Here is a 129,149-nt window from a genome sequence, read left to right on the forward strand (position 1 = left end):
CACCCAAGCATTGTGTCACGTGTCAAGTTCAAACTGTTACGCCTTTGTCTGAGCTCCGCTCCATAACCTCTTTTTTTTTTTTATATTATCAACTGTTACTAATGATCCTCAGCAACAACAACATACTTGCCATGACAGCGTTTACAGAGGAAGCAAATTAAGGTAAACAAAACAATGTAATTAAATGGAATGATAATGTAGGCTATTCCATTGTTGTCCATTCGTTTACTCCAATTAGGGAAGGGGTGGTAGGGTTAGGGGAAAATAATAAAATATAAAAATGTAGCCTATATACCAACTGAAGGGAACTTACAGTAAATTGGCAGTTGAATATGTTATTTGGCCTACTGACAGTAAATACTGATTGGGGTATTTAACATGATAGAAATAGGAAACAGAGAAAGTAGGAGTTACCTATAATTAAGACATTCGAGAGTGCCCATCCCTGCAAGCTAAAAGGCAGTACAATTTTTATTCTGCATAATGGCACAGCATATAAACTTTAATGTGGGACATATGGGAAAGTTGGTGTGCTTTAATTGGTTGTCATATGACTGGTTTCATGTCTCCTGTGATTATAAGGTAAAATATATCTAAAACAAGTGTCATTTATATTTACAATTCCTTTATCCAAATGGATTACTCATTTATCTAGCTCTTATCAATAGATCCTATCAATTTGTAAATCAAATCAAATCAAATTTCAAATCAAATGTATTTATATAGCCCTTCTTACATCAGCTGATATCTCAAAGTGCTGTACAGAAACCCAGCCTAAAACCCCAAACGGCAAGCAATGCAGGTGTAGAAGCACGGTGGCTAGGAAAAACTCCCTAGAAAGGCCAACACCTAGGAAGAAACCTAGAGAGGAATCAGGCTATGAGGGGTGGCCAGTCCTCTTCTGGCTGTGCCGGGTGGAGATTATAACAGAACATGGCCAAGATGTTCAAATGTTCATAAATGACCAGCATGGTCAAATAATAATAATCACAGTTGTCGAGGGTGCAACAAGTCAGCACCTCAAGAGTAAATGTCAGTTGGCTTTTCATAGCCGATCATTGAGAGCATCTCTACCGCTCCTGCTGTCTCTAGAGAGTTGAAAACAGCAGGTCTGGGACAGGTAGCATGTCTGGTGAACAGGTCAGGGTTCCATAGCCGCAGGCAGAACAGTTGAAACTGGAGCAGCAGCACGGCCAGGTGGACTGGGGACAGCAAGGAGTCATCATGTCAGGTAGTCCTGAGGCATGGTCCTAGGACTCAGGTCCTCCGAGAGAGAGAAAGAAAGAAAGAGAGAAAGAGAGAATTAGAGAGAGCATACTTAAATTCACACAGGACACCGGATAAGACAGGAGAAATACTCCAGATACAACAGACTGACCCTAGCCCCCGACACATAACCTAGTGCAGCATAAATACTGGAGGCTGAGACAGGAGGGGTCAGGAGACACTGTGGTCCCATCCGACGATACCCCCGGACAGGGCCAAACAGGAAGGATATAACCCCACCCACTTTGCCAAAGCACAGCCCCCACACCACTAGAGGGATATCTTCAACCATCAACTTACCATCCTGAGACAAGGCCGAGTATAGCCCACAAAGATCTCCGCCACGGCACAACCCAAGGGGGCGCGCCAACCCAGACAGGAAGACCACGTCAGTGACTCAACCCACTCAAGTGACGCACCCCTCATAGGGACGGCATGGAAGAACACCAATAAGCCAGTGACTCTGTAATAGGGTTAGAGGCAGAGAATCCCAGTGGAGAGAGGGGAACCGGCCAGGCAGAGACAGCAAGGGCGGTTCGTTGCTCCAGAGCCTTTCCGTTCACCTTCACACTCCTGGGCCAGACTACACTCAATCATAGGAGAGATGAAGAGATGAGTCTTCAGTAAAGACTTAAAGGTTGAGACCGAGTCTGCATCTCTCACATGGGTAGGCAGACCATTCCATAAAAATGTAGCTCTATAGGAGAAAGCCCTGCCTCCAGCTGTTTGCTTAGAAATTCTAGGGACAATTAGGAGGCCTGCGTCTTGTGACCGTAGCGCACATGTAGGTATGTACGGCAGGACCAAATCGGAAAGATAGGTAGGAGCAAGCCCATGTAATGCTTTGTAGGTTAGCAGTAAAACCTTGAAATCAGCCCTTGCCTTAACAGGAAGCCAGTGTAGGGAGGCTAGCACTGGAGTAATATGATCAAATATTTTGGTTCTAGTCAGGATTCTAGCTGCCGTATTTAGCACTAACTGAAGTTTATTTAGTGCTTTATCCGGGTAGCCGGAAAGTAGAGCATTGCAGTAGTCCAACCTAGAAGTAACAAAAGCATGGATAAATTTTTCTGCATCATTTGTGGACAGAAAGTTTCTGATTTTTGCAATGTTACGTAGATGGAAAAATGCTGCTCTTGAAACAGTTTTTAAATGTTCTTCAAAAGAGAGATCAGGGTCCAGAGTAATGCCGAGGTCCTTCACAGTTTTATTTGAGACGACTGTACAACCATCAAGATTAATTGTCAGATTTAACAGAAGATCTCTTTGTTTCTTGGGACCTAGAACAAGCATCTCTGTTTTGTCCGAGTTTAAAAGTAAAAAGTTTGCAGCCATCCACTTCCTTATGTCCGAAACACAGGCTTCTTGCGAGGGCAATTTTGGGGCTTCACCATGTTTAATTGAAATGTACAGCTGTGTGTCATCTGCATAGCAGTGAAATGTAACATTATGTTTTCGAATGACATCCCCAAGAGGTCAAATATATTGTGAAAACAATAGTGGTCCTGAAACGGAACCTTGAGGAACACCAAAATTGACAGTTGATTTGTCAGAGGAAAAACATTCACAGAGACAAACTGATATCTTTCCGACAGATCATCTCTAAACCAGGCCAGAACTTGTCCGTGTAGACCAATTTGGGTTTCCAATCTCTCCAAAAGAATGTGATTGATGGTATCAAAAGCAGCACTAAGATCTAGGAGCACGAGGACAGATGCAGAGCCTCGGTCTGACATCATTAAAAGGTAATTTACCACCTTCACAAGTGCAGTCTCAGTGCTATGATGGGGTCTAAAACCAGACTCAAACATTTCGTATACATTGTTTGTCTTCAGTAAGGCAGTGAGCTGCTGCGCAACAGCTTTTTCTAACATTTTTGAGAGGAATGGAAGATTCGATATGGGTCAAGGTTTGGCTTTTTCAAGAGAGGCTTTATTACTGCCACTTTTAGGGAGTTTGGTACACATCCGGTGGATAGAGAGTCGTTTATTATGTTCAACATAGGAGGGCCAAGCACAGGAAGCAGCTCTTTCAGTAGTTTAGTTGGAATAGGGTCCAGTATGAAGGTTTAGAGGCCATGATTATTTTCATCATTGTGTCAAGAGATATAGTACTAAAACACTTTAGTGTCTCCCTTGATCCTAGGTCCTGGAAGAGTTGTGCAGACTCAGGACAACGTAGCTTTGGAGGAATACGCAGATTTAAAGAGGAGTCCGTAATTTGCTTTCTAATGATCATGATCTTTTCCTCAAAGAAGTTAAGTGCATGGAGAATGCTGTTATTTATATCGAAAAAAAAATTAAGTAGATGCTTTTTCCACTAGACCTTATTCATGGTTTACTCACGGAATTGGTGGAATTAAGTCAAAGGCAGACAGAATACGGCGTAGCTGTAACACACCTCCATTTATTCAATCTCCACCCACAACAATAAGCAGGTGAATAGCATGATTTTCTCATGCTTGAGTTCAAGGTCAGAATACACAGAAAGAAAAGTGCATAAAAGGGATTAACATTCCATTTATGCACACTTAACTCGGGTTGGAATCGGGCCAAAGTGCATTGGATGAGAAAATCCAGCCTGTCCCTCAGACCTCCTCCAAAGAGGAATTGAGGAAACCAGGACTAAGAAAACAAGGATTTGATGGCTAATAACATTTTCAGACACAGCTTTGATACTTCTTGTCCCTTGTTATTGACAGAGTAAGCTATCCCAAACATACAGTGTGTTGTCTCATGGCCCTCCTTCGAGGCTACATATGTAACCAGACATTTACTTGTGTTGTGATATTTTATGCATTTGAAGGAACAATATTCAATATCAATGGACGTAGTGTAATTCCTGGAAAGAAACTACTTACAACAACCCAATTTCCAAGGAAGCAGAAATGTCCTACCCCACCATAAAATCTACAATAGCACTGAAAGCTGATCGAGTTTGAGCAACGAGAGGGAGAGAACGAGACATGCATGTTTGTATGTTTATTAAGAAAAAGGGCTCTATTCAAGCCGCATCGCTTCAGCTTTATAGATTGAATAGAGCCATAAAACTTCAAGCAGGATCATACAGCAGGGTTCTGAAAATGATGAGCCCAACATACACAATGGGTCCCTGAACACAGACCCATGGTTAACTGTGATGACAAAAATACACAGTTACGCTTTCTCATATTTTTTTAATTCAAAACTATATCTCAGGACATGTTACTTCGTCAACAATTACAGTATTGCATGGTCTGATTTTGTTACATACAAAAGAACTGTCAAATCTGTATGTCATCACAGTTGAAATAACAAAGAATAGCTTGTACTGGAGGTCTGGAAAATCCAAGAGTTACTTGGAAAGAATTTGAATGATTTACAAGGAGGCCTATCCAGCTAAAACACATTTTGGGAACAATTAACATTCTGCCATTACACACTTTATAAAGGAACAAACAAAAGCAGAATACAAATGGAAGAACAAAAGTGGAGAAGAATCAGGTGACACTGGTTCATGACATTGTCTGATTCTAAGCACAGTCTCAACTGAGCTAGATGTTTTCCTTGTTTAGTGATGAGATCATATGTTGGCTGAGGGTGGTGGTTCAGTGCCAAACTGGAGAGCAACAACCCTACAACACTATTACTACCAGATGCCTTCGAGGAGTACAGTTACCTAATCCAACACTAATGCATAGCCTACTTGATCATAAATTTGAGCCATGTTTTTGGATAGTTCAATGAGAGCTTCTAGCTACACTGATTTATAGAACATCTCTGAACAGTATGTATATAAAGGGCACAAGGATCAAAACACAAGCTACAAAACAAGCTGCTTCTTGGTCTGGGGAGGTTTGTATTATTTATACAATTACCACAGAGTACACTGACCTCATTAACCAGACCTTGGCCTTCAGAGTAATGCCATTAGACTGAAAACTGAAGCTGGGAAAAACAGAGAAACATTAAAATGTCCCTTCTTGAGTTGTGTTTGCTTACTGTATGTTTTACTACATTAGTATGGTGATAGCTAGCGTTACAAGATAAAAGTATACTGGTTTAATGGAATAACTGCTTATAATATCTTTATATGGTTGGATGCTAAGATAATACATGTAGTAGAAGCCACGTTTTACCAAACCTCTTCCCTGGTGCTTGTACACAACAAACTGATGATAGGGGAAGTCAGATTAGTCACAGACAATGAAGTGCCCTGGGTTTCAATTAGCACAGATTCTGCTGCGCTTGTTTGTGAGAAAATGTATGTATATGTTGGGCTATGACAATATGTGTGTGAATGCGTCCCTCTATGGTATTAAGGCACAGTACTGCCAACCCGTCAGGTGTATAGGTCTGGGGAACAAAATAATTAGTCCCCTCTTCTATAACTGGTGCTCCGAGTCACTATTCTAACCAGAAACCTTCCCTATGGACTTTTAGGTGCTAGAGACTAGATGCTTATCTCAGTCATTTGCATAGCGTTCAATATGACATTGTATCAATTTACATATGCATCTATCAACTGCTTACTACATACAGTACATTTTCTGCATGGTATGGATGAAGGGGAATTTAAGGTCAGATGCAATAAAAAGACAAGGATATCTTTTTGAGAGGAATATAGTCTCTTATTTACAGATTCTGTCTACGAAAACAGTAATATATTATGAATAGCCATATTTTCCCCTCTGCCAATATTAGACTCTTAAATACAGTACATCTCAAATCACATTAACTCACAATTCATTTTAAACAACTAGGCTATTTCAGCTGCTATAAAGCACTACATATGTATGCTCTCGATACTGTCCTCTGAGAAAATGACAAAGAAAAAAAATATAAATGCCCACCACATCTATCTGTAGAGAATCAGAGGCCTGGACTTACTCCTCTTGTACCATATCATTGCTTATATCAGTGGAATTAGGGTCCAAACATGGTTAAGTCAGTAAAAACTACATTGTTGAAACTGTCAGACACTTAAGTGGGCCCATTTGGTTATTTTCTCCCTCACAAAACTTAAATAAAATGTCCCTCATTTCTGGGGAGGTAAAATGCTGGATTTGACCAATGAGGGACTATACAAATGAAGGACATCGGAAAGCTGAAGCTGCATTGACATTTTCTCCAACCATGTAGCTCAAAATCTGAGGGGGTAGGGACAGGGAATAGATACTCTCATCCACAGATTTGGTATACAAAAACAGTAAAATATTATTTTAAAAAACGAGCCATACTGTACATCAAACAAAATAAAGCACATAAATTCAGCAAAGTATATAATGCAATTATTTATCCTAGATTACATGCAAGATACGTTGAGGACTTCTCTGCTTCAAGGCAGACATTTTTAATACATCTGAATACGAAAAGGATGAATAAACCTTGACGGCAAAGCTGAGACTAAACTCCAATTCTAAACCAATACAAAATGAGCATTCATTTCTATTAGCAGTGGTTTGATGGTACAGGGCTTGTGACGAGAGACAACTTGTTCCCCCTCAACACACAAAGATCACATTCACTTCCTGGAGTTGCACATTATCTTGCATTAACTGGGTCGTGTTCATTAGGCACCAAACTTGTCCAACAAAGAAACTCATTCTCCATTAGAAAACGTTTAACGTTTTTTTGGTTGTGTGCCCTAATGAACACAACCATGGTCTAAATGTAGCTTCAGGTCAGATACGAAGATTTGATCCTCAAAACAAAATCTCTACAGAGGACTGAATAAGTGGCATATTGGCCATTGGTGTGGTAGTGATTACAGAGAGAAAGGCAGAGCAGAGGATAACGTACAGGAGAGCCCATTAGTTGTCGAACAACAGACAGGGTTGTGATGTGCTCAGAGGTCAGTGGCCATTCATGATCTTGTTGGATGTTGTCGTGGACGTGCTGGCGGTGGCTCTAAAGAAGTTGTCCTCTTTGAGTTTGAGGTGTTCTGGGAGATCCAGGTTTCTCTTGGCCTCCTCGATGTCATGGTTGATTGCTGCTATGAGGGCGTCTGCAAAAACAGAGACAGGTGTGAGAATGTGTTGCCTTAGGTCTCTGAGGATTACAGTGTGTGTACAAGGATGGGGGGGGGGGGGAGAGTATGTGTGTATGATATAGATATATACAGTACCAGTCAAAAGTTTGGACACCTACTCATTCCAAGGGTTTTTCTTTATTTTGACTATTTTCTACATTGTAGAATAATAGTGAAGATATCAAAACTATGAAATAACACATATGAAGTCATGTAAACCAAAAAAAAAAAGTGTTTAACAAATCAAAATATGTTTTATATTTGAGATTCTTCAAAGTAGCCACCCTTTGCCTTGATGACAGCTTTGCACACTCTTGGCATTCTCTCAACCAGCTTCATGAGGTAGTCACCTGGAACACATTTCAATTAAAACAGGTGTGCCTTGTAAAAGTTCATTTGTGGAATTTCTTTCCTTCTTCATGCGTTTGAGCCAATCAGTTGTGTTGTGGTAGGGTTGGTATACAGAAGCCCTATTTGGTAAAAGACCAAGTCCATATTATGGCAAGAACAGCTCAAATAAGCAAAGAGAAACGACAGTATCATTACTTTAAGACGAAGGTCAGTCAATGCAGAAAATTAAGAACTTTGCAAAAACCATCAAGCACTGACTTGCCTAGTTAAACAAAGGTTAAATAAAAATAAAAGCATTATGATGAGTGGCTCTCATGAGGACCGCCACAGGAAAGGAAGACCCAGAGTTAACTAATGAACTTATCCTCTGCGGCAGAGGTACCAACCTCAAATTGCAGCCCAAATAAATGCTTCACAGAGTTCAAGTAACAGACATCTCAACATCAGCTGTTCAGAGGAGACTGCGTGAATCAGGCCTTCATGATCAAATTGCTGCAAAGAAACCACTACTAAAGGACACCAATAAGAAGAAGAGACTGGGCCAAGAAACATGAGCAATGGACATTAGACTGGTGGAAATCTGTCCTTTCATTTGATGAGACCAAATTTTAGATTTTTGGTTCCAACCGCAGTGTCTTTGTGAGACACAGAGTAGGTGAATGGATGATCTCTGCATGTGTGGTTCCCATCGTGAAGCATGGAGGTGTGATGTGTGGGAGTGCTTTGCTGGTGACACCGTCAGTGATTTATTTAGAATTCAAGGCACACAACCAGCATGGCTACCACAGCATTCTGCAGCGATACGCCCTCCCATCTGGTTTGCGCTTAGTGGGACTATCATTTGTTTTTCCACAGGAAAATAACACAACACACCTCCAGGCAGTGTAAGGGCTTTTTTGACCAAGAAGGAGTGTTGGGGTGCTGCATCAGATGACCTGGCCTCCACAATCACCCAATTGAGATGGTTTGGGATGAGTTCGACCACAAAGTGAAGGAAATGGAGCCAACAAGAGCTCAGCATATGTGGGAACTCCTTCAAGACTGTTAGAAAAGCATTCCAGGTGACTACCTCATGAAGCTGGTTGAGAGAATGCCAAGAGTGTGCAAAGCTATCATCAAGGCAAAGGGTGGCTACTTTGAAGAATCTTAAATAACACTTTTTTGGTTACTACATGATTTAATGTGTTATTTCATAGATTTGATGTCTCCACTATTATTCTACAATGTAGAATAACAGTAAAAATAAAGAAAAACCCTTGAATGAGGTGGTGTGTCCAAACTTTTGACTGGTACTGTATCTCACACACGTACACCAGTACTCACTCTTACCAAGCGAGTCATAGCTCCTCTCTGGACGGATGTAGCCCACCATGACTACACTGAGGATCTGTCCATAGAAATCTTCTTTAAACGTGTGTATCACATGAGTCTCCTGCAATACACATCAATCAATAAACATCTGAATCAATAACCATCAGCATGTGACCACTACAAGTCCCAATAAACATATATACTAAGGAAAACAAAGCAGTCACCACTACCACCAAGTCTGATTCTCTTCAGAAATCACAGTCTTCATATACACCACAAAAAAACACTAACAATACAAGTCAAATAAGCATGTTTACACTAGGGTTGGGCAGGTATACAATCATTTTGAAATACCGGAGGTATGATAATAAATGTCAATGTTTGCACTTTTTAAACAAATACCTGCAATCAATGTGTGCACTGGTTGAAAGATAAAGCTACTTACATTTTACTTATGACATTTTAGTCATTTAGCAGACGCTCTTATCCAGAGCGACTTACAGTAGTGAATGCATACATTTCTTTTTTTTTTGTGCTGGCCCCCCGTGGGAATCGAACCCACAACCCTGGCGTTGCACACACCATGCTCTACCAACTGAGCTACAGGGAAGGCTCCCCAACGCAGTGTGTGTCATCTTATGTCAATGTCCGCGAACCTATGTATTGTAAACCTATGTATTGTAAACCTATGTATTGTAAACCTATGTATTGTAAACCTATGTATTGTAAACCTATGTATTGACATAGGTCTTTGACAAGCCATAGTCACAGCACTACTTCCGCTAAAATGTCTATGGCAGGGTCATCACTAGTTAACAAAGCCACAGTCATAATTATGGCTAAACCCTGCTCATTTCTACAGTAGCTCTTAAAAATGTATTTTAAACCTAACCAACACCACACTGTTAACCCTATGTCTAAACCCTAACCTTAAATTACGTCTAAAAAGCTAGCCAATTTTGACTTTGTGGCTGTGTTAACTAGTGACGACCCCTATGGCAATGTGTGTGGAGATGGCTATAACGTATACCAGGATAATACCATATAAGGTAGTATGACATCATACCGGGATAATACCATATAAGGTAGTACGGTATAAGGTAGTATGACAATCTGAATAGCGTCCAACACCTTGTAGAGTCCATGACAAAACTAATTGAGGCTGTTCTGAGGGCAAAAGGGGGTGTAACTCAATATTAGGAAGGTGTTCCTAATGTTTGGTATACCCAGTGTATATAGGCTTAAATACTTTTATATAGACTACATGGGTGGGCGAGCTGGACTTGCCATGGATTTCTTGGTGTTTTTGTAGTAGGGGTTCCAGCCGATGCTCATCACCATCTTGTGGACGTCTCCGCTGCCCACGCATGCCCAGCCATAGTAGATCCCTGTGCTGATGTCGCCAGGGAGGTGCTCCACCACTGAGTCTGGGAAGTTGGCTGTTCAGAAGAGACATTAAAAGGACATTTAAGTCAATCAATCCAATGTGTCTGCAGTGAGTGTCCATTTGATCACTAACTCACTCAAAAAAGGACAAAGGTATTTCCATGTTTGTCTGAAAAGGGTAAAGGTTGACTTCACTGGCAATAGTCTTAACTTGACAGTATTCTTATTGACCAAGTAGTCGCATTCCATCAAATGCATTTCTGCCTGACCTTGTAAGGACGCTTTTATCTTTCATGTTGGAAGCAGAATCCCTTTAGGATTCCATGAATGACATTGAAAACGAAGCAATGTGTTCAGCCAAAACCAAACAGCTGTACTGGCTAAGGTCACACAAGAGAAACGGGTTAGCCTACCATCAGTAGCCAAAAAGAGAACAGAAAACAGACTGAGGGAAGAGGTTGCTTATATTCTAATACCTGAAAAATGGTGGCTCAATGGAGGCCAATATGCAAAAGGATTATTTGTGATTTCCATTTGAATGCTTTCCCCATCTGTGTGGGCCTACTGATGTAAGAGTTCTGACCATAGGCGCAACTTTCACTGGGGACATGAGATCCATGCTGGACAACCCGGCCTTCTATCTACGACCAATCTAGTAAATATTTAATGCATTTTCCTTTTTCAAATGGGCGGTTATTTAGAATGCATAAGATACTGTATTTACGGTAGCATAGCTGCCTACGGCCCGATAGAGACACTAAATCTTTTTGTTCCTCAATCTTCCCGCTCTTTCATTCAAAACCCAACCCCCTTTCTTTGTGTAACCAGCCGTCATATCTGTTCCGTCCGCTAGGGACTTTTTCCTTTATGACATCATTTGTAATCAATGTATGATCAATTCTGTGTAGATGTAATTCTTTAGGTATTTAGTAAATAAATAATTAAACCAAATTTTGTATTGCTGATTCAACTTGTTAGCCGGGGTTCATGAAGATAACTAAGAATTTACAACTTTCAGATGAGACTGAATAAAGTGACAATTAAATATTGACTGCTACTGATGTAAAAAATTACTAGGTCTTTAAGAGTTTATTTGGAAGATAACAGCTCTATAAACATTCATTCCTGGTGCCCCGACTTTCTAGTTAATTACATTTACCTGATTAGCTTAAATCAGGTAATATTAATTACAGAGAAATTATTTTATAGAATAGCATGTCATTTCACTTAATCCGGCATAGCCAAAGACACGACAGCTCATAAGTAAGCATTTCACTGTACGGTCTACACCTGTTGTATTTGGCGCATGTGACTAATAAAATTAGATTTTTGCCTCAATCACACTACACCTGAATCAAATGATGAAACCAGCAGCCAAATGATTGAAGACCGATATTCTGACATTTGACAATGAAATGTGAGTTTTTATTTGAGTCAGTATAGCAATGTAACGTTTCCCTAGCCAATTCCCAACTTCTCACACTGACACGGTATAAACAGCTCTACAGGCTACACTGTTATGGTGTATAGAAATACACAAAACTACGCTCATCCTGTCTTAACAGGACCAGATGGTGACAGGAGTCCCAGCAGGGTCAGACAGCCAGGGAAGACCAGTCTATGGAGCTCAGGTGAATTTTGCAGTATATTATAACAATCAGTGAATGGATACAAAGTTCCATCTTGAGTTGATGGGTAGATTACAGTCTGGGATCTGGGAATAATGGTAATTCCAATTATTGAACCATCAATTCTATTCTTGGATAATATAATGTATAAACATACACCAAGGTAATTCTTTGTCATGCCTCATCTGAGCAGGATCAGATGGTGACAGGGGTCTCAGCAGGGTCAGGCAACCAGGGAAGACAAGTCTGACAGCGTTAAGGTGAAATTTTGCATATACAATACTTTATTCTCTCTGTGCAGCAAACACTGGACAAGTCAGAAGCTTCACAGATTGAAACTATTTTAAGGCAGTCTGACAAACCTCTAACGTTGATTGCCAAACTGTATCAAGGGTTGAGAGGCTTTTCCAGATTACACAAAACATGTCAAACAAAAATGTGATAAAGACCTGGAAGACACTGATGATGAATGGATACATATGTTTGAATGCCCAGTCATGTTCATATAATCTCAGACATACAGTTGAAGTCGGAAGATTACATACACTTAGGTTGGAGTCATTAAAAATCGTTTTTCAACCACTCCACAAATTTCTTGTTAACTTTTTAGTGACAGGGGGCAGTATTCGGAAATTCGGATGAATGACGTGCCCAAATTAAACTGCCTACTACTCGGGCTCAGAACATAGGATATGTATATTATTAGTAGATTTGGATAGAAAACACTGAAGTTTCTAAAACTGTTTGAATGATGTCTGTGAGTATAACAGAACTCATATGGCAGGAAAAAACCTGAGAAAAAAAAAATCCAACCAGGAAGTGGTTTGTAGTTTTTCAAGACTGGGCCTATTCAGTATAGAGTGACTTAGGGTTCATTTTGCACTTCCTAAGGCTTCCACTAGATGTCAACAGTCTTTAGAAAGTTGTTTGAGGCTTCTATGGTGAACAGAGAGCAAACAAAGGAAGTTGGAAGTTGTTGACTCAGGAATGGACATGAGTTCACTGGCGCGCATTCACGTGAGAGGTAGCTGTGTTCCATTACATTTTTCAAGACATTGGAATCGTCCGGTTGGAATATTATTGAAGTTATGTTAAAAAGGCCCTAAAGATTGATGCTATACATCGTTTGACATGTTTCTACGAACGTAAATATAACTTTTAGACTTTGTCGTGAAATTTTCTGCGCGCTTCCTACATTTGGAGTAGCTTACTGAACGCGAGAACAAAAAGGACATAAAATTGACTTTATCGAACAAAACATTTATTGTGGACCTGGGATTCCTAGGAGTGCATTATGATGGAGATCAAAGGTAAGTGAATATTTATAATGCTATTTATGATTTTAGATGACTCCAAAGTGGCGGGTATCTGTATTGCCTGATGTTTTTTGAACGCTGTACTCAGATTATTGCAAAGTGTGCTTTAACCCGTGAAGCTTTTTTGAAATCTGTCACAGCAGTTGCATTAAGGAGATGTTTATCTATAATTCTTTGAATAACAGTATAATATTTTATCAACGTTTATGATGAGTATTTCTGTAAATTGATGTGCTCATTCACCGGAAGTTTTCGGAGGAAAAGCATTTCTGAACATTACGGGCCAATGTAAAAATGGGGGTTTTGGATATAAATATTTACTTTATCGAGCAAAACATACATGTATTGTATAACATGAAGTCCTATGAGTGCCATCTGATGAAGATCAAAGGTTAGTGCTTAATGTTAGATGTATTTTTGTTTTTTGTGACGCCTGTCCTTGCGTGGAAAATGGCTGTGTGGCTTTTATTTTTTAGGCACTGTCCTAACATAATCTAATGTTTTGCTTTCGCCGTAAAGCCTTTTTGAAATCGGACAACGTGGTTGGGTTAAGGAGACGTGCATCTTTAAAATGGTGTAAAATAGTTGTATGTTTGAGAAATTTGAATTATGAGGTTTTGCTGTTTTGAATTTGCCGCCCAGCTATTTCACTGGCTAGCGTCCCACATAGCCCATACTAGTTAGCAAACTATAGTTTTGGCAAGTCAGTTAGGACATCTACTTTGTAATACAAGTAATATTTCCAACAATTGTTTACAGACAGATTATTTCACTTATAATTCACTGTATCACAATTCCAGTGGGTCAGAAGTTCACATACACTAAGCTGACTGTGCCTTTAAACAGCTTGGAAAATTCCAGAAAATGATGTCATGGCTTTAGAAGCCTCTGATAGGCTAATTAACAATTTGAGTAAATTGGAGGTGTACCTGTGGATGCATTTCAAGGCCTACCTTCAAACTCAGTGCCTCTTTGCTTGACATCATGGGAAAATCAAAACAAATCAGCCAAGACCTAAAAAAAAAAAAAATGTGTAGGCCTCCACAAGTCTGGTTCATCCTTGGGAGCAATTTCCAAACGCCTGAAGGTACCATGTTCATCTGTACAAACAACAGTACGCAAGTATAAACTCCATGGGACCACGCAGCCGTTATACCGCTCAGGTAGGACACACATTCTGTCTCCTAGAGATGAACGTACTTTGGTGCGAAAAGTGCAAATCAATCCCAGAACAGCAAAGGACCTTGTGAAGATGCTGGAGGAAACAGGTACAAAAGTATCAGTATCCACAGTGAAACGAGTCCTATATCGACATTACCTGAAAGGCCGCTCAGCAAGGAAGAAGCAACTGCTCCAAAACCGCCATAAAAAAGCCAGACTACGGGTTGCAACTGCACATGGGGACAAAGATCTTACTTTTTGGACAAATGTCCTCTGGTCTGATGAAACAAAAATAGAACTGTTTGGCCATAATGACCATCGTTATGTTTGGAGGAAAAAGGGGGATGCTTGTAAGCCGAAGAACACCATCCCAACCGTGAAGCACGGGGGTGGCAGCATCATGTTGTGGGGGTGCTTTGCTGCAGGAGGGACTGGTGCTCTTTACAAAATAGATGACATCATGGGGTAGGAAAATTATGTGGATATATTGAAACAACATCTCAAGACATCAGTAAGTTAAAGCTAGGTCGCAAATGGGTCTTCCAAATGGACAATGACACCAAGCATACTTCCAAAGTTGTGGCAAAATGGCTTAAGGACAACAAAGTCAAGGTATTGGAGTGGCCATCACAAAGCCCTGACCCCAATCCCATAGAAAATGTGTGGGCAGAGCTGAAAAAGTGTGTGCGAGCAAGGAGGCCTACAAACCTGACTCAGTTACACCAGCTCTGTCAGGAGGAATGGGACAAAATTCACCCAACTTATTGTGGGAAGCCTGTGGAAGGCTACCTGAAAAGTTTGACCCAAAGTAAACATTTTAAAGGCAATGCTACCAAATACTAATTGAGTGTATGTAAACTTCTGACCCACTGGGAATGTGAAGCTTAAATAAATAATTCTCTCTACTATTATTCTGACATTTCACATTCTTAAAATGAAGTGGTGATCCTAACTGACCTAAGACAGGTAATTCTTACTAGGATTAAATGTCAGGAATTGTGAAAAACTGAGTTTAAATGTATTTGGCTAAGGTGTATGTAAACTTCCGACTTCAACTGTAAATTACTGCAGTTTAAGACCATCCATAGAACACACAGTACTATATGCCAGTGAAACTGAATATCATGCACTAAGAAATATAATTCCTCTGCCGGAGGTGGTAAACATAGGGGACATATTTGCATATTATGATCTTGTGAAGGCTAACTGAATTCTGGCAAAGAGCATGTTATTTTATCTCGCATGTCTAGATTCTCCATGTTTATGTTTGCTTGGAAATGTTGATACTGGAGACTAATCAGAAGCTACTGTGTAACCTAGCATTTATAACAGCTAAAAAATGCATTGCCATTAATTGGAAGGTTGGTTATCCTCCCACAAATGCTATAATGGATGGCAGAAATGTCAAATTATGCATCACTAGATTTGATTTATTACAAGATTAAGGGTATACTGTGCAACTTTCATAAGGTCTGGGTGCCTTATATGGAATACTGTATGCCAAAAGGGGTCTGTATTGAAAACAGTACATTTTTATAATTGATTATTATTTTCATGGCACACGAGACACCAGTCTGACTGTTCCGAGGCCGTCATTGAAAATAAGAATTTGTTCTTAACTGACTTGCCTAGTTAAATTAAAATACAATTATTACGGTCATTTACCGTTCTCATTGTCAGAGCGGACATGTGATTTGCAGAACTCAATCTATGCTACACTTGTGAGAAAGTTTGTTTATTTGTCAATTTATATTCTGTCTCTTTTGTTTTTAACAGATTGTAGTTTGGGAACAGAAAACTGTAATGAGATGTTTCATCTTTGAGTAAATTATCTCGTTCCATCTTCTCCCACTACTAGGCTTCTGCTAACTACCATATTTGGTACTGAGTGGAAAAGCCAACTGAATGCTTCACATTTATACATCTGGTGAAATATCTCTCATTGTTCGATCTGTGGTATAACAGAGTGGAATAAGGTTTGTAGACTTTCCCCTTTGCTAAAGTAAAAAAAAAATTGCACTCCTAAACAATGCAAAGGCGAATTGAGTTATAGCACACGCACTTCACACAGTTGGCGTTCCATAACATGTGGTCCACACGGCTCGCGTGGAAAAATAAATATACACATACGTGTTATTCAATCATTGCACCCACACTGCTCACGAGCATCTGCGTTCGTTCTACTTGTGAAGCTCAACGCGCTGCAAGACCTGCCTCTCAAATCTCCTCATTGGTTTTTAGGAGCATATACCCACATGGATGATTGAAAGATGAACTGAGGTCCACACTCCAGTTGGTTGTAGTAATGTTAGAAAGTTGGTTGCCAACCACCATATAAAAGTCCAAAGAAGAAAAAGAAGCCTGAAGGAAGGAGGAGATGACGAGACAAACTTGGTTTACCGTTTTATCTGTGGATGAATTGTCAGAGTAGTGAACCTTGTGCATTTCAGGTAAAATAACAACCAATGTTTATATCCCAGGACAAATTAGCTAGCAACAGCAAGCTAGCTAAATTGCCATAAATGTTTAATGCTTTTTGACCTGTCCCCAAATTAATATAATTGGTTCAGAGTTTGTTTTGATATTTCGTCATTCGTGTCCTGGTCGCATCTGGTGTGGGTGAACAAAATCAATTTGTGCGCGCTGTCTTGTCAGCATGTAACGTAAATATCAAAACATGTGCCACAACGCGCCAATAGGATATCGCTAGCTCGTGTTTGGTCTTCCCACCTCCTTGCTTGTTCTGCCAACTATGACTCATTTGTTCCCATCTGAAACGTCGGGCTGCGGTCCATCTTGGTTTAGTTAATTAAAAAAATCTTTGGTGTAACTATGGGTCAATCAACACAGCTTCAGTAGTTAGCGTTTGTGGCTACAGTAAATAACATTAGCTAGCAAATGTGAGTTGTACATATAACATGTCAAATATCTTTCGGGCAAGTCCAGTAAAACAACGTTATAACTTAGCTAGGTAGGTAACTCGAGCATTGACTTGGGTTTCATTGTTTCAGCGAGACATCCCACTCAATATGTTTTTCTGGTTTATATACAGTCAGTGAACTAACATGCTGACCAAACCGGGCCATCGCGATCACATTGATTTTGTTTACCCACACTAGCAATCAGGACACACAGGTTGAAATATCAAAACTAAATTTGAACCAACTACACTAATTTGGGGACAGGTCGAAAAGCATTAAACATATGGCAATTTAGCTAGCTTGCTGTTGCTAGCTAATTTGTCCTGTGATATAAACATTGGGTTGTTACCTGAAATGCACAAGGTCCTCTACTCCGACAATTAATCCACAGATAAAACGGTAGTCATCTCTCCTCAGGTATCTTTAAAAAAAACTTATTTGGACTTTATACAGCGCATTACTACAACCGACTGGAGTGTGGATGTCAGTTCATCTTTCTGTCACCCAAGTATATGCGCCTAAACACCATTGAGGAGATGGCACGTGGGTATATGCTCCTAAAAACCAATGAGATGGGAGAGGCCGGACTTGCACCGCGTTAAACTTCACAAAACTTTTTTAAATTTTAGCGCCTGGCCACGCACACGAGCAGTGTGGTTGCAATGATTGAATAACATGTATGTGTACATTTATCGCTTTGCGAGCGGTGTGGTAAGAATGTCAGGCTAACTAACGTTAGCTAGCTAGTTATGTAACTGGTAGCTTGCGACACAGACATTGCAGCCAGCTAACGTTAGCCTGGCTGTCTAGCAAACGTTAACTACTGTTGGGAATCCTACTTCAGTCAAATCAAAGGAAGGTGAAATACTAAATTAGCTAGATACCTAGCTAAAAGTACTAACGTTAACTAGCACGTGATACAACGCAAACCAATGTTGGCTAACGCGTATGTTGCTAGCAGCAGTAGATAAGCAGTTAGCTATCAAAACAGTTAACGTTATGCCGGTGAAGAGTAACGTTAAACACACAATCATACCCAAAACATTGTTAACTAACGACATGCCACCGAAGCATACTGTTAAGACAAACATCTTGGGTGATAGCTATCCTTGTTAATGTGGACGTTAGCTACGTCGTTACCTGTGGGAATCCCTAGTTCTTTGCTTCCTCGTCCGAAACCTCGAACGACTTCCCCCCGGGAGAAATACGGAAGACTCTTCATGTCTCCTTCTTTCCAACTGGGGACGGCTTTCAGTTTACGTTAGTTAGCTAAAAGGTTAGCGGGCTGTGTAACTAGTTGGCGAGCTACCTAGTCAAGCCTATACAGTGTCTCTAAAAAAATATCTGTACCGTTAGCTAACAATACACACTGGCGAGAATGACCTCGAAAGACAGCTAGCGAGCTAACCACTGATAACTAGCAACAGAGATGATTCCTGCTCAGCGCAAGGACCACCGTTCGCCCTTTAATGCTGAACGCCGAAAATGACAACAGTTCTTAGCTATGCTAAGTTAGCTTGATATACTTATCTTTACCCCCGTTGCGCTTTGGCCAAACACCTAGCTAGCCTATTTGATGTTGTGACTGTGGTCGATTTTTCTTCTGGGGATTTTATATGGAGGTTGGCAAGCAACTTTAAGGTGCATCACCGCCACCAACTGGACTGGAGTGTGGACAGGGAAACCAAGACTGTTCTCAGAGCAGGTCTGCGGGTTTTTACTAGCAAATGTTAATTTTTAGTAGCAGGTGAAGAGAATGAACGTGGCGGGTTAAGACAATTTGGTTAAGAAAAGGGTGAGCTAACCTGCTACAATTGTTCTCGACGTGACTCAAACATACAGTATCTAGCTACAACCAGGTCTGCCCATAGAATCAATCAAATTGAGTTATAAAGCCCTTTTTACATCAGCTGATGTCACAAAGTGCTATACAGAAACCCAGCCTAAAACCCCAAACAGCAAGCAATGCAGATGTAGAAGCAAGGTTGTCACTAATGCTCCTCGTTTGGTGTGACGCATACAGGGTAGCGTGAGTGGTGAAACAGAAGAGTCGTCGTCTGTTCTTTTGAGTTTTTTAATGAATATTTAAAACATACATTCTACCTACAGTGAAGCCGCTCAACATTTACATTACATTCAGTCATCTAACAGACTCTAAGAGTGACCCACAGAAGCATCCAGGGTCAACGTCCTGCCCAAGGGCAAGTCGACAGATCTCCCAACAAGTCGAAACAGGGACCTGAACCAGCGACCTATCGGCCGCTGGCCCAAGCTCCCAACCGCCAGGCCACCAAACCTCCAAGATCCCCTCACAGGACAACAAATATCAAAACAGCAAGGCCAACTGTGTACGTTTGAGCAGGGGCGCAATTTTGGTTTTAGAAGTAGGGAGGTCATTATTTGTATATTTTTTAAATCCAGTCGGTTAAACACTCCAAACAGCCTACCCAACCTCTCGCAGGCATCCACATGGTCCTAAAGCACACCGTTGCATCGTTTTGTATCACGTTCCAATGATACAACTGGGGGAGACGTGTGTGTGTGTCTGTGTGTGTGCACGTGTGCTTTTGAATGCGAGGGTGTGTATATGCATGTGTATGTAACCGATGCGAAATGGCTTGCTAGTTAGTGGGGTGCGCGCTAATAGCGTTTCAATCAGTGACGTCACTCGCTCTGAGACCTTCAAGTAGTTGTTTCCCTTGGTTCGAGGGAAGGGTCCCTGGTTCGACCCCAGGTTGGGGTGAAGAGATGCAGAAGAAACACTGTTACATTGATGCTGTTGACCAGGATCACTGGTTGATGCGGAAAAGGAGGCGGGCAAAGGGGGTGAGTGTAACAGGTGTAAAATGGTTAGCGGGGTGTGCGCTAATAGCGTTTCAATCAGTGACGTCACTCGCTCTGAGACCTTGAAGTAGTTGTTTCTCTTGCTCTGTGAGTGCCACGGTGTTTGTGGAGTGATAGGTAATTATGCTTCGTGGGATGCAGTTGTTGTGTTAAGAGGGTCCCTGGTTCGAGCCCAGGTTGCGGTGAGGAGAGGGACGGAAGCAACACTGTTACATGTACATGCGTACAAGCACCTGCGCGGCATTTGTTTATTTTGACTTTATTTTTGACTTTTATCTTTGACCGTCATTCTATGCCCCGCCCAGCAACTCCACTCCCACTTGTCTCGAGTTCCACATCCCAAACCTCAGCCCACCCACCTATCTGTTGGCCACCCTCTTTGGATTTCTACACGCCATATATCTTTCAACTATGCTGTGATGTTAAACATACAGAACCAGTCAAAAGTTTGGACACACCTACTCATTCAAAGGTTTTTCTTTATTTTACTATTTTCTACATTGTAGAATAATAGTGAAGACATCAAAACTATGAAATAACACATATGGAATCATGTTGTAACAAAAAAAGTGTTAAACAAATCAACATATATTTTAGATTCTTCAAAGTAGTCACCCTTTGCCTTGATGACAGCTTTGCACATTCTCTGGCATTCTCTCAACCAGCTTTACCTGGAATGCTTTTCCAACAGTCTTGAAGGAGTTCCCACATATGCTGAGCACTTTTTGGCTGCTTTTCCTTCACTCTGCAGTTCCAACTCATCTCAATTGGGTTGAGGTCGGATGATTGTGGAGGACAGGTAATCTGATGCAGCACTCCAACACTCTCCTTGTGGTCAAATAGTCCTTACACAGCCTTGAGGTGTGTTAGGTCATTGTCCTGTTGAAAAACAAATGCTTGTCCAACTAAGCGCAAACCAGGTGGGATGGCGTATAGCTGCAGAATGCTGTGGTAGCCATGCTAGTTAAGTGTGCCTTGAATTCTAAATCATTCGCTGACAGTGTCACCAGCAAAGCACCATCACACCACCTCCTCCATGCTTCACGGTGGGAACTACACATGCGGAGAGCATTCGTTCACCTACTACACCTACTCAGATACATGTCGGTTGGAACCAAAAATATAAAATTTGGACTCATCAGACCAAAGGACAGATTTCCACTAATCTAATGTCCATTGCTTGTGTTTCTTGGCCCAAGCATTGTCTCTTCTTCTTATTGGTGTCCGTTAGTGTGTTTTTTGTTGTTCCAGCAATTCGACCATGAAGGCCTGATTCACGCAGTCATCTCTGAACAGTTGATGTTGAGATGTGTCTGTTACTTGAACTCTGTGAAGCAGTTATTTGGGACGCCGATCACATCCCGCAGGACGATAGTGACAGCAGCGCCAACCTGCAAGGAGACGAGATGGTCATCGAGCATGCAAAGGTCCTGTCCATTTCACGCAGCTTCCTCAACAGCACGTGGGTCCCAGACAAGCACTACCTGGAGCTGACCCAGGACTGTCAGAGGTTCAGGTCTACGCGCAAGTACCTGGAGTTCCCACTGAGTTGTGAGGAAGAAGACTTCCCCCTGGCCTTCTCGCTGGTTGTCCACCACAAGGTTGAGAACTTCGAGAGGCTGCTTAGAGCCATCTATGCCCCCAAAAACTTTTACTGCGTCCACATGGATATAAAGGCCAAAGCGTCCTTCCTTGCTTCCATCATAGCCATCACATCCTGCTTTGAAAATGTGTTCTTGGCCATCCATCCAGTCAGTGTGGTGTACGCGAGCTGGAGCCATGTCCAGGCTGTCAACTGTATAAGTGATCTGTACAGGGCTAGTCCACACTGGAAGTATTTCATTAACCTCTGTGGCCAGGACTACCCCATCAAGACCAACCTGGAGATGGTGCGCAGCCTGTGGGCGTTGGCGGGGGACAACAGCATGGAGTCGGAGGCCAGGCCCAGAGGTAAGAAGTCGCGCTGGAAGAAAGTGCACCAGGTCGTTGATTGAAAACTTCAAAGAACAGAGCAGAACAAAGCTCCTCCGCCCTTTGGTATACCCATCTTGTCAGGTGGGGCATACACTGTGGTGAATAGGGGCTTTGTGTGTACTGTGCTGGAGGACAGCAAGGTGTTGGCTCTTATTCAGTGGGATAATGACACTTGGAGTCCTGATGAGTTCCTGTGGGCCACCATCCAGAGGCTTCCTGGCGTGCCCGGCTCCATGCGCCCCAGCCCCAAGTTTGACATGACGGACATGCACGCCATTGCCAGGCTGGTGAAGTGGCCGTGGTATAAAGGGGTATCAATGTTAAAGCGGTGTGTGTATATGGTGCCGGAGACCTGCAGTGGATGCTGCAGCAGCACCACCTCTTTGCCAACAAGTTTGACACGGACCCCATTGCTATCAGATGTCTGGAGGAGCATCTTAAGCATAAGGCCCTGGCAAAAATATACTAACGCAAATTACTTTGTGTGCTCTGAAAGTTTCTAACCTGTATTTGTTATCTCTGGGAGCCAACTCAAATGGAACTTTTATGGCGCCATCTCTGTCTTATCCATCTAAAGGTCATCCTAGATAGAGGTGGTTTTATTGGGATAAATAACCAAACTTATCAAACTTTTAAAATGTCCTGGTGATTTATGTCCTAATGATTATTTACATTAATGGTCTTACCTACATATTCCGATTGCTGATTTAATATTGAAAGTGAAAGTACAGTGTGATTTGTAAGTACGGAGGTGGTATTGATAGTTTTTTGACTGATAATATATTCAAGTTTATATCATCTCTCTCATACAGAAACTGTTGTGAAAAATCCAGTCCATGTTTTATTACCAATTGATGTTATAATTCCAGTATTCCATGTTTTACTAAATAAATAGTTGCGCTACAGAGCTAGTGAACAACAATGTACAGTCGCTAGTGAAATTCCTCACACCCCTTGCATGTCTTCACAAGCTGCTGCCTTAAAATTCAATCTAAAAAAGGGACTAAATTGTATTGTGTCCCTATCTATCTACACAACCTACTTCACATTTTGAGTGAAAGAAAAATTATACAAAATGTTACAAGTTGCTCCAAAATACAAAAGGAGGACGTATTGATTGCATGCCTTCACACTCGAGTTAATACTTGGTGGAAGCACCTTTGGCAGCCATTACAGCTGTGAATAATTTTGAATAAGATTCGACCAACCTCGCAAGACTGGACAATTCAGGAACACAACACCTCGAGTCATTCTGGTGCGTCTTTGGCATAAAAATGTGTTTAATTGTTCTGACGAAAAATGTACTTTTATCCCAGGGTTAGGTTTTCAGAAGACTGAGGCAGGTTTCCATCTAACTTTTTACCTGGGCTTTGCTCCTTTACTTTTTATTTTGATCTCAAGTCCCTGCCGGTGACAAGTATACTCATAACATGATGCTGCCGCCACAATACTGCAATGTTTTAAGTAAAGTTTAACAAACGATATCAGACCATAAGACAAGGATCATCAACTAGATTCAGCCGCGGGACGATTTTTGTTGTTGTTGAGAGGATGGTCGGGGGGCCAGAACATAATTACAAATCATTAGTAGACTGCAATTTGTCCGCAAGAATCCCAAAAATATATCATATTTCACTAAAACATAATAATTTCAGACCTTGCTTACATTTGTATTGATCACTTGTATCATGCTTGGGAACAGATTTCTAAAATTAAAATCACTTGGAGCTGATTTCCTGGTTTTTACAGTGTTATTTCCAACAATAATAAAAAAATATATATATTTATTTTTTCTCTCGAAAAGCACCCACAGGCCAATCCCTGCCATAAGATAATATAACATAAAGAGGTACATTACAATACACTTAACCAACACTCGCAGAGAAAGGACACAATGTAGACATCAGGGGTGAAGGTAACAGATATTTACTTTTACATATGTAAATATACAGTATCTGAATGCACAGTGGTCAACTTGACTCACACAAACACACACACGCATGCACGCACTGCAAGTGTATGTACTTGTACAGTTGGGGGCTTTCTAAAATTAACATGTACTGCAGAGCAAGTAAAACAATGATAGAACTGCATTGTCAGAGGCATATTTGAGAAACGTATTTCATTACATGGGTTATTGGTAGATGATTGCTAATAGAATTGGAGCTTACAGTCACCCTGCGAGTGTGTCACATTAATGATGTATCATTGCTACAGCAAAATCATTTAGAAGAAGTACCTTTTTAATGCCCCTAACTGTACTGTATGTGGGGACAGCCTTATGATCCTGGAAAATAACATTGTAATTGACTGTGACAGGTTTTAAACAATGCATTACATTTCGAAAACATGTTTGCTTACAAAAACTCTTAATCCCCATTATTTCCCAAAGTATGTCCGTTCCCCTTTAAATACTCATGCGTTATCAGTTGTGTTTAACACTGCCTGGATTCTTGCTGTGCCTCTGTCTTGCGTAGCAGAGTAATAAGGTATCATACATGGTAGAATAGCCTTTCCTCTTCACCACAGGTGTGTGCAGGCAGGAAGAGTGTGGTCTACTCTTAACCACATCGACATATGGCCAAACGGGTAGCAGGCACCAAGGAATGATCAAACACCAGAGTTCATTCTTTTATCAACTCTGTGGGAAAGAGAAAGGCAGGGTGGAAAGACAGTATCTTCATTAAACTATAGTATGGGCATACTGTTTTGTAAAAGTATGAGAATGTAGACCTACGATGAGATATTTAGAAATGTCTAGAGGGATATGTCATCATTGGGTATAAAGAGGGACCGTCAAAGGGATCAGAGATTGTGCCTTAAAGGAATGCCTCACATGCAAATTATTTAGTTATTTCCTTGATCCCAATCAGCTCTAAATCTGCCTATAGTGTTTCATAACATTGACATTAGTGCTCGTCTCGTGAGCCAGACTCAAAGTACGGCTGGCTGAGGGGATATTAGTGCTCCAACCCGAGATGGAAAAGGTCTTTGACCAGAATATGGCTCAGAGCAAAACATATTATATTTGACTAAAATCAGTACCACTCCACTTAGTATGATATGTTACTTTATGCGAGATTACATTTCATTGTCCTACCAATGTAATAGCGGTCGTACAATATAATACGAGTTGTTTGACGTATAGTATCCTATGTCTTGATCGCACCAGTTTGCTTTGACCTGTTTAGTATGATATAATATATCATACTAAAATGGGTCAAAGCAAACAAGTTAGTAGGGGATATTACGTTTGACTGCTTTCGTATGATATGCTACGTTACAGTGACGATTTTAGCATGTAAATCTTGGTGGGGCAAAGTCCCCCAATTTTTTTTTTAATGCATGCCAGCAAAGCCACTACACAACACTAAATAATACATCAATAGCACTAGAACGGTAACAAACGGTGCCCACAAACTGTTAGGGCCTACATAAAGCTGTCCCAACCGCAGTCCAAATACCTTACCACTGCTACACCTGGCTATCAGCGGAGCCTTGTCTGGCAACGAAAGTTCATTCAGCCTCATTAACTGTGTTTAAAAAAAACATAGCTGATATGGCTGTATCCCAACCGGCCGTGATCGGGATTCCAATAGGGGGCGCACAATTGGCCCAGCGTCATCCGGGTTAGGGGAGGGTTTGGCCGGGGTAGGTCGTCATTGTAAATAACAATTTGTTCTTAAGTGATTTGCCTAGTTAAATAAAAGTTCAATTAAAAAATAAATAAAATATGTCTGACTTGCTTAAACAAATGTGGTTTCTACTGACAATTGAGATGTATAAACTATGGCATAAGGGGACGACAAGCTGATAAAAGGCAATCTGTAATTTTGAGTAAGACAATGAGCGAGCTAGGATGGACGTAGTCAATATAACTATTTGTTCAGCACTTTTGAAATGTACAGTGACAGAATTCAGAACATGGGCCGTTCTTACAGCATTCTCCCTGTACACCAAGTCAGAACCGTAGAATAAATAAAGGGGGCATATAAGCAGACAATGAAAGCTCTTACAATATTTGATGATTACCTTTCTCTAAAACAGGTTATAGGCTACATGTGCACCACCAAGTCAGAACAGTAGGCAAAATGAGGGGAAAAGTGACCAAATTATTAGGGTGAAGCACATGGGCTACTAACAGCTTACTACACAACATACACTTAATATTACTTTCTTTAGCTACAGACAGTATACATATCAAATCAAATCAAATTTTATTTGTCACCTGCGCTGAATACAACAGGTGTAGACCTTACCGTGAAATGCTTACTTACAAGCCCTTAACAATGCAGTTAAGAAAAATAATAGTTAAGAAAAATATTTACAAAATAAAGTTAAAAAATAAAAGAGCGACAATAAAATAACAATAGTCAATGTGCGGGGGAACAGTTTAGTCGAGGTAATATGTACATGTAGGTAGGGGTAAAGTGAATATGCATACATAGATAATAAACAGCGAGTAGCAGCAGCTTAAGGGGGGGGGTCAATGCAAATAGTCCGGGTAGCAATTTGATTAGCTGTTCAGCAGTCTTATGGTTTGAGGGTAGAAGCTGTTAAGAAGCCTTTTGGACCTGGACTTGGTGCTCCGGTACCGCTTGCCGTGCGGTAGCAGAGAGAAGCCTGGCATATTACATCATTTATGCAGCAGCATACAAGACATTTTTGGCTTGTTGTGCTGTGCTCACTTGAACAGGAAGGTGGCGCAGCAGTCGTTCGTGGGCAAATTTTGTCATCAAAGTCTTGCATTCTCTGGATTTATGGTGCATTCAAGACAACTGGGAACTCTGAAAAGTTCGAATCATGATGACGTTAGTGATATTCAGGTTGGAGCTCTAGAAAGAGGCCCGAGTTCCCAACTTGCAATTTTACGAGTTGGAAGACCGTTCAAAACTAATTTTCTCAGTCGGAGCTAGTTTTTTCCCCAGAGTTCCCAGATGTCTTGAACTCACAGTTGTTTTGAGCGTGGCAGAAGTCATGCTGGATTGACAACATGGCCAATGTTGAATGTTTTTCCTTTTAAGCTTGGAAAAGAGACCCTTAAACCCAGACTTGGGACCACACACCCACTCCACTGAATATCAGGCTAGTGATTGCCTTGCAATGCTTGCAGTTCGCCACTGATTCCTTCCAAACCACTCATTGTTGAATTTGAGATTTCCAACTTGTTGTGTAATGTTTATGTCCAATGGTTGTTGAGCACCAATACGTTTTATCTATAATTTCTCATTATTTCTCTTCATATGACAAGGATTGAAAAGGATTTGCCAGTAGATTGTCGACTTGATTCATGATGATGACTGCTAGCTTGCTAGTTAAGATTTTGAAGGTATGATGTTGACATCTCCAATCAAATCTACTGTAGATATAACATGATTTGATGTCATTTTATCTGTGGCCAATGACCTTGAGCCTTCTTGGATGGGCACTTCTAATGTAACTATGGCAGCAGCCAAGGCGCTCGAATTCTCGAGCTCTACCCTTAGATTTTGCGGTGACATAGTGTCCCCATGAGTGACAGAACACTGAGCCAATCAAAAAACATACAGCTTGAATATGGACACTCAATCACTATGGTACTTTTTAATGGTAAGTTTAAAAACATACAGTACCAGTCAAAAGTTTGGACACACCTACTCATTAAAGGTTTAAAGGGTTATTCTTTATTTTGACTATTTTCCACATTATAGAATAACAGAAGACATCCAAACTATGAGATAACACATATGGAATCATGTAGTAACCAAAAAAACTGTTTTAGATTTTAGATTCTTAAAAGTAGCCCACCATTGCGTTGATGACAGCTTTGCACAGTCTTGGCATTCTCTCAGCCAGCTTCACCTGGAATGCTTTTCCAACAGTCTTGAAGGAGTTCCCACATATGCTGAGCACTTGTTGGCTACTTTTCCTTCACTCTGCGTTCCAACTCATCCCAAACCATCTCAGTTGGGTGATTGTGGAGGCCAGGTCATCTGATGCAGCACTCCAACACTCTCCTTCTTGGTCAAATAGCCTGGAGGCATGTTGGGTCATTGTCCTGTTGAAAATCAAATGACAGTCCCACTAAGCGCAAACCAGATGGGATGGCGTATCGCTGCAGAATGATGTGGTAGCTATGCTGGTTCAGTGTGCCTTGAATTCCAAATAAATCACAGACAGTGCCAGCAAAGCACCCCCACACCTCCATCTCCATGCTTCACGGTGGGAACCACCTACTCTGCGTCTCACAAAGACACAATGGTTGGAACCAAAAATATCAAATTTGGACTCATCAGACCAAAAGGACAGATTTCCACTGGTCTAATGTCCATTGCTCGTGTTTCTTGGCCCAAACAAGTTGGTGTCCTTTAGTAGTTGTTTCTTTACAGCAATTCTACCATGAAGGCCTGATTCACACAGTCTCCTCTGAACAGTTGATGTTGAGATGTGTCTGTTACTTGAACTCTGTGAAGCATTTATTTGGGCTGCAATCTGAGGTGCAGCTAATTGCTGATTTCTGAGGCTGGTAACTCTAATGAACTTATCCTCTGCAGCAGAGGTAACTCTGGGTCTTCCTTTTCTGTGGCGGTCCTCATGAGAGCCAGTTTCATCATAGCGCTTGATGGTTTTTGCTACTGCACAAAGTTCTTGAAATTTTCCGGATTGACTGACCTTAATGATGGGCGGTCATTTCTCTTTGCTTATCTGAGCTGTACTTGCCATAATATGGACTTGGTCTTTTACCAAATAGGACTATCTTCTGTATACCACCCCTACCTTGTCACAACACAACTGACTGTCTCAAACACATTAAGAAGGAAAGAAATTCCACATTTTTTAAAAACATTTAACAAGGCACACATGTTAATTGAAATGCATTCCAGGTGACTACCTCATGAAGCTGGTTTAGAGAATGCCAAGAGTGTGCAAAGCTGTCATCAATGCAAAGGGTGGCTACTTTGAGGAATCTCCATATGTGTTATTTCATAGTTTTGATGTCTTCACTATTATTCTACCATGTCAAAAAAAAAAAGAAAAAAAAAAAAGAAAACCTGGAATGAGTAGGTGTGTCCAAACTTTTGACTGGTAATGTATATAAACTCAGCAAAAAAAGAAACGTCCCTTTTTCAGGACCCTGTCTTTCAAAGATAATTCGTAAAAATCCAAATAACTTCACAGATCTTCATTGTAAAGGGTTTAAACACTGTTTCCCATGCTTATTCAATGAACCATAAACAATTAATGAACATGCACCTGTGGAACGGTCGTTAAGACACTAACAGCTTACAGACAGTAGGCAATTAAGGTCACAGTTATGAAAACTTAGGACACTAAAGAGGCCTTTCTACTGCTCATCTGCGTGAACGTGCCTTAGGCATGCTGCAAGGAGGCATGAGGACTGCAGATGTGGCCAGGGCAATAAATTGCAATGTCCGTACTGTGAGACGCCTAAGACAATGCTACAGGAAGACAGGACGGACAGCTGATCGTTCTCGCAGTGGCAGACCACGTGTAACAACATCTGCACAAGATCGGTACAGCCGAACATCACACCTGCGGGACAGGTACAGGGTGGCAACAACAACTGCCCGAGTTACACCAGGAACGCACAATCCCTCCATCAGTGCTCAGACTGTCCGCAATAGGCTGAGAGAGGCTGGACTGAGGGCTTGTAGGCCTGTTGTAAGGCAGGTCCTCACCAGACATCACCGGCAACAACGTCGCCTATGGGCACAAACACACTGTCGCTGGACCAGACAGGACTGGCAAAAAGTGCTGATGGTTGGATTCGCGTTCATCGTCGAAGGAATGAGCGTTACACCGAGGCCTGTGCTCTGGAGCGGGATCGAGGTGGAGGGTCCGTCATGGTCTGGGGCGGTGTGTCACTGCATCATCGGACTGAGCTTGTTGTCATTGCAGGCAATCTCAACGCTGTGCGTTACAGGGAAGACATCCTCCTTCCTCATGTGGTACCCTTCCTGCAGGCTCATCCTGACATGACCCTCCAGCATGACAATGCCACCAGCCATACTGCTCGTTCTGTGCATGATTTCCTGCAAGACAAGAATGTCAGTGTTCTGCCATGGCCAGCGAAGAGCCCAGATCTCAATCCCATTGAGCACGACCTGTTGGATCAGAGGGTGAGGGTTAGGGCCATTCCCCCCAGAAATGTCTGGGAACTTGCAGGTGCCTTGGTGAAAGAGTGGGGTAACATCTCACAGCAAGAACTGGCAAATCTGGTGCAGTCCCTGAGGAGGAGATGCACTGCAGTACTTAATGCAGCTGGTGGCCACACCAGATACTGACTGTTACTTTTGATTTTGACCTCCCCTTTGTTCAGGGACACATTATTCCATTTCTGTTAGTCACGTCTGTGGAACTTGTTCAGTTTATGTCTCAATTGTTGAATATTGTTATGTTCATACAAATATTTATGATATTAAAGCTGTTAATTCGCTGAAAAAAATGCAGTTGACAGTGAGAGGACGTTTCTTTTTTTGCTGAGTTTATATATACACACACACAAAAATATATGGGGGATTGGAAATGATGCAGACAATAACATTGATAGAAACTACAATCTGCAATATTAAAGCTGATCTATCCACTAAAACCAAAAACATGATAAGTAGTTGCAAATTAGCTAAAAAGTAGTAAGCAGTTGCGAAGTTGCTAATTAGATAAAATGCTAAAGTTGTCCATGACGAGATTCGAACATGTAACCTTTGGGTTGCTAGAAGTTCGTGTTATACGCCCACCCATCTACCCTGACCAACCCCACTTCTTTAGTTTTTTACCTTAAGTAACCTTCTGTCTTATGTAACCATACCAAACGTAACATATCATACTACTGAGTGTCCCAGATTTACATTTACTATGTTATTCCTAGTCTTGTAATGTGACCTATCGTAAAGTAACATATACTAAATGGAGTGGCACAGATTTTAGTAAAATACAATACGTTTTGCTCTGAGACCATGCTGTAAAGACATTACTGTAAATGTATGATACATACAGTAGAAAACCAACCAATGCCCCAATGACACACAAACTATACAGAAAAAAGTATTTTAGTACTGAAAGGGAAAAAAGGGAATTCAGATCTTCCATATCACACGTTTTGTTCTTCTATCCTTGTGGGGTCCTAACATGTATTAGCATTGAAAATCCTATTTTCCCTAACCCCTAACCCTTACCCTAACCCAAACCCTAAACCTAACCACCAACACCTTACCCTAATTCGAACCCTTACCCAAACCCGACCACTAACACCTTACCCAAACCCTAACACTTTACCCTAACCCAACCACTAACACCTTAACCTACCCAAATTCAAACCCTTATTGTAACCCTAACCCTAAAGCTTAAAATAGCCTTTGTCCTCATGAGGATGTGGGAAATGTCCCCAGGAGGGATACTTTTCCTTGTTTTACTATCCCTGTGGGGACTTCGGGGATTTTAGGTCCACACAAGGATAGAAGAACCAACACACATTTTAGTCATTTACACACACACACACACACACACACACACACACACACACACACACACACACACACACACACACACACACACACACACACACACACACACACACACACACACAGAGTCTGGGTACACAATGCACTCTTGCTTAGTCGCTGCCTCCTGTAATTCTTCATCCAGTCTGGATCAGGGCAAAAGGCTAGGGGTTTAGAGTTAGTAAAGGATGAGAAACACGACAAGAGGCAAAGCGCACTGTCAGTATGCATGCAGCTAGGTCAGTACACCCTGGGCCGTTGGGGGTTAAGAGGGTTAAGGAAGGGAACGGAGAATGCTAGAAAGATAGTTACTTGTGCACTCTTCGACTGAGGGACCTTACAGATAGTTGTACGTGTGAGGTACAGAGATGAAGTATTCTTTCAAAAATCTTGTTAAACATTATTAATGAACACAGAGTGAGTCCATGCAACTTACATGCTGACCAGACCGCTCGCACAGGTGCATCCGCCATCGCGCACATGTTGATTTTGGCCACCCACACCAGACGTGATCAGGACACGCAGGTTGAAATATCAAAATGAACTCTGAACCAACTATATTCATTTGGGGACAGGTCGAAAAGCATTAAACATTTATGGCAATTTAGTTCGCTAGCAAGCTTGCTGTTGCTAACTAATTTGTCCTGGGATATAAACATTGGGTTGTTATTTTACCTGAAATGCACAAGGTCCTCTACTCCGACAATTAATCCACAGAAAAAAGGGTAAACCAAGTTCGTTTCCAGTAATCTCTCCTCCTTCAGGCTTCTTCTTTGGACTTTATATATGGTGGTTGGCAACCAACTTTGAGGTGCATTACCACCACCAACTGGACTGGAATGTGGACCTCAGTTCATCTTTCAATCACCCGTGTGGGTATATGCTCCTAAAAACCAATGAGAAGATGGGAGAGGAGGGACTTGCAGTGCGTCAAGGGTCACAAATAGAACCAAGTTCGAGCGGTGTGGTCAGCATGTTATTATGTGACTTGTTAAGCACATTTTTACACCTGCACTTATTTAGGGTTGCCATAACAATATTGGGGCGGCAGGTAGCCTAGTGGCTAGAGCGTTGGACTAGTAACCCGAAAGGTTGCAAGATCGAATCCCCGAGCTGACAAGGTAAAAATCGGTCGTTCTACCCCTGAACGAGGCAGTTAACCCACTGTTCCTAGGCCGTCATTGAAAATAAGAATTTGTTCTTAAATGACTTGCCTAGTTAAATAAAAAAAAATGTTTTAAGGGTTTGAATACTTAATGACTCAAGACATTTCAGCTTTTCATTTTTTTATTCAATTGTAAAAATAAAGAAATGATTCCACTTTGACATTATGGAGTATTGTTTTTAGGCCAGTGACAAAAAAAGTCTCAATTTAATAAAATGTTAAATTCAGGCTGTTACACAACAACATATGGAAAAAGTCAATGGGTGTGTATAATGTCTGAAGGGACTGTAGCTAACATTAGCATATTCACTAGCTAGCACAACATAGCTAGCTAGCTAAGGATACTGCACTAACTCCATGGCTAAACAAAGACAGCTGTTTCGTGGAATATAGTTAATCCATTGCAATTTAATTATAATGTTAATACTAGCTACAGTGGTTAGTTAGCTTGGAAGAAGTATTTAGTGTTGTGTGAATTGCATCTGTGCACTTAGCTAGCTACCATCCCATAGCCTACATTACATATGAAGTGTGACAGGCTCATCCGTGGATGTACGGAGAAAATGCCCTCTTATGTCCTTTATTTTGTTGGCTCCCCCATGTGGGGATTTGTGCTCTCTGATTGGCTCAAACTCAAGTTGTTGGCCACTGACGAGCATTGCGATTCTATATAGCTACCTTTAAAGCTGCAATATGCAACTTTTTGGGGCGAACTGGCCAAATTCACATAGAAATGTAAGTTATAGATCTGTGATTCTTATTGAAAGCAAGTCTAAGAAGCGGTAGATATATTATATGTGTCCTATTTCTATGCTTCCTGTTCTTAAGTTTCATTTTTGTGTCTTTTACTTTGGGTTTTGTACACCAGTTTCAAAGAGCTGAAAATACAATATTTTTGGATATTGAAAATATATTTCACAGCAGTTTAGATGGTACAATGATTATCTATACTATATACAGTGCCTTCGGAAAGTGTTCAGACCCCTTGACTTTCTCCACCTTTTGTTAAGTTACAGCCTTATTCTAAAAATGATTAAATAAAAAAATGTCCTCAGCAATATACACACAATACCCCATGACAAAGCGAAAACAGGTTTTTATAAATTTTTGCAAATTTATCTAAACAGACATACCTTATTTCCATAAGTATTCAGACCCTTTGCTATGAGACTCGAAATTTAGCTCAGGTGTATATTTTTTCCATCGAGGATCCTTGATTGGAGTCCACCTGTGCTAAATTCAATTGATTGGACATGATTTGGAAAGGCACACACCTGTCTATATAAGGTCCCACAGTTGACAGTGCATGTCAGAACAAAAACCAAGGCATGAGGTCGAAGGAATTGTCCGTAGAGCTCCGAGAAAGGATTGTGTCGAGGCACAGATCTGGGGAAGGGTAATAAAACATTTATGCAGCATTGAAGTCTAGATCCAAAAGGCTTCTTAACAGCTTCTATCCCCAAGCCATAAGACTCCTGAACAGCTAATCAAATGGCTACCCAGACTAATTGCATTGTTGCTCCCCCCTCCCACCCCCCACCTTAATTACCTCGACTAACCTGTGCCCCAGCACATTGACTCTGTATCGGTACCTCCTGTATATAGCCTTGCTACTGTTATTTTATTGCTGCTCTTTAATTTTGTTCTTTATCTATTTTTTACTTAACACTTATTTTTCTTAAAAGTGCATTGTTGGTTAAGGGTTTGTAAGTGAGCATTTCACAGTAAGGTCTACACCTGTTGAATTTGGTGCAAGTGACAAATACAATTTGATTTGATTTTATATAACATCTATAGAAGAGACATAAATGCTTATGGGGAGGTGTTGCTGAATATATATTCAGAGCCATATCCCTGTAATGCTTAGAGAAAATCTTATGTCAGTGCTATTGAAGTGTTGTGGTTGCAGGTTCACTTGGCATATCTAAAGCCTTTTCTTTTGGGGGGTTGCTATAGGCAACCAAGTGCTAACAGTCAGTATCTAAATAATGTGTGTGAGTGCCTGTAATCTGGTTCAGGTTGTTAATCAACCTACCAGGGTGTTCACAAACACTACAGGAACAAGATCATCCACATGTATCAACCACATTTTTACTAACACTGTTGAACTTTGTTCTAAAGCTGTATCTGTACCCATTGGATGCAGTAATCACAATATTGTGTCTATATCCAAGAAAGCCAAAATTCCAAAGAGATTTATAAGAGATCATAAAAAAGATTTTGCTGTGACTCATATGGATGGTGTTAAAAATATTTGTTGGTCTGATGTGATTAATAAGGAGCATCCAGACGCTGCACATTGATGAATTTATAAAATTGCTTCTTCCAATTATTGATAAACATGCACCGGTTAAGAAACTGACTGTTAGAACTGTTAAGGATCCATGGATTGATGAGGAATTGAAAAACTGTATGGTTGAAAGAGATGGGGGAAAAGGAGTGGCTAATAAGTCTGGCTGCACATCTGACTGGCTGACTTACTGCAAATTGAACAATTATGTGACTAAACTCAAAAAGATAAGAAACTGTATTATGCAGTCAAGATCAATGATATAAAAAATGAATGAAAAAAACTTGAGTACTTTAAATTCAATTATGGGCAGAAAGACAAATGTAACTTTTATCGAATCAGATGCCTTATTCATTACAAAACCATTTGATGTTGCCAATTATTTTAATGATTAACTCTTTGGCAAAGTGGGCAAACTTAGGTAGGAAATGCCAACAACGAACAGTGAGCCATTGTATTCATGCATAAAAAACTAATTATGAAAGAAAACCATTGCAAGTTTGAATTTTGTAAAGTTAGTGTGGGAGAGATGGAAAAAGTATTGTTTTACAATCAATAATGACAAACCCCCTGGCATTGACAACTTGGATGGAAAGCTACTGTGGATGGTAGCTGACTCTATAGTCACTCCTATCTGTCATATCTTTAATCTTAGCCTAGAGCCTAGAGGAGAAGAAAGCCTTTGTCCTTAGGCCTGGAGGGAAGCCAAAGTAATTCCGCTACGCAAGAGTAGTAAAGCAGCCTTTACTGGTTCTAACAGCAGACCTATAAGCTTGCTGCCAGCTCTTAGCAAACTGTTGGAAAGAACTGTTTGACCAAATACAATGCTATTTCTCTGTAAACAAATTAACAACAGACTTTCAGCATGCTTATAGAGAAGGGCACTCAACATGTACTGCACTGACACAAACGACTGATGATTGGTTGAAAGAAATTGATAAGGTTATGGGAACTGTACTGTTAGATTTCAGTGCAGTCTTTGATAATGTTGACCATAACCTGTTGCGAAAACGTATGTGTTATGGCTTTTCAACCTCTGCCATATCGTGGATTCAGAGCTATCTAATAGAACTCAAAGGGTTTTCTTTAATGGAAGCTCCTCCAATGTCAAACATGTAACTCCAATTTGAGCAGCAACAGCTGAAAAATGAGCTCCTACAAATATTGAAATTTACATGGTTTTTAGAGTGAAGTACATCGGAAAAAAGCAAAAGAAAACTGCAAGACTGAATAGGAGAAAAAACAAGCAACAAACAAAGAAGATAGGCTTTTGAAAAATAACTATTTTTCATAAAATTGTAGTTAGCTAGCTGAATTGTTTACCAGTTGCTAAGCAGTTGCTAGGGACTCTTTTGGAAGAAGCTAGCTAGCTAACGAAGAACAACAAAGAATATCTAGTTAACAGAAGAAAAGAAAGAGAAAATCAGGACAGAAGAAAAAGGATATCAAAGTGAAACAGTTCTCTAAAGACACAGGAGACAATAATACAAGAAACAACACTTCTGTAGCTTGTCAACTATGTGTCTGTCTATCCCTGTTCTCTCCTCTCTGCACAGGCCATACAAACGCTTCACACCGCGTGGCCGCTGCCACTCTAACCTGGTGGTCCCAGCGCGCACGACCCACGTGGAGTTCCAGGTCTCCGGCAGCCTCTGGAACTGCCGGTCTGCAGCCAACAAGGCTGAGTTCATCTCAGCCTATGCTACCCTCCAGTCCCTAGACTTCCTGGCGCTGACGGAAACATGGATTACCACAGATAACACTGCTACTCCTACTGCTCTCTCTTCGTCTGCCCACGTGTTCTCGCATACCCCTAGAGCATCGAGCCAGCGGGGTGGTGGCACTGGAATCCTCATCTCTCCCAAGTGGACATTCTCTCTTTCTCCCCTGACCCATCTGTCTATCTCCTCATTTGAATTCCATGCTGTCACAGTTACCAGCCCTTTCAAGCTTAACATCCTTATCATTTATCGCCCTCCAGGTTCCCTTAGAGTTCATCAATGAGCTTGACGCCTTGATAAGTTCCTTTCCTGAGGATGGCTCACCTCTCACAGTTCTGGGTGACTTTAACCTCCCCACGTCTACCTTTGACTCATTCCTCTCTGCCTCCTTCTTTCCACTCCTCTCCTCTTTTGACCTCACCCTCTCACCTTCCCCCCCTACTCACAAGGCAGGCAATACGCTTGACCTCATCTTTACTAGATGCTGTTCTTCCACTAATCTCATTGCAACTCCCCTCCAAATCTCCGACCACTACCTTGTATCCTTTTCCCTCTTGCTCTCATCCAACACTTCTCACTCTGCCCCTACTCGGATGGTATTGCGCCGTCCCAACCTTCGCTCTCTCTCTCCCGCTACTCTCTCCTCTTCCATCCTATCATCTCTTCCCTCTGCTCAAACCTTCTCCAACCTATCTCCTGATTCTGCCTCCTCAACCCTCCTCTCCTCCCTTTCTGCATCCTTTGATTTTCTCTGTCCCCTATCCTCCAGGCCGGCTCGGTCCTCCCCTCCTGCTCCGTGGCTCGACGACTCACTACGAGCTCACAGAACAGGGCTCCGGGCAGCCGAGCGGAAATGGAGGAAAACTCGCCTCCCTGCGGACCTGGCATCCTTTCACTCACTCCTCTCTACATTCTCCTCTTCTGTCTCTGCTGCTAAAGCCACTTTCTACCACTCTAAATTCCAAGCATCTGCCTCTAACCCTAGGAAGCTCTTTGCTACCTTCTCCTCCCTCCTGAATCCTCCTCCCCCTCCCCCCCCCCTCCTCCCTCTCTGCGGATGACTTCGTCAACCATTTTGAAAAGAAGGTTGACGATATCCGATCCTCGTTTGCTAAGTCAAACGACACCGCTGGTCCTGCTCACACTGCCCTACCCTGTGCTTTGACCTCTTTCTCCCCTCTCTCTCCAGATGAAATCTCGCGTCTTGTGACGGCCGGCTGCCCAACAACCTGCCCACTTGACCCTATCCCCTCCTCTCTTCTCCAGACCATTTCCGGAGACCTTCTCCCCTTCCTCACCTCGCTCATCAACTCATCCTTGGCCGCTGGCTACGTCCCTTCCGTCTTCAAGAGAGCGAGAGTTGCACCCCTTCTGAAAAAACCTACACTCGATCCCTCCGATGTCAACAACTACAGACCAGTATCCCTTCTTTCTTTTCTCTCCAAAACTCTTGAACGTGCCGTCCTTGGCCAGCTCTCCTGCTATCTCTCTCAGAATGACCTTCTTGATCCTAATCAGTCAGGTTTCAAGACTGGGCATTCAACTGAGACTGCTCTTCTCTGTGTCACGGAGGCTCTCCGCACTGCTAAAGCTAACTCTCTCTCCTCTGCTCTCATCCTTCTAGACCTATCTGCTGCCTTTGATACTGTGAACCATCAGATCCTCCTCTCCACCCTCTCCGAGTTGGGCATCTCCGGCGCGGCCCACGCTTGGATTGCGTCCTACCTGACAGGTCGCTCTTACCAGGTGGCGTGGCGAGAATCTGTCTCCGCACCATGCGCTCTCACCACTGGTGTCCCCCAGGGCTCTGTTCTAGGCCCTCTCCTATTCTCGCTATACACCAAGTCACTTGGCTCTGTCATATCCTCACATGGTCTCTCCTATCATTGCTATGCAGACGACACACAATTAATCTTCTCCTTTCCCCCTTCTGATAACCAGGCGGCGAATCGCATCTCTGCATGTCTGTCAGACATATCAGTGTGGATGACGGATCACCAGCTCAAGCTGAACCTCGGCAAGACGGAGCTGCTCTTCCTCCCGGGGAAGGACTGCCCGTTCCATGATCTCGCCATCACGGTTGACAACTCCCTTGTGTCCTCCTCCCAGAGTGCTAAGAACCTTGGCGTGATCCTGGACAACACCCTGTCGTTCTCCACTAACATCAAGGCGGTGACCCGATCCTGTAGGTTCATGCTCTACAACATTCGCAGAGTACGACCCTGCCTCACACAGGAAGCGGCGCAGGTCCTAATCCAGGCACTTGTCATCTCCCGTCTGGATTACTGCAACTCGCTGTTGGCTGGGCTCCCTGCCTGTGCCATTAAACCCCTACAACTCATCCAGAACGCCGCAGCCCGTCTGGTGTTCAACCTTCCCAAGTTCTCTCACGTCACCCCGCTCCTCCGCTCTCTCCACTGGCTTCCAGTTGAAGCTCGCATCCGCTACAAGACCATGGTGATTGCCTACGGAGCTGTGAAGGGAACGGCACCTCCATACCTTCAGGCTCTGATCAGGCCCTACACCCAAACAAGGGCACTGCGTTCATCCACCACTGGCCTGCTGGCCCCCCTACCTCTGAGGAAGCACAGTTCCCGCTCAGCCCAGTCAAAACTGTTCGCTGCTCTGGCACCCCAATGGTGGAACAAGCTCCCTCACGACGCCAGGACAGCGGAGTCAATCACCACCTTCCGGAGACACCTGAAACCCCACCTCTTTAAGGAATACCTAGGATAGGATAAAGTAATCCTTCTAACCCCCCCCCCCCCCTTAAAAGATTTAGATGCACTATTGTAAAGTGGTTGTTCCACTGGATATCATAAGGTGAATGCACCATTTTGTAAGTCGCTCTGGATAAGAGCGTCTGCTAAATGACTTAAATGTAAATGTAATGTAAAGTGTGGTGTACCGCAGGGCAGCTCTCTAGGCCCTTTACATTTTTTCAATTTTTACCAATGACCTGCCACTGGCATTAAACAAACCATGTGTGTCCATGTATGCTGACGATTCAACCATATACTGTATGCATCAGCAACCACAGCTAATGAAGTAACAAACTATTAACAAGGAGTAGCAGTCTGTTTTGGAATGGGTGGCCAGTAATAAAATGGTCCTAAACATCTCTAAAACTAAGAGCATTGTATTTGGTACAAATCATTCCCTAAGTTCTAGACCTCAGCTGAATCTGGTAATGAATGGTGTGAATGTTGAACAAGTTGAGAAGACTAAATTACTTGGCATTACCTTAGATTGTAAACTGTCATGGTAAAAATATATAGATTCAATGGTTGTAAAGGTGGGGAGAGGTCTGTCCGTAATAAAGAGATGCTCTGCTTTTTTGACAACACATTCCAAAAAGCAAGTCCTGCAGGCTCTAGTTTTGTCCTACCTTGATTATTATCCAGTCGTGTGGTCGAGTGCTGCAAGGCAAGACCTAGTTAAGCTGCAACTGGCCCAGAACAGAGCGGAACATCTTGCTCTTCTTTGTAATCAGAGGGCTGATATAAATACTACGCCTGTCAGTCTCTCTCGGCTAAGAGTTGAGGAGAGACTGACTGCATTACTTCTTATTATAAGAAACATCGTGTTGAAAATCCCAAATTGTTTGCATAGTCAACTTACACACAACTCGGACACACACACTTACACCACCAGACATGCCACCAGGGGTCTTTTCCTAATCTCCAAATCCAGAATAAATTCAAGAAAGCGTATAGTATTATATAGAGCCATTATTGCATGGAACTCCGTTCCATCTCATATTGCTCAAATGAACATCAAACCTGGTTTCAAAAAACAGATAAAGCAACACCTCACAACACCTTTCCCCTATTTGACCAAGACAGTTTGTGTATATATTGGTATTGATATGTAGGCTTCGTGTGCCTTTTAAATTGTTTTTAAGTAGTTCTGTCCTTGAGCTGTTCATTTCTATTAATGTTCTGTATTATGTCATGTTTCAAGTTTTATGTGGACCCCAGGAAGAGTAGCTGCTGCTTTTGCAGCAGCTAATGGGGATCCTAATAAAATACAAAATAATTGAAGAAGTTTGGAATCACCAAGACTCTTCCTGGAGCTGGCCGCCTGGCCAAACTGAGCAATCGGGGGAGAAGGGCCTTGGTAAGGGAAGTGACCAAGAACCCAATGGTCACTCTGACAAAGCTCTAAAGTTCATCTGTGGAGATTGGAGAACCTTCCAGAAGGACAACCATCTCTGCAGCACTCCACCAATCAGGCCTTTATGGTAGAGCGGCCAGACGGAAGCCACTCCTCAGTAAAAGGCACATGACAGCCCGCTTGGAGTTTGCCAAAAGGAACCTAAAGACTCTCAGACCATGAGAAACAAGATTCTCTGGTCTGATGAAACCAAGATTGAACTCTTTGATCTGAATGCCAAGTGTCACGCCTGGAGGAATCCTGGCACCATCCCTACGGTGAAGCATGGTGCTGGCAGCATCATGCTGTGGGGATGTTTTTCAGCAGCAGGGACTTGGAGACTAGTCAGGACCGAGTGAAAGATGAACAGAGCAAAGTACAGAGAGATCCTTGATGAAAACCTGCTCCAGAGCGCTCAGGACCTCAGACTGGGGCGAAGGTTCACCTTCCAACAGGACTACGACCCTAAGCACAAAGCCAATACAACGCAGGAGTGGCTTCGGGACAAGTCTGAATGTCCTTGAGTGGCCTTGCCAGAGCCCGGACTTGAACCCGATCGAACAACTCTGAAGAGACCTGAAAATAGCTGTGCAGCAACGCTCCCCATCCAAGCTGACAGAGTTTGAGAGGATCGGCAGAGAAGAATGGGAGAAACTCCCAAAATACAGGTGTGCCAAGCTTGTAGTGTCATACCCAAGAAGACTCAAGGCTGTAATTGCTGCCAAAGGGGCTTCAACAAAGTGCTGAGTAAACAGTCTGAATACTTATGTAAATGTCATATTTCCATAAAACTGTTTTTGCTTTGTCATTATGGGGTATTGTGTGTAGATTGATTTCATCCATTTTAGAATAAGGCTGTAACATAACAAAATGTGGAAAAGTTAAGGGGTCTGAATACTTTCCGAATGCAGTCATGTCTTAAAGTAATGGACTGTCATTTCTCTTTGCTTATTTGAGCTGTTCTTGCCATAATATGGACTTGGTCTTTTACCAAATAGGGCTATCTTCTGTATACCCCCCTACCTTGTCACAACACAACTTATTGGCTCTAACGCATTAAGAAGTAAAGAAATTACACAAATTAATTTGAGAAGGCACACCTGTTAATTGAAATGCATTCCAGGTGACTACCTCATGAAGCTGGTTGAGAGAATGCCAAGAGTGTGCAAAGCTGTCATCAAGGCAAAGGGTGGCTATTTGAAGAATCTCAAATATAAAACCTCTTGATTTGTTTAACACTGTTTTGAATACTACATGTGTTATTTCATAGTTTTGATGTCTTCACTATTATTCTACAATGTAGAAAATAGAAAAAGAAAAAATAAAAACACCTGGAACTTTTGACAGGTAGTGTATATTAGTCGCTAAAGTTCCGGAGCATGTCTTTAACTCGAGTTAACTGATTAACTCTGACAGCCCTAGTTTTGTACATGATGATACAGTACATGCATGATATGGACTTGATCACAATAAATATGAGGCAGTAGCACTAACCGGAACAGGTTCTCCAAGACGTAATGGTAATCATCAGAGTTACTGTCAGGTAGGAAGCATGCTGCAAACACGATAATGGCATTCCAGTCACCATAGTAACCTGAGGAGAGAGAGGAGATGGGGGGTCATCAAGAGCAGGCGTCTACTGAATAATCACAGGATATTCAGCGCAAAAATATGTCTGTGTGTGTCAGGGTTTAGGTCAGTTTGAATTGAAGTAACTCAATCCAGGAAGTGATTTGAATTTAAAATTAAGAAATTGAAAAACTTTTGAAATAAATAGCTTCTCGTTTTCAGTTTATCATTATTGAATTAGAATTTCTGTTAATTTCATGAATTGACTGACATTAAAGCTAGTTGACCCCAACCGTGGTGTGTGTCTGTGTGATGTTATTAGCTCCCCGAGCTGACAAGGTAGAAATCTGTCGTTCTGCCCCTGAACAAGGCAGTTAACCCACTGTCCCTAGGCCATCATTCTAAATAAGAATTTGATCTTAACTGACTTGCCTAGTTAAATAAAGGTTAAATAAATGTTTTTTTAAATAAACATTTGGACAGTGTGTGAATGTTTGTATGTGTGTGTACCTCCATGAGAGATGACTCTTTGGTAAGGCTCAATACACTTCATGTCAATGCGGTGCTCCTTCTCCCCGATGACGACTGTCCTCCATAGTTTGGTGTCCTGTCACTCCTGCTCTGCACTGTACTCTGGGATAGCCTCACTAGGCTCCCTGTCTGCTTCCTGACTGGACACCCGGGGGTCACCTGTTGATGACATCATTCTATAGCTTTAAAGGTGCTAGACAGATTTCTCAAAATGTCTCCCCTATGTGGAAGGTTGGTGAATTGCAACAGCACTAGGCTGCATTCAAAACACATCTCCCCCCTCCCACGTCCCATTTCCCTGTAACATCACACTTTTTTTATTTTTTATTTCACCTTTATTTAACCAGGTAGGCCAGTTGAGAACAAGTTCTCATTTACAACTGCGACATGGCCAAGATAAAGCAAAACAGTGCGACACAAACAACAACAGAGTTACACATGGAATAAACAACACATAAAGTCAATAACACAATAGAAAAAAAGTCTATATACAGTGTGTGCAAATGAGGTAAGAAAAAAGGGAGGTAAGGCAATAAATAGGCCATTGACAACTGTGATGGCACAGGTGAAGTACTTTCTTGCGTGAGTAGAAAAGTGTATGTGTGTCACCTGGTCTGTTTTCCAACCCATCGATGTCGTGTTCATTTGAGGCCATCATCCCAGCATCATCTGAAGCAGGCCTACCAAAACACACAGTAATCCAGTCATGACTAAAACCACCATAGACTCCATAGAGGAATTACAAACAAAAGTATTTTACACAATTAAATAAACGAACAGTCACTTTTGGTAATTTGTTGTAAATAACTGACCACAAAGCGACAGAGAAAGAAGCACTATCTTTCACCAAATTGGAGTCAGGTGACGTCCCTCTGAATCTTAATGAGAGATGCTCAACTGTCGCAGAGTGAAGGGTGTGTCACAATAAACATAAATCAACAAGTATAACATCTATTTAGTTGTTGTTAAATTTGTCCCCTACTTGGACTCCATGTTGGTCTCCAGAAAGTATAGTTCAAAAACAAGATTGTCACAACAAACTTATTTGTCAAAAATACATATAATCTATTTAGAAATTAGTATCCCAAATGCACACACACCCCCTCAGGCCTGGAGAGAAGCAACAGCCGACCAATCAGCCTGTTACCTACCCTTAGTACATTTTGGAGGAAAAAATTGTGTTTGATCAGATACAACGCTATTTCACAGTAAACAAATTAACAACAGATTTTCAGCACGCTTAGAGGGAAGGGCATTCACCACGTACGGCACTTACACAAATTACTGATGATTGGCTGAGAGAAATGTATCATAAAAAGATTGTGGGAGCCGTTTTGTTACATTTCAGGGCAGCTTTTGACATTATTGATCATAATCTGCTGCTGGAAAAACGTATGTATTTACATTCCCTGCTATATTGTGGATCGAGAGTTACCTGTCTAACAGAACACAGTGTTCTTTAACGGAAGCCTCTCCAACATAATACAAGTAGAGTCAGGCATTCCCCAGGACAGCTGTATAGGCCCCTTACTTTTTAAAATCTTTACTAATGACCTTCCACTAGCTCTGAGTAAAGCCTGTGTGTGTCTATGTATGCTGATGACTCAACACGATACACGTCAGCTACCACAGCAAGTGAAATCAGTGCAACACTTAAAGAGCTGCAGTCAGTTTCAGAATGGATGGCAAGACATAAGTTACTCCTAAATATTAAAAAAACTAAAAGCATTGTTTTTGGGGCATTCATTAAACCCTAAACCTCAACTAAATATTGTAATGAATAATGTGGAAATTGAGCAAGTTGAGGAGACTAAACTGCTTGGAGTAACCCTGGATTGTAAACTGTCATGGTCAAAACATATTGATGCAACAGTAGCTAAGATGGTGAGAGGTCTGTCCATAATAAAGCGCTGCGCTGTCTTCTTAACAACGCTATCAATAAGGTTCCTAGGTTCTAGGAGCCATTACAATTACAAAAAGGGGAAGAGTAATTTAAATTACAGAGGGGCGACAGGGCAAGACAAACATCCACCATGCAACTGGGGCAGAGGGAAAATGACTACACACAGGTACACACAAACATAGTGAAAACCTGAGTAAACACGTTATGAGATCGACCAAAAGTTAATATCACTGAAACTACTCTCCATTTGAAACACTGACTATTCAATTGAGTCTACATCTGAACACAGAGTGTAAGCTACATGTTGTATATATCATGTTGATATTAGCATGTGGAGAGTATGATGACATGTAGCACATTCTGAAGCATAGATTGGAATAGAGACAACTCCATTGCTTAGACGCACACCTGTATTAAATGGGACCATTGTTGCTTGGCAAAGGTCAAAACTCCAAAAGCAGTGGCCCATCCCACAGAGGAATTTTTGCAGTTGGTCTTGGATCCGCAGCCTGGCCTTAAATAAAAAGCTCTTGGGTACACTAGTCCCTCCCTGACAGGCAGACCAGAATTTCCAGTTGAGATAAGGTCTGTGGTTACTACTTTCTAGAGGTTGACCGATTATGATTTTTCAATGCTACATATACCGATTATTGGAGGGTCAAAAAAAAACCGCTGCCGATTAATCGGCCGATTTATTTATTTATTTGTAATAATGACAATTACAACAATACTGAATGAACACTTATTTTAACTTAATATAATACATCAATAAAATCAATTTAGCCTCAAATAAATAATGAAACACGTTCAATTTGGTTTAAATAATGCAAAAACAAAGCGTTGGAGAAGAAAGTCAAAGTGCAATAAGTGCCATGTAAAAAAGCTAACGTTTAAGTTCCTTTCTCAGAACATGAGAGCATATGAAAGCTGGTGGTTCCTTTTAACATGAGTCTTCAATATTCCCAGGTAAGAAGTTTTAGGTTGTAGTTATTGGAATTATAGGACTATTTCTCTCTATACCATTTGTATTTCATATACCTTTGGCTATTGGGTGTTCTTATAGCCACTATAGTATTGCCAGTGTAACAGTATAGCTTCCGTTCCTCTCCTCGCCCCTTCCTGGGCTCGAACCAGGGACACATTGACAACAGCCATCCTCGAAGCATCGTTACCCATCACTCCAGAAAAGCCGCTAATTAAGGTCTTTGTTAGGAAGAAATGGTCTTCACATAGTTTGGAACGAGCCAGGCGGCCCAAACTGCTGCATATACCCTGACTCTGCTTGCACGGAACGCAAGAGAAGTGACACAATTTCTCTAGTTTAAAAAAAATAATGTTAGCAGGCAATATTAACTAAATATGCAGGTTTAAAAATATATACTTGTGTATTGATTTTAAAGAAAGGCAATGATGTTTATGGCTAGGTACACATTGGTACAACGAGTGTGCTTTTTTCGCGAATGCGCTTCTTAAATCATCACCCGTTTGGAAAACTAGGCTGTGATTCAATGAGAAATTAACAGGCACCACATCGATTATATGCAACGCAGGACAAGCTAGATAAACTAGTAATATCATCAACCATGTGTAGTTAACTAATGATTATGTTAAGATTGATTGTTTTTTATAAGAGAAGTTTAATGCTAGCTAGCAACTTACCTTGGCTTCTTGCTGCACTCCCATAACAGGTGGTCAGCCTGCCACGCAGTCTCCTCGTGGAGTGCAATGTAATCGGCCACAATCAGTGTCCAAAAATGCCGATTACCGATTGTTATGAAAACTTGAAATCGGCCCTAATTAATTGGCCATTCCGATTAATTGGTCGACCTCTACTACTTTCCCATCACATCTGATTTCAGGATTGAAGTTTAACACCCACACAGCAGTCAATACAAAGTGAAATCCATAAATAAACAAATACATATTTATAAATTGATAAAACATTCTAAATTGACATTGGGATACATGCCATGTAGGAACCTCGGAAGAACTTTGTCATATATGCAGGCATCAGTGAGCTGCTACTAACACACACACACACACACACACACACACCCACACACACACACACACACACACACACACACACACACACACACACACACACACACACGGAGAGACATCATGCAATGGGATTCAAATAAATGTTACTGATCTATTACTGGTCCTGCAACATAGAGAAACAATAGAACACCAACATGTCAAACACATACTTGTTAACATAGTTCCAAACACACACCTTGACTCTGGACCAACTTGCCACCACACATTTATCCTGTAGGTTCAGTATGGATCTGTACTGCACTCCTGTGGTCATACACCATACTGCAGCTCAATGTCACAGCCACTCTCCTCCCTCGGTAGTCACCAGTGTATTCTAGTCTAATCAATAAAGGTTAAAAAAAAATGTATTAGATATTGATCCACTAATGGAATTTTAAGAACCTGGTCCTAGATCTGTTTGTGTAGTCTTGCCAACTCCTATGGTCATTGTCATGTCAAACTTGCCAAACAAGACAGCACAAACAGATCTGGGTCCGGGCTGGAGAGTAGAAAGTGGGCATAACCATCAGGAACATACTGGGTCTGCTCTTCAGTCTCATTATGGGCATGGTCTTCAAGAAGATACTGAGCGTTGCCTGTGGGGTCGTATGGCTCTTCTGGAGTTCTGGAGTGGTCTTTACGTTCAGCCTCCCAGTGGGCCTGGCCTTCACTCTCATAATGGCTATACTCATCAGACTGGTCTTTGTCATTGCCTTCAGCATGGTAGTAGTAGGAAGTAGTAGTATGTCCTTCATTTTCATAATGTTGGCTGAGGCCAGCATCTCTCATATCTGCAGCAAGGTTGTGGGTTTGGTAGTAGGCATGGTCTTCAGTCTCATGGAGGTTGTGTGTGGGGTGGTCAGCGTAGTCATATCCATACTGGGTGTCACTGTTGTTGGCTTGGTCCTGACTCGCTGTCCACTGGTGAGGAACACTCTCACTGGTTTGCTGGCTCCAATAATGGGATGTAACATCTTCAAGTCTGGAGGTGGGGAAAATGACTAAATGGGTGACAAATACATAGCAAACACGTAATAATCACTGACTATCTGTCATTCTCAGTAATGTCCACTAAAGACTGCAAAATCTCAGTTTAGAAATCAGAGTCATATTCACACACACACACACACACACCTTGTGTGAGACAGAGGGGAGCTGGCTCTATTAGCTGTGGTGGGGATACAGCTGTAATGAGACAGGTAATGCATATTTAATGAGGCATAAACAGATTTATAAACACACACAGTGCTGAGATCAAAGCCTTGCACAACACACACACACACACACACACACACACAAAGTGATCCCTTGTATCCTCTCGAAAAAGCTTGGTTCATGCTGGAGAGGGGTATGAGGCCACACGGGTCAACATCCTCTCTCTACCCTGTTCACCCACCTCATTCTTCCCTCACATAGAACACACCATCTTACTCTCTTGATAGCTTTTAAATCTGATTCCACAGTCCGTGCTACTTTACAAATACCCAGCAGCTGTTTAAAGGCCCATACACACTCCATAGAAAAGACATGATGGCCTCAGGGCAAACACAAAGAAGAAGAATACGTTGGGCAATTAGGCCTGGCTCGCAGTCGGCAGCCCAATTCATCCCAAAGGTAATCGATGGGGTTGAGTTCAGGGCTCTGTGCAGGCCAGTCAAGTTCTTCCACACCAATCTCGACAAACCATTTCTGTATGGACCTCGCTTTGTGCACGGAGGCATTGTCATGCTGAAACAGGAAAGGCCTTCCCCAAACTGTTCTACAATGTCATTGTATGCTATAGCGTTAAGATTTCCCTCCACTGGAACTAAGGGGCCTAGCCTGAACCATGAAAACAGCCCCAGACCATTATTTCTCCATCAAACTTTACAGTTGGCACTATGCATTCGGGCAGGTAGCGTTCTCCTGGCATCCGCCAAACCCAGATGGTGAAGAGTGATACATCACTCCAGAAAACGTGTTTCCACTGCTCCAGAGACCAATTGGGGTGAGCTTTACACTACTCTAGCCGACGCTTGACATTGCGCATGGTGATCTTAGGCTTGTGTGCAGCTGCTCGGCCATCGAAACCCATTTAATAAAACTCCCGACATACAGTTATTGTGCTGACGTTGCTTCCAGAGGCAGTTTGGAGTGAGTGTTGCAACCGAGGACAGACGATTCGTACTCGCTATGCACTTCAGTACCTGGCGGTCCGGTTCTGTGAGCTTGTGTGGCCTACCACTTCATGGCTGAGCCATTTTTGCTCCTAGACGTTTCCACTTCAAAATAACAGCACTTACAGTTGACTGGGGCAGCTCTCGCAAGGCAGAAATTTGACGAACTGACTTGTTGGAAAGGCGGCATCCTATGATGGTGTCACGTTGAAAGTCACTGAGCTCTTCAGTAAGACCATTCCACTGTCAATGTTTGTCTATGGAGATTACATGGCTGTGTTCCTCGATTTTATACACCTGTCAGCAATGGGTGTGGCTGAAATAGACAAATCCACAAATTTGAAAGGGTGTCCACATACTTTTGTATATACATTGTATTTCCTAGGTGATCTGTGTATACCGCTCTACTAGGTGATGTGTATATAACTCTGGACTAGGTGATGTGTGTGTATCTACGTAGGCCTGCAAAATAACACATACCTGGTTGAGAATGTAAGAGTTGTCTGAGTACACTGCCACCTGCTGGCGTGGATGGCGAGGGTCACTCGGGTGAGATGAGACTACAACTAGACTCTCATAACCATGGTGGTGACAGAATGACTGGAACTCCCCAACCAGGCCATGACGAGCATTCCATTACTAGGTGGTCATATGAAAGTAGGAATTATGTGTGTTAGATTTAAAAAAGACTCACTCCAGCCTCCCTAGCGCAACACTTTGTTAATATTAGTATCTCAAATGGTGTAGCTCAACAAAGTCACATAGATGATTTGCACATAATGCACCAAAAATGCTAATATAAAGTACCAGTCAAAAGTTTGGACACACCTACTTATTCAAGGGTTTTTCTTTATTTTTACTATTTTCTACATTGTAGAATAATAGTGAAGACATCAAAACTATGAAATAATACATGGAATCATGTAGTGACCAAAGAAGTGTTAAACAAATCAAAATATCTTTTATCTTTTAGATTCTTCGAAGTAGACACCCTTTGCCTTGATGACAGCTTTGTTCACTCTTGGCATTCTCTCAACCAGTTTCACGAGGAATGCTTTTCCAACAGTCTTGAAGGAGTTCCCACATATGCTGAGCACTTGTTGGCTGCTTTTCCTTCACTCTGCGGTCCAACTCATCCCAAACCATCTCAATTGGTTTGAGGTCGGGTGATTGTGGAGGCTAAGTCATCTGATGCAGCACTCCACCACTCTCCTTCTTGGTCAAACAGCCCTTACACAGCCTGGAGGTGTGTTTTAGGTCATTGTCCTGTTGAAAAACAAATGATAGTGGGACTAAGTGCAAACCAGATGGGATGGCGTATCACTGCAGAATGCTGTGGTAGCCATGCTGGTTAAGTGTGCCTTGAATTCTAAATAAATCACTGACAGTGTCACCAGCAAAGCACCCCCACACCATCACACCTCCTCCTCCATGCTTCACGTGTGGGAACCATGTGTGGGAACCACACATGCTGAGATCATCCGTTCACCTACTCTGCGTCTCACAAAGACACAGCGGTTGGAACAAAAATCTCAAATTTGGACCATCAGACCAAAGGACAGATTTCCACCGGTCTAATGTTCATTGCTCGGGTTTCTTGGCCCAAGCAAGTCTCTTCTTCTTATGGGTGTCCTTTAGTAGTGGTTTCTTGGCAGCAATTTAACCACGAAGGCCTGATTCACGCAGTCTCCTCTGAACAGTTGATTTTGAGATGTGTTTGTTACTTGAACTCAGTGAAGCATTTATTTGGGTTGCAATCTGAGATGCAGTTAACTCTAAGGAACTTATCCTCTGCAGCAGAGGTAACTCTGGGTCTTCCTTTCATGTGGCGGTCCTCATGAGAGCCAGTTTCATCATAGCGCTTGATGGTTTTTGCGATTGTACTTGAAAAAGTGTCAAAGTTCTCGACATTTTCCGGATTGACTAACCTTCATGTCATAAAGTAATGATGGACTGTCGTTTCTCTCTGTTTATTTGTGCTGTTCTTGCCATAATATGGACTTGGTCTTTTACCAAATAGGGCTATCTTCTGTATACCTCCCCTAGCTTGTCACAACACAACTGATTGGCTCAAACGCATTGAGGAAAGAAATTCCACAAATTAACTTTTAACACACGACACACCTGTTAATTGAAATGCGTTCCAGGTGACTACCTCATGAAGCTGGTTGAGAGAATGCCAAGAGTGTGCAAAGCTGTCATCAAGGCAAAGAGTGGCTACTTTGAAGAATCTAAAATATAAATATATATTTTATATTTGTTTAACACTTTTTTGGTTACTACCTGATTCCATGTGTTATTTCATACGTTTGATGTCTTCACTATTACTCTAAAACGTAGAAAATCGTATATATAAAGAAAAACTCTGAAATTAATAGGTGTCCAAACTTTTGACTGGTACTGTAGGTACCATGACTTCCATGGGATTTGTGCAACAAATGCTAAAACATTAGTATTTGGAAACAGTACCATTGAAACTAAACCAAAGCATGTATTGAGGTTATACCTTGTTCATAGACTGCTTACAGGGTAAGAAAACACATTTGTAATTTGGGTGAGCTATCCCTTTAATATTCATAAATTCTTTATCTAAACCTTTTTGTGCCACTTAAAAAACTCCACTTAAACTGATATAAAAACTTGTTGGTCCCCGGTCAAATTGTTTGTATCGAGTCAAAAGTGTTTTTAAAGAATGTCTTTGTCTATTTTGATGAGAGACGAAGCTGTCAGGGCACAGACAGGGGTAAAGAGACATTTGATGATTTATCGTTTGGAAATTAACTGTTTGCTCTTAACACATCCAACATTCCAAGATTATGGTAATTCTCTGACAGCTCCATTGATTGATGGAGAGAAAGTTGCATTAATTAATGGATTAGTTTGTCAAGGGAGCTTGTTTTTTTCCCATCTAGGTTATTTCTCTCTTCAATGATTAACAATGATGCTGTGGCATCCCTAATTTGCAAGACAATGTTCATGAAAAAAGTGTGTAAGTGTTACATTTTAAAACAAATAGCGAAATGAATCACTACATTTGTTGTATGATGGTTGTTTGTTTTTTCAATGGCGCACAAGTTAACATATTGTATGCTTTTAAATAACACCCTTCATTTTTTTAAGAAACCTATATGTCATTATAACTTAGAATAATACAGGGAAATTGTCAACACATTAAACACAACTTTAAATCAAATATAAACAAAAAGATAACATGAATTGAATAGACTTAGAAAATTAACACATCTTGATTAAATAAGTACTGTGTGTACAAGTACATTGGAATTGCATGAAAGATATGGGTAAAGAAACTTCTCTCAGTCTACTCCCCAGGCTATATGCCCTGTGCTGTGTCTGTGTAGGTGCGTACGACACACCTGAGTATGTGTGTGTGTGTATGCGAGAGTGCATTGTGAGTTGTGTGATCCGTGTCTGTGTGGTGTGTGAAGGCCCAGTAGAAGGGATGGATGGATGTTGTAGAGCATGTTGTTGCCTAGGCTGAGTTCATATTAACCTACGTGGATGAGGGCCACACGGCATCTCTCTCAACTGTCCTCCTGCACAATATGGCTGCTGTCAGGGAGAGCCCCATCAATCTGCTCACACACAACTGTCACCCCGGCGACACAGTCATTTTTCACCAGCGATATCCTGATGAGTGCTATGAGGGCTCCGAAGCCTTGTTAAAAACACACATATTCACACAATGCATATAATATGTCGACTCATGAATACAATTATACAAACAGTGATGTGCACAAACCTTGACCCCCCCCACGCACGCACACACACACACAAGCTGGAAAACACAGAGAGAAAGTAGAGCGCAAATCAGATGACACGCAGAGCCACAATCTGTCTGCCATTTGTTTGTAACGCGAGTAAATTACAAGCCACACCCCCCCCCATGCTCACCCCCCAACATCCCCAAATCATCAGCTACAATTTCACTTACTAACCTCATGATACCAACCATGGCCTCTCTTTCCCATTGCCTAAAAGCACAGAACCCATCTTCTAAACTTTAAAACACTCTATCTACGTCGGAGTTATTTCGAAATAGTTTTTCCTCCACGAAGATTCACTCCTTCCTCCCCCGTCATTCTACCCATTCAAACTGAGCCTCTCACGTCCCTCTCCTTAAGCCACCCCATGGTTTTGTATCTCTCATGTAGAGAATCTAACAATGTAAGTCTATACAAACGCACTGGAATAAGATATAAATCTATGTACGTCTTTACAAATGTACTGGAATACTGTAAAGGTTGCTGGATCAAATCCCTGAGCTGACAAGGTCAAATTTGTCGTTCTGCCCCTGAGCAAGGCAGTTAACCCACTGTTCCCTGGGCGCCGAAGACGTGGATGTCGATTATGGCAGCCCCCCACACCTCTCTGATTCAGAGGTTAAATGCGGAAGACACATTTCAGTTGAATGCATTCAGTTGTACAACTGACTAGGTATCCCAAATCAAGTCAAATTTTATTGGTCACATACACATGGTTAGTAGATGTTAATGCCAGCGTAGCAAAATGCTTGTGCTTCTAGTTCCGACAACGCAGTAATATCTAACAAGTAATCTAACAAATTATGTATATAACTACCTTATATACACAAATGTAAAGGGATGAATGAGAATATGTACATATAAATATATGGATGAGCGATGGTCATGCGGCATAGGCAAGATGCAGTAGATGGTATAGAATACAGTATGAGTAATGTAGGATATGTAAACATTATTAAAGTGGTGTTATTTAAAGTGACTAGTAATACCATACCTTTATTAAGTCCATATATTAAAGTTGCCAGAGATTTGAGTCTGTATGTTGGCAGCAGCCAATGTTAGTGATGGCTGATTAATAGTCTGATGGTCTTGAGATAGAAGCTGTTTATCGGTCTCTCGGTCCCAGCTTTGATGCACCTGTACTGACCTCGCCTTCTGGATGTTAGCGGGGTGAACAAGCAGTGGCTCGGGTGATTGTTGTCCTTGATGATCTTTTTGGCCTTCCTGTGACATTGGGTGCTGTAGGTGTCCTGGAGGGCAGGTAGTTTGCCCCTCGTTGTGCAGACTGCACTACTCTCTGGAGAGCCTTGCGGTTGAGGGCAGTGCAGTTGCCGTACCAGGCAGTGATTCAGAGTCTGCCACTAGCACAGTCAGTGTAGTCAGCTCAGCAATCCCCATTGAGACCGTGTCTGTGCCTCAACCTAGGTTGGGCAAAACTAAACATGGCGGTGTTCGCCTTAGCAATCTCACTAGAATAAAGACCTCCTCCATTCCTGCCATTATTGAAAGAGATCATGATACCTTACATCTCAAAATAGGGCTACCTAATGTTAGATCCCTCACTTCCAAGGCAGTTATAGTCAATGAACTAATCACTGATCACAATCTTGATGTGATTGGCCTGACTGAAACATGGCTTAAGCCTGATGAATTTACTGTGTTAAATGAGGCCTCACCTCCTGCTTACACTAGTGACCATATCCCCCGCGCATCCCGCAAAGGCGGTGGTGTTGCTAACATTTACGATAGCAAATTTCAATTTACAAAAAAAAAATAAGGACGTTTTCGTCTTTTGACATGAAATCTATGCAGCCTACTCAATCACTTTTTATAGCTACTGTTTACAGGCCTCCTGGGCCATATACAGCGTTCCTCACTGAGTTCCCTGAATTCCTATCGGACCTTGTAGTCATAGCAGATATTATTCAAATTTTTGGTGACTTTAATATTCACATGGAAAAGTCCACAGAACCACTCCAAAAGGCTTTCGGAGCCATCATCGACTCAGTGGGTTTTGTCCAACATGTCTCCGGACCTACTCAATGCCACAGTCATACTCTGGACCTAGTTTTGTCCCATGGAATAAATGTTGTGGATCTTAATATTTTTTCTCATAATCCTGGACTATCGGACCACCATTTTATTACGTTTGCAATCGCAACAAATAATCTGCTCAGACCCCAACCAAGGAGCATCAAAAGTCGTGCTATAAATTCTCAGACAACCCAAAGATTCCTTGATGCCCTTCCAGACTCCCTCTGTCTACCCAAGGACGTCAGAGGACAAAAATCAGTTAACCACCTAACTGAGGAACTCAATTTAACCTTGTGCAATACCCTAGATGCAGTTGCACCCCTAAAAACATTTGTCATAAGAAACTAGCTCCCTGGTATACAGAAAATACCCGAGCTCTGAAGCAAGCTTCCAGAAAATTGGAATGGAAATGGCGCCACACCAAACTGGAAGTCTTCCAACTAGCTTGGAAAGACAGTACCGTGCAGTATCGAAGAGCCCTCACTGCTGCTCGATCATCCTATTTTTCCAACCTAATTGAGGAAAATAAGAACAATCCAAAATTTCTTTTTGATACTGTCGCAAAGGTAACTAAAAAGCAGCATTCCCCAAGAGAGGATGGTTTTCACTTCAGCAGTATAAATTCATGAACTTCTTTGAGGAAAAGATCATGATCATTAAAAAGCAAATTACGGACTCCTCTTTAAATCTGCGTATTCCTCCAAAGCTCAGTTGTCCAGAGTCTGCACAACTCTGCCAGGACCTAGGATCAAGGGAGACACTCAAGTGTTTTAGTACTATATCTCTTGACACAATGATGAAAATAATCATGGTCTCTAAACCTTCAAGCTGCATACTGGACCCTATTCCAACTAAACTACTGAAAGAGCTGCTTCCTGTGCTTGGCCCTCCTATGTTGAACATAATAAATGGCTCTCTATCCACCGGATGTGTACCAAACTCACTAAAAGTGGCAGTAATAAAGCCACTCTTGAAAACGCCAAACCTTGACCCAGAAAATATAAAAAACAATCGGCCTATATCAAATCTCCCATTCCTCTCAAAAACATTTTTAAAAGCTGTTGCGCAGCAACTCACTGCCTTCCTGAAGACAAACAATGTATACGAAATGCTTCAGTCTAGTTTTAGACCCCATCATAGCACTGAGACTGCACTTGTGAAGGTGGCAAATTACCTTTTAATGGTGTCAGACCGAGGAGTGCTGCTTTTGATACCATCAATCACCACATACTTTTGGAGAGATTGGAAACCCAAATTGGTCTACACGGACAAGTTCTGGCCTGGTTTAGATCTTATCTGTCGGAAAGATATCAGTTTGTCTCTGTAAATGTTGGTGATCCTCAAGGTTCCGTTTTAGGACCACTATTGTTTTCACGATATACACTGCTCAAAAAAATAAAGGGAACACTAAAATAACACATCCTAGATCTGAATGAATGAAATAATCTTATTAAATACTTTTTTCTTTACATAGTTGAATGTGCTGACAACAAAAATCACGCAAAAATAATCAATGGAAATCCAATTTATCAACCCATGGAGGTCTGGATTTGGAGTCACACTTAAAATTAAAGTGGAAAACCACACTACAGGCTGATCCAACATTGATGTAATGTCCTTAAAACAAGTCAAAATGAGGCTCAGTAGTGTGTGTGGCCTCCACGTACCTGTATGACCTCCCTACAACGCCTGGGCATGCTCCTGATGAGGTGGCGGATGGTCTCCTGAGGGATCTCCTCCTAGACCTGGACTAAAGCATCCGCCAACTCCTGGACAGTCTGTGGTGCAACGTGGCGTTGGTGGATGGAGCGAGACATGATGTCCCAGATGTGCTCAATTGGATTCAGGTCTGGGGAACGGGCTGGCCAGTCCATAGCATCAATGCCTTCCTCTTGCAGGAACTGCTGACACACTCCAGCCACATGAGGTCTAGCATTGTCTTGCATTAGGAACCCAGGGCCAACCGCACCAGCATATGGTCTCACAAGGGGTCTGAGGATCTCATCTCGGTACCTAATGGCAGTCAGGCTACCTCTGGCGAGTACATGGAGGGCTGTGTGGCCCCCCAAATTAATGCCACCCCACACCATGACTGACCCACCGCCAAACCGGTCATGCTGGAGGATGTTGCAGGCAGCAGAACGTTCTCCACGGCGTCTCCAGACTCTGTCACGTCTGTCACATGTGCTCAGTGTGAACCTGCTTTCATCCGTGAAGAGCTCAGGGCGCCAGTGGCGAATTTGCCAATCTTGGTGTTCTCTGGCAAATGCCAAACGTCCTGCACGGTGTTGGGCTGTAAGCACAACCCCCACCTGTGGACGTCGGGCCCTCATACCACCCTTATGGAGTCTGTTTCTGACCGTTTGAGCAGACAAATGCACATTTGTGGCCTGCTGGAGGTCATTTTGCAGGGCTCTGGCAGTGCTCCTCCTGCTCCTCCTTGCACAAAGGTGGAGGTAGCGGTCCTGCTGCTGGGTTGTTGCCCTCCTACGGCCTCCTCCACGTCTCCTGATGTACTGGCCTGTCTCCTGGTAGCGCCTCCATGCTCTGGACACTACGCTGACAGACACAGCAAAACTTCTTGCCTCAGCTCGCATTGATGTGCCATCCTGGATGAGCTGCACTACCTGAGCCACTTGTGTGGGTTGTAGACTCCGTCTCATGCTACCACTAGAATGAAAGCACCGCCAGCATTCAAAAGTGACCAAAACATCAGCCAGGAAGCATAGGAACTGAGTAGTGGTCTTTGGTCACCACCTGCAGAACCACTCCTTTACTGGGGGTGTCTTGCTAATTGCCTATAATTTCCACCTGTTGTCTATTCCATTTGCACAACAGCATGTGAAATGTATTGTCAATCAGTGTTGCTTCCTAAGTGGACAGTTTGATTTCACAGAAGTGTGATTGACTTGGAGTTACATTGTGTTGTTTAAGTGTTCCCTTTATTTTTTGAGCAGTGTATTTTACCTCTTGGGGATGTCATTCGAAAACATGATGTAACTTTCACTGGTATGCGAATGACACACAGCTGTACATTTCAATGAAGCATGGTGAAGCCCCAAAATTGCCCTCGCTGGAAGCCTGTGTTTCAGACATAAGGAAGTGGATGGCTGCAAACTTTCTAGTTTTAAAGTCGGACAAAACAGAGATGATTGTTCTAGGTCCCAAGAAACAACGGGATCTTCTGTTGAATCTGACAATTAATCTTGATGGTTGTACAGTCGTCTCAAATAAAACTGAAGGACCTCGGCGTTACTCTGGACCCTGATCTCTCTTTTGACGAACATATCAAGATTGTTTCAAGGACAGCTTTTTTCCATCTATGTAACATTTCAAAAATCAGAAACTTTCCGACCAACATTGTTGCAGAAAAATGTATCCATGCTTTTGTTACTTCTAGGTTAGACGACTGCAATGCTCTACTTTCCGGCTACCCAGATAAAGCACTAAATAAACTTCAGTTAGTGCTAAATACAGCTGCTAGAATCCTGACTAGAACCAAACATTTTGATCATATTACTCCAGTGCTAGCCTCCCTACACTGGCTTCCTGTTAAGGCATGGGATGATTTCAAGGTTTTACTGCTAACCTAGAAAGCATTACATGCGTTTGCTCCTACCCATCTTTCCGATTTGGTCCTGCCGTACATACCTACACGTGCGCTACGGTCACAAGACGCAGGCCTCCTAATTGTCCCTAGAATTTCTAAGCAAACAGCTGGAGGCAGGGCTTTCTCCTATAGAGCTCCATTTTTATGGAATGGTCTGCCTACCCATGTGAGAGACGCAGACTCGGTCTCAACCTTTAAGTCTTTATTGAAGACTCGTCTCTTCAGTAGGTCCTATGATTGAGTGTAGTCTGGCCCAGGAGTGTGAAGGTGAACGGAAAGGCACTGGAGCAACGAACCGGCCTTGCTGTCTCTGCCTAGCCAGTTCCCCTCTCCACTGGGATTCTCTGCCTCTAACCCTATTACAGGGGCTGAGTCACTGGCTTACTGGTGCTCTTCCATGCCGTCCCTAGGAGGGGTGCGTCACTTGAGTGGGTTGAGTCACTGACGTGGTCTTCCTGTCTGGGTTGGCGCCCCCCCCTTGGGTTGTGCTGTGGCGGAGATCTTTGTGGGCTATACTCGGCCTTGTCTCAGGATGGTAAATTGGTGGTTGAAGATATCCCTCTAGTGGTGTGGGGGCTGTGCTTTGGCAAAATGGGTGGGGTTATATCCTGCCTGTTTGGCCCTGTCTGGGGGTATCATCGGACAGGGCCACAGTGTCTCCTGACCCCTCCTGTCTCAGCCTCCAGTATTTATGCTGCAGTAGTTTGTGTCAGGGGGCTAGAGGGCCCCCTCCTCTCTCTCTCTCTCGACCTTTGCCCTAGGACCATGACTACCTGGCATGATGACTCCTTGTTGTCCCCAGTCCACCTGGCCGTGCTGCTGCTCCAGTTTCAACTGTTCTGCCTGCGGCTATGGAACCCTGACCTGTTCACTGTGATTACTATTATTTGACCATGATGAACATCTTGGCCATGTTCTGTTATAATCTCCACCCGGCACAGCCAGAAGAGGACTGGCCACCCCTCATAGCCTGGTTCCTCTAGGTTTCTTCCTAGGTGTTGGCCTTTCTACGGAGTTTTTCCTAGCCACCGTGCTTCTACACCTGCATTGCTTGCTGTTTGGGGTTGTAGGCTGGGTTTCTGTACAGCACTTTGATATATCAGCTGATGTAAGACGGGCTATATAAATACATTTGATTTAATACAGCCTGACAGGATGCTCTCGATTGTTCTTCTGTAAAAGTTTGTGAGTATTTTAGGTGACAAACCAAATTTCTTCAGCCTCCTGAGGTTGAAGAGGCGCTGTTGCGCCTTCTTCACCACTCTGTCTGTGTGGGTGGACCATTTCAGTTTGTCTGTGATGTGTAGGCCGATATTTGGTCAATATAACTAGATTAATGAGATGAACATGGGAGGTAAAGCCATACACAGCTGAAGCCTTTCTTTCTCTCTCGATACTTTGTTGCTTCATGTTTTACTCGCTCCCTTCCTCTATTCATCTCAGTCTGCCTGTCTCTATGCTTCCCTCTATCTATGCCATCTATCCCCCTTCTCCCTCTCTCTCTCACTCCCTCCCTTCTCCTTCCCCTCTCCCTCCCTCCCTCCCTCCCTTCTCCCTCTCTCTCTCCTTTCTCCTTCCTCTCTCCCCTCCCCTTCTTTCCCCTCTCCCCCTAGTTGTGTTTGCTCCACAGGTAGTGAGTCTTTAGTGTCTCCTCCAACCTGCCGTCATTATGCAGAATAATAGCCTTAGGTATAAACTGGTGCTCCATAACTCACACCCCACGCGCAAATTCCCATGCAAACAAAGTCAAAGCAAAAACACGTTTCCTTCTGTCGACAACATCTCAGGCAAAGAATTAATCAACCATTCATCCATTTAGGCTCTTTGCATACCCTTTCTGTCAAAAACACGATGCTCAGAGAGCTCTGGCGCTCTTCTGAGGCGATCGTTTCATCGCCCTGATGAATCCATCAAGCTAGGTTTGATTTATACGTCTGTCTGTGATCACAGCAGTACAGCTACTGCAAATGGAGTGGCAAGGAGCGAGCTGACACCATCCGCTCCGTGCACAACTCTGTGGAACTTTGGGAGACAGACTGGATGGGGGTAAGGGGCGGTAAGGGGAGGAGATGGAGGAGGTAAAAGTTTGTCACACAACATACGCACAAATGTAATTTGGATATTCTGCCCATGTGCTTGATTCACCCAACAACATGGTAAGAGATTTGGGGCTAGAATCTATCAATGCATTTTTTTTTTGCTTACTTACCTACCATTGATCTTTTTGCCCAAACCAACTCAAAGGGAGGGATATGTCCCAAACAACGGCAGGATGAGTCCAGTGAGCAACATGGAAACATATACAAAAACTAAAAGTATAGCCATTGGCCATATCAAATCTCTAAAGCAGCCATGGGATGCTTATGAAATTCACTACACTTCTTTTGTATTTTCAAAGATGGATGTGACTGGTGTCCTAGTCAGGCTTCATGTAATCTCTCGAGACAGACTGTCAAACAGCTACCACGAGATTTGGTTATGGGTTCCGACATTAGGGGAGAGGCCCACTCTTTAATCTTAGTCCCTGGGAGGGCCGCCCTGCACCTGCTATCCCAGAGCCCATCTCAACAGAAAAGCATTTGGAGCGCTGTGACTGCAGGCCCATAATTAGCACAGATAATTATTTGCAAGGGGTGCTGGGTAAAACTGTCCTGGCATAAATAAATAAAAAGGAAGGCTCGGAGACTAATAAAAAAAATTAACATACCCTCTAACACAGACAAACACAATGATGAGACACAAACACACTTGCATGCTCAGTTACACAAACATTGTAAACACTCTTTGCATCTAGCTAAAATGGCAGGTAAAACAATGACAAAAGAAAAACAGGCATAAAAAACATTTCGAACTCTCGCACACACACACACACATAGAACACCGTCGTCCCCCCCCCCCACCTCACACAAACTCACTCTCATGAATATGGTAACATCTCTATGCACGTGGCTCCAGGCTCCTACGTCTCCTACAGTTCATCAACTCCTCAGCACGCCGACACCAACCAACACTTCAACTGCCGCGGCTAATTACCAGGCTTGCCGTTAGCTTAGCAGAAAACACCAAGACACTGCATCTCCTAACATTTGTCAGCATTCCATTTATTCTGTTTGGGAATATTATTTTACAATTTTAACCCAATGAAATATAAATACGTTATTGACAATGAAAAACTATGTGGCTCCTCTTGGAGATAAGATAACCATTAAGATTGGGTTAGAATGTCCTCAAAAAATCCCTTTAAGTATTACTTGTAGGATGCTGGAAACTAGTTCTTTGGGGTATCTGTGTAAAGAAGGAAAGTGTAGGCACTTTCTACTGTACGAAACTTGGAACGGAGATGTGAATGGGGTTTGAGGTAGGTTTCTAAACCGAAATGTAACTTGTACAAGTAACTTCATTACTGCAGAGATAAAGAGAATAGAGAGAGAGAGAGATACAAAGAGAGGGAGAGAGACAGAGAGCGAGAGAGACAGAGAAAGAGTGCTCCAGATGGCTCAATCACTCTGAAGAGTTGAAGAAATCGCTTTGTTTTACCAACAAGTACATTTGCAAAATAATACATAAATGCTCCCATTTTGGAAAATGTGTTTTTGTGAAAGTTAGATGCACTTACGGCTGATTACCTTACTTTGCTTAAACCGAGTCAGAGGAGCACAGATACTACATGCACGAGACAAACATCTAGTCACAGCAACACAGACACACACACTAACACTTTATTTGGATAGTCCCAAATAGATGGTTTGTAGAAGTTCTGAAGATGTTCAACAAAATGTCAACAACATTTCCACTAACCCCATACATACAGTGCCTTCATAAAGTATTCATACTTGTTTTTAGGCAGTTACGAAACAAGTGTTCTTCTCTTCTCAGGAAGGCCAAATCTGAATATTTTATGTCTGTTACCACTGATAACCTGAATGACCCTAGAAAGTTTTGGAAGGCTATTAAGTCTATGTCTGGTAACAGTAATGTTAATGAATTACCGTCATGTGTATTGAAGGACTCTGTTGCTATATATGACAAAACTGAAATGCTGAATTGTTTCAATGAGCACTTTGTATCATCTGGTAGGCTGTTTGATTCAGTGTCCTCTGTCTCTGTACAACCTTGTGTGGATGAACCAGTGAGAGCTGGTCAAACTTTTAGCTTTTTGCCATTCTCAGTGCAGGTGGTACATAAAGCCCTGAAATCCTTAGATCAGAGAAAGCCTGCAGGTCCTGATCTTTTGGATCCCTGCTTTTTAAATCTGGCAGCTGATTTCATAGCTGAACCACTTGCATATCTGTTTAATCTAACCCTGGAATGTAATGAAATTCCAAAGATCTGGAAATCAGCATTTGTCCTGCCACTTTTAAAAGGGGGAGATCCAACTCTTTTAAATAATTATAGGCCAATCTCAAAGCTGTCACCCCTGGTGAAAATACTTGAAACCCTTGTGAGTGACCAGCTAAAAGAGTTTTTATATACTAACTCTATTTTATCAATGTACCAATCGGGTTTCAGGAAGAAGCATAGCACAATTACAGCAGCCATGAAGGTTTTAAATGATATCACTGAAGCTCTTGACAAAAAACAGCATTGTGTCTCACTTTTTATTGATCTCTCTAAGGCTTTTGATACAGTTGATCATGCTATACTAAGGCAGAGATTGTCGAGTGTAGGTCTTTCAGAGCATGCAGTTGCATGGTTTGTTAATACCCCTTATTATTCCAAATGTTGACGTGTTACAGCCTGAATTCAAAATGGATAAAAAAATTATATATATATATATATATATATATACATATATACCCCCATCTACACACAATACCACATAATAACAAAGCAAAAACATGTTTTAAGAATTTTTTGCCAATTGACTGAAAATGAATACAGAAATATCTAATTTACACACCCTTGTGTCAATACTTTGTAGAAGCATCTTTGGCAGTGGTTACAGCTGTGAGTCTTTCTGGGTAAGAGCTTTCCACACCTGGATTGTGCAACATTTGTCCATTACTCTTTTCAAAAGTCTTCCAAGTTCTGTCAAATCTGTGTTAAATCATTACTAGACAAATATTTTCAAGTCTTGCCAAAGATTTTCAAGTAGATTTTAGTCTAAACTGTAACTCGGCCACTTAGGAACATTCACTGTCTTCTTGGTAAGCAACTCTAGGGTAGATTTGGAATTGTGTTTTAGGTTATTGTCCTGCTGAAAGGTTAATTAATCCCCCAGTGTTTGTTGGAAAGCAGACTGAACCAGGTTTTCCTGGTTGCATATCAATAGAGTTGCCGTTGATCGTTTTTTTATAGTTTAGCATCAGATTATAGGGAAATATCCTGATAAATTGTGACCTACTAATCCACTGGTACAGTTCTACAGACAGAAACAGATGTCTGAATGATGGAAATAATTGATTAGTAATGTTGATCCACCAGACAGTGACATTGGATTGTAACGGTCTTCCTTATGGATTGATATCAGTCTTTCTAGTCCCTCCTCCTCACTCTCTTCTATCCATACTGCATCAGTACAGGCAGACTGATGTATATTTGTCCAGACTGATGTATCTATCCACATACGTACTTACACCCAACACACTCAGGGGCTTATTCTTGTGCTAACAAGACAATCAGCGCTACAAATCGCTTCTACGGCACTACTAAAAATCTCCTATTGCTCTCTCTTTACCCACACCCACAAAGATAACACACACACACACACACATACACTAGAGAACACGCACACACGCACACACACACACACTCCATTACGGACTAATTGAATCTAATTTATTTTGTTTTTGAAAAGCATTTAAGGCAAACCTAAATGATGTGCTTAGCGTTTTGTTCTTCTCAAACACAATTAAAAAATAATATATAAATATATACATACTGCATATAACGGATTCATTTGAAGCCCTCGCAGATCATTAGTAACTCACCATGATGCTGCTGAGTCGCGCGTCCACCGACGCCCCTGGCCATTTATTCTATATTAAGTCCCTAATGGGCCCTCTCCTTGGGCTGGTAAAATATGCACAGAAGTCCAGTGCACAAAGCCATTCAAATGAATAGTTATTTATTGGCTAAAGGAGGATCTGATGTTTAATGTTCCTTGGACGTAGGTAGTTCCGGGGGAACCAGAGCTACCCCTACAGCTATAGACATCATTTATTTTACACATACCCTAATATCTCACGCCAGGCGGCAGGGGAGAAAAATGACTTGGGAAAAGCAAAAGATATAATAAATGAAATGGAGAAACACATTAGAAGTTGCCGCGGAGAGAGCAGGGAGGGATACAAAAGCACAAGCACGCAGGTGTCTGGAAGCACCCTCGTGTGTGTGTGTGTGTGTGTGTGTGTAGGTCTCGAGCCTTGCTCCCTTGTGGCTCTCAGTTTCCACAGTGAGAAGTGGAGTGGCTAGGCCAAGTAAAGGTTTATAATGCAGACCCCAGGGTGGACAGGTAGGGGTTTATAATGCAGAGCCCAGGGTGGACAGGTAGAGGTTTATAATACAGAGCCCAGGGTGGACAGGTAGAGGTTTATAATGCAGAGCCCAGGATGGACAGGTAGAGGTTTATAATGCAGAGCCCAGGGTGGACAGGTAGAGGTTTATAATGCAGAGCCCAGGATGGACAGGTAGGGGTTTATAATGCAGAGCCCAGGGTGAACAGGTAGAGGTTTATAATGCAGAGCCAAGGGTGGACAGGTAGAGGTTTATAATACAGAGCCCAGGGTGGACAGGTAGGGGTTTATAATGCAGAGCCCAGGGTGGACAGGTAGGGGTTTATAATGCAGAGCCCAGGGTGGACAGGTAGAGGTTTATAATGCAGAGCCCAGGGTGGACAGGTAGGGGTTTATAATGCAGAGCCCAGGGTGGACAGGTAGGGGTTTATAATGCAGAGCCCAGGGTGGACAGGTAGAGGTTTATAATGCAGAGCCCAGGGTGGACAGGTAGGGGTTTATAATGCAGAGCCCAGGGTGGACAGGTAGAGGTTTATAATGCAGAGCCCAGGGTGGACAGGTAGAGGTTTATAATGCAGAGCCCAGGATGGACAGGTAGAGGTTTATAATGCAGAGCCCAGGATGGACAGGTAGAGGTTTATAATGCAGAGCCAAGGGTGGTGCACCTGGCTGTGACATACATTACATGACCAAAAGTATGTGGCCACCTGCTCGTTGAACATCTCATTCTAAAATCATGGGGGTGGTCCTCCCTTTGCTGCTATAACAGCCTTCACTTGGAAGGCTTTCTGCTGGAACATACACCGATCTCGACAAACCATTGTTGTATGGATCTCGCTTTGTGCACAGGGGCATTGTCATGCTAAAACAGGAAAGGGTCTTTCCCAAATGATTGCCACAAAATTGGAAGCACAGAATCATCTAGAATGTCATTGTATGCTGTAGCATTAAGATTTCCCTACACTGGAACTATGGGGCCTAGCCCGAACCATGAAAAACAGCCCCAGACCCTTATTCCTCCTCCACCAAACTTTGCAGTTGGCACTCTGCATTGGGGCAGGTAGCGTTCTCCTGGGATCCGCCAAACCCAGATTAGTCTATCGGACTGCAAGATGGTGAAGAGTGATTTCCACTGCTCCAGAGTCCAATGGGGGTGAGCTTTACACCACTCCAGCTGACGCTTCGCATTGCGCATGGCGATGTTAGGCTTGTGTGCGGTTGCTCGGCCATGGAAACCTATATCATGAAGCTCCCAACGAACAGTAATTGTGCTGATGTTGCTTCCAGAGGCAGTTTGGAACTCGGTTGTGAGTGTTGCAACCGAGGACAGACGATGTTTACGCGCTACGTGTTTCAGCACTCGGCGGTCCAGTTCTGTGAGCTTATGTGGCCTACCACTTCACAGCTGAGCCGTTATTGCTGCTCCTAGTCATTTACACTTCACAATAACAGCATTTACAGTTGACCGGGGCAGCTCTAGCAGGGCAGAAATTTTAATGAACTGACTTGTTGGAAAGGTGGCATCCTATGAGGGTACCACTTTGAAAGTCACTGAGCTCTTCAGTAAGGCCATTCTACCGCCAAACTTTGTCTACGGAGATTGCATGTCTGTGTGCTCGATTTCATACACCTGTCAGCAATGGGTGTGGCTGAAATAGCCGAATCCACTAATTTGAAGGGGTGTCCACATACTTTTGTATATATAGTGTATGTATTTAGGTTCCTATTTCCATAACATCTCAATGCAAAAGAACACAGAGGGCCTCATAAAAACACAGGCAAAAGTCTGTAATTAAAAGTTTAAAACTAAGTCAGTGGGGAAGAAATGCTTAAATTTGCTACCTGACACCGAATGAAGGTTTTGACTTCTCTGGTGTGTCATCAGTTCTGTTTTAAAGCACTATACCATTTTTTTCTTAGGATTCCTTTAATTTGCCAGTCAAGTTGGATAAATGTATCCGAATATCCATACTTGTGCCCTAAATAAGAGGCCGTTTGAAAGTTTTATAGTATATGAAATTTTGAACATGTAAACTTTAAATGCCCGGATGTCATACTCATTTCGGCATTTCATCTAGTAGAATTCGCTGCACACTATTGAGGAAGAGAATAGTTTTTTTACATCCATGTGTGTTCGACAACAGTTGATAATCAGAAAAGGGGACACACTACAAAAATCTACGAAAGGTGGGGAACAAGCCCGATTGCCCATTTGATGATGCCTTCTCAGTATGGATGTTGTATGTATGTTGATATTTGTTGCATATTCCATACATCTGTACTGAACAGTACGTTATAAATAGTATGTAGTACGATTCGTTCACAGTATGCAGAAAGTAGTAGGCAAGTCAGATTTCGGACACGGCCCATGACTGACCAATAATATATATATATATATATAATTGGTCAATCGTGGGCAGTGTCCGAAATCTGTGTTTATAGCATATATTTACATTTTAGTCATTTAGCAGACGCTCTTATCCAGAGCAACTTACAGTAGTGAATGCATACATTTCATTTCATAATTTTTTTTTTCTCTCCGTACTGGCCCCTGGTGGGAATCGAACCCACAACCCTGGCGTTGCAAACACCATGCTCTACCAACTGAGCCACAGGGAAGCCATATATAAATAATATACACTACTGTTCAAAGGTTTGGGGTCACTTAGAAATGTCCTTGTTTTTGAAAGAAAAGCCCATTTTTTTGTCCATTTAAAATAACATCAAATTGATTAGAAATACAGTGTAGAAATTGTTAATGTTGTAAATGACTATTGTAGCTGGAAACGGCAGATTTTTTATGGAATATCTACATAGGCGTACAGAGGTCCATAATCACCAACCATCCAACGGCACATTCCAACGGCACATTTTGTTAGCTAATCCAAGTTTATCATTTTAAAAGGCTAATTGATCATTAGAAAACCCTTTCACAATTATGTTAGCACAGCTGAAAACTGTTGTTCTGATTAAAGTAGCAATAAAATTGGCCTTCTTTAGACTGGTTGAGTATCTGGAGCATCAGCATTTGTGAGTGCGATTACAGGCTCAAAATGACCAGAAACATATCACTTTTTTCTGAAACTCGTCAGTCTATTTTTGTTCTGAGAAATGAAGGCTATTCCATGCGAGAAATTGTCAAGAAACTGAAGTTCTCGTACAACGCTGTGTACTACTCCCTTCACAGAACAGCGCAAACTGGCACTAACCAGAATAGAAAGAGGAGTGGGAGGCCCCAGTGCACAACTGAGCAAGATGACAAGTACATTAGAGTGTCTAGTTTGAGAAACAGACGCCTCGCAAGTCCTCAACTGGCAGCTTCATTAACTACAGTTGAATTCGGAAGTTTACATACACTTAAATTGGAGTCATTAAAAATCGTTTCTTCAACCACTCCACAAATTTCTTGTTAACAAACTATAGTTTGGGCAAGTCAGTTAGGACATCTACTTTGTGCATGACAGTAACTACCTTGTGCAGAAGTAATTTTCCAACAATTGTTTACAGACAGATTATTTCACTGTATCACAATTCCAGTGGGTCAGAAGTTTACATAAACTAAGTTGACTGTGCCTTTAAACAGCTTGTGAAATTCCAGAAAATTATGTAATGGCTTTAGAAGCTCTGATAGGCTAATTGACATCATTTGAGTCAATTGGAGGAGTACCTGTGGATGTATTTCAATGCCTACCTTCAAACTCAGTGCCTCTTTGCTTGACATCATGGGGAAATCAAAAGAAATCAGCCAAAACCTCAGAAAAACAATTGTAGACCTTCACACGTCTGGTTCATCATTGGGAGCAATTTCCAAACGCCTGAAGGTACCACGTTCATCTGAACAAACAATAGTACGCAAGTATAAACACCATGGGACCACGCAGCCGTCATATCACTCAGGAAGGAGACGTGTTCTGTCTCCCAGAGATTAACGTACTTTGGTGCAAAAAGTGCAAATCAATCCCAGAACAACAGCAAAGGACCTTGTGAAGATGCTGGAGGAAACAGGTATAAAAGTATCTATATCCACAGCAAAACAAGTCCTATATGGACATAACCTGAAAGGCCGCTCAGCAAGGAAGAAGCCACTGCTCCAAAACCGCCATAGAAAAAGACAGACTACGGTTTGCAACTGCTCATGGGGACAAAGATTGTACATTTTGGAGAAATCTCCTCTGGTCTGATGAAACAAAAATAGAACTGTTTGGCCACAATGACCATCGTTATGTCTGGAGGAAAAAGGGGGATGCTTGCAAGCCGAAGAACACCATCCCAACCGTGAAGCATGGGGGTGGCAGCATCATGTTGTGGGGGTGCTTTGCTGCAGGAGGGACTGGTGCACTTCACAAAATAGATGGCTTCATGTTGGAAGGAAAATTATGTGGATATATTGAAGCAACATCTCAAGACATCAGTCAGGAAGTTAAAGCTTGGTTGCAAATGGGTCTTCCAAATGGACAATGACACCAAGCATACTTCCAAAGTTGTTGCAAAATGGCTTAAGGACAACAAAGTCAAGGTATTGGAGTGGCCATCACAAAGCTCTGACCCCAATCCCATAGAAAATTTGTGGGCAGAACTGAAAAAGCTTGTGCGAACAAGGAGGCCTACAAACCTGACTCAGTTACACCAGCTCTGTCAGGAGGAATGGGCCAAAATTCACCCAACTTATTGTGGGAAGCTTGTGGAAGGCTACCCGAAACGTTTGACCCAAGTTAAACAATTTAAAGGCAATGCTACCAAATACTAACTGAGTGTATGTAAACTTCTGACCCACTGGGAATGTGATGAAAGAAATAAAAGCTGAAATAAATCACTCTCTACTATTATTCTGACATTTCACATTCTTAAAATAAAGTAGTGATCCTAACTGACCTAAGACAGGGAATTTTTATTCTGATTAAATATCAGGAATTTTGAAAAACTGAGTTTAAATGTATTTGGCTAAGGTGTATGTAAACTTCCGACTTCAACTGTAGTACCCGCAAAACCCCAGTCTCAACGTCAACAGTGAAGATTCAGCGGATGCTGTCCTTCTAGGCAGAGTTCCTTCTGTCCAGGGTCTGTGTTCTTTCGCCCATCTTAATCTTTTCTTTTTATTGGCCAGTCTGAGATATCGCTTTTTCTTTGCAACTCTGCCTACAAGGCCAGCATCCCGGAGTCGCCTCTTCATTGTTGACGTTGAGACTGGTGTTTTGCGGGTACTATTTAATGAAGCTGCCAGTTGAGGACTTGTGAGGCATCTGCTTCTCAAACTAGACACTCTAATGTACTCTTGTCCTCTTGCTCAGTTTTGCACCGGGGCCTCCCACTCCTCTTTCTATTGGTTAGAGCCAGTTTGCGCCGTTCTGTGAAGGGAGTAGTACACAGCATTGTATGAGATCTTTAGTTTCTTGGCAATTTCTCGCACGGAATAGCCTTCATTTCTCAGAAGAATAGACTGACGAGTTTCAGAAGAAAGTTATTTGTTTCTGGCCATTTTGAGCCTGTAATCGAAACCCACAAATGCTGATGCTCCAGATACTCAACTCGTTTAAAGAAGGCCATTTTAATTGCTTCTTTAAATCAGAACAACAGTTTTCAGTTGTTCAAACATAATTGCAAAAGGGTTTTCTAATGATTAATTAGCCTTTTAAAATGATAAACTTGGACTAGCTAACACAACGTGCCATTGGAACACAGGAGTGAAGGTTGCTGATAATGGGCCTCTGTATGTCTATGTAGATATTAAATTAAAAATCAGCCGTTTCCAGCTACAATAATCATTTACAACATTAACAATGTCTACACTGTAGTTCTATTCAATTTGATGTTATTTTAAATGGACCAAAAAAACAAGGGCATTTCTAAGTGACCTCAAACCTTTGAACGGTAGTGTATATTCTTTACGCAATTTAGTGTAAACACAAAATAACACTATCAGGGTAACCAAAAGGGTAAATTATGGGAGTTTATTTCCATTTCTAGTTTTGTTTTGCTAATGACCTTTGACCTTACCTTCAGATCTACTGACACAATGGTGAACGATATGGTCAGCTCCCCATCAGAGAACTCCTTCAGCTCCTTCAGAAACATGTGCTCTATATCCATACCTGTCAAACACACACCCCATTCACCCGGAGTACATGTTTGGAGGAAGCCAGCTAATATCAATTAAAACTATACTGTATGTTTAATCTCATTGTTTAGGCACAGGAAATCTGGCTATAATGTAGACAAAAATATATAAATTCAAATATGAAATTATTAAAATGTATATACAAACTACATATCATTCAATAAAAGTTGTAAATATCTCAATTCTAATTCCATTCCAAACAAATGTTTTAAACTGTCTACTCTAATTCCAATTCCATGTAAATTCTCCAAATCATGAGTTACACTGCCTTTAGACAGACAGACAGACAGACAGACATTACACTACACAAATAACCACATCTTTAACCTTGCCAGCTATAAACACACACCTTGAAGCTGGGCCTCGCCAGCGTTAGGACTGGTTGTGTCATCATAGGGTGAGAAGCCGCTCCTCTCCTGCAACACCCTCAGCAGCTCCTCCAGGTCCACTGAGCGACGGCCATCTTTGATCCACAGCTCCTCTGACTGCAGCCTCAGGGCCTCTGAGAAAAAACACACCGGCTACATCAAAAACAAACCGATATTCAGTCACTGGTGTAATATTAGCTATACATGCTATTATGTTTGTATGTGGCACTGAAACGAAGGAAAAATATACTGACTGCAAAAATCTCAGGGACTTTGCATCAAGACTATCATATCATACAGAGGCTAACAAATTGATGTCAGTGACATCAGTTAAATTCATTACACTTAGGAGCTGTTGGGTGGTATTGTGCTCCGTAAGCACAGCACACATACACACATAAGCATGCGCACACTTACACACTCTGACCCTCTTGTATTCTCTCACTGCCTAGATGTAATGACTTGTTACTCTGCAGTCCCGTCCCTCCTAACTGCGCACCCACCCTCTCACCTGGTGGGTGTTATAACCGAGTAATATCGGGGGCTTAGTGCGAGTCCTGCATCAGCCCATTACCCCCAGCGGGGGCACCATTGGTCCTCACCTCCTAGCAGCTCCCCCAGCGGCACACAGATCTGCTCCACTGCCTCTTGAAGAATCTCCCTGGTGACCACCACCGCCATGCACGACACCCCCTCCCCTCCTGCCCGTTGCTCGTGGTGATGGACCACTCGGAGGATGCTGGACTCCAGAGCTTCATAGTCGGAGCTGGAACAGACACGCGGGAAGGGCACATTATACTAAATCTTCACAAAGCCCTCAGGATCTGTCTGAAATCCTAAACATACACTTCCATACTATACCACCTAATACACACATCTGAGCAATACCAACACGCAAATGTACACACACACACACAAAATATCAACTACATGATTTGTGTATGTGTGTCTGTGTGTGTGTTAGAGGTCGACGGATTATGATTTTTCAACGCCGATACCGATACCGATTATTGGAGGACCAAAAAGCCGCTACCGATTAATTGGCCGATTTTTTCCCCCCCTTTTTTTTCTAATAATGACAATTACAATTACTGAATGAACACTTATTTTAACTTAATATAATACATCAATAAAATCAATTTAGGCTCAAATAAATAATGAAACATGTTCAATTTGGTTTAAATAATGCAAAAACAAAGTGTTGGAAAAGAAAGTAAAAGTGCAATATGTGCCATGTAAGAAAGCTAACGTTTAAGTTCCTTGCTCAGAACATGAGAACATATGAAAGCTGGTTGTTCCTTTTAACATGAGTCTTCAATATTCCCAGGTAAGAAGTTTTAGGTTGTAGTTATTATAGGAATGATAGGACTATTTCTCTCTATACGATTTGTATTTCATATACCTTTGACTATTGGATGTTCTTATAGGCACTTTAGTATTGCCAGTGTAACAGTATAGCTTCCGTCCCTCTCCTCGCTCCTACCTGGGCTCGAACCAGTAACATATCGACAACAGCCACCCTCGAAGCAGCGTTACACATGCAGAGCAAGGGGAACAACTACTCCAAGTCCCAGAGCGAGTGATGTTTGAAACGCTATTAGCGCGCACCCCGCTAACTAGCTAGCCATTTCACATCGGTTACACCAGCCTAATCTCGGGAGTTGATAGGCTTGAAGTCAAAAACCGCGCAATGCTTGAAGCATTGCGAAGAGCTGCTGGCATAACGCACGAAAGTGCTGTTTGAATGAATGCTTACGAGCCTGCTGGTGCCTACCACTGCTCAGTCAGACTGCTCTATCAAATATCAAATCATAGACTTAATTATAATATAATAAACACACAGAAATACGAGCCTTAGGTGATTAATATGGTCGAATCCGGAAACTATCATCTCGAAAACAAAACGTTGATTCTTTCAGTGAAATACGGAACCGTTCCGTATTTTATCTAACGGGTGGCATCCCTAAGTCTAAATATTCCTGTTACATTGCACAACCTTCAATGTTATGTCATAATTACGTAAAATTCTGGCAAATTAGTTCACAACGAGCCAGGCAGCCCAAACTGTTGCATATACCCTGACTCTGCGTGCAATGAACGCAAGAGAAGTGACACAATTTCACCTGGTTAATATTGCCTGCTAACCTGGATTTCTTTTAGCTAAATATGCAGGTTTAAAAATATATACTTCTGTGCATTGATTTTAAGAAAGGCATTGATGTTTATGGTTAGGTACAGTCGTGCAACGATTGTGCTTTTTTCGCAAATGCGCTTTTGTTAAATCATCCCCCGTTTGGCGAAGTTGGCTGTCTTTGTTAGGAAGAAATAGTCTTCACACAGTTCGCAACGAGCCAGGCGGCCCAAACTGCTGCATATACCCTGACTCTGCTGCAAGAGGTGACATATTTTCCCTAGTTAAAAGAAATTCATTTTAGCAGCCATTATTAACTAAATATGCAGGTTTAAAAATATATACGTGTATATTGATTTTAAGAAAGACATTGATGTTTATGGTTAGGTACACTTTGGAGCAACGACAGTCCTTTTTCGCGAATGCGCACCGCATCGATTATATGCAATGCAGGACAGGCTAGATAAACTAGTAATATCATCAACCATGTGTAGTTAACTAGTGATTATGATTGATTGATTGATTGATTGTTTTTTATAAGATAAGTTTAATGTTAGCTAGCAACTTACCTTGGCTTCTTACTGCATTCGCGTAACAGGCAGGCTCCTCGTGGAGTGCAATGTAAAGCAGGTGGCTAGAGCGTTGGACAAGTTAACTGTAAGGTTGCAAGATTGAATCCCCGAGCTGACAAGGTAAAAATCTGTCGTTCTGCCCCTGAACAAGGCAGTTAACCCACCGTTCCTAGGCCGTCATTGAAAATAAGAATGTGTTCTTAACGGACTTGCCTATTTAAATAAAGGTGTAAAAAAATAAATACAAAACATTTGCCAAATCGGTGTCCAAAAATACCGATTTCCGATTGTTATGAAAACTTGAAATCGGCCCTAATTAATCGGCCATTCCGATTAATCGGTCGACCTCTAGTGTGTGTACCTGTTGAGCACATCGTCCCTCATCAGAGTGAGGGAGAGTTTTCCTCTGTGGTGGAGCTGTAGTAGGTTGATGTCGTCTTTCCACAACAGAGCAGACTCACACACCCTCACAAGGTACCACACCGTCTCCCTGGCAAGCCCACATCACATCGCTGACCACACAGGACCGGGACACTCACACAGCCTGAGCTCTCCTTCTGAGACACACACAAACACACAGACACACAGAAAGTACAAATACAAGACATGCAGATACATATACAGTACCAGTCAAACTTTTGGACACTCATTCCAGGGTTTTTCTTTATTTTTACATTGTAGAATAATAGTGAAGACATCAAATATATTTTGGTTTGTTTAACACTTTTTTGGTTACTACATGATTCCATATGTGTTATTTCATAGTTTTGATGTCTTCACTATATAGTAAAAGAATTGTAAAAATAAACACCAAACCTTGAATGAGTAGGTGTGTCCAAACTTTTGACTGGTACTGTAAGCTCAACCTCAAACAAGTACTCAAAGGCTGTAATACATACACACATACATACAGTACACACATAAATACCTTGAACACGTGAACATGTCCCCACACATTACCTGGCTGAGGAAGTAGGCGTAACTCAGTGTTGAAGCCACAGAATCTACATCTGGCTCCACCACTCCTAGAACAGCATGGACTTCAGGACCTGTTACGGTAATTTTGAATCCCAATGATAATTCAATAAGCTTTGACTAATCCCCAAGGTTTGTAAGACACTGGGTTAAGAATAATTAGGCAAGGACTCAGCTTTCTGCAAAAGGTCTGTACAGTTTATTCAGAGAACGTTCTAAAGTCAAAAACTAGGACTCATGCCTTTTATAATACAAACATACATTCCTATCTTTAGACCACTCCCTTCTCAAACAACCAGTACTTTTCCACTAACCACAAAGAAACATAAAAGTTGCCACATTCTTCAAGGCTTTCACCTCCCCTCCCCTTTGGGACCCTCTTGGTTTGAAACCCTCCAATGATTTGCTATTACCTACTCTACAACTTCACTCTGTTTACATCCCTACTAAAGGATATAACCTCAAAGTTTTACAATCCTAACCGATCTCCGCATACCCTGATTTTATCTTCCCATGATTCTCAAACATATCACCCTATTCTATAATTTCAGAGTGGAACAGTTAAGTCATTTTCCTAACACATACAAATTATTCTAACAGGACCCTCAGGTCCTGACGCCTGGAACAAACAAACATACTAACAAAAAGGTTCAAAAGACCACACAAGATCCAATGTATTACATCAATAAAAGTGACATTTCGGTTTGTTTTCCACAATTGCTGAACCTACATCTGTGGATTAGCAAGTATTTCAATGGGATGGGTTGACTTTGAAAAAGTAATTTCAAACTTCTTATGCCACTGCAGCCTGTGACATGAAAGAAAGCTAAGTTGTGAGAAGGGGTGAAATCAGAGTATAGGTAGAGATAGCTGAGATCATCTCATCTCCAGAGGGGTACGGGACGAGTATGACTGCGCTGGAATGCAGCACTCAGAAATCCATGCATAATGCATAACATGATTTAATATGCATGAAAGAGATGACTGTAAGATTCATGTACCCTGTGGTGGCCATGATGGTAGATCAGTGGTGTGTGTATACGTATTTATTAAGGATCCCCAATAGCTGCTGCAAAGGCAGAAGCTACTCTTCCTGGGGCCCAGCAACATTAAGGCAGTTAGAAACAATTTAAAATATTACATGACATTACATTTCATAACACTTTTCACAACACATTAAGTGTGTTTCCTAAGGCCACTACTCTACTATCACATATCTACAATACTACATCCATGTGTAGGTGTGTATAGAGTGTGTGTTTTATCTTGTGTGTCTGTGCCTGTGTGTGTGTGTGTGTCTCTTCACAGTCTCCGCTGTTCCATAAGTTGTATTTTTATCTGTTTTTTAAAATCTGATTCTACTTCTTGCACCAGTTACCTGATGTGGAATACAGTTCCATGTAGTCATGTGCGCCTCCCATAGTCTGTTCTTGACTTGGGGATTGTGAAGAAACCTCTGGTAGCATGTCTTGTGGGATGTGCATGGGTGTCCGAGCTGTTTTTTTAATTATTTTTTTATTTCACCTTTATTTAACCAGGTAGGCTAGTTGAGAACAAGTTCTCATTTACAACTGCGACCTGGCCAAGATAAAGCAAAGCAGTGTGACACAGACAACGCAGAGTTACACATGGAATAAACAAGCCAATAACACAATAAACAAGTCAATGACACAGTAGAAAAAAGAAAGTCTATATACAGTGTGTGCAAAAGGCATAAGGAGGTAGGCAATAAATAGGCCATAGTAGCGAAGAATTACAATTTTGCAGATTAACACTGGAGTGATAAATGAGCAGATGATGATGTGCAAGTAGAGATACTGGTGTGCAGAAAAGTAAATAAAAACAGTATGGGGATGAGGTAGGTAGATTGGGTGGTCTATTTACAGATGGACTATGTACAGCTGCAGCGATCGGTTAGCAGCTCAGGTAGCTGATGTTTAAAGTTGGTGAGGGAAATAAAAGTCTCCAGCTTCAGCGATTTTTGCAATTCATTCCAGTCACAGGCAGCAGAGACCTGGAAGGAAAGGCGGCCAAATGAGGTGTTGGCTTTGGGGATGATCAGTGAGATATACCTGCTGAAACGTGTGCTACGGGTGGGTGTTGTTATCGTGACCAGTGAGCTGAGATAAGGCTGAGCTTTACTTAGCATAGACTTATAGATGACCTGGAGCCAGTGGGTCTGGCGACGAATATGTAGCGAGGGCCAGCCGACTAGAGCATACAGGTCGCAGTGGTGGGTGGTATAAGGTGATTTGGTAACAAAACGGATGGCACTGTGATAGACTGCATCCAGTTTGCTGAGTAGAGTATTGGAAGCTATTTTGTAGATGACATCGCCAAAGTCGAGGATCGGTAGGATAGTCAGTTTTACGAGGGAAAGTTTGGCGGCGTGAGTGAAGGAGGCTTTGTTGCGAAATAGAAGGCCGATTCTAGATTTGATTTTGGATTGGAGATGTTTAATATGAGTCTGGAAGGAGAGTTTACAGTCTAGCCAGACACCTAGGTATTTATAGTTGTCCACATATTCTAGGTCAGAACAGTCCTGGGTGGTGATGCTAGTCGGACGGGCGAGTGCGGGCAGCGATCGGTTGAAAAGCATGCATTTGGTTTTACTAGCGTTTAAGAGCAGTTGGAGGCCACGGAAGGAGTGTTGTATGGCATTGAAGTTCGTTTGGAGGTTAGTTAGCACAGTGTCCAAAGAAGGGCCAGAAGTATACAGAATGGTGTCGTCTGCGTAGAGGTGGATCAGGGAATCACCCGCAGCAAGAGCGACATCATTGATATATACAGAGAAAAGAGTTGGCCCGAGAATTGAACCCTGTGGTACCCCCATAGAGACTGCCAGAGGTCCGGACAACAGGCCCTCCGATTTGACACACTGAACTCTGTCTGCAAAGTAGTTGGTGAACCAGGCGAGGCAGTCATTAGAGAAACCAAGGCTATTGAGTCTGCCGATAAGATTACGGTGATTGACAGAGTCGAAAGCCTTGGCCAGGTCGATGAAGACGGCTGCACAGTACTGTCTTTTATCGATGGCGGTTATGATATCGTTTAGTACCTTGAGCGTGGCTGAGGTGCACCTGTGACCGGCTCGGAAACCGGATTGCACAGCGGAGAAGGTACGGTGGGATTCGAAATGGTCAGTGATCTGTTTATTAACTTGGCTTTCGAGGACTTTAGAGAGGCAGGGCAGGATAGATATAGGTCTGTAACAGTTTGGGTCTAGAGTGTCACCCCCTTTGAAGATGAGGATGACCGGGGAAGCTTTCCAATCTTTAGGGATCTCGGACGATACGAAAGAGAGGTTGAACAGGCTGGTAATAGGGGTTGCAACAATGGCGGAGGATAGCTTAAGAAAGAGACGGTCCAGATTGTCTAGCCCAGCTGATTTGTACGGGTCCAGGTTTTGCAGCTATTTCAGAACATCTGCTATCTGGATTTGGGTGAAGGAGAAGCTGGGGAGGCTCGGGCGAGTAGCTGAAATGTTTGATTATCATGGATTTATTGGTGGTGACCGTGTTACCTAACCTCAGCGCAGTGGGCAGCTGGGAGGAGGTGCTCTTGTTCTCCATGGACTTTACAGTGTCCCAAAACTTTTTGGAGTTAGAGCTACAGTATACAAATTTCTGCTTGAAAAAGCTAGCCTTTGCTTTCCTGACTGACTGTGTGTATTGGTTCCTGACTTCCCTGAACAGTTGCATATCGCAGGGACTATCCGATACTATTGCAGTCCGCCACAGGATGTTTTTGTGCTGGTCAAGGGCAGTCAGGTCTGGAGTGAACCACGGGCTATATCTGTTCTTAGTTCTGCATTTTTTGAAAGGGGCATGCTTATCTAAGATGGTGAGGAAATTACTTTTAAAGAACGACCAGGCATCCACGACTGACGGGATGAGGTCAATATCCTTCCAGGATACCCAGGCCAGTTCGCTTAGAAAGGCCTGCTCGCAGAAGTGTTTAAGGGAGCGTTTGACAGTGATGAGGGGTGGTCGTTTGACCGCGGACCCATAGCGGATACAGGCAATGAGGCAGTGATCGCTGAGATCCTGACCTGAAAACAGCAGAAGTGTATTTGGAGGGCAAGTTGGTTAGGATAATGTCTATGAGGGTGCCCATATTTACGGATTTAGGGTTGTACCTGGTGGGTTCCTTGATGATTTGTGTGAGATTGAGGCCATCTAGCTTAGATTGTAGGACTGCCGGTGTGTTAAGCATATCCCAGTTTAGGTCACCTAACAGAACGAACTCTGAAGCTAGATGGGGGGCGATCAATTCACATATGGTGTCCAGGGCACAGCTGGGAGTGGAGGGGGGTCGATAACAGGCGGCAACAGTGAGAGACTTATTTCTGGAGAGATTCATTTTTTTTAATTAGAAGTTCGAACTGTTTGGGCATAGACCTGGTAAGTATGACAGAACTTTGCAGGCTCTCTCTGCAGTTGATTGCAACTCCTCCCCCTTTGGCAGTTCTATCTTGATGGAAAATGTTGTAGTTGGGTATGGAAATCTCAGGATTTTTGGTGGCCTTCCTAAGCCAGGATTCAGACACGGCAAGGACATCAGGGTTGGCGGAGTGTGCTAAAGCATTGAGTAAAACAAACTTAGTGAGGAGGCTTCTGATGTTAACATGCATGAAACCAATGCTTTTTCGATCACAGAAGCCAACAAATGAGGGTGCCTGGGGACACGCCTGGCCTGGGTTAACCTCCACATGGGTACGTCTAAAGGCTATCAAAATTGGTCGTCTAGAGCGTTGGGGACAAAGAATAAAAGGAGTAGATTTCTGGGCGTGGTAGAATAGATTCAGGGCATAATGTGCAGACAGGGGTGTGGTGGGGTGCGGGTACAGCGGAGGTAAGCCCAGGCACTGAGTGATGATAAGAGAGGTTGCATCTCTGGACATGCTGGTTATACTGGGTGAGATCACCGCATGTGTGGGAGGTGGGACAAAGGAGGTATCAGAGGTATGATGAGTGGAACTAGGGGCTCCATTGTAAACTAAAACAATGATAACTAACCTAAACAACAGTATACAAGGCATATTGACATTTGAGAGAGACATAAAGCGAGGCATAAAGCAATCACAGGTGTTGATTGCGAGAGCTAGCTAAGTCAACAACAGGTAAGACAACAACAGCTAATCAGCTAAGACAACAACAACAGGTAAAATGGCGAGGAATGGGCAGAGGGGGTCGGTTAGCTACACACAGAGCCTGAGTTCGCGTCTGGGGCAGACAGATAAACAAAAATAAACAGAATGGAGTACCGTGATTAATGGACAGTCCAGCAGGCATCAGCTATGTAGCCAAGTGATCATAGGGTCCAGGGGACAGCAATAGATGGAACAGGGAAGCCGCGGAGTAGTCGCTACTACGCTATCACGCGAGCGACACAGCGTTTAAAGTTAGCAGGCCGGGGCTAGTAGAAGCATCTGCTCCGACGTCCGACAGAGGCCGGTTGAAGGCACAGCGGATGGAGTATTTGTCGGCAGACCAGTCGTGGTGGTGCGGCGAGGCGCCGTGTCAACAAAGGATCCAACCCAGATGGCGAAAGAGGTATTGTAGTAGTAGTAATTTAGTTTGCTAGCCGGGAGATGCGCCTGGCTCACAGCTAACTGGTGCTAGCTTCGGGGCAGGGGCATTAGCCACTGTAGCCACTCGGTAGCAGCGGTGATCCAGTGCCAAGGTCCAGAGGTTACGGCAAGGATCCGGTGGAGTAGAGGATTCTAACCGTGTTTGGGTAGAGTCCGGGTGAACAACTGAGTAGGCCGAGAGGTGGGCCTGGCCTGGCTCAGGGCTAGCTTTGGTACTGGGTCACTCGGTGGCAGCTAGCTAGCTGTGAAGATCAGGAGTAATGGTCTAGGGTTTACGGCAGGAATCAGGCGTTGTAGTGGAGAAACAGTCTGATACTGGTAGGCTGGCAAGTATTATCCAGGCAAAAAAAAAGGGCTGCTATCTGCGCAGAAGGTAAAGGCCGCTAGCAGTGGCTAACAATGACTAAATAGCTAGTAGTTGGTTAGCTTCTGATCGCTAGATGGATCTTGCTATAAGGTTTTAAAAATAATAAGAACAGCGGTTCCGTATCACGTTGGGTGAGGCAGGTTACCGGAAGGTATAATTGATTTAAAATGGAAAAGAGATTGAAAATAAAATTGAAATATATACAAAAAAGGACAAAAAATACAATTGAAATATATACAAAAAAGGACAAAAAATACAATTGAAATATATACAAAAAAGGACAAAAAATACAATTGAAATATATACAAAAAAGGACGAAAAATACAAAAGTACACGAGAGGACGAACAAAACACGTCTGCACTGCTACGCCATCTTGTGTGCTACTGTAGTAGTTTAAATAGACACCTCAGTGCATTCAGCATGTCAACACTTCTTACAAAAACAAGCAGTGATGAAGTCAATCTCTCCTCTACTTTGAGCCATGAGAGATTTAAATGCATATTATTAATGTTAGCTCAGTCAATGTTGGCTCCTTAGAGGAGGAAGGGGGGACCATGCTCCTCAGTGAATTTCATTAAAATAAAAATTGTAAAACATTTAAAAAGTTGTACTTTTTAGATAAAACTATAATAAATATATTCATGTGACCAAATAATTTATTAAAATAAAATGTTTTGCAATGAAGGTCTACAGCAGCCTCAACAACACTCTGTAGGGTAGCACCACAGAGTAGCCGGAGGACAGATAGCTTCCGTCCTCCTCTTGGTACATTGACTTCAATACAAACCTTGGAGGCTCTTGGTTCTCACCCGCTTCCATAGACTTACACAGTAATTATGACAACTTCCGGAGGACATACTCCATCCTATCAGAGCTCTCTTGCAGCTTGAACTAACATGTTGTCCACCCAATCAAAGGATCAGAAAATGAATCTAGTACTGAAAGCATAAGCTACAGCTAGCTAGCAATGCATTGCATAAAATGTGGTGAGTTGTTGACTCAAAGAGAAAGAGTTTTCAAAAATGAATTTCTTCACAAATTAAGGAGAAGAGTCTTTTTTCACTTTCATTTTCACTTACTTGCAGATGGCTAGTTTAGCCTACACAATGACCTGGCTCAAACAGAGGGACGCTATGTTAGCTAGCTGACTCTTCCAAGTCAAGGTTAGCTTTTGGTTTTATAAATTTCTTGCCACCGGGGCCTGCCGGCGTAAATGCTAAACCGCTTACTGACTATACACAACGTTACTGCATGATTGTAGTGGGTTTACTAACACAGTTCTGTTAGCTATGTTGACTAGGATGCTAATGTTACTTTAGCTAATATGGGGACAACAATGTAGGCTGTGTGCAGTGGTTATGACATGGTTTGGCTTGGAAATAATTTTTCGCCTGGTCACATACAGCTGATGTGCATTGAAGTCCACAAACAAAGGGAAAAGGTGAGAGGAGGAGAGTGCATAGATGCGAGAAAGAATACAACGTGGCTGCTATGAAAGTGAACTGTGTTTACGCGTGATCAAGGGTGTATTCATTCCGGCGATTCTGTTGAAAATCGTTTCTTAAACGAAAGCAAATGAAATGGGGATAAAAATACCTGAATTTGTCTAATAACTTTTGATTGCAACTGTTGGACTAATGATTACACATGATTATCTAGATAAGCTAGATGCAGGCAAGAGTGTGGAAGGCGGTATTGAATGTGTCACTGTCTGTCCATGTGTCACCTCAAATTTCTCTCTCGACCTGTGTGCACCTATGTTGTAAACTTTCATTCATAGGCTAGGTTATATCAACCTCATGATGGGTATAAGGAACATTTGAGTATGATGCAGTATCATAAACCTATTGATGTTGCATTGAACTGGGTGAATGGAATATGAATGACAATCATCCAATATGCTATAATAGAAATAAGGCCATGCTCATCAAAAAACAAAATTGTCCTCCCTCATCATAAACAGCACTGCTCTCCATGTACATTTAAGGGCCAGTCTTGCTGCCCTGTTCTGGAACAATTGTAATTTCCCGAGGTCCGTGTGTATGTGTGTGCGTGTGCGTGTGGTGTGTGTGTGTGTGTGTGTGTATCCTAGTTACTACTACCAGTACTAATACACCACCAATAAAAACAGTGTGGCTGCCATCTGCTAGTATGAAGAGTACTATGTTGTACATAGTTGTAAGCGGGTGGGGAAGTAAATATCTGTGATGGTGGTTACATTGCGCTAGTCAGCATTGGGTAAACACAAACTGCAGAATACGGTGCCACACTGGCCTGCTGCAATCCCTCCTGGATACAACCATAGAACAAATAGGAACATTTGCAATGAATACCACTCCATATCTCAGTCTCATATTACAATGAATATCTCTCCATATCTCAGTCTCATATTACAATGAATATCCCTCCATATCTCAGTCTCATATTACAATGAATATCCCTCCATATCTCAGTCTCATATTACAATGAATATCCCTCCATATCTCAGTCTCATATTACAATGAATATCCCTCCATATCTCAGTCTCATATTACAATGAATATCTCTCCATATCTCAGTCTCATATTACAATGAATATCCCTCCATATCTCAGTCTCATATTACAATGAATATCCCTCCATATCTCAGTCTCATATTACAATGAATATCTCTCCATATCTCAGTCTCATATTACAATGAATATCCCTCCATATCTCAGTCTCATATTACAATGAATATCTCTCCATATCTCAGTCTCATATTACTGTGCAGGTCCATGATTAGAGCAGACGCGTAGGGGAGCGGGGTTGCAGTGGGCAATCAGTGAGATATCTGTTTGAGATGCTAATATCTGGTTTCTGTCGAGCAGGCGTCAGTCATGTTTCTGAGGGGATGGAGGGGGAGGGGGGCAGCGAGTTGGTCGATACTCTGATGGCTACGGGAGGAAGAGACGCATTAGAAATGAAAGGGCACTCACTGGCTGTTCCACAGCAGCAGCACCAGCAGCAGAGCACACAGACAACAGAACACACAGCCGGTATCGCTCTCTCATCTCCATTTCACTGTGTGCTCCTCATCTAAAATTCACCCCATTCATCTCAAGGAGGCTCAGGGTGAACGGACGCACTGCTGCTTTTCTGTTTCTCTGCATGCCTTCCTTAGCTCTCTTATTGCTTTCCCTCCATCTTTCTCTCTCACTTTCCCTCCATTATCTCCTTCCTTTCATCATCCCCTCTTTCACCATCTTCTTCTGTTATCAGTACTGCATATTCGCCCCTTCCCCCCTCCTCAATGGGTCAGTGGTAATATTGTGATTCCTTCTCCAGTGACATGGCTAATTTACCAGGGCTGCCTGCACATAAAGCCTTCATTACTAAAGACTCCACTGACTAACAGCTGACTAACTGCTGCCTGGGAATCAGTGATTTAGTGTCCTGAATCAGAAGAATGCTCTTTATATAAAATGTATACAGTCGTGGCCAAAGGTTTGAGAATGAAACAAATATTAATTTCCATAAAGTTTGCTGCTTCAGTGTCTTTAGATATTTTTGTCAGATGTTACTATGGAATACTGAAGTATAATTACAACCATTTCATAAGTGTCAAAGGCTTCTATTGACAATTACATGAAGTTGATGCAAAGAGTCAATACTTGCAGTGTTGACCCTTCTTTTTCAAGACCTCTGCAATCCGCCCTGGCATGCTGTCAATTAACTTCTGGGCCACATCCTGACTGATAGCAGCCTATTCTTGCATAATCAATGCTTGGAGTTTGTCAGAATTTGTGGGTTTTTGTTTGTCCAACCGCCTCTTGAGGATTGACCAGTTTCCTGGACATGGACCCAAAATATCAATGTTTTGTTCCCCGAGGCACTTAGTTATCACTTCTGCCTTATGGCAAGGTGCTCCATCATGCTGGAAAAGGCATTGTTCGTAACCAAACTCTTCCTGGATGGTTGGGAGAAGTTGCTCTCGGAGAATGTGTTGGTACCATTCTTTATTCATGGCTGTGTTCTTAGGCAAAATCGTGAGTGAGCCCATTCCCTTGGCTGAGAAGCAACCCCACGCATGAATGGTCTCAGGATGCTTTACTGTTGGCATGACACAGGACTGATGGTAGCGCTCACCTCGTCTTCTCCGGACAAGCTTTTTTCCAGATGCCCCAAACAATTGGAAAGGGGATTCATCAGAGAAAATGACTTTACCCCAGTCCTCAGCAGTCCAATCCCTGTACCTTTTTCAGAATATCAGTCTGTCCCTGATGTTTTTCCTGGAGAGAAGTGGCTTCTTTGCTGCCCTTCTTGACACCAGGCCATCCTCCAAAAGTCTTCGCCTCACTGTGCGTGCAGATGCACTCACACCTGCCTGCTGCCATTCCTGAGCAAGCTCTGTACTAGTGGTGCCCCGATCCCGCAGCTGAATCAAATTTAGGAGATGGTCCTGGTGCTTGCTGGACTTTCTTGGGCGCCCTGAAGCCTTCTTCACAACAATTGAACCGCTCTCATTGAAGTTCTTGATGATCCGATAAATGGTTGATTTAGGTGCAATCTTACTGGCAGCAATATCCTTGCCTGTGAAGCCCTTTTTGTGCAAAGCAATGATGACGGCACGTGTTTCCTTGAAGATAACCATGGTTGACAGAGGAAGAACAATGATTTCAAGAACCACCCTCCTTTTGAAGCTTTGCATTGGATTAGTGACACAAATGCTAAAAGTTGGCATTTGAAACATTGGCCAGGTAAACAAAACCAAAGCATGGGTTGCTGTCATACCTGGTTCATTGAAACAATACTCCAAGCAGCAGCTCCATAACACTTGTCAAACATATAGAACTGATAATGTATACTGGTTGTGGGGTGGGATTGGCGTGGGGGGTCCGTGGGTGGCTTTTGACCATTTCTTTTGATTCTTCATGTCTTACTCAATGTTAGAAAAAAGTTTGGTCCAAATCGGATGTTAGGTACTATATTTATTGAATATTGCATGAATCCTATAAATTAAAATAGCCAAATCGTGCAATCACTTATCTTAATTTTTGAGAGATCAAATTATATTTCAACAAAATAATTCTGCAGGAATACTAATCTTATCTGTTTTTAACATACAGATGAAGTCAGAAGTTTACATACACCTTAGCCAAATACATTTAAAAACGCAGTTTTTCACAATTCCTGACATTTAATCCTAGTAAAAATTCCCCGTCTTAGATCAGTTAGGATCACCACTTTATTTTAAGAATGTGAAATGTCAGAATAAAAGTTGAGAGAATGATTTATTTCAGCTTTTATTTCTTTCATCACATTCCCAGTGGGTCAGAAGTTTACATTCACTCAATTAGTATTTGGTAGCATTGCCTTTAAAATTGTTTAACTTGGGTCAAACGTTTAGGATAGCCTTCCACAAGCTTCCCACAATAAGTTGAGTGAATTTTGGCCCATTCCTCCTGACAGAGCTGGTGTAACTGAGTCAGGTTTGTAGGCCTCCTTGTTCGCACAAGCTTTTTCAGTTCTGCCCACAGATTTTCTACAGGATTGAGGTCAGGGATTTGTGATGGCCACTCCAATACCTTGACTTTGTTGTCCTTAAGCCATTTTGCCACAACTTTGGAAGTATGCTTGGGGTTATTGTCCATTTGGAAGACCCATTTGTGACCTAGCTTTAACTTCCTGACTGTTTTCTTGAGATGTTGCTTCAATATATCCACATAATTTTCCTCCCTCATGATGCCATCTATTTTGTGAAGTGCACCAGTCCCTCCTGCAGCAAAGCACCCCCACAACATGATGCTGCCACCCGCGTGCTTCACGGTTGGGATGGTGTTCTTCGGCATGCAAGCCTCCCCCTTTTTCCTCCAAACATAATGATGGTCATTACGGCCAAACAGTTCTATTTTTGTTTCATCAGACCAGAGGACATTTCTCCAAAATGTACAATAGTTGTCCCCATGTGCAGTTGCAACCCGTAGTCTGTCTTTTTTAGGGCAGTTTTGGAGCAGTGGCTTCTTCCTTGCTGAGTGGCCTTTCAGGTTATGTCGATATAGGACTCATTTTACTGTGGATATCGATACTTTTGTACCAGTTTCCTCCAGCATCTTCACAAGGTCCTTTGCTGTTGTTCTGGGATTGATTTGCACTTTTTGCATCAAAATACGTTCATCTCTAGGAGACAGAACACGTCTCCTTCCTGAGCGGTATGACGGCTGTGTGGTCCCATGGAGTTTATACTTGCGTACTATTGTTTGTACAGATGAACGTGGTACCTTCAGGTGTTTGGAAATTGCTCCCAAGGATGAATCAGACTTGTGGAGGTCTACAATTTTATTTTTCCAAGGTCTTGACTGATTTCTTTTGATTTTCCCATGACGTCAAGCAAAGAGGCACTAAGTTTGAAGGTTGGCCTTGAAATACATCCACAGGTACACCTCCAATTGACTCAAATTATGTCAATTAGCCTATCAGAAGCTTCTAAAGCCATGACATCATGTTCTGGAATTTTACAAGCTGTTTAAAGGCACAGTCAATTTAGTGTACGTAAACTTCTGACCCACTGGAATTGTGATAGATTATTTCACTTAAAATGTACTGTGTCTGTAAACAATTGTTGGAAAAATTACTTGTGTCATGCACAAAGTAAATGTCCTAACCGACTTACCAAAACTATAGTTTGTTAACAAGAAATTTGTGGAGTGGTTGAAAAACGAGTTTTAATGACTCCAACCTAAGCGTATGTAAACTTCTGACTTCAACTGCAGGATGAGCCATGACTAGAATACGGTATATAATAAGTGACGAGTCTTCAATGACTCTTAGTACATAGGGCAGCAGTCTAAGGAGCAGGGTAGAGTACAGGGTGGTAATCGGCTAGTGACAGCGTCTAAGATTCAGGGCAGGGTACTGGGCAGAGGCTGGCTAGTGATGACTGTTTGAATTGTGTGTTATCCTTCTATGTCATCCTAGGATTTCATGGTCTCATCACACAAAGGGGACTGTGTAGCCAACAGATGGACTAGCAAAAAACAACCATTACACAAACACTCCAACATAACTCCAACAATAGGCCTGTTGCCACAATTAGGCTTCCAACACCCATAACATAAAACTGTAATGCAGGGGTCTAGAGATATGCAGTATGCAGAATAAGACTGCCTTCACTGGGGTCTGACTATTCATGGAGCTGAATAGTCAGACTTCAGACCTCACTGAATAGAATGACCAATCAAAATCAAGAAACTTCAGACCTCACCGGAATGTTGATGTTAGACTAACTAACTAACGTTACAGGCCTACACGCATTTATTTTATTGTGACGTAGCCTTCCTGCAACTAACAGTTAGTATCCTTCAGCCTACCGGTCAAGTAAGTGAGTATACCTGTCAAGTAAATGAGTAGTCATCACGTGTTTTCAACAACGTTTTACTGGAAACTACTTGTATGTGTTCTGCTGAGACAGTATTTGGCTATTTGTTTTTCAATAAAATACGAATAAGCGTGATGACAGACCTGCAGCACAGGTGCGTGCGAAGCTTGTGCGTGACTCATTAAAATGAATTTAAAAAAAAATGTGTGGCAGGAGAAGCTTATGGTTTGGACCATTCGTTTTTCTTCATCATTCCGGACGTCCGCCGTAGCCTAGCCTACTACTTGTGCTTGGGGGTCAAAGAAACAAGAGACTACGTTTTCAGCAACAGGAATACAGCCTGTAGCACGTTGTCATCATCCCAACCAGTAAAACCCTTATTATCCCCGGGCTGTTTAGACTAAAACTCACCAGCATTGTCTTGGCCCGCCGCAAATAATCTTCCATGTTGGTCTCTGTCATTGTGGGGATGCTTTAGCCTCCATGTACAAGTTTGCAACGCTTGTTGTCGTAATTACGCTAGCCACCGAATCCCCCGCTGCGCTCACTGCAGCACTGGCTCAGCTAGCGGTCCTCCCTCTCCCGGCTGGCCCATAGAGAATGACAGTGTCCTCTAGTGGCCAAAAGGTAGTTTAGTTTGGGCAGCACAATTGAGGGCTTCCACGTTCGTCACTAGTTACCACAGCCACAAAGCCATAAACCCCGCCTATTTCCACCGTTTCTCTTTTTAAATTCTTATTTTGAACCTAACCTCAACCCTAACCTTAAACACACTGCTAACCTTATGCCTATCCTTAAATTAAGACCAAAAAGCATATTTTTGTTTTCATTAACTTTTACAATATAGGCAATTCTGATTTTGTGCCTGTGGTAACTAGTGGACACTGACTTCCACCGTGCTTCCACCATTTTAATGTAGTCAACTGGATGAGATTCCCATGGGTTGTAGCCTCAATGCCGCTGCCCGTGCTGTCATAGACGCTATAATGGCACAGTCAAAGATGAGTCCTCTATCAATTTCTATGGGCTGGCCCACTCTGGAGTGGATGTGACGAGGAGCTGAAATCAACGCGCACCCAGCGTTTGGGAATCCCCGCCAATGGCAAAAATGTATCCATGTATCCATCAGTTGTATCCACCAACTGATGTATCCATCAGTTTTATTTTATTATTTATTTATTTATTTGTATAAATCAACCCCAACTCCCAATTGAATTAAAACGTAAAGCATGTTGTTATAAGAACAAAGTAACACAAGTTTGGCAAGATCTCTGTCTGACTCTCTCTGTCTCACACACACGCACACGCACACGCACACACACACACACACACACACACACACACACACACACACACACACACACACACACACACACACACACACACACACATACGGATGGGTAACAGGCCAGTTCCGAAACTTTCATATTTAAAATGGACAGAGTATTTATCATGAGGTCATCATGATAAATACATGCGCCATCAGATTTATCAATTTGGATTTGGGACTCTCTCAGGTGACATTGCGTTTTTAGGGGTGACTTTGCGCTAGGTGACTTGCATTTGGCCTTACACAGTTCTCATTATCACAATATCAAACCATGGAAGCCTATGTAAAATTGGAGCAACAAACACCTCAGCAGCCTGTCGCTCACCACTCTTCAAGCTCACTCCTGTCCTCTGTAAACAGGAGGCCTAGTCATTATGGTCATCACTGTTACTGACTGGCTAGCACTTGGTAATAATCTCGTTTGTTCCTCAACAAAATGTAATTCTATATCATTTTACTATAGTCAAAATGAATATTGTTTTTCCTTGATTGAAAACAAAATGAAAACATTTTCTGAAGTCTTGGCCTACTTTGTTGAAACCACACATAAATTGTGGTTGAACATCCGACTTTAGATTTCAGTACTATTGACAGCCGCATAAGAGAGGTCCCGAGATCTGGCATTCAGCACCACAGTGCAGTGAACAGCGGCCGTCTGAAATAGGCTTAGAGAGTAACTGCCCCTAAAAAGCAACTTCTCGTTTTGAAAACGGCTTATGTGGCATCAATATGAGTCAGAAACTTATATTCTAGTGTCAGATTTGACCGTACAGTGTAAATAGGATAATTTGGTCAGTTAGTCTCATCCGAAACTGAGAGACAATAGGAAAAAATGGTATGTCAAGATGATGAAGAGTACAGTAACAGTTTTCCTAGAGTTGGGTTTATTTCAGTCCTGCGCAAATGAATTGAATGTGAGATTGTGTTGGACCTGATCATAATGCCAATGGTCAATTTGGGTTGACATATCACTATAGGGCTAGATAAAGACCATCAGTAAATTACACAAAGTACGTGGGATAATGTAAAGAAAATGTCAATAGCGACAAATTTCAATGACTTAAAAAGCTCAAACCAACTATAAAATGTAGAAATTCATATACAAATATTGAAAGCATTTAATGAGATAGCTAAAATATATGCAACATGAAAATATTGTTTATTTACATTTTGTAATTTATTGACGGTCCCTAACCTAGCCCCAGAGCTAGGCTATTCCATGTCAAACCAACTTTGCCATGGTCACACACCTGGCTAAAGCTAATTGGCAAAAGAAGTTGGCTAGCAATAGCTATCAGCAACTTCAAGACACAAGACCCGGTTAGACTGTTTCAAGTTATCTTGAAGGGTGAGTGACTGTAACTGTGTACTGTTTTGGATTCCCATATTTCAAACTTTAAACTTTTACACTTGTAAGTAATAGGGGTAGGGTAAGGTGCATGGAGGGATTTCAGTGCCAACATATATTGTATTTTAATTCCATAATTTTGAATTTGTATTAGGATATTGAATTTGAATATCCTATGAACTGTAACTCAGTAAAATCTTTGAAATTGTTGCATGTTCAAATCAAATTTTATTTGTCACATGCCCCAAATACAACAGGTGACCTTACTTTCAAGCCCTTAATCAACAATGCAGTTCAAGAAATAGAGTTAATGAAATATTTACTAAATAAACTAAAGTAAAAAAATAAAATCAATCAAAATCGAACACAATAAATGTAGATAACAATAAAAAGGCTCTATACAGGGGGTACTGGTACCGAGTCAATGTGTGGCGGTACAGGTTAGTCCAGGTCATTTGTAAAGTGACTATGCATAGATAATAAACAGCAGTAGCAGCAGTGTAAAAACAAAGGGGGGGGGGGTCAATGTAAATAGTCCGGGTATCTGTGACCAACAGATGCATAACTGTATTCCCAGTCATGTGAAATCCATAGATTAGAGCCTAATGCATTTATTTCCATTGACTGATTTCCTTATATGAACTGTAACTCAGTAAAATCTTTGACATTTTTGCATGTTGCGTTTCTATTTTGTTCAGTGTAGGTACCATTGAACTTGCATTGGATTGCCAGGTGGACAGTCCCATTGGAGGAGGGGCCAGTTTCCCCCAACACACTCACCTTAAATTTGACTGCTTTATTAAAAACGGATAAATTGTTTTTATCTCTAAACAAGTGGATTATTTATTTTAAGTCTCGCTTAATGGTATGTTTATTAAAAGGTTACATCTAACTTCATTAGGTTATACTGTAAATATCAAACTTTTTCTAAATGTACTAAATATTAGATCAATTTACCCCACCTTATCCTCTAACTTAAATAGACTTCTTCAGTTATTTGGACTAACCAGGCTGGTCAACTTCACAACTGTAATATTTTAGCAAATAAGCTGGGGCTTGCATGGCCAGGGCAGGTGCATACATAACCAATGGTTGGGCATGTGCAGAACATTGTCGCCGAAATAGGCGTGGAGGGAGATAGAGAGGGAGTTGATGAAGAGAGGTGACCACTGCCGCCCAGCGTCTGTCGCCCGGTAAAGCATCAACGGCCTCGCTCGCTTATCATACCAACCACTACACCAGAACCGACTCGCGCCAAATCAAATTATCTTCCTTGTATTTTCCCTGAAAAACAAACCGTCTCTGATGCGAGTGTAATTCATTTAGTCGACATGGATGAGACACATTGTTTTTAGGCCGGCATTACTCAAATGACTAAATGAAGACCAGATTTGTGTAATCTTTCCAACCAAAAAGCCACTTTTCTGTCACGACTCATGAGGCCTATAGGTTCGCCAGAACTTGACTGAGTTTCCAATAACTTTTAACGACAACAAGGAAACGCCATCACCACCCACCCGCTGTTTTATGGGGAAATAGAGCGTTCACGGAGCATTAAGCGTCACCACTAAATAATTTCCCATTACTCCAACGGTAGGCCTTACCACTCCCAAAACGGCTCATTTTCCTGTTGAAACAATACTAATTGATTTAAATGGCTCGCTATGCCGTGATGCGCCCATGATGACTTCGTGAGGGGTCTTTAAAGATTATTATCATAATTGCCATTATCCACATCTCTTTTCAAATGGGAGACAGAGGAAGAATATCCTGCCCTAAGCTGAACAAATAATTATTAGACTCTCGAAACAAACAGACGACCCCTTTTCCCGCAACCCCCACCACCATGTGTGGGCCCCCTCCCTGCGCCTTCATCCCCATACCTCGTTCTACAGCGGTGTGCAGCCTTAATTTATGCTAAATTAATTGATATATCTTTTATAATTGATGTGCTGTAAAAAATTAATGAGTAATTTACGTAATTAGTCAATTAAGGATAATTCCAGCATATGTTCAGTATGCCCAGAAGGTGTGCTTTACAAGTAGCCTAGTTATTTGTCCAGGAGTTGGATGCTACAGACTACAGTACCTAATTAATTGTGTTATGCATATCAGTGTGGTGTCTACTTAACGGCCCCCTTTGTGAAAACAGATTTAATATTTATCTTTCCCAAGTGTTTAAAGAGGATGTATACCCCATGTTAGCCTCTGTGGGCCTCAAAGGGCACCAACACATTTGTAGGCTCTGAAAAACAATGCATTCTTCATGAAGCCTATAGCCTAAATTCGTTTTTAAAAGTGCTCTCTTGGTCAGCGAGCGACAAAAAGAGCTGCTAATATAAAGACTCATATGTATATGCTCTCCTTTGGCACGTTGACCATTTAGTGCTTGAAGGACTGTGGGGGGGGGACGACATAATGGGAGAGATCTGTTGGCTAATTAATTGACACCGGTTTGAATATTCATATCTAATATAGCAAGCTCACGCTTAATTAAATGTGTTGACCTCTCTCCAAGGACGGTAAATCATGGAAGGCTTCATTACCCACTGGGCAAACCTGGTTGAATCAACGTTTTTTCATGTCATTTCAACCGAAAAAAACAATGTGATGATGCTGAATCAACGTGGAAAACTGACTGGATTTTCAAAAAGTCATCAATATTTCCTCTCTTTTTCACCCAACTTTTAACCTACATTTTTGTTGATGTCAACCAAATTTAAATCAAAACTAGACGTTAAACCAGTAGTGGTGCATGGGTAAAATCACTGGGGAAAGCTAGCCTAACTTCCATTCATGGGCAACGTTAGCTAGTTAACAGTAGTAGCCTTCTACATCTAGCTATATATTGAACTGCCATCCTCTCAGGCCAGGGGCACAACAGTGTATGAATTAATGGTTGGATCAGAATCATTATTATAATCATTGTCCATGATGGAGAATTATGTAAAACCACAAGTCCAAATCCCTATCTCCATCCATGACTAATTTAGGAAAGAGACAATTTTAGCTGGCTGGCTAGCTAGCCACCGGAGGACAACAACATAACGAGATTCAACAATTCAAGTTTTTCTGTTAAAGACATGCTCTCAATGGGATTTGATAGGTGTAACGGCAAATCCAAGCTGGCTTCCCTTGAAACTGTTTTTTTGTGCACCAGGACCATTTAGTTTAGCTCAACTCTGATTGGCAAACGTTTTAATACTTTTTTTGTCAAGGGAGGCAAGATGGTTGCTGGCTTCTCTTGCATTCAATGCTACAGGCGGCAACAATGTCATACTCGTTTGGACCAGACAGCATCAGATAGATATCCTACACGTAGGGAGACAGAGGGGCGCTGTTTCGCTCGCCCGGATGCTTTCTCCTGTTAGATACATTCAGCCTCTTGCGAATTGAAGGAACATTCTGAAACAGAGAGAGACGAAAGAAAACTAGTTTTTTTTTATTGTTAATTATTTTGAGAAGCCTGGCTTCCCTTGGCATACATGAATACACGCCACTGCGTTGAACTGACGTCTGTGCCCAGTGGGTATTGTAATGTATTTGTGGGCGCCGTCAAGGGCCGAGACATTACACCTGGCAATGCAAAAGCAGGAACAGCTTTTGTTATTCCGTTTATCAACTCAGAGATGGGAGCAAGTTTGTTTACACCCTTGTAGGATACACGAGAGGGTGTTTAGACAGACAGACAGCAGGTTGGCTGCAACGAGTCTCCTCACCGCAATTAATCTCCAACAACATGACTGTGTGTGTGTGTGTGCGTGTGTGTGCGCGTGCGCATGCGTGTGTGAGATGGCAGGTTGGTTGCAACAAATCACCTCTCAGCAATTAATCAACGTGTGTGTGTGTTCATAGCCTACATAAGTTATGGACAACTTTGATGGAGGCCGCAGTTGCTCATGTCATGGGTATGCTTGTTATCATCAAGGACTATGGAGTTTTTTAGGATAAAAAGAAACGGCACAGGCAAAATGCTAGAGGAAAACCTCATTCAGTCTGCTTTCCAACAGACACTGGGAGACAAGTTCACCTTTCAGCAGGTCAATAACCTAAAAGATAAGGCCAAATTTACACTGGAGTTGCTTACAAAGACAACATTGAATGTTCCTGTGTGGCCTAGTTAAAGTTTTGACTTAAATTGTCTTGAAAATCTATGGCAAGACTTGAAAATGGCTGTCTAGCAATGATCAACAACCAACTTGACAGAGCTTCAAGAATTTAAAAAAGAATAATGTGAAAATATTGTACAATCCAGGTGTGCAAAGCTCTTAGAGACTTACCCAGAAAGACTCACAGCTGTAACCACTGCCAAAGGTGCTTCTACAAAGTATTGACTCAGGGGTGTGAATATTTATGTAAATCGAGATACTGTATTTAATTTTCAATCATTTTGCTAAAATGTCTAAAAACATGTTTTCACTTTGTCATTTGTCATTATGTGTAGTTGGGTGAGATAAAAAAAATATCTATGTAATCCATTTTGAATTCAGGCTGTAACACAACAAAATGTGAAAGTATGAATAATTTCTGAAGGCACTGTATGAGTTATCCTTCTGAACAGCGTCCATAAAGTTAAATAGGTTGCACAAAGTTGCATTTTGAAGCATCACAATTACTGCGCATAAAATACACTTGGTGTACAAAACATTAGGAACTATGATCCCTTATTGATGTCACTTGTTAAATCCACTTCAATCAGTGTAGATGAAGGGGAAGGGAAAGGGGGATACCTAGTCAGTTGCACAACTGAATGAATTCAACTGAAATGTGTAACCCAACCTCTGAATCAGAGAGGTGCGGAGGGCTGCCTTAATCGACATCCACGTCTTCGGCGCCCGGGGAAAAAGACAGGTTAAAGAATGAATTTTAAACCTTGAGAAAATTGAGACATGCATTGTGTATGTGTGCCATTCAGAGGGTGAATGGGCAAGACAAAAGATTTAAGTGCCTTTGAACGGGGTATGGTAGTAGGTGCCAGGCGCACCAGTTTGAGTGTGTCAAGAACTGCAACGTTGTTGGGTTTTTCACGCTCAACAGTTTCTCGTGTGCATCAAGAATGGTCCAACACCGAAAGGTCATCCAGCCAACTTGACACAAGTGTGGAAAGCGTTGGTCAACATGGTTCAGCATCCCTGTGGAACGCTTTCGACACCTTGTAGAGTCCATGCCCTGACGAATTGAGGCTGTTCTGAGGGCAAAGGGGGTGCAACTCAATATTAGGAAATTGTCCTTAATGTTTTGTACACTCAGTGTAGCTAGGACTAGCTTAGAATCGGTCATATTTCTTCACATAAACAAAGAGAAAACTAAGATAGAAAATTAAGATAAAGACTATAACGAATTTTTTAAAACGCAACTTTAATAATTCAGGGATCTGTAGTAGCCTAGTTAAAAAGCCACAGTGTTTCAAGTTGACCTTATTAACTAGCATAAAGCACAGAGACAAGTTGTTAATTTTCATGAATGATTTACAATTAGGCCTATCGGGGACTAAAATGTACAAAATTGGTGAAATATAAATTACATTACAACTTATTCGAATAAAGACGTAGGCTATAGGGCTATTCCACAATTTTAAAAAGTGTAAGAACATTTTGGTCTGTTTTTTAATAATCTTTTAATAATCTCTTTATAGTAATCATAATATTAACATTAGTATTATTAGATTATAGGCTACTATTATGGGCTTTTATTTGCCCCATCACTAATACTATTATGTCCACCCTTTTTCCTCTACGAGCGCGCGAGTTTCCTGATTGGCACCGGCTAAGGGCGCGCGGATGTGTTTAGATTCTCCCTTCCCCTCTCCTGTAATCCTCACCACCCATCCCTCCCCTTCTACCGCGACGGGTCCGTAAGTGCCTGAATGCCATGTGATAATAGAGCGAGACCTGCAGGGGTCTCTGCGCCGCTCCAGCCTTACAAAAACGGCGCGGGGTGGCCAGAAGAGCGCACACGAAGAGCACTAGGCCCGAAGCGAGGAGCATCACCAACCCCTTGCCCTGTACTGTCGCAGAGACTGCGCAAGAGACGGACTGTATTTGATGTGTACTTTTACGCGCGAGATGAACGTGTAGGCTAAATTAGTGTGCGCCTGTGGAAGAAAAAAAACACGATTCTTCAAGGAAACCTTTTGGTGTTTTTTGTGTTACGCATCTTCGGGGAATTCATCTGGAGAGAACATGACCAGAGTCTGTGTCTGTGTTTGCCTGACTGACTCACCTATGATCTTCCATGTACACCACTAAAAGAAGAACAACATGACAGGAGATCAATGATTTTGGAGTCTCCAAACTTTGGAAAACTCTGACTCGCGCAAAGTCACTCCTACTGACCAAAGACTTGCAACAATATTCAGGCGCCCTCAACAAACAATATACAGCATATGCTATTGATACATCATAAATAAGTAACCAAAAGCATGCCTCGTCCGGGGAAAAACTCGTACAGCGACCAGAAGCCGCCTTACTCTTATATCTCTCTGACAGCCATGGCTATCCAGAACTCCACCGAGAAGATGCTCCCACTGAGCGACATCTACAAGTTCATCATGGACCGATTCCCTTACTACCGGGAGAACACACAGCGGTGGCAGAACTCTCTGCGACACAACTTGTCCTTTAATGACTGCTTCATCAAAATCCCCCGGCGGCCCGACCAACCGGGGAAGGGCAGCTTTTGGGCCCTGCACCCAGACTGTGGGGACATGTTCGAAAACGGCAGCTTTCTACGCAGGAGGAAGCGCTTCAAACTGCTGCGCGCTGAGCACATGGCCTGCAAGAGCTCCCCAACGATGCACTATTTCCACCACCAGGGCAAGCTGAGTGGAGGGCATCATGAGCATCAAGGCCCCGCGGCGGCAGTGGGAAGGCTCCCCAACTTCCAGAGCTACGGCAGCATCAACTGCGGACAGACCGGCGGCTTCAAGCACCCGTTCGCCATTGAGAACATCATAGGTCGGGACTACAAGGGCGTGATGACGAGCGGGCTGCCCATCACTTCGGTAATGCAGCACCTGGGCTACCCTGTGCCCGCGCAGCTCAGCAGTGTGGTCAACTCAATGTGGCCGCACGTCGGCATGCTGTCAGATTCCATGAGCGCCATGCCCATACCAGTCTCCTCAGAGTACGCTCCCTTTGGCGTGTCCATGAAGGATCTCTACCATCACGCGAGCGGACAGACGCTACCCACCATGCCCGTGCCCATCAAACCGACACCGTCTATGGGTCCGATGCCCGGTCTTTCGGGCCTTCCGCCCGGCCCATCGCATCTCTGCTCCCCTTCATCCTTGCTGGAGAAGAATGGTTCCGATCCTTTGGAGGGCATGGGCAATGCGATACACCCGGCTCTCCTGCTGCCTTAACCGGATAAAACGTTAAAAACTCAATTCTGTATCGACGAGGGAACAAACAACATAAGGGGCAAGAGCAGTATCTAAAATGTTAATAATTTAGCCTATATATGCCTAAAAGTTGAGCAGGTATGGTGACCTGTGAAGGAATTCAGACTGTAGGCAAATCATTCTAGTGATGAGTTGGCTACCACGCATTTCAGCATAATTTGTTCTTAATCCATTAGCACATTGTGAAGGCATTTGCCACATTGAAAGTGGCACTGAAATACAATCAGGAATTGACCCAAAGAGAGTTTTGATTTAATAATCATAATTAATTCAATAAAAATATAGAGGAAGATCAAAACTTGCTGCCTCAGTTTTTACATGTTTGAGTGGATAATATAAATTGTTTTAAAGTTTTTGTTCATTAGATTTAATTGAATAATTAAATGTGTAGTTTAATAATAACACAATGTATATGCTGTTGTTATTAGCACGTAAGATAAATGTTATAACTGTAAAATAACATGATTTATCTTAAGAGATTTATAAAGAACTTTAAACGAAATACGTAATCTGTCATGAGTTATTGTGTTAAGTTTTTATTGGAATGATTTGTTTGAATTATCGAGACGTTTTTTTCTGATGTTGTTTGCTAGTTTTCATTTAGTGTGTGACACCTCGTGCGAAAGTCATGAGAGCAAGTTCAACTATTTTGCACCTTATTAGGCCTATAGGCCTACACACGATATTTCAGGTTTCAATTTATGCGGTTACATTCAAGCTTATTCAAACTCATTCACGCTCTTGAAAATGTTGTAATTCACGCACTTGAAAATGTTGTAATACAAACATGAAGGCAAACGTTTGCTTTGAGGGGTATCGTGATATTCACAGAGCTCGTCACGGAGCTGAAGTGTAGTTTATGGCCTTTTATAGTGATTGTTAGGTTTGAATCATCTACACATAATCACACACATGGGCGAGGGCAATAAAGCGCCAAAAAAACGTTCTGACTCGCGCGGAACCTAACCCAAATGAAACCGTTTATTAACGAGTGATTTCACAGTTTTTGTATACAAGCCAACGTCCCACATATTGAATTATATTGAAACATGATGTTAGGCTATGCCAACATCAAATATCATTTCCCGAATATTGTTGTAACATGTAGCATATAGGCCTATAATTGGAAGCTCTAAACGTTAATTATCAAATGAATAGGTTATTAAATCTGTCAATCAAATTCCGTTTTTGCAAGAACTCAAGAGGTAGCACTGTGTGTGTCTGTGTGCCTGTCTGTGTGCATGTGTATGTGCATGTGTGCCTATGAGTGTGTGTGTGCCACAAAAGATGGATGGGGGGGTGGGGGGTATTATATATCTCCATAACTTCAAAAGCGGGCATTAAATGAAGTTTTCTTTTGTTTTTCTCTTTTCAACATAATCCCACCTTTGAAGTCCAGGGAGCAGGTCCCCTCCAGAACACAAAGGGCTTGGTACTGCCCACTGACAGTGACTTACTTTCAGGCTGTCTTCCTGTTTAGCATGCCAAAGGCAACCATAACCCATGCCATTGTCACACCAGCCTCTGAACAAATAATTGAGATGCACAAGTGGAGGAAAGACGTGGGAGCTAGGATTGAAATTGGTCTGTGTCATTATTAACGAGGTCTCTGTCACACAAACACACACACATGCACACACACTCTTTTCTTTCAAATTATATTTTTTATAATTAATCTCTCTTTCTCAAGTCATATCAAATCAAGAGACAAAAGACACAGAGGTATGAATCTGAATAGGGCTGAAAGTGATATTACGATATTTTGTTTGCACAAGGTAAAAACTTTATTATATCTTATAAAAACTGTTAGCATGAACTAAATTGTCTGACATGAATATGAATCTAACTTTTGTTCTGTGAAAATCTGTTAATCATGAATAATATGACTGTTAAGATGAATAAAATATGAGGTCAGGGGGTCGTTGCTGCGCGACCCTCACAAGCATAATGCTCCAGTCTTGAATAGGAGATGAGACATTAACCATAATTACCCAGACTCCATCGGGCCAGGGTGACAAATTCTACATGCGTTTTTTTAATGACCTACAAGAACAGACCATCATAGAGAGCAGCTTAATTCATTAATGCTCTCATTCATCCACACACACACACACACACACACACACACACACACACACACACACACACACACACACACACACACACACACACACACACACACACACACACACACACACACACACACACACATTAAGCAGAGCAGAGATATGATATTCTCTGAAACGGATCGTAAATTTTAGTATAATGGGTAACATTGCATGAGAGAAATTGAGTTAATTGGTAAAAACATATAATTGCATTGATAGATTCATTATTTAATCCAGTAGCATTTAGGGTGAACAATGAGATTTCTCTGTGCCACCGCTGCAGTTATCTATAGTCAAGTTAAACCATCAGTGCGGACATAAACGAACAGGTCTACTCATCCACATAGGCTAAACTATAGAGAAAAGGGGTGTGTTTGAAATTGACTAGATTGCAGTTGGGGATTGCAGACTACCAAAAAACCACAATGAGCCGTCATTTAGGATGTGAGGTGATTTGTAGATCATCAGTTAGTCTGCGTTCGCCAACTGCAATGTAGTCATTCTCAAGCATGCACAAAGACCCTTGGACTGCAGCAGTGCATTTTTTCTCCCTCTCTCCACAAACTCGTGGCTTTAGAAGACAGGAGACAGTAGAAAACGAGACCCCGCACAAGGGCTTCACTCTGTAGCAGCACTAATGAAATTATAATATTCTTAAGAGGTTTCTTTTTCAACTAGAATCTTCAGTGCCAGAAGAAGTGTAAGCTCAGAGATACATCTCAGGACCTAGAAAGAGCAACTCCACTGTGCAACTGAGAAACTTTACACACTCGATCCACAACATTAGAATATATCAAAATGCTGACATTTAACCATTGTAATTATATGTCACCTACAGTATGCTGGCGTGCTACTTACAATACATGTCACTCCTGACAAACTCCTGCAAGCCTGAGGGCTAGCACACTACCACCTGTGCCATAAAGGTCCACACATCTCTTGCCAGAGGCCATAGAAGTACAACCACACACAAGGAGGCTACTTTTTTGTTGACCAGGTAGTAGTAGTACTATGCACTCCAATAGCCTACATCTGTACACAGCTGTCTTCAAAGCCAGCCTTACAGACTGCCTGAAAGAGTTAGCCTCCTTGCTAACGTACGTGTGATTCACTGCTAGCAGGCGCTGGGAGTATGGACCACAGCTGCTGCCACTTGGTAATGGCCGCCTCACCGTCTGTACCACACCAGCCTCTTGACAGTGGGGATAGTTGGCACATGTCTGCTGCCCGTGGAGCCTGCCAAGCCTGACCAATGAACAGCTCACCTAGGCAGCATTAACCATCGGCCCAGGCGACTGAGAGAAGCTGTCAGCGCTAGTTCTATAAATGGCAGGTCACCTAGAGAGGACCACAACTTACAATAACTCTCTCTATTCATTGTTTCTCACTCTTTCCCTGCCTCTTCTCTTTCTCCCTCTTTCTCCAACCCTTTCATTCTCCCTCTCCGTTACGTCCACCCCTATTTCCTCTTGCTCTCAATCCCTTTCTCTCTTATGTTCTCTCTCATTCTCTATGATTGAGGGGTATTCAGTGCTCAGAGGGTCTAGCTGCCCTCCTGGCTGAAGTAAGCAATCTCCGTTGAACAAGGTCCTCTGACGCAGCTCATCCAATCTCCATTCTGCTGTCTGCTTTAATGGTTCACATTATTTTACCCGATTAGACATTATTACTCTTTATTATGGATTGCAAAAAGAGGTTAAGGGGCATTCTTGTTGGCCTCTGTCCCAAACTTTCTCCTCTTTCAATCTTTTCTCCTCTTTCATCTCTCACTTTCTCACATGGACACAGTACAGTCAGAGAAGAGGTCCCAGAAACTTTCCAACCTTTTGAGGAGGTTAAGGGGGGAGGGGATAAGCACTCATTTCTTATTTATGTCCTCAACAATAGAAACGGAGGGTAAAGTACTCAAAAAGTACTGAATGGACAAAGTCAATATTTGTATTTTCTCTGTATGAACGATTATAATTTGAACAGTTACATTTAAATCTGCTGCTGCCTACTAGACTTTCCCACATGGGTTGTATACTTTAGACAAAACAGAAAGAAAACACGAAAAAAACAGCCTGAAAACGTGTGGGACAATCTGAGCTCGTTTTTGTTATCCGTTACAAAACATTTTGCAACGGTGTGCCCTAATGAATATGACCATGACCTGATTGGGCTCTACACTGTTCCAGCTATTTACCTTCCCATCCCCATGTCACTACCCACCTCAGGGGATGTTAAGGATCTATAGTTGGATGTCTGACCGCCCGACTGAACCACAGCCTCTTTGTCCAGTAAGAGAGTAGAGGCAACAGGACTCTCCCTGCCTAAGGCCACAGATATGGAGTTACCGGGTCTGCGGGGAAGGAGGAAAGAGAGAAACAGAGAGAAGAATCAGTATGTATATTTCTATGATGACGATTTTAGATGTTTATATACAGGGGCGTCATGCACCCCAAAAATCTGAGGGGGCACAAATTAGGTGAGGATGGCTTTTTCCTGCAATCGAGATCCATGATCGTTCTGCTTAATTCTATGTAAAAAATAAGTATATTTTACTGCATATCTATGTATCCCTCTGACTGGTGGTTATTTATTTATATATGTTTACCCCTTTTATATATGTTTACCCCATCTTGTCTCATCGCTGCAACTCCCCAACACGCTCGGGAGGCTAAGGTTGTGTAACGCATCCTCCGAAATATGACCCGCCAAGCTTCTTAACACCCACCAGCACCAATGTATTGGAGGAAATACCATTCAACTGACGACCAAGGTCAGCCGGCAGGCGCCCGGCCCGCCACTAGAGTCATTAGAGTGTGATGAGCCAAGTAAAGCCCCCCTGACCAAACCCTCCCCTAACCCAGATGATGCTGTGCCAATTGTGTGCCACCCTATGGGACTCCCTATCACGGCCGGTTGTGATACAGCCTGGGATCGAACCCAGGTCTGTAGTGACGCCTCTAGCACTGTGATGCAGTGTCTTAGACAGCTGCACCACTCGGGAGGCCCTGGTGGGTATTTTTTTAAAGAAACTAGATATGCTTCTCTGCATCTCTGCAAAAATCTTGGTAAAGATTGAAATTAATGTGAGTCTTATTCAGAACATTTAGTAGTTGTTGCTTTTATAATGTCTACCAACCTTGCCAGCTGGCATGCCAGCAGAGATAGTTAGACAAGCTAGCTTCTTGGAAGATAGTTATGAGATTGGGAGATTGGGAACCTATCTGGGCTATCTAAAGTCAACTTGCCAGGTGGCTAGTAGTAGGATTACAGAGAATAATAATAATAATAATAATATACAGTACCAGTCAAAAGTTTGGACACACCTACTTATTCCAGGGTTTTTCTTAATTTTTTAAAACTATTTTCTACATTGTAGAATAATAGTGATGACATCAAAACCATGAAATAATACATGGAATCATGTAGTAACCAAAAAAGTGTTAAACAAATCAAAATATAGTTTATATTTGAGATTTTTCAAAGCAGCCACCCTTTGCCTTGATGACAGCTGTGCACACTCTTGGTTTTCTCTCAAGCAGGTTAACCTGGAATGCTTTCCCAACAGTCTTGAAGGAGTTCCCACATATGCCAATGTTACAACTTCTGCCGATGTTGGTTCCCCTCCTTGTTTGGGCGGCGTTCGGCGTTCGACTTCACCGATCTTCTAGCCATCGCCGATCCACCTTTAATTTTCCATTTGTTTTGTCTTGTTTTCCCACACACCTGGTTTACATTTCCCTCATTACTTGTCGTGTATATAACCCTCTGTTCACCCCATGTCTGTGTGTGTGATTGTTTATTTGTCAGGTTGGCACGCATCCGGCTGGTTTGCGCCGGGTGTTGTTTTTGTACCCGTGCTTTGTGGCAGCCGGTACTTTGTAATGTGGTTTTTGTACTTTGTGCTGCCTCCCTTGTTCTTTGGGCATTTTTTTGTTTGTGATGCGGTTGCGTTCTGTTTCAAATGATTGCCTCAGTAAAGTGCTTTGTCCACTCATCTCTGCACTCCTGCGCCTGACTTCCACGCACCAGCTACACCCACCGGTGACAGAATTACACACCTCCACAATATGGAGTCAGCAGGAGCAGGTGCCCCTGGTATAGGCGACGAGGAGCACGTCCTGGAGCACGCGGCGATGCTCCACCCTTTCGGCGCCGCCATGGACCGCGCCGTCCAAACCACGGACCGCTGGGAGAGACAGGGAGTTCCTCCAGCGCCTCCACCAGCACAACCAGGGTCTCCACTACTCGCTCCCCTTCACCCGGTCCCAGTGGGATACGTCTCGCCCTTCCCCGGGAGTACGACGGGATGGCTGCATGCTGCCAGGGTTTCCTGTTGCAGCTGGATCTCTACCTGGCAACCGTCCACCCGGCTCCTTCAGGCCGTGAGAAGGTGTCCGCCCTTGTCTCGTGCCTTTTGGGGAAAGCCCTGGAGTGGGCCAACGCCGTGTGGGGAGGAGATACGGCGCTGGACCATTTCGAGGATTTCACACGCCGCTTCCGGGCAGTCTTCGACCACCCTCCCGAGGGTAGAGCGGCGGGTGAACGCCTCTTCCATCTGAGGCAGGGGACGAGGAGTGCCCAGGAGTTTGCAATGGACTTTCGGACCCTGGCCACCGGTGCGGGATGGAACGACAGGGCCCTGATCGACCACTATCGCTGCAGTTTGCGCGAGGACATCCGTCGAGAGTTGGCCTGCAGGGACACCACCCTCACCTTCAACCAGCTGGTGGACCTGTCCATTCGGGCTGGATAACCTGCTGGCTACCCACGGACGTCCAGAGTGGGGTCTGTCGGTTCCATCCCCCAGCACCACCGCTCTGATGCCCATGGAGCTGGGAGGTGCTGCGCTCAGGGAGACCAGAGGAGGTTCCTTCTCGTGCACCATCTGTGGCCACAGAGGTCACACTGCCGGTCGGTGCCGGGTTTGTCCCTCTGGGGATCGACGCAGCAGGCAGGGCACTCTGGCGTCACCCCAGGTGAGCCGGCACCATTCTCACCCAGAGCCCTCTGTTGCACACATGTTTTTGTTTGTTACTTTTCCTGAGTTTCCCCCGCATTCCCAGCATAAGGCGCTCATCGATTCAGGCGCGGCTGGGAATTTTATAGACAGATCATTCGCCCATAGTTTAGGGATCCCCATCGTTCCTGAGGCTATGCCCTTTCCAGGTCACGCCTTGGATTGTTGACCATTAGGGTCAGGGTTGATTAGGGAGGCCACCGCTCCTCTGGGCATGGTGACGCAGGGGGGTCACAAGGAGAGAATCAGTCTCTTCCTCATTGACTCTCCTGCGTTTCCCGTGGTGCTATGCCTACCTTGGTTAGCTTGTCATGATCCCACTGTTTCATGTCAACGGAGAGCTCTCACGGGGTGGTCGCGAGAGTGCTCTGGGAGAAGTTTAGGGGTTTCAGTTGGTGCTACTACGGTAGAAAATCCAGACCACGTCTCCACCGTGCGCATTCCCCCCGAATATTCCGATTTGGCTCTCGTGTTCTCCAAAAAGAAGGCGACACAATTACCACCCCATCGTCGGGGGGATTGTGCAATAATCTCCTGGTAAACGGCGCACCTCCCAGGAGTCACGTGTATCCCCTGTCACAGGCGGAGACGGCGGCTATGGAAACATATGTCTCTGAATCCCTGTGTCAGGGGTACATTTGGTCCTCCACTTCACCCGCCTCCTCGAGTTTTGTGAAGAAGAAGGAGGGAGGTCTGCGCCCGTGTATTGACTATCGAGCCCTAAACCAGATTACTGTGAAGTACAGTTACCCGTTACCTCTCATAGCCACAGTGATTGAGTCATTGCCCGGGGCGCTTCTTCCCCAAACTAGATCTCAGGAGCACTTACAACCTGGTGTGTATCCGGGAGGGAGACGAGTGGAAGATGGCGTTCAGTACTACCTCAGGGAATTATGAGTACCTCGTCATGCCGTACGGGTTGATGAATGCTCCATCAGTCTTCCAAGCCTTTGTAGATGAGACTTTCAGGGACTTGCACGGGCAGGGTGTAGTGGTGTATATTGATGACATTCTGATATACTCCGCTACACGCGCCGAGCATGTGTCCCTTGTGCGCAGGGTGCTTGGTCGACTGTTGGAGCATGACCTGTACGTGAAGGCTGAGAAATGTCTGTTCTTCCAAAAGTCTGTCTCCTTCCTAGGGTACCGCATTTCCACCTCAGGGGTGGAGATGGAGAGTGACCGCATTTCTGCCGTGCGTAATTGGTCGACTCCTACCACGGTAAAGGAGGTGCAGCGGTTTCAAGGGTTTGTCAATTACTACCGGAGGTTTATCCGGGGTTTTGGTCAGGTAGCGGCTCCCATTACCTCACTGCTGAAGGGGGGACCGGTACGTTTGCAGTGGTCGGCTGAGGCGGACAGGGCTTTTGGTCACCTAAGGGCTCTGTTTACCTCAGCTCCCGTGCTGGCCCATCCGGATCCCTCTTTCACAATGGAGGTGGATGCGTCCGAGGCTGGGATAGGAGCCATGCTCTCTCAGCGCTCTGGTACGCCACCGAAGCTCCGCTCCTGTGCCTTCTTCTCGAGGAAGCTCAGCCCGGCGGAGCGAAACTATGACGTGGGGGACCGGGAGCTGTTGGCTGTCGTCAAGGCTTTGACGGCATGGAGACATTGGCTTGAGGTGGCTAAACACCCTTTTCTCATCTGGACTGACCACCGCAATCTGGAGTACATCCGGGCAGCAAGGAGACTGAATCCTCACCAGGCAAGGTGGGCCATGTTTTTCACCCGTTTTGTTTTCACCCAGGTGGAGAGAGTTAACCAGGATGTGGGTAGGTTTCTGCGGTCTTATTGCCAGGACCGGCCGGGGGAGTGGGCGGCGTTCGTGCCCTGGGCAGAGATGGCCCAGAACTCGCTTCGCCACTCCTCTACTAACCTCTCCCCCTTCCAGTGCGTACTGGTGTATCAGTCGGTTCTGGCTCCTTTGTAACAGAGTCAGACCGAGGCTCCTGCGGTGGACGACTGGTTCCGGCGCACGGAGGAGACATGGGACGCCGCCCATGGTCACCTTCAGAGTGCTGTGCTGCACCAGAAAGCCAGCGCAGACTGTCACCGCAGTGAAGCCCCGGTGTTCGGACCGGGGGACCGGGTCTGGCTCTCGACCCGAAACCTGCCCCTCCGCCTGCCCTGCCGGAAGCTGGGTCCGTGGTTTGTGGGGCCGTTTAAAGTCCTGAGGAGACTGAACGAGGTGTGTTACAGGTTACAGCTCCCCCCGATTACCGTATTAACCCCTCGTTCCATGTGTCTCTCCTCAGGCCGGTGGTGGCTGGTCCGCTCCAGGAGTCTGAGGTGCGGGAGGTTTCTCCGCCCCCTCTGGACATCGAGGGGACCCCGGCGTACGCCTTTCGCTCCATACTGGATTCGAGGCGTCGGGCGAGGGGCCTTCAGTACCTCGTGGAGTGGGAGGGGTACGGTCCGGAGGAGAGATGCTGGGTTCCGGTGGAGGATGTGTTGGACCCTTCAATGCTGCGGGAGTTCCACCGTCTCCGTCCAGATCGCCCTGCACCTCGCCCTCCGGGTCGTCCCCGAGGCTGGTGTCGGCGCGCTGCTTGAGCCGCGCGTCAAGGGATGGGTACTGTCACGACTTCTGCCGAAGTCAGTTCCTCTCCTTGTTCGGGTGGTGTTCGGCGGTTGACGTCACCGGTCTTCTAGCCATCGCCGATCCACCTTTCATTTTCCATTTGTTTTGTCTTGTTTTCCCGCACACCTGGTTTACATTCCCTCATTACTTGACGTGTATATAACCATCTGTTCCCCACCTTGTCTGTGTGTGGAATTGTTTGTTGTAAGTGTTTTGTGCATTTCAGACTGGTTTTCGACGGGTATTTTCAACCAGTATTTTGCTGTTCTGGGTGCAGTTTGTTTCTGCATCATTAAAGTGTTCCGGCTGTTACCCATTTCTGCTCTCCTGCGCCTGACTTCCCTGTAGCCAGTTACGCACCGCTTAGAGCTAAGCACTTGCTGGTTACTTTTCCTTCACTCTGTGGTCTAACTCATCTCAAACCATCTCAATTGGGTTGAGGTCAGGTGATTGTTGAGGCCAGGACAGCTGATGCAGCACTCCATCACTCTCCTTCTTGGTCAAATACCCCTTACACAGCCTGGAGGTGTGTTGGGTCATTGTCCTGTTGAAAAACAAATGATAGTCCCACTAAGCGCAAACCAGATGGGATGTGGTATCGCTGCAGAATGCTGTGGTAGCCATGCTGGTTAAGTTTGCCTTGAATTCTAAATAAATCACTGACAGTACCTCCAACAAAGCACCATCACACCTCCTCCTCCATGCTACACTGTAGGAACCACACATGCGGAGATCCTCCGTTCACATACTCTGCGTCTCACAAAGACACGGCAGTTGGAACCAAAAATCTCAATTTGGACTCATCAGACCAAGGGACAGATTTCCACCAGTCTAATGTCCATTACTCGTGTTTCTTGGCCCAAGCAAGTCTCTTCTTCTTATGGGTATCCTTTGTTTTTTTTGCAGGAATTTGACCATGAAGACCTGATTCACACAGTCTCCTCTGAACAGTTGATGTTGATATAGTTTTTGGCAAGTCGGTTAGGACACCTTCTTTGTGCATGACACAAGTAATTTTTCCAACAATTGTTAATTAACAGACAGGTTATTTCACTTATAATTCACTGTATCCAAATTTCAGTGGGTCAGAAGTGTACATACACTGAGTTGACTGTGCCTTTAAACAGCTAGGAAAATTCTAGAAAATTATGTCATGGCTTTAGAAGCTTCTGATAGGCTAATTGACATAATTTGAGTCAATTGAAGGTGTACCTGTGGATGTATTTCAAGGCCTGCCTTCAAACTCAGTGCCTCTTTGCTTGACATCATGGGAAAATCAATAGTACAGGACCACTCAGCTGTCATACCGCTGAGGAAGGAGACGCGTTCTGTCTCCTAGAGATGAATGTACTTTGGTGCGAAAAGTGCAAATCAATCCCAGCAGCAAAGGACCTTGTGAAGATGCTGGAGGAAACAGGTACAAAAGTATCTATATTCACAGTTAAACGAGTCCTATATTGACATAACCTGAATGGCCGCTCATCAAGGAAGAAGCCACAGCTCCAAGCGCTCCATAAAAAAGCCAGACTACGGTTTGCAACTGCACATGGGCACAAAGATCGTACCTTTTGGACAAATGTCCTCTGGTCTGATGAAACAAAAATAGAACTGTTTGGCCATAATGACCATCGTTATGTTTGGAGGAAAAAGGGGGAGGCTTGCAAGCTGAAGAACACCATTACAAACGTGAAGCACAGGGGTGGCAGCATCATGTTGTGGGGTGCTTTGCTGCAGGAGGTGTCACACGCGTCGTAAAGGACAGACCAAGGCGCAGCGGGTATCGTGCTCATCTTCTTTTATTTATTACGAATTAACACTTAAACAAAATATATCAACGGCAAACAACAGTTCCGTAAGGACACAAGGACTATACGAAAAAACAGTCCCATAAGGTGCACAGACTATACAGGAAATAACCACCCACAAAACACAAGTGAAACAAACCTCAGCTAAATATGGCCTCCAATTAGAGACAACGACAACCAGCTGCCTCTAATTGGAGGTCCTACCAGAAATAGAAAACTAGATTTTAAACATAGAAATAGAAAACATAGAACCTAAACCAAAAACACCAAAACACACAAAACAAACACCCCCTGCCAAGCCCTGACCAAACTACAATGACAAATAACCTCTTTTACTGGTCAGGACGTGACAGGAGGGACTGGTGCACTTCACAAAATAGATGGCATCATGAGGGAAGAAAATGGTGTGGATATATTGAAGCAACATCTCAAGACATCAGTCAGGAAGTTAAAGCTTGGTCGCAAATGGGTCTTCCAAATGGACAATGACCCCAAGCATACTTCCAAAGTCGTGGCCCAATGTCTTAAAAACAACAAAGTCAAGGTATTGGAGTGGCCATCACAAAGCCCTGACCTCAATCCTGTAGAAAATTTGTGGGCAGAACTGAAAAAGCGTGCGCAAGCAAGGAGGCCTACAAACCTGACTCAGTTACACCAGCTCTGTCAGGAGGAATGGGACAAAATTCACCCAACTTGTTGTGGGAAGCTTGTGGAAGGCTACCCGAAACGTTTGACCCAAGTTAAACAATTTAAAGGCAATGCTACCAAATACTAATTGAGTGTATGTAAACTTCTGACCCACTGGGAATGTGATGAAAGAAATAAAAGCTGAGATAAATCATTCTCTCAACTATTATTCTGACATTTCACATTCTTAAAATAAAGTGGTGATCCTAACTGACCTAAGACAGGGAATTTTACTAGGACTAAATGTCTTTAAATTTGAAAAACGGAGTTTAAATGTATTTGGCTAAGGTGTATGTAACCTTCTGACTTCAACTGTACATACTGTATATATACAAAAATATGTGGACACCCCTTCAAATTAGTGGATTCGGCTATTTCAGCCACACCCTTTGCTGACAGGAGTATAAAATTGAGCACACAGCCATGCGATCTTCATAGACAAACATTGGAAGTAGAATGGCCTTACTGAAGAGCTCAGTGACTTTCAACGTGCCACTGTCATTGGATGCCAACTTTCCAACAAGTCAGTTCGTCAACTTTCTGCCTTTCTAGAGCTGCCCCAGTCAACTGTAAGAGCTGTTATTGTGAAGTGGAAACATCTAGGAGCAACAACGGCTCAGCCACAAAGTGGTAGGCCACACAATTTCACAGAACATCATCACAAGAACTGTTTGTTGGGAGCTTCATTGTTTCCAAGCAGCCGTACACAAGCCTAAGATCACCATGTGCAATGCCAAGCATCAGCTGGAGTGGTGCAAAGCTCGCTACCATTGGAGTCTGGAGCAGTGGAAACGTGTTCTCTGGAGTTATGAATCACGCTTCACCATCTGGGTTTGGCGGATGCCAGGAGAAAGCTACCTGCCCCAATGCATATTGCCAACTGAAAAGTTTGGTGGAGGAGGAATAATGGTCTGGGGCTGTTTTTCATGGTTCGAGCTAGGCCCCTTAGTTTCAGTGTAGGGAAATCTTAACGCTACAGCATACAATGACATTCTAGACGATTCTGTGCTTCCAACTTTGTGGCAACAGTTTGAGGAAGGCCCTTTCCTGTTTCAGCATGACAATACCCAAGTGCACAAAGCGAGGTCCATACAGAAATGGTTGGTCGAGATCAATGTGGAAGAACTTGACTGGCTTGCACAGAGCCCTGACCTCAACTCCATCGAACACATTTGGGATGAATTGGAACGCTGACTGCGAACCAGGCCTAATCGCCCAACATCAGTGCCCGACCTCACTAATGCTCTTGTGGCTGAGTGGAAGCCAGTCCTTGCAGCAATGTTTCAACATCTAGTGGAAAGCCATACCAGAAGAGTGGAGGCTGTTATAGTAGCAAAGTGGGGACCAACTCCATATTCATTTCCAAGATTTAGGAATGAGATGTTCGACGAGCAGCTGTCCATATACTTTATATGCCCTCCGTAATTATTGGGACAGTGAAGAATTTGTTCATCTTTTTTAAATTAAACAATGACTATGAGGTTAAAGTGCAGACTGTCAGCTTTAATGTGAGGGTATTTTCATCCATATTGGGTTAACAATTTAGAAATTACAGCACTTTTGTACAAAGTCCACCCATTTTAGGGGAGCAACATTTTGAATGCTTAGCAGGACAGGACCATTGTCTAATTCACACACTTATCAAGAGAACATCCCTGGTCATCACTACTGCCTCTGATCTGACGGAAACACTAAACACAAATGCTTTGTTTGTAAATGATGTCTGAGTGATGGCGCGTGCCTCCGGATATCCGGGGAAAAAAACAAGTAAATGATTCCTTCTGGTTTGCTTTATATAAGGAATTTGAAATTATTGAAACTTTTGATCCTTAAGTATATTTTAGCAATTACATTTACTTTTGATACTTAAGTATATTTAAAAACAAATACTTTAAAACTTTTACTCAAATAGTATTTTACTGGGTGACTTTCACTTTTACTTGAGTATGAAAATTAGGGTACTTTTTCCATCCCTGCTTATATGTGTATTACAGTACTAAAAAGTTAAGTATTTGGTCCCGCATTCATAGCACACAATGATTACATCAAGCTTGTGACTCAACAAATTTGTTGGATGCATTTGCTGTATGTTTAGAAGTGTTTAGAAACATATTCGATTTGTATTTACAATAACAGTGACTCCAAAATGCTATGAATATGGGACCAAATACTTAACTTTTGACTACTTTAATACATATATAAGTGAATTTGTCCCAATACCTTTCCTCCCCTCAAGAAGGAGGACTTTGTACAGAAAGTGCTGTAATGTCTGAACGGTTCACCCGATATTAATGAAAATACCCTCAAATTAAAGCTGACAGTCTATACTTTAACCTCATAGTCATTGGTTAATTTCAAAAGAAGAAAAAATACTTCACTGTCCCAATAATTACGGAGGGCACTGTATATTAACAGGACAAATCTAAAGGGGGCACGTGCCCCTGTGCCCCCTATGGGCATGATGCCTCTGTTTATATAGTATGTTATGTGTGCCTGTGCGATATGAATGTGTGATGTGCATAGAAACATGTCTTTGTGTGTAGTTATGGGTTTGGGAGAGAGACGCACAAAGGGAAAGAGAAAGAAGGAAGAATCTGCATGTGTTAGTACTGTAGAGCAGTAAAGGGCCGTGAGAACTGGGTTTGAACTCTTAGATAAACCACAATGGATAAGTATGTCATAACTTGAGCAGGTATAATTCCGAAGCTCACATCAATCACATGAGCCCTGAGGGTGTGTGTGTGTGTGCGTGTGCGTGCGTGTGTATGTTCGTATGTAAAGTATGAGTGAATGTGTGTTAGAATTTTTAGGTACTCAAGAGAGACAGGATCTCACATTACAGGTAGGTGTAGATTTCTTAATCACAAGGATGACAATCAGTCTTCTGCAACCAACAGTTTGACATTGACATAGACATTAGGGTGCTTGTTTTTACATTACACTGTAGGTACACTTCCTATAACACATGGCCCTTAATCATAAAGTGTCTCAGAGTAGGAGTGCTGTTCTAGGATCAGTTTTGTCTTTAAGAATATAATCAATCGACAGCGGGGACCTGGTCTTAGATCAACCCTCCTACTGTTAGAAGCTTTATGAATATGGACCCAGGTTCTAGCTACTACACATTGTTCTCTCTCTCTCCTTAGTGTTAATTGCGGCTGTGGCAGTGGTGAAAGGAAAGGTCCTCCACTGACTCCCTGATCATTTATCTCTCCATTAGAGGAAGCACTTGGGTTTTTATTGGCACAATAAAATATATCTTAACTCCCACAAAAAGTCACCTGACCCCTGAGATCGTGGGGGCCCCGACTCCCTCTGCATATTCATCATCTCACTCGGAGCGCGAGGGGACACGGGCATGTTGTTCCTCCCAATCACTTAATTAATGTTGTCTTTAATTAGGCAAAGAAGGGGAACTAATGGCACAGACAGACCCTGGCGCGTAGTGTGTGTGTGTGTGTGTGTGTACGTGTGTGTGTGCGTGCGTGCGTGTGTGTGTGTGTGCGTGCATGCGTGTGTATGTGTGTGTGTGTGTCAAGGCATGTTCTCTCTCCAGGCTCCCGAGTGGAGCAGCGGTCTAAGGCACTGCATCTCAATGCTAGAAGCGTCACAACAGACACCCTGGTTCGATTCCAGGCTGTATCACAACTGGCCGTGATTGGGGGTGCCATAGGCTGGTGCACAATTGGCCCAGTGTCATCTGGGTTTGGCCTGTGTAGGCCGTCATTGTAAATAAGAATTTGTTCTTAACTGACTTGCCTTGTTAAATATATATGTATATATACACTGCTCAAAAAAATAAAGGGAACACTTAAACAACACAATGTAACTCCAAGTCAATCACACTTCTGTGAAATCAAACTGTCCACTTAGGAAGCAACATTGATTGACAATACATTTCACATGCTGTTGTGCAAATGGAATAGACAACAGGTGGAAATTATAGGCAATTAGCAAGACACCCCCAATAAAGGAGTGGTTTTGCAGGTGGTGACCACAGACCACTTCTCAGTTCCTATGCTTCCTGGCTGATGTTTTGGTTACTTTTGAATGCTGGCGGTGCTTTCACTCTAGTGGTAGCATGAGACGGAGTCTACAACCCACACAAGTGGCTCAGGTAGTGCTGCTCATCCAGGATGGCACATCAATGCGAGCTGTGGCAAGAAGGTTTGCTGTGTCTGTCAGCGTAGTGTCCAGAGCATGGAGGCGCTACCAGGAGACAGGCCAGTACATCAGGAGACGTGGAGGAGGCCGTACGTGGAGGAGGCCGTAGGAGGGCAACAACCCAGCAGCAGGACCGCTACCTCCGCCTTTGTGCAAGGAGGAGCAGGAGGAGCACTGCCAGAGCCCTGCAAAATGACCTCCAGCAGGCCACAAATGTGCATGTGTCTGCTCAAACGGTCAGAAACAGACTCCATGAGGGTGGTATGAGGGCCCGACGTCCACAGGTGGGGGTTGTGTTTACAGCCCAACACCGTGAGGACGTTTGGCATTTGCCAGAGAACACCAAGATTGCCAAATTCGCCACTGGCGCCCTGTGCTATTCACAGATGAAAGCAGGTTCACACTGAGCACATGTGACAGACGTGACAGAATCTGGAGACGCCGTGGAGAACGTTCTGCTGCCTGCAACATCCTCCAGCATGACCAGTTTGGCGGTGGGTCAGTCATGGTGTGGGGTGGCATTAATTTGGGGGGGCCGCACAGCCCTCCATGTGCTCGCCAGAGGTAGCCTGACTGCCATTAGGTACCGAGATGAGATCCTCAGACCCCTTGTGAGACCATATGCTGGTGCGGTTGGCCCTGGGTTCCTCCTAATGCAAGACAATGCTAGACCTCATGTGGCTGGAGTGTGTCAGCAGTTCCTGCAAGAGGAAGGCATTGATGCTATGGACTGGCCCGCCCGTTCCCCAGACCTGAATCCAATTGAGCACATCTAGGACATCATGTCTCGCTCCATCCACCAACGCCACGTTGCACCACAGACTGTCCAGGAGTTGGCGGACGCTTTAGTCCAGGTCTGGGAGGAGATCCCTCAGGAGACCATCCGCCACCTCATCAGGAGCATGCCCAGGCGTTGTAGGGAGGTCATACAGGCACGTGGAGGCCACACACACTACTGAGCCTCATTTTGACTTGTTTTAAGGACATTACATCAATGTTGGATCAGCCTGTAGTGTGGTTTTCCACTTTAATTTTAAGTGTGACTCCAAATCCAGACCTCCATGGGTTGATAAATTGGATTTCCATTGATTATTTTTGTGTGATTTTGTTGTCAGCACATTCAACTATGTAAAGAAAAAAGTATTTAATAAGATTATTTCATTCATTCAGATCTAGGATGTGTTATTTTAGTGTTCCCTTTATTTTTTTGAGCAGTGTATATATATATATATATATATGTGTGTATTTTAAACTCTGTAATTGTGTCACTTTGTTATTTATTGTCTGACTGTTAATTTTACAACATAATAAACATGACAAATTGTTGCCTTGCTATAATAGACCCATGGAAAGAATCAAAAACCATCCATTGAAAGATACTTAAGATACAAGACACTGTGGATTTCTTCTTTGATATTTATCCATTAAAAAAAAAACTTTTCAAAACCCCCAAATAAAGCCCTATACAAACATGTTTGAAGAAAAATCTAAGTAAAATCACCCTGGATCTAGCCATATTGGCATCCAAGGTTAAATTCAGTCTGCTTGCACCCTCTAGTGGCCATTAGGATTCATGGACAAAATCTTTCAAATCAAATGCTGCATTTTTTAAAAATGTACCTTTATTTAACTAGATAAGTCAGTTAAGAACAATTTCTTATTTACAATGACAACCTACCAGGGAACAGTGAGTTAACTACCTTGTTCAAGTGCAGAACAACAGATGTTTACCTTGTCAGCACAGGGATTTGATCCAGCAAACTTTTGGTTACTGTCTCAATGTTCTAACTACTGGGCTCTACCTGCCACCCCAAATATAGAACAGGTGTAGACCTTACAGTGAAATGCTTACCTACAAGCCCTTAACCAACAATGCATTTTTAAGAAAAATACCCCAAAAATTATAAAAATAAGTCACAAATAATTAAAGAGCAGGAGTAAAATAACAATAGCGGGGCTATATACAGGGGGAATCGGTACAGAGTCAATGTGCAGGGGCACCGGTTAGTCAAGGTAATTGAGGTAATATGTACATGTAGGTAGAGTTATTAAAGTGACTATACATAGATCATTTTCAGAGTAGCAGCAGTGTAAAAGGGGGGGGGGGGGGGCAATGCAAATTGTAACGGCCGTTGCAGGGAGTAGACCAATGCGCAGCGTGGTTAGTACTCATCATGTATTTATTTAGATCTGAACACTGAAACAAAGAAACCAATAACGACAGTCAAACAGTTCTGTCAGGTAAGTAATACAAAACAGAAATTAACCACCCACAAAACCCAAAGGAAAACAGGCTACCGAAGTATGGCTCCCAATCAGCGACAACGATGTACAGCTGTCCCTGATTGAGAGCCATACCAGGCCAAAACAAAGAAATACAAAACATAGAAAAAAGGACATAGAATGCCCGCCCTAGTCACACCCTGGCCTAACCAAAATAGAGAATAAAACCCTCTCTATGGCCAGGGCGTGACACAAATAGTCTGGGTAGCCATTTGATTAGATGTTCAGGAGTCTTATGGCTTAGTTTCGTTTCATTTATTAATTCGACCATTTAAAAAAACAAGCACACATAAAACTTGAATAAGCCATACATGCACATTAATAAAATCATTGAGGATAACACACAATAAAGTCTGGGACTTATTTCCATTGTGGTCTTCTTGTGACAAGATGGCTAGACAAGATCGAACAGAGTATGGCAGTGAAATAACAAAACAAAAACATAGAAGAAGAACATCTATCTCATCATTCCAGTTACATCATAGGGGTTATTCATATGGTCACAGAAGACATCAAACATATTTTTACTTTATTTTTAAAGCTGCCCAGAGAGGACATGATTTTATGGGCAGAGGCAACACATTCCATTCTGAGGGTCCAGTATACAAGAAAGTACCTTTCCCAGCATTACTCCTGAACCTGTATAAGCACACATCAGCAACACCTGATCTGGTGCTGTGATTGTGTGCATCCCTAATACAAGGAAAGTAATCACTTAGATATCTGGACGCAGGACCATAAATACTCCTGTAAACCAAACCTAGTCTAATCTGGGACACCCTAGCCTCAACAGGCAGCCAGTTGAGTTCTTGAAAGCAGCTCCTGCCTATGTGAGTACATGGACTCACCTTCAATACTACCCTGATCAGCTTCTTCTGGGCTATCTGGAGCTTCCCCTTCATAAATTTAGATAAGCCCCCAAACCAGGAAGTACTCGTGTAACAGTGTAGGTTCCGTCCCTCTCTTCGCCCCAACCTGGGCTCAAACCAGGGACCCTTGCACACATCAACAACTGACACCCCACGAAGCATCGTTACCCATCGCGCCACAAAAGCCGCGGCCCTTGCAACGCAAGGGGAAACCCTACTTCAAGTCTCAGAGCGAGTGACGTCACTGATTGAAATGCTATTAGCGCACCACCGCTAACTAACTAGCCATTTCACATCGGTTACACTCACCCCCCTTTTGACCTCCTCCTTTTTCGCAGCAACCAATGATCCGGGTCAACAGCATCAATGTAACAGTGTAGGTTCCGTCCCTCTCTTCGCCCCAACCCGGGCTCGAACCAGGGACCCTTGCACACATCAACAACTGACACCCCACGAAGTATCGTTACCCATCGCGCCACAAAAGCCGTGGTCCTTGCAACGCAAGGGGAAACCCTACTTCAAGTCTCAGAGCGAGTGACGTCACTGATTGAAATGCTATTAGCGCGCACCACCGCTAACTAACTAGCCATTTCACATCGGTTACACTCACCCCCCCTTTGACCTCCTCCTTTTTCGCAGCAACCAATGATCCGGGTCAACAGCATCAATGTAACAGTATAGGTTCCGTCCCTCTCTTCGCCCCAACCCAGGCTCGAACCAGGGACCCTTGCACACATCAACAACTGACACCCCATGAAGCATCGTTACCCATCGCGCCACAAAAGCCACGGCCCTTGCAACGCAAGGGGAAACCCTACTTCAAGTCTCAGAGCGAGTGACGTCACTGATTGAAATGCTATTAGTGCGCACCACCGCTAACTAACTAGCCATTTCACATCGGTTACACTCGCATAGTCAAAATGGCATTGAATGAGGGCAGTAGCTAGCACTTTCATGGAGTCCTTTTCAAGCAGCTTGGACTTTCTAGACAAAAACTTAGTCCTGGCATTAACCTTCCCTACCACTTTATTGGTCATGCTCACACCTCCCAAGCTTCCATCAAGGATACATCCCAAGTAGCTAACAGAGGTTTTAGTAGTCAGCACCTCGGCCCCTAATTCCACACTGATTTCAGAGGACCTACTCAATTTAGGTCTGGATCCAAAAATAATTGCTTCAGTTTTCCCTAAGTGAAGAGATAGCTTATTATCTTCAAGCCATTTGCTAATGTTAGTAAGCTTTGTGCTAAGTATGCTCTCCAACATAGTTTTACTTTTGTGAGACACCAGAAGTGTAGAGTCATCCGCATAAAGAAAAAGACGGCAAGAACAAGCATCTTTCATATCGTTAATATACAATAAAAACAGCAGAGGCCCAAGCACGCTCCCCTGCGGAACGCCACAACTCGTTGGTTTTGCCCGAGACAGTGAACCATTAACCTCTACTACTTTCTCACTTCCTTATAAATAGGACTTTACCCAGCCTAGAAGGATACTGCTTAACCCAAGTGCCTCCAGTTTGGAGAATAGGTGACAGTAGTTAACTGTATCAAAGGCCTTCTGTAGGTCAAGCAGTACCATTCCACACAGATTTCCCTCATCAATCTCTTTCCTGATGAAGTCAGTCAAGTAAAGTAGACATGAATCAGTGGAGTATGTTTTTCTAAAACCCGACTCAAAATCATACATTAGACCCTGTTTGAACCTCTTGAGGATACCCTAGGATAGGGGGCGCCACAGCGCATTTTGAAAAAAATTCGTTCCCATTTTCAACGGCCTACTAATCAAACTCAGAAGCTAGGACATGCATATACTTATTATATATGGATAGAAAACACCCTAAAGTTTCTAAAACTGTTTGAATGGTGTCTGTGAGTATAACAGAACTCATTTGGCAGTCAAAACCCCGAGACCGATTGAAACAGGAAGTGGAATTCAGAATTGTGGACTCGACTTCTCATCTTTCCCTATTAATCACACCGTTAACCATGGTTCAGTGAGCACTTCCTATTGCTTCCACTAGATGTCGCCAGTCTTTTCACAGTGGTTTGAGCCTTATACAGTCGAAACTCAGTGAATGAGACGCATTGGAAATTGGTCACAGGGGATGGGCCATCACCATTATGACGCCGGCGGCCATGTCTACCCCCACCTTTGGAAACGGTTCGAAACACAATGAAATCATCCCCCTCGAATCTTATTGGCTCTCTTGGTGTTACAGGCCCTGAAGATTAATGTTTTACAACGTTTGACATGTTTGAACGAACCTACAGGCGGGAAAATCTCATTTATCCGAAACTTCAGCCCTGCGCACGTCGGAGAATTTGGAGAGAGCCCTAGGACGCGCTACCAACAGCAGGCTAATGGAACGTGAAGGATGAACTTTTTCGACCGAAAATACATCTGTTGTGGACCTGGGATTCCTGGAAGTGCTTTCTGATGAAGACAACTAAAGGTAGGCGATTATTGACAATATTATACAAGATGAGATGTGACATGCGATTGTTCCAAGATGGCGCCGAGCTCGGTATATTAGCTCATTTTCTGAGTATCGCATCTCCTTTTATCGCAAAGTGTAATTACCCAGTAAAGTTAATTTAAAATCTGGTATGACAGGTGTTCTCAAGAGATATTCATCTATAAATGTTAGATTGACAATATACATTTTAAAAATCGTTTTTGAATAGTAATTTAGGGAATTGTAGCATTGTTTCCCGGGACGCATTTGAGGGGAAAATGGTTAGTCAACGTCAGACGCCGATGTAAAATGCTGTTTTTATATATAAATATGACCTTTATTGAACAAAAGAATGCATGCATTGTGTAACATGATGTCCTAGCTGTGTCATCTGATGAAGTTTGTAAAAGGTTAGTGCTGCATTTAGCTGTTTTTTGGTTATTTGTGATGCAAGTGGTTGGTCGGAAAATGGCTATGTTGCTGCTTTTTACGATGGACTCATCTAACATAATCTAATGATTTGCTTTTCCTGTAAAACCTTTTTGAAATCGGACGACGTGGGTCGATTCAGGAGAGGTGTATCTATAAAACAAAACAAAAAATTATTAATAAAAAAAAAAAAAATTATGATTTCTTTTTAATGCTAATTGGCGATATGATTTTTCGCTGGATTTTGATCCCGCTGACGGGATGAGACGCTGAAGAGGTTTTAACATATTCATACATTTGCTCATGTACCATTCTCTCCAGGATCTTTGATATTACACAGAGGATAGATACAGGATTATAATTCCCAAGGTCAGACTTTATCCCCTTCTTATACAGAGGTATACCTCTAGCTTTTTTCATGTCCCTAGGAAAGGTACCTTGTTCAAGAGAGAGATGAACAATATGCGTAATACAAGGGCCAATTTGCTCAGCAGAATCTATATCCAGGCCTGTGGCTTTGGAGCATTTAAGCTCTACAAGCATACTGACTATTTCGGCTGTTGCTACCTTTGCAAAAGAAAAACAGTAGGAGGTGTTTAGAAGCCTCTTGGACCTAGACTTGGCACTCCGGTACCGCTTGCCGTGTGGTAGCAGAGAGAACAGTCTATGACTAGGGTGGCTGGAGTCTTTGACAATATTTAAGGCCTTCTTCTGACACCGCCTGGTATAGAGGTCCTGGATGGCAGGAAGCTTGGCCCCAGTGACGTACTGGGCCATACGCACTACCCTCTGTAGTGCCTTGTGGTCGGAGGCCGAGCAGTTGCCATACCATGCAATGATGCAACCAGTGAGGATGCTCTCAATGGTGCAGCTGTAGAACCTTTTGAGGATGTGAGGACCCATGCCAAATCTTTTCAGTCTCTTGAAGGGGAATAGATTTTGTTGTGCCCTCTTCACGACTGTCTTGGTGTGTTTGGACCATGTTAGTTTGTTGGTGATGTGGACACCAAGGAACTTGAAACTCTCAACTTGCTCCACTACAGCCCTGTCGATGAGAGTGGGGGCATGCTCGGTCCTCCTTTTCCTGTAGTCCACAATCAACTCCTTTGTCTTGACCACGTTGAGGGAGAGGTTGTTGTCCTGGCACCACACGGCCAGGTCTCTGACCTCCTCCCTATAGTCTCATCGTTGTCAGTGATCAGGCCTACCACTGTTGTGTCATCGGAAAACTTAATGATGGTGTTGGAGTCGTGCCTGGCCATGCGGTCATGAGTGAACAGGGAGTACAGGAGGGGACTGAGCATGCACCCGTGAGGGGCCCCCGTGTTGAGTTTCAGTGTGGTGGATATGTTGTTACCTACCCTTACCACCTGGGGCGGCCCGTCAGGAAGTCCAGGATCCAGTTGCAGAGGGAGGTGTTTAGTCCCAGGGTCTTAGCTTCATAATGAGCTTTGAGGGCACTATGGTGTTGAACGCTGAGCTGTAGTTCCAATCCCAAAGCAACCTCTAAAACCCTACCTACCAGAGGGCTATCACTTTTGTACTGCTGTCATTGGGCTGCACTGTAAATAAATCCTATATTTGTGCCACATATTTATTCTCTGGTTTATTCTGTGTGATCAAACACTCCTAATTAGACTGTGGGATTCCACTTATATTCCCACGGGGGGCCAGTACAGGAAAAAAAATGTTTTATTATGAAATTAATTGAAATGTATGCATTCACTACTGTAAGTCGCTCTGGATAAGAGCGTCTGCTAAATGACTAAAATGTAAAATGTAAATGTAAATATCTTAAAAGACTGGAAAGGAAGGCTATAAGCAACATGCCATATTTCTTAAAGGGATCGTTTGGGATTTTGGCAATGAAACACTTTATCTACTTCCCCAGAGTCAGATGAACTCGTGGATACCATTTTTATGTCTGGGTCCAGTACTCTGGGTCCAGTATGAAGGAAGTTATAGATAGGTAGCTTCACGAGCCAATGCTAACTAGAGCTAGCGCAATGACTGGAAGTCTATATTGCGCTAACGCTAGTTACCATTTGCGCTAAAGCTAGTTGGCCACTTCCTTCAAACTGAACACATAGACATAAAAATGGTATCCACGAGTTCATCTGACTCTGGGGAAGTAGATACATCTTGATCTATCCCTTTTAATATATCCATCTAACCTCTTTAGATCCTATCCCATGACATACTCTGTTTCAGTCGTCCCATCATTTCATATGAAGATGAAAGGAAGAATCACGGAGACAAGCCCACTAGGACTATTCATATGCAGCCGCGGTATACAAGGAGACAAGCCCACTAGGACTATTCATATGCAGCTGCAGTATACAAGGAGACAAGCCCACTAGGACTATTCATATGCAGCTGCAGTATACAAGGAGACAAGCCCACTAGGACTATTCATATGAAGCTGCAGTATACAAGGAGACAAGCCCACTAGGACTATTCATATGCAGCTGCAGTATACAAGGAGACAAGCCCACTAGGACTATCCATATGCAGCCGCAGTATCAAGCCTGCCTGACACAAAGGACATGAGAGCTACTAGCCTATATGTCACTAGGTGTCACTATTTAAACGACCTGATACTACAATGGGCCAGGGCTGCCTTTCTCCCTCTACAGGACAGTATGTACAGAGGCTACAGTGGTGGCAGAGGGGCGGAGGGTCAGCAAGGGGGCGGCAGAAGTCGGAGGGAGGTACGGGGTGTACTAAGTGTTAAGGTCAGTCTTTGAGGTGGTGTGTGTGTAGGCCAGGTGAGCTGCTGTCTTTGAAGGTCTTTGATGTAGACGTCAGTTAGAGAGAAGAGCACAGTGACAGTGATGCTATTTTTAGAGAGCAGAGGTTTGAAACTATGTAATATGGCACACATTACACATTCCATTGCCTTGGTCAAATCAATCCTGTAGCTATAGTCACATCCTGCAGTCCCCTTTACGTCACCACCACAGAAGTCTATTTGACCTTTTGGAGGTCTTTTCTGTTTGTTTCTCGATTGCTTGAATACTGTGAATAAAACTGTGTGTGTCTATATGTGTGTGTGTGTGTGTGTGTGTAAATCGTTTCCTGGCTGCGGGTGCAGCAGACTAGTGACGCAGAGAGTGACATTAGCCTTTAAAAACACCTCTCCTCTGCCTCTCTATCACTCATACACACACTCCCATTCATGGAACACAGCACGGAACACTCCCTCCAAGAATGCTTCTAACGGATTCCTACCCAAAACCTCATACAATTCAAAACCAGTTAGCGCTGTGAGGCCACTAACTTCCAGGAAGGGAACTGTTAGCTTCAGTTGTGGCTGTTTCTTCCAGGTGTAGATCAGTTGTTTGTTGAAAAAGTGCATACCAGTAACTTACAAATCTTTGGACTACTCAGGTGAGAAAACATTCATGGTACTTACTGTAAACTCTCTTGATGTCAGAAGTGTATTCTTGCAATGAAACTTGTGTTATTATGGATAGGCTACACTACACATACTGCGCTATACATGATTTTAGCTTGAGTCCATACACTACATCATGACTTTAGCTTGTGTCCATACACTACATCATGACTTTAGCTTGTGTCCATACACTACATCATGACTTTAGCTTGGAGTCCATACACTACATCATGACTTTAGCTTGGAGTCCATACACTACATCATGACTTTAGATTTTAGAATGTTCATGAGAATAGTATTCCGATACCCATTTTGTTTTAACAGGGATAACTAACCAGGACAGCTTGGTCAAGACTGAACACCTGCTAGACAGCAGAATGTGGTTCCTGGGAAAGATCCGAGAGAGCATGGAGAACATTCCCCTAGAGCTTGGACGCTACGTGGGAAAGAGTGAGGAGGAGGATCTCTCAGCCAAGGCCAGTCTCTCCAACAAGTTGCACAGTAACATTCTGACTCCGGACAAAATCCCGGAGTTCTGCTTGCCCCCTCGGCTGTGCAGGAGCCTAGTGGCAGCTGAACCCCACACTGTGAGTCAGAGACTCACCAGTCGAGACTGTGGTGCTGTTGATTTCTCTGTGACTCCGCAAGTTAAACAAGTTGAGGAAATGAAGTTGACAAAAGTCAGTTGTGTGGCCTGGAGGGGTAAGAAGCCACTGCCATTCTCTGCAGAGGGCTATGGTTTGGCGGGAATGTATGAGAGTCCAAACACACGGAGGAAAGAGTCACTGTTTCACTCCAAGAGCACTGGCTACACACTGGACAGGACCCTACCCAGACCCACCACAAGGGTGGCGATAGAGCGAAACCAGTGTAAAGCACCCCCCATCCAATTGGGGCTTGAACTTGGGCTCTCCTGTAAGAGCCTGTCAGAGTCAGGCAGCACAGAAAGCGATACTCCCTCCTCAAATGACTCCTCCCCTCTGGGCTCTCCCCTGCTCAGCCGCTCTTGCTCTGGCCTCTCACTCTCTATCATCGCCGCCTGGGCGGAGGGTCCCCCAGGTCTGCAGTCTGCCTCTGCTTTCAGTGGCACTTTGGGACTGGAAGGAGCCTCCCCATGCTCTGCGGTTAACCCCAGAGGACGGAGGGGGGCAATCTCACCCATTCCCTCCACCTCCCTCATCGAGCCCTGCTCCAGTCCTCCCTTCGTTGTCAACTCCCTGGCGCCCCCTGTCCTGTTCCCGCTGGATGTGCTCCACTGCCAGGAGCGGATGCAGAGAGAACATGTCCTCCCACTGCCGGAGGGCCGTGGCAGAGTCCGCCTCTCGGCCGAGCACACATTGTCACCCTCTCTTCTGTCCATGGTAGTGCGAGTGAGGGTGGTGTCCGTGGAGGGTCTGAGGGACGAAGGGGACCCCAGAGCCCTCCACTGCTGCCTCAGCCTGAGCTTAAGCCCGGGGAAGCTCCAGAGACAGGACAGCGCCACAATCAGGAACTGCAGGAGCCCCGTGTTCAATGAGGACTTCTTCTTCACTGAGCTGAGCCTGGACAGCCTGGGTGGCTTGCGGCTCCAACTGAAGGTGTTAGACAAGGCCTCCGGGCTCAGACGGGGCACGGTGCTCGGGATCATCATAACCGAACCCCTGGCCCAGCTACTGCCCCTGTGACCAGGGAGGAAATAGCTTCTGCTTCAGCCAACCTCTCTATGTGTTATTGTTATGCCTAGGGCCAGGACTTTTTCCTGACCATGTCACCTGACCAGAGAAAACACCTAGTACTTGTTGTGGTTATATAGTGTACATAGCCTAATAATCTCCAACCCCTCTGCTCTAGCAGAATTAGCTTTAGCTACCAGGGCAGTAAGTCCTATCCAGGTCCCTAGCCATGCATAATTATTAATCGTGGGAAATGCGCTCCAGAAATTCAGCATGCTAAATGCACACTCCCTCAAAACTTGAGACATCTGTGTCCTTTTATTGTACCCAGCACAAGGTGCACCTGTGTAATGATCATACTGTTTAATCAGCTTCTTGATATGCCACACCTGTCAGGTGGATGGATTATCTTGGCAAAGGAGATATGCTCACTAACATCCCTACAGTTAGCATGCCAAATGCACGCTCCTTCAAAACTTGACATCTGTAGCATTGTGTTGTGTGACAAAACTGCACATTTTAGAGTTTCCTTTTATTATCCCCAGCACAAGGTGCACCTGTGTAATGACAATGTGTAATGATCATGCTGTTTAATCAGCTTCTTGATATGCCACACCTGTCAGGTGGATGGATTATCTTGGCAAAGGAGAAATGCTCACTAACACAAATGTAAACAAAGAAAAATAAGCTTTTTGAGCAAATGGAAAAATCTTGTGATTTTATTTCAGCTCATGAAACACAGGACCAACACTTTACAACACTTTACAACTTTGCGTTTGCATGGGCTGTCACTGGCAAACATGTTTACAGACCCAACAACATTATATAGTATTCCCTTATCATGAAGAAAAGCACATGAGCTAATTATAATATATAAAGTAAGCAAAACAATGAAATATTTCCAACTTTGCCTAAAATAATGACTAAGATAGAATGATGAGCGTATCATTTTATTTTATTTAACCTTTTTTAACTAGGCAAGTCAGTTAAGATTAAGAACAAAATCTTATTTACAATGACGGCCTACCAAAAGGTAAAAGAAGGCCTCATGCGGGGACGGGGGCTGGGATTCAAACAAAAAAATTAAATTAAAATATAGGAGAAAACACACATCATGACAAGAGAGACAACATAACACTACATTAAGAGAGACCTAAGACAACAACAGAGCATTGTAGCAACACAACATGACAACAACATGGTAGCAACACAACATGGCAGAAGCACAACCTGGTAGCAGCACAAAACATGGTACAAACATTATTGGGCACATACAACAGCACAAAGGGCAAGAAGGTAGAGACAACAATACATCACGCAAAGCAGCTACAACTGTCAGTAGATATCCATGATTGAGTCTTTGAATGAAGAGATGGAGATAAAACTGTCCAGTTTGAGTGTTTTTTGCAACTTGTTCCAGTCGCTAGCTGCAGCGAACTGAAAAGAGGAGCGACCCAGGGATGTGTGTGGTTTGGGGACCTTTAACAGAATGTGACTGGCAGAACGGGTGTTGTATGTGGAGGATGGGGGCTGCAGTAGGTATCTCAGATAGGGGGGAGTGAGGCCAAAAAGGGTTTTATAAATAAGCATCAACCAGTGGGTCTTGCGACGGGTATACAGAGATGACCAGTTTACAGAAGAGTATAGAGTGCAGTGATGTGTCCTATAAGGAGCATTGGTGGTATAACAGGACAGTTGTTTTGAACACAGCAGAAGTCATGCTGGATTGACAGCAGGGCCAATGTATTCAACATTTTCTGGCCCATGGTGTTGCATGTGAATGTTTATTATTTTAAGCTAGAAAAAGAGACCCTTTCAGACAGATGTTTTAAAACCTTAAACCCAGTCTTGGACCACAAACCCTCTAGACCGAATAGCAGGCAGGGGAAGCAAAATACTGATAGCTTTGCGACGCTCGCAGTTAGACACTGATTCCATCCAAACCACTCATTGTTAAATTTGCAATTTCTGACGTTTTTTTTAATATTTTCATAAGACAAGGATTGAAAAGGATTTGCCAGTAGATTGTCGCTGTGATTCATAATGTGATTGTCTAGCTTGTTAGCTAAAATTTTTAACGTATGATGTTGACATGATCAGTCCAATCAAAGCTATGGTAGATAATGTGATTTGACGTAATTTTATCAGTGGCCAATGACCTTGAGTCTTCTTGGACAGGCACTGCTAATGTAAATCTATGGTAGCAACCAAGGGAGCTTGAACTGCCTAGCTCTCCCTGTAGATTCTGCAGTGAGGTAGTGTCCCCATGACTGACAGAACACTGAACCAATCACGGCGCAAATAGAGAAGATTACCAATGCCTACTCTCTGTATTTTTGCTGGCTGCCCCTCCACAACAGAACGCACTGAGCTAGGCTGAAACCTGCATTTTGGAGCTGCCTTACTCAAAAAGAGTACAGCAGAGTAATAAAGGCGTCTTTATTAACTCACTTTTTTTTAACATTGTTTGCAAGCTGATATGTGACACAAATGAATGCCAAAATAACATGCAAAACAGGCCAAAAATAAATAAATTGCTAACAGGTGGGACTCTGCCCCACCTGCCCTGAATGACAGGTTGCCACTGATCAACACTTATACAACAATTACCAGCTAACATTAAAGGCTATGTAGCTTGGCTAGCTGATGAAAAAACGAAGAGTACATTACATGATGTATTGTTTTTTTATTTTAGACAGTAGTTTCATGAATTATAATCTTAGCTAGCGAATAGCTAAGGTTCACTCACCTTTCACATTGGATCCGTTGCAAGTCATCTCTTATCTGTTGCGTCTCCAACCATCCGTGCACTTCCCACTTGCACTTTAGTGCGTCTTTTGACCAATGTTCTCTGAATTATACTCACAAGCGCCCTTTACTCATGAGCGCACTGCTAGTTCCAAAATGAATCCCTCTTTTGAAAAGGGTTCTTTAAAGCACCTTTTAAGTCTATAAAAGTTATAAAAAACGAACGAGTGGCAAAGTATAGGTTCTTAAATTAACCTTAAGGTTATTTTTTTAACCTTATATTATCCTAAAGGATCCTACAGGAACCTCAAGGTACATTTCTTTATCTTAAATTATGCTGACG

At 42.9% G+C, this 129,149-nt stretch overlaps 5 protein-coding genes and 1 non-coding gene across 9 annotated transcripts; 3 read left to right on the forward strand and 3 right to left on the reverse strand.

The window, feature by feature from the left end:
• Nucleotides 1-4,232: 4,232 nt before the first annotated feature.
• Nucleotides 4,233-43,219, reverse strand: rfk (riboflavin kinase). 4 transcript variants are annotated; one of them, XM_082968357.1, is made up of 5 exons: nt 43,078-43,219; nt 42,493-42,592; nt 10,225-10,376; nt 8,950-9,058; nt 4,233-7,251 (listed from the first exon to the last, which is right to left on the reverse strand). In XM_082968357.1, the coding sequence occupies exons 1-5, from the start codon at nt 43,081-43,083 to the stop codon at nt 7,100-7,102; spliced, it is 519 nt and encodes a 172-aa protein (XP_082824483.1). In that variant the 5' UTR covers nt 43,084-43,219; the 3' UTR covers nt 4,233-7,099.
• LOC106585626 (glucosaminyl (N-acetyl) transferase 1) lies at nt 21,600-22,636 on the forward strand. Its single transcript, XM_014172048.3, is given in 2 exon segments — nt 21,600-22,473; nt 22,476-22,636. Coding segments are annotated over 2 exon segments (1,035 nt in total).
• A 3,684-nt stretch (nt 43,220-46,903) lies between the features above and the next one.
• LOC106585691 (prune homolog 2 with BCH domain) lies at nt 46,904-75,803 on the reverse strand. Its single transcript, XM_082968645.1, has 6 exons — nt 75,228-75,803; nt 74,629-74,824; nt 72,167-72,330; nt 71,546-71,698; nt 71,076-71,170; nt 46,904-48,026 (listed from the first exon to the last, which is right to left on the reverse strand). The coding sequence occupies exons 2-6, from the start codon at nt 74,649-74,651 to the stop codon at nt 48,021-48,023; spliced, it is 441 nt and encodes a 146-aa protein (XP_082824771.1). The 5' UTR covers nt 74,652-74,824; nt 75,228-75,803; the 3' UTR covers nt 46,904-48,020.
• trnaa-ugc (transfer RNA alanine (anticodon UGC)) lies at nt 67,628-67,702 on the reverse strand. Its single transcript has one exon. It is a non-coding gene; the product is annotated as a tRNA-Ala (tRNA).
• A 21,687-nt stretch (nt 75,804-97,490) lies between the features above and the next one.
• On the forward strand, nt 97,491-98,992 carry LOC106585637 (forkhead box protein B2). The gene has a single exon (XM_014172057.3). The coding sequence runs from the start codon at nt 97,638-97,640 to the stop codon at nt 98,577-98,579; it is 942 nt and encodes a 313-aa protein (XP_014027532.2). The 5' UTR covers nt 97,491-97,637; the 3' UTR covers nt 98,580-98,992.
• Nucleotides 98,993-124,783: 25,791 nt separating this feature from the next.
• On the forward strand, nt 124,784-126,070 carry LOC106585636 (C2 calcium-dependent domain-containing protein 4C). The gene has a single exon (XM_014172056.3). The coding sequence runs from the start codon at nt 124,784-124,786 to the stop codon at nt 126,068-126,070; it is 1,287 nt and encodes a 428-aa protein (XP_014027531.1).
• The last annotated feature ends 3,079 nt before the right edge of the window (nt 126,071-129,149 follow it).

Source organism: Salmo salar, chromosome 24 (genome assembly GCF_965601325.2).
Source record: "Salmo salar chromosome 24, fSalSal1, whole genome shotgun sequence".
Taxonomy (NCBI): domain Eukaryota; kingdom Metazoa; phylum Chordata; class Actinopteri; order Salmoniformes; family Salmonidae; genus Salmo; species Salmo salar.

Excerpts from the sequence above, each read along its gene's own strand:
- rfk (XM_082968357.1), bottom strand. Across the intron at positions 9,059-10,224 it reads AAAACACCAAGAAATCCATG|GAGACTCATGTGATACACAC; the intron begins GCAAGTCCAGCT and ends TGTGTATTGCAG. Across the intron at positions 7,252-8,949 it reads CTATGACTCGCTTGGTAAGA|ACGCCCTCATAGCAGCAATC; the intron begins GTGAGTACTGGT and ends CTGTTTTTGCAG.
- LOC106585691 (XM_082968645.1), bottom strand. The coding sequence starts at position 74,651 with ATGAGGGACGATGTGCTCAACAG. Across the intron at positions 72,331-74,628 it reads AGGGACGATGTGCTCAACAG|CTCCGACTATGAAGCTCTGG; the intron begins GTACACACACTA and ends TGTCTGTTCCAG. Across the intron at positions 71,699-72,166 it reads GCTGGGGGAGCTGCTAGGAG|AGGCCCTGAGGCTGCAGTCA; the intron begins GTGAGGACCAAT and ends GTTTTTTCTCAG.
- LOC106585637 (XM_014172057.3), top strand. The coding sequence starts at position 97,638 with ATGCCTCGTCCGGGGAAAAACTCGTACAGCGACCAGAAGCCGCCTTAC.
- LOC106585636 (XM_014172056.3), top strand. The coding sequence starts at position 124,784 with ATGTGGTTCCTGGGAAAGATCCGAGAGAGCATGGAGAACATTCCCCTA.